The 143793-nt window shown below is 40.5% G+C and overlaps 6 protein-coding genes across 14 annotated transcripts in view; 4 read left to right on the top strand and 2 right to left on the bottom strand.

Moving 5' to 3' along the window:
- The window catches only part of Il36a (interleukin 36 alpha), a 19908-nt gene extending 3522 nt beyond the window's left edge, over positions 1-16386 (top strand). For 2 of the 3 annotated variants that reach the window (XM_074050177.1, XM_074050175.1), the window contains one exon: positions 1-1937. This exon is cut by the window's left edge. The gene's annotated coding sequence lies outside the window, so the exon portion shown is untranslated. Of the gene's footprint in view, positions 1938-16069 lie in introns of those variants that run through there. The other variant, XM_074050176.1, reaches the window with a different exon arrangement.
- On the bottom strand, positions 16042-21737 carry LOC109674594 (interleukin-36 beta-like). 2 transcript variants are annotated; one of them, XM_074050174.1, is made up of 5 exons: positions 21649-21737; positions 20750-20837; positions 20150-20257; positions 17461-17600; positions 16042-16657 (listed from the first exon to the last, which is right to left on the bottom strand). In XM_074050174.1, exons 2-5 carry the CDS (start codon positions 20763-20765, stop codon positions 16376-16378), a joined length of 546 nt encoding a protein of 181 aa, XP_073906275.1. In that variant the 5' UTR covers positions 20766-20837; positions 21649-21737; the 3' UTR covers positions 16042-16375. The 2 variants fall into 2 exon arrangements, with proteins under 2 accessions (XP_073906275.1, XP_073906274.1); XM_074050173.1 differs by lacking the exon at positions 21649-21737 and adding an exon at positions 20973-21503.
- A 26765-nt stretch (positions 21738-48502) lies between these two features.
- On the bottom strand, positions 48503-56273 carry LOC109674595 (interleukin-36 beta-like). Its single transcript, XM_020151528.2, has 5 exons — positions 56136-56273; positions 55147-55228; positions 54543-54650; positions 51594-51733; positions 48503-49289 (listed from the first exon to the last, which is right to left on the bottom strand). The coding sequence occupies exons 2-5, from the start codon at positions 55166-55168 to the stop codon at positions 49080-49082; spliced, it is 480 nt and encodes a 159-aa protein (XP_020007117.2). The 5' UTR covers positions 55169-55228; positions 56136-56273; the 3' UTR covers positions 48503-49079.
- Positions 56274-66649: 10376 nt separating this feature from the next.
- Il36rn (interleukin 36 receptor antagonist) lies at positions 66650-75312 on the top strand. The gene is made up of 5 exons (XM_020151531.2): positions 66650-66739; positions 66889-66944; positions 68597-68682; positions 70244-70371; positions 70588-75312. The coding sequence occupies exons 2-5, from the start codon at positions 66916-66918 to the stop codon at positions 70810-70812; spliced, it is 468 nt and encodes a 155-aa protein (XP_020007120.1). The 5' UTR covers positions 66650-66739; positions 66889-66915; the 3' UTR covers positions 70813-75312.
- A 762-nt stretch (positions 75313-76074) lies between these two features.
- On the top strand, positions 76075-85983 carry Il1f10 (interleukin 1 family member 10). 4 transcript variants are annotated; one of them, XM_074050169.1, is made up of 7 exons: positions 76098-76171; positions 80377-80450; positions 80781-80912; positions 81020-81077; positions 84509-84594; positions 84907-85034; positions 85331-85983. In XM_074050169.1, the coding sequence occupies exons 4-7, from the start codon at positions 81046-81048 to the stop codon at positions 85541-85543; spliced, it is 459 nt and encodes a 152-aa protein (XP_073906270.1). In that variant the 5' UTR covers positions 76098-76171; positions 80377-80450; positions 80781-80912; positions 81020-81045; the 3' UTR covers positions 85544-85983. The 4 variants fall into 4 exon arrangements, with proteins under 4 accessions (XP_020007119.1, XP_073906270.1, XP_073906273.1 ...); XM_074050172.1 differs by lacking the exon at positions 80377-80450 and having other exon boundaries at positions 76129-76171; XM_074050171.1 differs by lacking the exon at positions 80781-80912 and having other exon boundaries at positions 76131-76171.
- Positions 85984-120434: 34451 nt separating this feature from the next.
- On the top strand, positions 120435-134542 carry Il1rn (interleukin 1 receptor antagonist). 3 transcript variants are annotated; one of them, XM_074050168.1, is made up of 5 exons: positions 120435-120577; positions 128832-128883; positions 130626-130714; positions 131845-131957; positions 133123-134542. In XM_074050168.1, the coding sequence occupies exons 1-5, from the start codon at positions 120568-120570 to the stop codon at positions 133336-133338; spliced, it is 480 nt and encodes a 159-aa protein (XP_073906269.1). In that variant the 5' UTR covers positions 120435-120567; the 3' UTR covers positions 133339-134542. The 3 variants fall into 3 exon arrangements, with proteins under 3 accessions (XP_073906269.1, XP_020013604.1, XP_020013603.1); XM_020158015.2 differs by lacking the exon at positions 120435-120577 and adding an exon at positions 128369-128691; XM_020158014.2 differs by lacking the exon at positions 120435-120577 and having other exon boundaries at positions 128700-128883.
- Positions 134543-143793: the final 9251 nt, after the last annotated feature.

Here is a 143793-nt window from a genome sequence, read left to right as displayed (position 1 = left end):
TCATCCTAAGTGTTTTCACTTAGGATGTTAACTCAAGAGCAGCTAACTTTGTGGAATACATTTTTTTCAACTCATTTGCTGTTATGAATGAAATATCTTTAGTGGGAGATCATGGTCGTGATATTAGTACCTTTTGTTTGCAAGGAATTTTACAGTTTGTAAAATGAATTTATAAAGTCTATCACTCCTATGTGGAACCAATAAGATTGTTGGGGAAACACTAGTGTGGGTGGGACAAACAGGGCTTCATGAATAGGAAGTATACTCTACATTTCAGTAGATCCAGATGCACAGACGGTTGAAAAACTCCCTTTGCATTACTCTAGCCAGTGTTTATGTGAGCATCCTGTGGGTTTTTCCTGTGAATGTAAAACACAAACTGATGTGGCTCTATCTCATAAAGAACATATTTATTTCAAAGTTTTCTTTTCTCCATCTTTTAAAAACTAAATTTTATTCTTATAGAATATCAGTTGAAGCTGGGCACTGGTGGCTCATGCCTATAATCTCAGCTACTTGGGATGCTGAGATCAGGAGAATTGGGTTTTGAGGCCAGCCCAGACTAAAGAAAAAATCTGTGAGACCCAATTTCAACCAATGGCTCATAGTGTGCACTTGTCCCAGCTACATGGGAGGCTGAGATCAGGAGGATTTTAGTTCCAGGCCAGCCCAGGTGAAAAGGTTTGCAAAACCCTATCTCAGCAGAAAAAAGCTGTCATTCCAGCTAAGGTGGGAAGCATACGATAGGAGAATCATGGTCCAGGCTGGCCTAGGCAGAAAGCAAGACTTTATCTCCAAAATAATCAGAACAAAAAGGGCAGAGGAGTGTGGCTCAAGCTGTAGAACACCTGGCTAGCAAGTACAAAACCCTGAGTTCAAATCCCAGTGCCACCAAAAAAAAAAAAAGTCTAAATTTTTTTCTTTGTGAATTTTTTCTTGATTTCTGCTTTCTGAAAAGTGTTTCAACTTATGACATTTTCTCTTAGTACCTGTTTGGATACAGGCTATAATTTTTATTTTTATTATGCAAGAACACTTGATATAAGATTTATCTGCTTAATAAAATTTTAAGTATACAATACAGTACTATTAGCAATAGGCACACCATTGTACAACAGATCTATAGAACTTGTTCATTTTGCTTAACCAGAAGTTTATACCTTTTTGAGAGAAGCTCCTTGTGTGTCCTTCTCTATCACTCTTCTCTGTTTACTGGTTTAGATACCTTTCTTATCATGCAGTATTTGTCCTTCTGTTTCTGGCCTGTTAGATTTAGCACAGTGTCCTCCATGCAATCTATGTTGTCCCAAATGGCAATATTTTCTTCTCTTTTAAGGCTTAGTGAAATTCCATTGTGTGTATATACTGCATTTTCTTTATTCATGCATGGATGGGGATTTAGGTTGCCTCCCTGAAGTGACCATTGTGCCTAACGCTGCGATGAACATGAGAGTGCAAAATGGATTAAAGATTTTAATATAAGACCCCAAACTATAAAACTCTGAGGAGAAAACATAAGAGAAAAACTTCATTGACACCAAAAGCACAAGGAGCAAAAACATAAGTTGACAAGTGAGACTATAATCAATCTGAAAACTTTCTGCATAGCTAAGAAAACAATCAACAGAGTGAAAAGGAAAACTACAGAATGGGAGAAAATATTTGCACTCCTGGTAAGAGGTTAATATCCAAAATACATGACGATGTCATACAGCTCAATGGCAAATCCCCCAAACTCAGTTTAAAAATGGGCAAAAAGATGGGCATAGTAGCACATGCCTATAATTACAGCTACTTGGGAGGCAGAGGTAAGATTATGGTTTGAGGCCAGCCTAGGCAAAGTTATCAAGAGTCTATCTGTAAAAGAAACTAAAAGTAAAAGGACGAGGGGTGTGGTTTCAGTGGTGGAGCACTGAGGCAATCCCTAGTACAACTCCCTCCCCCCACCCCCATAGTGAGCAAAGGACTTGAATACACATTCTCAAAAGAAGATAGACAAATGAGCAACAGATATTTGAAAAGATGCTCAAATATTATGAAAATCAGGGGAAAACTGCAATGACTTATTACCTCACACCTGTTATAAAAAATGAGAACATGTGTTAGTGAGGATGTGGAGAAATTGGAATTCTTGTACACTTTTAATTGGAATGTGAAAGGTGCAGTCCCTATGGAAGACAGTATAGAAGTTCCTCAAAAAGTTACATATTTGTAGAAAAATACAAGAGTGAAACTCACTAAAAACTGTTCAAAGGAGTAGGGAGAGCAGGAAGGAGGGATTAGAGAGAGTAATAGAGGGGGTACATTTGATAGTACATTATATGCATGTGTGGAAATATAACAATGAAACCCCTTTATACAATTAACTTACACTAATAAATAAAGCTAACAACAACAATTTTAAGAAGTTTAAGAAAGAATTACCATATGACCCAGAAATTCCAATTGTGCTGCTACATCCAAAAGAATTGAAATCAGAACCCTGAAGAAATATCAGTGCACATCCTGTAATTTTGATACACAGCATTTTCACTGTCATTCACTTCCACTTTAGTCTGTTTTCACTTATTTTCTTTTTAAAATGTGGATCTTGTATATCTTGTTTCTAAATTTCCAAGTGATCACATTATTGAGGATTAGTTTTTAATAGTCTGTTATTGCCCATGGTCAGATAGAACGGCCTGTATGATACCAGTTTTTGGTAATTTATTGACATTTCCTTTGTGACTTTGTGCATTATAAATTTTCCACCTAAGAAATGAGTTCTATGTTTTTTAGGAAAGAAATTAGAGATATATAAATATCTAGTTTTATTTATATTTATGGTTGATATAATATTATGTTATATATAATTATATATTTGTATATTATATAATATTATTATTTTGTATATAGATAATATATTTATAAATTGAATTTTGTTCATTGTTTACTTTTTATATTTTAAATTCTTACTTTGTTTGTTAAATCTATCAATTACTGAAAGAGAAGTATTAAATTATCCTACCATAGTAGGCCTGGCCCTGGCCTTGGATAATGATCTTTGCCTATGCTGGAATCAAGGGGACAGGTGCTTCTTATTGATTAGTGAGTTGGTGGGACCATGGTTCCTGCTCTTCACAGCAGGGGTAGGGCTGGGGACTTACTGAAGACATTGTGCTTGGTGAGAAAGTAAAAATTGTAAGCCATTCATAAGGCTGGAATAACAGGACACAGACAAATCCAGCTGCAATGTAAGAGGAAGCAATAATTCTTCCCCCAGGATATGCTGCCCTGTAAAATGTCATAACGTCCCCCTTCTTGGAATGACTATTACCTTCTTACTCAGGGAGAATTTTATTCTTTCAAGCTATGGACAGTCAGAAATTGGAGTGTCTGAAATGTAGCTGCAAGAATGAATTGTCAATTCTCAGATTTGCCTAGAGGATATGAATCATTTTGTCACAGAGAAGCAGCCTTAATTTCCAGCCTGGGTATGGAGCATCAGATCAAGGGTTTCTGGACACAGCATTCTATTTTTTTTTTTTTATTATTCATATGTGCATACAAGGCTTGGTTTATTTCTCCCCCCTGACCCCACCCCCTCCCTTACCACCCACTCCACCCCCTCCCGCTCCCCCCCCTCAATACCCAGCAGAAACTATTTTGCCCTTATCTCTAATTTTGTTGTAGAGAGAGTATAAGCAATAATAGGAAGGAACAAGGGGTTTTGCTGTTTGAGATAAGGATAGCTATACAGGGCATTGACTCACATTGATTTCCTGTGCGTGGGTGTTACCTTCTAGGTTAATTGTTTTTAATCTAACCTTTTCTCTAGTTCCTGGTCTCCTTTTCCTATTGGCCTCAGTTGCTTTAAGGTATCTGCTTTAGTTTCTCTGCATTAAGGGCAACAAATGCTAGCTAGTTTTTTAGGTGTCTTACCTATCCTCACCCCTCCCTTGTGTGCTCTCGCTTTTATCATGTGCTCATAGTCCAATCCCCTTGTTGTGTTTGCCCTTGATCTAATGTCCACATATGAGGGAGAACATACGATTTTTGGTCTTTTGAGCCAGGCTAACCTCACTCAGAATGATGTTCTCCAATTCCATCCATTTACCAGCGAATGATAACATTTCATTCTTCTTCATGGCTGCATAAAATTCCATTGTGTATAGGTACCACATTTTCTTAATCCATTCGTCAGTGCTGGGGCATCTTGGCTGTTTCCATAACTTGGCTATTGTGAATAGTGGACACAGCATTCTAGGTATGAGGTCTGTCTGGAGTGGGAACCATCCATTGACATCAATGATTAAAAATTGTGTTTTGCTATGGTAGTTGTTAGAGTTTGAGGGGAGGGGTAAATTCATAGTGTTCTTCTTTCCTACTTGAGTTATGCTCTAATTGAGAATTGAGACAAAGGTTAACTTTGCTTATTTATAAAATTATTTTTTTCATTTTTATTACAATATATTTGTTGTATGGGGGGATTTATTATGACAATTCTGAATAGACTTACGTTGTACATTGGTTAGAGATCACTTCCTCCATCTACCCCTGCCTGACCTCCCTTCCTGCCTCACTTAAAGCAGTTGCAAGAGGTTTCATTGTTCTATTTTGTATATGTATATAAAGCCCATCAACAATATTCCATCAACTTCATCTCCTCCATTCACCCTCCCCCTTCCTACAGCCACATGGTGCCGTTCTTCTATATGGCTTAATAAAACTCCATATACATGTGTGTGTGTGTCTCAGATTTTCTTGATCCATTCGTTAGTTATATGGGTTGTGTCCATAGCTTGGCTATTGTGAATAGTACTGTGATTAACATTGGTATGAAAGTATCTCTATTATAGCCTGACTTACATTCCTTCCTACGTATGCCCAGGAATGGTATCACTGGATCATATGGCAGTTCTATTTTTAGCTTTTTAAGAAATCTCCATACTGCTTTTCATAATGGTTGTACTAATTTGCATTCCCACCAACAGTGTATAAGGGCTCCTGTTTCACTGCATCCTCACCAGCATTCAATGCTGTTTTTGTTCTTGAAGATGGCTGTTCTAGAGTGAGATGAACTCTTAATGTAGTGATGATATGGTATTGGATGAATAGCTGGAAATTATTTTCTCCCATTCCGTGGGCAGACTCTTAAGAGTAGTGACTGTTTCTATTAGTGGGCAGAAGCTTTTTAGTTTGATGCAGTCCCATTTGTTTATTCTTTCTCTTAGATGCTGAGCCATTGGTCTTCTATTTAGGAAGTTGTTGCCTATGCCTGCAGGTCCAGTGTATTTTCTACTATTTCCTGTAGTTGTTTCAAAGTTTCAGCCTTATATAAAGTCATTAATCCACTTTGAGTTGATATTTGTATAGGATTAGAGACATGGATCTAGTTTCAGTCTTTTATACGTGGATATCCAGTTTTCTCAGCACCATTTGTTGAAGAGGTTATTTTTTCTTCATTATATGTTTTGAGTGTTTTGTCAAAATCCAAGTGGGAGTAGTTATGTGGATTCATATCTGGGTCTTCTATTCTGTTCCACTGGTCTTCATGTCTGTTTTTGTGCCAGTAGCATGCTGTTTTTATTGATATGGCTCTGTAATATAGTTTGAAGTCACAATACCTCCTGCATTGAACTTTTTGCTCAGAATTGCTTTGGCTACTTGAGGTCTTTTATATTTCCATATGAATTTTAGGGTTGAAGTTTCTATCTCTGTGGAGAAATGTCCTTGGAATTTTAATAGAGATTGTATTGAACATGTTGATTGCTTTTGGTAATATAGCCATAATAACAATATTGATTCTGCCCATCCATGGGCAGATATTTACATCTTCTATCTTCTTTGATTTCTTTCTTCAGTGATATGTAGTTTTCATTGAAAAGATCTTTGATTTCCTTTGATAAATTTATTCCAAGGTATTGTATTTTTTGGATGCTATTTTAAATGGGTTTGTTTCCCTGATTTCTTTCTAGTCTGTTCATTGTTGGTATATAGAAAGTCTACTGATTTTTGTGTCAATTTTGTATTCTGCTACTTTGCCAAAAGAGGTTATGATTTCTGAGATTTTTTTGGGTAGATGATAGGATCATATCATCTGCAAATAGGTATAGTTTGACTTTTTCCATCCCTATTTGAATCCCTTTTATTTCTTGTTCTTGTCTTATTGTTCTGGCTATGAATTCCAAAAGTATATTCAATAAGACTGGTGAAAGTGGACATCCTTGTCTCATTCCTGACTTTAGTAGGAATGGTTTCAGTTGTTTTCCATTTAGTATAAGGTTGGCCACTAACATTTATTGTTAGTACTGAGAGGTGTGTGTTTCCAGTTATTTTTATTCCCCTGATATTTACTTTTTCTCTATTCCTTGTTTACTAGTCTAGTTGGTCAAAAGTATTACATTTTCTTAGCTGACTCGAATTTCTTCTTCTTCATGTAAGAATCCTTTAAGTATTTTCTGCAATGCTGGTTTGGTGGTATGTATTTCTTCTGTTTTTGTTTGTTGTGGAAGGTTTCCATTTATCCTTCAATTAGGATGGATAGTTTTGCTGGATAGACTAGTCTAGGTTGACATTTGTTTCCTTTCATGTCCTGAAATATACCTTTCCATGACTTTCTTTTACTTAGAGTTCACATTGAGAAATCTGTTGCTATTCTAATGGGTTTGCCTTTATATGTTACCTGCCTTTTTCTTTTGTAGTTTTTAGTATTTCTTTGTTCTGTGTATTTAGTGTTTTGATTATGATATGTCTGGGGGTGTTTCTTTTCTGGTCCTGATGGTTTGGTGTTGTGAAAACTTCCTGAACCTAGATATTGCTCCCTTTTTCAAGGTTGCAGAAATTTTCAGCAATTATAATTATTGAATAAGTTATTTATGCTTTTAGTTTGTATCTTGTCTCCTTCTTTATACCTATTATTTATAGATTTGATATTTTGATGATATCCTAGGTGTTTTGCTTATTCCATTCATTTTTTTCTTAGCATTTTTTCATGGTCTTTGACTGTTTGATCTAATTCCTCTACTTTGTCTTCTGTTCCTGATTCTCATTTTCAACTTACTCCACTCTGTTAGCTTTTTATTTGGAATATTGATCTGCTCATTTCAAATTGGTAATTTTTTTAAGATTTCTATATCTTTATTGATCTCCTCTTTCATATCCTGCATGATCTTCTTAATTTTATTCATTTGTTTGTTTGAATTCTCTTTGAGCTCTTTTAGTTGTTTATTCATATCTTCTTTGAGGTCAGACACTAGCTTATGTGTCTCCTCTTTGAGCTCATTTAACATTCTTCTTCTTATTATTATTATTAGTTTTTTGAATTCAATACTTGATATTTCCTCCTCTTTGCTGTTGTTTTGATCCTTATTCATGGAGTTGTCTTTTGAGGGAAAGCTGTTGCCTTATTGCTTCATGATTCTACATTGAGATTTAAGCATCTGGGGTTGTTTTTGGTTAAAGTTTCCAGTCCCCTAGCCCTTTTAGCTGAGGTTTTATGAAAGATTATACAGGACTGGGTGGTGGAAGAGCTCTGGTGTGTTTTCTTGTCTCTAGATGAGAAGGTAGTGCCTCAACAGTAATTCCTTCAGTTTCTTATTCTTAAGATGCTGAATTCTATCCCCTGTTCCACACAGGGTAAGGAGGCTTAGCCTCCTTAATAACTGTCATAGTTATTAAACTGCAGCCTCAGTAATCCCTAATGAAGATCAGTTACTGCTACTGTTCCAGTATCTTTCATTGTCTATTGGAGCAAGATAAATCTTTGTGGTCCTGGAATGCTAAAGGTAGTAAGGGTTGTGATGGAAGGGAGAGTGAGGAAAGCTCTAGTGGATAATATGAGGTGAAACATTTAGGTAGCAGAAAGAGGTGGTGTCTGAGTTAATAGAAGGGGTTGATTAAGAGGCAGACTGGGATAGGTAGAAAAGATCAAATAGATAATAAGATAGGGAAGAGGGAGAGAACAATTAAACAGACAGAAAAACAAATAAAACACAGAACAGTAAAAAATTAAAAAATAATAAAAATCTGGGACTTTATCTATTGAAAGTATTGGTAGTGAAGGAGGATCATGGGTGAGTAAATAGAGAGAAGGGAAATTGAGAGCTAGTATGTTGTTCTAGTGGTTAACGGTGGAAAGTATAAATTGGGAAGGGTGTTAGAAAAGTGTAGGAGACAAAATGGCTTAGCTTGCAAACTTAAAGTTGGGTTATAGGGCTCTCATATGATGACTACAGTGAGGGGGAAGGGAAGAAGTTAAGCCTAAAGAGAAAATTGGGGAGCAAGGATGCAAACTGCTGTTTGAATGTACAGAAAGGAATTTGCAAATAAATGAGTAAAAAAAATCTACATCACATACTTAGCAGCAACAAACACAAATTTTATGTAAAAACTGCAGACTTTCTATTGCTCTTCTGAGTAGGATCACCCCCTTCCCCCAGATCTGAGTCTTTCAGTCCACTAGATGGCAGGCTAAATTAAATACCTGCCACTAGGATGGTGCCTGGTGCTGGGGAGGGGGGATGTTGTTTGAAGATCTAAGTAGGATCTCTGGAGTTTGTATTGTCAACTTGCCAGCCTCATCCCATCCACACTTGCAATTTTCCTCTCTCAAGGTCCCCAGAATTTACAGTCTGTAATTATATACAAATGCAGATTTCTGCCCAGGTGTCCTCACTGGTAGAGGTCTCCTGTGGGGTTGGAGGTACTGCTCACTGTAGGCAGCACCATCCCTGCCACTGTGCTGCATGCTTGGCAACTTCTTAGGCTACAGTATGCTAAGTTCCCTGGGACCTCTGTGGGCAGCTGCCAGGTCCCAGTTCCCTAAGGGGTACCTGATCCTCTCTGGCCTTCACTGCTGCCACCAGTGGATGTGTGGGCTGTGGTGGGGAGGGTTTCACATGGGCTCAAGGGAAGATTGAGTAGGCTCCAGAGAGGGTCGTTGTTCAAGGGCCTGTAGCATGGTGCAGCTCTACTTCTGTCTGCTGTATCCCAGCAGTTTCCCTCAGCAGTTTGCACTCAATATAGTTGAGTGGGTTATAGTCCCCTCAGTGGTAACAGGAGGCAGTTGCCCATGTCGCAGTTGGCAGTCAGAGGTTCCACGTCTGTGAATCTTGGTGGGTCAAGGACAATGCAGGCACTTTCAGAACTGGTTATGCAGTTCTGTATGTTGGTTTTTTGCAAGTTGGGGGGAGAGTGGATAAAAGATAAAAGGAAAAAAAAAAAAAAACCACAAAGAAAACCCAGAAAACCAAACCCTCTCCCCAGCTGTCCAGCAAGGCAGCCGGCAGCCATGGTACTGGGGCTTTTAGGCCTGTTTTGTGATATAAAAAATAATTTAATGGTTAATCACTGTGCATTTGGTTGGCCTAGGTGTTTGGCGGTATTTACTTGGTGGAGTAGCCAGGTTCCTCTATCCTTGCTGCTATAAACCTCAAGTTTTCTTTCAGACTTGTGAGAACTCAAAGCTCCAGGATCTATCAGCTATCCACTCTCTTACATCCTTGTGATAAAATTATTGCTGATAAAGCTGATAGTGGACAGTGTGGGTTATTTTTACAAACAAATGAAGCACAGAACATTGCCACAAGAATGGCAGTCTCACCCAGAGTGTCACAGGCCTTCTCACGTGAAGATGGCCCATGTAAGGGTGGAAATCATGAAGGAGCAGAGAAATTGGATGCTTTCTTCAATTCAGTTGGTTTTCAATGGTAACATTGAACACACAATCCCAGTTTCTCAGAAGTACTGTGAGCATGTGATTTATCATATAATGTGGTACTTTTGAGAGTGGAAGTGGTGGTATTAGTAATTACACCAGAATAATAGGAGTGTACCAGAATGCATGGTCTTGCCTCCACTGAGATGGAGTGAGTGGTAGAGGAAGAAAGTCAGAAGTGTAATGGAAGGAAACATCAGGAGTAAAGAAAGAATTACCCTCCCCACCTTGGTGATTTATTTCACAGAGGAAGGGGAGATTAGATGGCACTATGACAGTTGCCTCACAAAGCTAAAGGACTTGTGTGAAAATGGGACCTCCATTGTTCTCTGTGATGTCAGCTTTCCATTACAATAGTAAATACCTAAAGATAATCTGAAGCACATGCCTGAGATAATCAACTTTCCTATAAAGAGAAAAGGTTTATTTTGGCTCATAGTTTAATATCATTCTATGATCAATTGACCCCATTATTTTGGGACCTGTAATGACAGAACATAGCATGGCAAAAGTGCATGGTAGAGGTGGAACAAAACTGATCCATCATGCTGGCTGGGAAATGAACAAATAAACAAGCAAGGAAGGGGCCATCCTCTTCAAGGGCATGCCCCCTTTATGACTTGGATTTGAAGTGTTCCCACAAAGGCATTTGTGACTTTCCCAAGAAGCAGTGTTCAGATGTGGAGCTTTTGGAAGGTGACTAGATTATAAGGGCTCAGACTTCATCATGGAAAGATTCATAATTTCATGGCATTATTGGGAGGAGGCAAAAGTTTTTAGGAGGTGGGGGCCTGGTTGAGGTGTGCTCTGGAAGGTACAAGCTCTTCCTGTCTTTCATTGCTTTCCAGCTTCTATGTGTTCAGCAGGTTTGCTTCATCACATCATTCCAACAGGATGTTCTGTGTCACCACAGGCCTAGAAACAACGGATCTAGCCCATCATGGACTGAAATGTTTGAAACTGTGAGCCAACATAAACTTTCTTTCCTTTTATATTTTTATCTCAAGTGTTTTGCACAGTGATGGAAATTGACTAACACAGCCCCAGTGGCCTGTGGACCTCACAGTAGGTGCCACCTCTTAATGTTTCCAACACCTCCCACAGTGCCCAGCTATGAATTAACCATTTATCACATGGCATTTTGGGAGACACATAAGAACCAAATTATAGCAGTAGACTTGTTAAAGAGGGTGGGATGTCTGGGCAGAATGTCCATTCTTCATTTGCTCATTCACTTATTAATTCATTAATAACTATTTCATTAAATAAATATTTATTAATCACAGACTCTGTGGTTAAGGACTGGGAATATGTTGATAAACTAGACACAAACACTTCTTTCTGCAAACAAGGATTTTACATAAGATAATGAAGAAAGGAATAAAAGATAAAGGCAAATAAATACAGTGATTTCCAATTGTGTGAAGGAAACACTCAGACACTGGAAACAAAAAAAAGAAGCAGACAAAGGAAGATATTTCAGGCATGGTGGCCAGAAGGTGACATATAAGGAGGTTCTTAAAGAAGGCACAAAGCATGAATAAACCAACACAGGTACAGAGATGTGCATGAACGTAGCATATGAAAAGTGTTGATGCTGTGGAGAACTTGGTCTGTTCAAGGAATTGAAAGATTAGCACAACTAATGATATTCACAGAGAGAGTTACCTGGAAGAATGGTTGGAGGCAGGTGCCAGATAATCCAGGCAAACCTGGGAACAATGGTAAAGTGTTTGCTTTTCTTCCAAGTATAAAAGGAACATTGGGAGAGTCTAAACACTGGAATGGAACACTTGTGATTTCTGTTTGTGGTGATAAGCCTGGCTGCCATATGGAGAATTGATTTAATGGATTCAGCTGTGGACTGAGGTGCTGACCCATAGTCTAGGTGAGCTATGGTGATTGCCTGGCATGCACTGGTAGGTTTCAGGGAAGTTGAAGAAGGATGAATGGTTTGTGATGTGTTTTGAATTAATTTTGGGAAGTAAGCTTTTTGATGGAGTGAGTGTAGGGCTTCAGGGAAGGGAGGATCAAGGTTGACTCCTTGTTTTCTGTCTTAAGAAACTGAGAAGGAGAAGATGGGATGTGGAAGTAGGTAGGTTGGGGAAGGATTAAAGATCTGGTTATGGCATACTCAATTTGTAAGCTGTGAGATTGTGCAAATTGGCAGAAAGTCCGTATTTGGGGTTTGGAGTTAAGTTCTGGGCCACAGATCAATTTGTTGACTTAAACCTAGAAATTAAATTAATGAGAACAAATACTATCATGGAGGGAAATAGTATAGAGAAAAGGACTCAAGGATGATTCCTGAACAACTTCAATCTTTAGAAGTTACATGAGGAGGAGCTAGTAAAAAGAAGTAAGAAGAGAAATTCAGTGAGGTTGGGGAAATCCAGAAGTAACTTGTTGCAGAATCCCAAACTTTTAGTTCAAAGGTTGAGGAGTGCAGGCCATGTCTAATGCTGATGGAGATGAGGATGAAGTGTCCACTGGATTAAGCAACAGAGATGCTGCTGCTGGTGCTCAAAGAAAGGTTTGGGTGGAAAAGTCAGAGGTCAGACTGAAGTGTGCTGAATAGTGAGTGGCTTATTAGTAGTCAGGGATGAGCAATTCGAATAGCAATGACTAACACTGAGCAATAATACACTGAGCTAGACCAGAAAAACTATATAATTTAAAAGCAATGTTGGGCAGAGAGGAATGATCATATCATCAGGAGGATAAATGGGAAAAGCCACATGTATGGGCAGATAGTATCTCTTGAAAATTAAGAATATACTCACCCCATGGTCACTCAACTCACCTTTGTATTATAAAGAGAATGTATTATGAAGAAATATATGAAGATGTACATTGCAACATTGAACACAGAACAGAAAATGAAAGTAACCTGTTTATCTATGATTTAATGGCTAAACAATGGGCAGTAAATAAAACCAATTTGGTGGATATTCTACAGCAGCTGTAAAGAATGAGATAGATCCAAACATACCACTATAGATATCTAGTCAAACATGTTGAGTTAAAAAGTGCATTAATGAAAATATGTATTGTATCATACCAATGAGTGAAATGCATGTGAACATGTAGCACACACACTTACAAATGCACAAAGGCCCATACAAAACACTGTATAATTCTATATTTAATGCAAAAGAAATGGATCTGAGCTGGGCACTGGCAGATCATACCTGTAATCCTAGCCCCTTAGAAGACAGAGATCAGGAGGCAAATAGTTTGTGAGACCCTATCTTGAAAATACTCAACTAAAAAAAAAGACTGGCAGAGTGGTTCAAGTGGTAGAACACCTGCCTAACAAGTACGAGGCTCTGAGTTCAAACCTCAGTACTGCCAAAAAAGTATAAATGTAACCCACTATAAGTGGCAGTGTTAAATCCTAACATAGATGGACCTGAATAATGTCAACATGTTACAATGGATACCATTGGGATGAAGGAAAGGAAAGCCAGGATTTGGGGCAAATGAACTTGGATTTATCTGATATGTTCTCATTTTTTAACAAGATGAATTCATCTATTTACTAGTAATAGTTGATAATTAACATTTTTTAAAGTGGAAAGAATGAATGGCATGTGTAGGAAGTAGCTTTAGCAAGGGCTGAGTTTCTCAATGGCTGGGGTCCTTGCCATCTACGTTGTTCTTGAACATTTTCTAGTAAGATAACCAGCATACGGTCAGCTGAACAAATGACGGGTGATACAGAAGATTCACAGGATAGCCATTTGGTGATAACAGTTAAAAACCCTAGACCACTACTACCTCTTACTGTTAAGACTGGGAAATAATAAATGATTGCATTTCCCATGTTTGTGCTCCCCAACTTTTTGTTACTATACAATTGTTTATTTGCAGATAATAATTGTACATCTTTATGGGGCATTATGTGATGTTTGGGTAGATTTATAGATTGTATAATGTCTAATTATTTGTAGACATTTCCCAACCATATAGCCTAAGGTCAACTGTTGAATATAATTTTCATAGTCAAGAATCTTCTGTTGTGACTCAAACTAATGAGGTGTTAGTTGACCGGTTTATTTTCAGGATATTCATCTTTGCTCCTTTCTTATTGATATGACAAATATTTTCTTGTCTCCCCCCCACCTTCACCTTATCTAGATCACAAGGAAAATCCAAACAAACTTCTTGACCTAAGAGAGAGAGAGAGAAAGATTTTCAGTTTTAAGTTGTAGAACCTTTCAAATGTTCTGTTCCAAGCAATAAAGGAAATTGGACTTGAGCAAAGGAATAGGTAGATAGGGATGTTGATACAAATTCAAAAGGAAGTGTTGGTGGGAAGGAGTAGAAATCCTTGAAACAGACTTGCATTCAATGGATGAGATTCAAGGGAAAAGCTGTCTTTCAGGATCAGAAGGTTAAACCCTCTCTACCAACCTGAGGACAACCCACCATTTAACCACCCTGGCTTTGAATATGACCACCATGATCCTAGCTTAAGAAAGTAACAGCATTATTATTCAATATTATTATTCAATATTGGAGTATCTCATGTACTGTTGGGAAAAGTCCCTTGGAACCCATTTTTCAGGGACTAAACCAGGAGAAAAAAATCCACTAGTGTGCTATTTCTTCATCTGTCTATATTCTACTTCAGTGTATGTATGTCTATATGTGTTTGACTAATTCTCCCCAGGCTACAGATAGACGAGGAATGTGCCTACCTCCTTGCAAGGCTTAGGAAATCACATTGTTTTAGAAGCATTTTTTATACTGACTGAACAGAAATCTATCTTCCTGTCCCTCCTATTTTTGTTCCTAGCAAAGACATCATACACCTTAATCCATAGAATAAATTAAAATATCCAAAAACAATGCTTGGGTCATTCTGTGGTATCTCTTCCTTTTCTTCTTCATTTACCCCTAGAATGTCCTCACCTCCTCTGTTAGAGTACACAGAGGTGGATGGGCTGGCTATCTATCACCTATTAGTATCCAATGCCCTCAGAAATGATAGGAAATGAATGTTCAAAGTACGGCATAGAATTACATTGTATTTTTCAATGCCACCAACTATTCTTTTTATATATTCCATTGTTTATAGAACTCTTATTATTTGTAGCCCTGCCTAGTATGTTCTCCTTCTCATGGTCAGCAGAAAGAGCTCAAGGTCATCCTGTCATCCTTGGGGTCATCTTGTGCCAAGTTCTGACTACGGCAGCGGAATTGCAGAAGTGAATTCCCTGGTTTTCTTCTCTGTGACCCTACACAATTGTGCATAAGCATAAATGCAAGTGAGACAGGGCTTGGACAAGGTACAAAATCAGGCTGTGTCCAGAACTTTCTAAGAGGCAGAAAGTGGTCACTGGCTGGGACTCTCTGGGATACTCTGGGCTGTGCTTCAATCTGTAGACACCCCTTTCTGAGTGGGCATTTTAGCATCATCACAGTCCCCTGGGATTACACAGATATACAAAGAAGGGAGGAAGAATCAAAGCAGGGAAGTTCCTAGCAGCTCCCTCCCACTTCTGGGTTTTTGCATGTGTGAATGTCAAGCAGGTCCCTGCAGTTGTCCTTCCCCAGGTGTCCTAGGATCCCTGGAGTAAGGACAGAGATCCTCAAAGCTGTCAAGATGACATGCTGCCATTATACCTTCTCAAAGCTTATTGCACAGAAGTGGCAGGACTAAAAGGTAGGTTAGAAGCATGTAAGGTGGGGTTCAAGAGGTATCTCCAACAAAATCACAGGCAGTGAAGCAACAGGAGATGATGCCAAGATGATTTTAAACATATGTTTCCTGACTGAGAAATGATGAACTCAGCAACAAGTAGCATCATAAAACTTGATACTTCTGCTTATTGTATATAAGAAGTGGGGGGGCAAGGTATTCTGTGGGAAGAGAGCTTAATATGTTCATGTTCATGGTATTATAGAATATCATGGTCTATATGTTCTTGGTTAGTGAACTTATATATCATCTTACAGGCCTTATCTAGTGTAACCTACATACAATAACAACTGACTTAAAACTATCCCCATAGAGAAACTGTAGCTGGACATACTACTAAAATTACAGAAAACAATAATAATAATAAGACAAGAATATAACTTTATAAAGTAAAGTGAGGGCAGTAAAATTCTGAGAAGTTGCCTCAAAGAAAGTCAACTGATATGAATGATTCTTTGAAATATGGATTTATTTACATTCACCATGGTTAACAATCATAACCAAATTATAAACTGCATATCAAATTATGATAATATGCATGCATCATGATTAAGACATGTAAAATTTTTATTTTATTATCCTTTAGATTTATACTTTTGGGTATATGTTATAATGATTATAATAAATACACATAAAGTTAATGAATAATATTCTTTTATTGATAGGGATATGTGAATAAGAACACTTGGAATTTACCCACATCTCTGGGCCATCGGTTGGTGTAAGCAACAAGAAGCATGTGACTTAACTGGACTAGGCAGCTGAGTGGGTGAAGAGACAAGATCAGGAAGGGATAAAAAGTGATCTTAGGTTTCATACTGGGATTGTGTTCAAATGAAGGACATGGTGTCTGGAGGAGAGGTGGTTTGGGATAATCAGAATGAGGTGAGCTATGGAAAGGCTGAACTGCTGATGACCTCGTCAGGACATGGTGGTCTCTTACGATGACTTATTGATGACTTACTGTGTTTTCAAATAAAAGATTCTGTGAAAGCTTGATTCTTTATCCTGGAATTTGCTGCTGATATCACAGGCTGGTTGTAATTTTTAGGATATAAATAGAAGTTAGTGTTGTTAGTTTCACCTCTCTCCTGGGTGAGAATGATGGGCTGTCTTGCCACAGAGGAGGTGCCTATAAACCAGCCAGGATAGGCAACAGACTGAAAGACAGAGGTGGAGCCTTCTATATCATGGAAAAAGAGAAAAGGCTTCTGTGCTTTTTTCTCCTTGTACAGGTCCATGATGTTGATCTCCTGGGAGTAGGAAAGAATCTTGTTAGTAAGGGAGGAGGGGTTGGGGGAGCTAAACTAACTCAAATCTAGGAGAGTGAGTACTACCCTAAAAGTGAAGAACAGGCTAGAGATGCAGGCTAGGAAAAGATATCAGACTGTCAAAACAGGAACCTACTAGTTTCCAATAGCCTAGCTCCACCCCAGGGTTCCACCACACAGGGTGCTACTGATTGTTTAAGGCATCATTGTCTTTTTGCCCTGGAATAGAAAGAGGTTTAATTTCTTTTTCTGGAGCTCACAGTATATATTCATCTGCAGGTTCAGGAAAGTGTCACTGAATTCCCAGTTTCCAAGTTGGGTTTATATATTACATTATTAGCAGAAGGATTAGCTTAATATCCACAAATCTTCATTTTAGCACCTAGATATAAATATTTACTGTGTAAAATCCAGATTAATAGTCTCTCTCCAATTGTAAAAAAAATAGTAGCTTTTGCCTAAGTGGGGGCATTTCCTCATCTTAAAGGACTTCTAGGCTGCAGTTCTTCAGGAGTACGAATGGAGAAGCCACCATTCATTCACTTTTCAGAAACATTCTCATGGGTTTATCCTCTGGTTTTCAGAGGATCCATATTCTGACATTAAAATAAGTGTTTTGACCATTCCAATGGCATCATGTACTGGTTTCAGGACCAGCCAGGTCAGGTTTTCTTCCTTATACTAAACAATCCAGGATTACAAAAATGTCATTTTTATTCTATAATACATTAAGTGAGATAGAAAGCCCATTTAATATACTTCTCACTAGCTACATAACCACTCACCTTAAGCTGCAAAGTAGGCTGGCCCTGAATTTCTGTGCAGAAGAGAGAGAGACCTTTGCCCTTGATTCCCAGGAAAACCAGATTGCCTTTTGCTTCATCTTGGAATTCTGTGTCTCTACATGCTATTAAGTCAAGGGTGACTAGAAACATAAGGAATGATGGAGAAGATGTCAGGATCCAAGTACAGGAAAATCCAGTCCTCTGGTCTCACACTTGTTATTCCTTCAAGCCAGGGCATAGTGAGCATCTAGCACACACAAAGCCCCCCAACAAACCAGCTTCCACCGTTAACCACATGGCAACAAATCCTTGATTGCTTTTCTGAAACCCACTTTCTTTTTCTTCCTTCATATCAAAACCCTGATTGTCACCAGAGCCCATGATTTCAATCTACCGCCCCCCCGCAAATTCCTATCACCATTTGCAGCTAAATGTGACCATATGCTTAAGGTGTGGCCATGAGATATAAGTGGAAGTGTAGTGTGGGAGTTTTAAGAATGTTGCTTAAATGGAGTTGACTCAGCTGGAAAGAAAGGATTCCTTCATTACACTCTGTGTCTTCTTGTTGCCCACCTTAAACACTTTAGTGATGGCTCAGGAACCCCCGAAGTTGGTGAAACAAAAGTTAGAATCCTTAGCCTCTGTAGCATCATGAAACCATGATGAAACCCTGATGTAGCCTGGCCATTCATTTTTCCATGAGAAAGAAATGCACTTCCATTTTTTAAAGTCCCAATTGTGTGAATTTTCTGTTCCTCTCAGATGAATTTAATTCTCTACAAATTAGCAAAAGAATCCCAGGAATTTAGGCATTCTACATCTGCCTTTCAGGGGGACAGGGAATGAATCCATTCAACAACTGTTTATTAAATTCCCAATCAGGACAAGGCACTATGCAGGCTTTGGAGATTTAGATACAGCAAGAGAGACTTTGTTGTTGTTCCCATGAAATTTATAATCTAGTAAGAAAATTAGATGAGAAGATATAAACAGAAAAATAAATAAAACTCATGCTAAATTGCAATACTTGCTTTAGGGGAAGGGACCATTTTAGAATAGCAGAGATAATAAAGACTTCTTTGCTGAGGTGAAATTCAAATACTTAAAGCTAAGAGAACTCTATTATATGAAGAGATAGATAGGGTAGTAGAGGAAGTTGGCGTAAGTGGAATGTTATAAGGAAAGGAAACTTTATGTTAAGTCCCCTATATGGAAAAGAGTTTATAAGTTCAAGGCCCTGCAAGCAGACCAGTTCCCTTGAACCCTCCCCACACTTCCTTCACACACCCACCTAGGAACACAAACACATGGGCATGATCTTACTGAGTTTCACATATTAAGAAAGTTCTCTGTGGAGAATGGATTACTAAATACACAAATGAAGTGGGAAGGAGGGCAGTGATGAAGTGATGGTAGTCCAGGACAGAGATGACATTATCTTTGAAATAAGACACATGGTGCTCATATACCCATCAGTCTTTGCCTATGGATTGGATGAGGTATGAGGAAAAGCAGGAATCAAGGAGGCCTCCTGTATTTCTGGTTTGAGAGAACAGAGCAGGTGGTAGTGCTGCCTAATGGAGACCATCAGAAGTTTTGAGAAGATGAAGCCATAGTTCCACTTGGGGCACATAAAACTGGAGATGTCAGAGAGGACAAGAGTATATCACTCAGAGAGATCTGTGTCATGACCATAAATTCCAGAGTGGTAAGTAGAGATGCCTGAACATCAAACCGGTTGATGGGCCAGCTCACCATCCTTTCATAGGGCTTGAATGGCTTGTAGACTGGGCCTTGAGGAGCCCCATCACTTGGAGACACAGGGAGAAAGTAGTGTTGTAAAGGGAAGGTCAAAAGAGAAGCCAGTGAATCACACAAGAAGAAGTGTTGTTACAGAAGAAGATAAAAAGTGTTAAAGAGGAAAGTTGTCAATTTTACTAAATGGGACTAAGGGGATTGAGATCAGAGAAGTGTTCTTTAGACTTAGGTATTTGAAAATGGGTTCAGAAAGAAGAGCTCAAGAGGAGCAAGGAGCATTGTAGAAGTCAGATTGTTTTGCTGCAAATGTGAATAGGAAGCAAGGTGGAGAGCAGTTGTGAGACCAGCTCTCCCATGAAATTTGGCTATGATTGGCACAGAAAAATGGAATGGCAATAGGAATTGAAGGTGAGAATCAAGAGAAGGTTTTTAGTATTAAGACTGGAAATATTATATTAGAGTATGTTTGTCAGTGATGAAAAGGATCCAGTATACAAAAATGGAACACATATCTTAGACATAAATTAAATCAAACGTGGAAGTCCTGTAGAATGGGAAAGATGCCAAAACAGACTTTTGATGGAAGAAATGTTCTCCCATTATTAGCAGTGAAAATGCAATGTTAGAAAAGTGTATAAGTTTAATGGTAGAAAGATGAGGGGGTTTTAATTTAAGGACATAAGTAGTGATAGTTGGAATTTAAAGGAGAAAAATTCCAAGGAGAAGCTTAGTCATTGCTTCAAAGGACAATCCTTGCTAATCTGAAGATATTTTCTTTTGGTAAGAGGAGCTGTCAATCCTTCACACCTTTTTTTCTAGGTATGGGTTTTTGTTTGTCGAAGGAAAGCATCTTGAGAAGAACAGGGGCCCTGGCTCATACAGGCTCATCTCATTCACTACAACAGCAACAAGGGCTTTAAATATCACTCACCAGGGTTGACATTGCTGCTAGAAGGAACTGCTATCAATGAATTTCCATTCAGAACCCACACCATTTGTTGAGAATCATGAATACTATAGGATCTGGGCATTTCTTGCACTAGCAGATGACAGAAAAGCATAAAACAGGTGAGGTTTTAATTAATTTTAGGACTTCAGTTGGAGTCTGATAATGATAACTTATGAATTCTTGGGTTAGGGTTACTGTATATAAGAGGTATTTAAGGAGAAAGCAAGGAGAAACAAGGCAGGGGCTACTTTATGGATCAAGGCATCAGAAAGGATCTAAACATATTCATGGTCCCAAGAGGCTTTTGAGATTTGACTTTTTTCTAAGGTTATCTTTTTCTGATTGATAAAGTCTCTGGGTAGCAACAAAACCTATAATATATAAATTGGTCATCAGCATATTATTTTTTTCTTTAACCTCTTAGTCAAAATAAACAAGAAATTCTAAATACACATAATAGGAAATGGGCTACATTTGCTGAGATTTTCAAATACAAATTTCTGAAATGTTACCAGAGCAAATGCATTTTGTCTTTGGTGAGGTTGATCATAGTTCCAAGTTGGTTTGTGATTTACCACTTACATTCTGGGATTGACATGTTGGCTTCAAAGCTTTCTGTAGGGAAGACAAGGTGATCAGATGATGGAGAAGAGGCTATCAGCTGCTGATCCTGAGAGGGAATGAGAGGAAAAATATGTTATCCATTTCTTACCCCTGTCCCTGGAATTTTGTTGTAAAAATTCTTTAGAGAGCTTCTCTGAGTCCTTGTCCCAGATGCATATTTTAAAGTAACATGGCCGCAAACCCTTAGTGGCAGCTTCCATTCCTGTGGTAGCTGTGATGTTCCTGGGTCTCCAGGTGGTGATGGCCTTGGGCTGCTGTTCATCATCACATCTGGGATGTTAGGAAGTTCCCAAGCATCACCCCAGCTATCATCTGATGCAGTGAGTCACTGGTTTAGAGCAAGGAAAGGAGCCGATGTGTATCTCTGTTCTAGCCCTTCCCACTTCTGGTGGGTGAGTTATACTTTTGCCACCTTTAGGCTGAGCACTCTTGAGTAACTGGCAGCAAACTTGCTTCTCTGATTACCAGTCTTCCTCCACTCTTCATCCAAAGAGGTGACTTTATGGATCCTACACATGACAATTTACGGCCATGCCAGGTATTTTGACTCTCAAAGGACATATGCTTCTGGGCTTCTCGGTAAGTGCATCAGAGCAGTTCCCTAAGAAATTAATAGACTCTTTACAATAAGGACTACTTATTCACAACCCTCCCTGCTTCAAGATCCTCAGGGACTGAGTCAATAGTTTTCCTTAATCAAGAAATAAGCAAACCACCAACCAGCAGCACTCTTATAAGAAGCTCCAGCTCTTCCAATACCCTGTACTTTGGACCAAGACCTTCAGAAACACCTCAGACTAGAAAGAGAGCAATGAAAGAAGGTTCCCCACACATGGCTTCTTATCAGTGAGAATAACCTTTATCCAGAGATGTCTTGTTGATGGGATCAAAATGGTGGCTCTAGCTGCATCTGAGAGTCCTGGGAAGCTGATCTAGGACTGACAGGCTTTTTAATGAGCAAGCAAGGAGCCCTATCCCCTGACCCTTGGGTGTGCCCACTTTGGCAAGAAAGCTGAGCTGGAACACAAGTCCCATGAAATCTTTGGAGGGATGGCAAAGAAGCAATACAGGTGTGACTGGTCTGGGCTCCTTGAGAAAAAACAGCACCAGGTAATACAGAGGCCAGATACTCACTTAAGGCAGACAACATCTTTCTAGACTGCCTTGGAGGCAGAGGTGTGGCTATCTTGACTCAGTGAAGTTGTATTCCTGTTCACGCCTGATCTCTGGCAAATCACAGTACTCATTTAAAGAGTTTTGCATACCCAATATGCCACACTTATTTTACAAATATTGAGAGCATATTTTGTTTCTGATCAAGATATAAGAACTTTACCTAAGTAATCTTTTAATCCCCATAATAACTGTTAATGGGCCATTAACTTTTATTTTTCACATCAGAAAACAGAAGCCCTGAGAGATGACAAAATGTACCTCAAGTCACACAGCTTGTCATACGGTATAGCCAAGTTAGAAGACAAGTCTTCCTATTCTTAGCCATTATATGCTGTGCTCCCTCTGGTTCTTGGTCTCCTGTGTCCTGCACTAGCTAAAACACAAAGGAAAACCTCCAGTGTGGCCAGGGGATTGAATTCATGTGATAGGAGAGACTTTGGAGGTTTGAGGCTTCCTAACTCTGAATCAAGAATCAGATGAAGCCTGAACATTGGCAATGAAAGGTATTCATTGTTCCTGAAACAAAGTGTTGGTCAGCGTAAACATTAAAAATATCTTACAATCCTACTCATTCTGTGACATAATTTGCTTTCATTTATCTTCCAACTACTGGTCACGATTCAACTCTCTGAAATCCACAATTAAGTCTCTTCCTTGGAATGTAACACTAGCCCCTCACTCATCTCTCTGCTTCTGTTCTTTCATCCCCACTAGAGTTAAATGTCTACCCAGTAGTGACCAGAATGAAGGACAAATATGGTCTTATCACTTCCCTGCTTAGCGCCCTCTTATGACTTTACTTTATATCCTGAATAATAACCAGAGTTCTTATAGGTCACCCATGCCCACATAATCCTGTCCGTTTTCTTTCCTCTCTGTCTCTGACCTGTAATTCTCCTTGCTCTAGCTGAATTAGATGTTTGTTAATTTTCCCAAATTGTTCAGATTTTGGCCATTGGTTTTTCATTTAGTTCTTGTGCTCCTCTGAAAACATATCTTATCATTACAGGTTTTTAAAAAACATTCCTTTCTGTCACTATAAGTTGGTGTAGACTATTCTTGTGTATGTCTTTCTCCAGTTCAACATTCAGCCATTTTTCCAAAGGTGCTAGGTTTTGTGTTACTATGACTATTCTTGACCTTCATTCTGTCATACAGTTATAGTACTTGAAAATAATTTGATCATTGTGGGCTTGATTTTAAGATCTGATAGTTGGACCCAGAGAAACATTTAGTCTAGGTGCAGTTATTTTTTATTACTTAAGCAAGGTCTTTCTGAATATTTTGCCCAATGCTTGTGAATTACACAAAGTTTCCAGGTGAGTGGGTAGGAACAGATGTTGTTCTCTCTAATCCTTTGGAATGCTTTTTATCTACAACTTTAGGGAAGATAATCACAATAATAGCACAAAGAGTGGAAAGGAGCAATTGGAAAATATTATTATGTAAGGTCCTTACATTACACTTACAGTGGTATAAAATTATTTGAAGGTCGTTTCATTAATTAAGAACATAGAAGCCCTAGGATAGTCAGTAAAAACATTTAAAGATATAAATAATAAGTCAATAGAATAGATAAAATGGAATCATAAACTTACTGACTCAATTGAGGTTGGGAGAGGACACACAGAAAAACAGAAAACAGTAAGATGTTGGATATTAATCTAACCACATCAATAGTTAAGTTAAAAGTAAATGTTATAAATGTACCAGTTAAAAGACTGAGATTTTCAGATCAAATAAAAAATGTAAGACCTAAGCAGGGCTCAGTGGCTCATACCTGTACCCCCCAGATGTTTAGGAGGTAAAAAATGGGAGAATCACAGTTTGAGGCTAGCCCAAGAAGAAAGTACTCCAGACCCTATTTCAACCAATAAAAAGATGCAGTGACCTACATCTGTCATTCCAGCTTCTTGGAAAGCATAAATAGAAGTATCCCAGTTCAGGCCAGCCTGAGCATAAATAGGAGACCATATTTAAAAAACAACTAAAGTAAAAAGGGCTGGGGGCGTGGCTCAAGTGGTGAAGTATAGTGGCTGTCTAGCAAGCAGAAAGCCCTGAGTTCTAACCCTGGGACCACAAAAAAAGACTATCAGTTGAAATTTTATTCTTTGTAATATAATGGTTCCTAAAATAATCTGAGTAGCCCTGCTGTGGTTTTTCACTTTTACTTGTCCCCACGTTTTGAAAAAAGATATTTTTTTTTTCATTTTTCTTTTATTATTCATATGTGCATACAAGGCTTGGTTCATTTCTCCCCCCTGCCCCCACCCCCTCCCTTACCACCCACTCCACCCCCTCCCGCTCCCCCCCTCAATACCCAGCAGAAACTATTTTGCCCTTATCTCTAATTTTGTTGTAGAGAGAGTATAAGCAATAATAGGAAGGAACAAGGGGTTTTGCTGGTTGAGATAAGGATAGCTATACAGGGCATTGACTCACATTGATTTCCTGTGTGTGGGTGTTACCTTCTAGGTTAATTCTTTTTGATCTAACCTTTTCTCTAGTTCCTGGTCCCCTTTTCCTATTGGCCTCAGTTGCTTTAAGGTATCTGCTTTAGTTTCTCTGCATTAAGGGCAACAAATGCTAGCTAGTTTTTTAGGTGTCTTACCTATCCTCACCCCTCCCTTGTGTGCTCTCGCTTTTATCATGTGCTCATTGTCCAATCCCCTTGTTGTGTTTGCCCTTGATCTAATGTCCACATATGAGGGAGAACATACGATTTTTGGTTTTTTGAGCCAGGCTAACCTCACTCAGAATGATGTTCTCCAATTCCATCCATTTACCAGCGAATGATAACATTTCGTTCTTCTTCATGGCTGCATAAAATTCCATTGTGTATAGATACCACATTTTCTTAATCCATTCGTCAGTGCTGGGACATCTTGGCTGTTTCCATAACTTGGCTATTGTGAATAGTGCCGCAATAAACATGGATGTGCAGGTGCCTCTGGAGTAACAGTCTTTTGGGTATATCCCCAAGAGTGGTATTGCTGGATCAAATGGTAGATCGATGTCCATCTTTTTAAGTAGCCTCCAAATTTTTTTCCAGAGTGGTTGTACTAGTCTACATTCCCACCAACAGTGTAAAAGGGTTCCTTTTTCCCCGCATCCTCGCCAACACCTGTTGTTGGTGGTGTTGCTGATGATGGCTATTCTAACAGGGGTGAGGTGGAATCTTAGTGTGGTTTTAACTTGCATTTCCTTTATTGCTAGAGATGGTGAGCATTTTTTCATGTGTTTTCTGGCCATTTGAATTTCTTCTTTTGAGAAAGTTCTGTTTAGTTCACATGCCCATTTCTTTATTGGTTCATTAGTTTTGGGAGAATTTAGTTTTTTAAGTTCCCTGTATATTCTGGTTATCAGTCCTTTGTCTGATGTATAATTGGCAAATATTTTCTCCCACTCTGTGGGTGTTCTCTTCAGTTTAGAGACCATTTCTTTTGATGAACAGAAGCTTTTTAGTTTTATGAGGTCCCATTTATCTATGCTATCTCTTAGTTGCTGTGCTGCTGGGGTTTCATTGAGAAAGTTTTTACCTATACCTACTAACTCCAGAGTATTTCCTACTCTTTCTTGTATCAACTTAAGAGTTTGGGGTCTGATATTAAGATCCTTGATCCATTTTGAGTTAATCTTGGTATAGGGTGATATACATGGATCTAGTTTCAGTTTTTTGCAGACTGCTAACCAGTTTTCCCAGCAGTTTTTGTTGAAGAGGCTGCTATTTCTCCATCGTATATTTTTAGCTCCTTTGTCAAAGATAAGTTGCTCATAGTTGTGTGGCTTCATATCTGGATCCTCTATTCTGTTCCACTGGTCTTCATGTCTGTTTTTGTGCCAGTACCATGCTGTTTTTATTGTTATTGCTTTGTAATATAGTTTGAAGTCAGGTATTGTGATACCTCCTGCATTGTTCTTTTGACTGAGTATTGCCTTGGCTATTCGTGGCCTCTTGTGTTTCCATATAAATTTCACAGTAGATTTTTCAATCTCTTTAATGAATGTCATTGGAATTTTGATGGGAATTGCATTAAACATGTAGATTACTTTGGGGAGTATCGACATTTTTACTATGTTGATTCTACCAATCCATGAGCATGGGAGATCTCTCCACTTTCTATAGTCTTCCTCAATCTCTTTCTTCAGAAGTGTATAGTTTTCCTTGTAGAGGTCTTTCACATCTTTTGTTAGGTTTACACCTAGGTATTTGATTTTTTTTGAGGCTATTGTAAATGGAATTGTTTTCATACATTCTTTTTCCGTTTGCTCATTGTTAGTGTATAGAAATGCTAATGATTTTTCTATGTTGATTTTATATCCTGCTACTTTGCTATAGCTATTGATGATGTCTAGAAGCTTCTGAGTAGAGTTTTTTGGGTCTTTAAGGTATAGGATCATGTCGTCTGCAAATAGGGATATTTTGACAGTTTCTTTACCTATTTGTATTCCTTTTATTCCTTCTTCTTGCCTAATTGCTCTGGCTAGGAATTCCAGTACTATGTTGAATAGGAGTGGAGATAGTGGGCATCCTTGTCTGGTTCCTGATTTTAGAGGGAACGGTTTTAATTTTTCTCCGTTAAGTATAATGCTGGCTGTAGGTTTGTCATATATAGCTTTTATAATGTTGAGGAACTTTCCTTCTATTCCTAGTTTTCTTAGAGCTTTTATCATGAAATGATGTTGGATCTTATCAAAGGCTTTTTCTGCGTCTATTGAGATGATCAAGTGGTTTTTGTCTTTGCTTCTGTTAATGTGGTTTATTACGTTTATTGATTTTCGTATGTTGAACCACCCCTGCATCCCTGGGATGAAGCCTACCTGGTCGTGGTGGATAATCTTTTTGATGTGTTGCTGAATTCGGTTTGCCATTATTTTGTTGAGGATTTTTGCATCAATGTTCATTAAGGAGATTGGCCTATAGTTCTCCTTTTTGGAGGTGTCTTTGCCTGGTTTTGGGATAAGTGTAATAGTGGCTTCATAGAATGTGTTTGGCAGTTTTCCTTCCCTTTCTATTTCATGGAACAGTTTAAGGAGGGTTGGTATCAGTTCTTCTTTAAAGGTCTGATAGAATTCAGCAGAGAATCCATCAGGTCCTGGACTTTTCTTTTTGGGGAGACTCTTGATTGCTGCTTCAATTTCATTTTGTGTTATAGGTCTATTCAGGTGATTAATTTCCTCTTGGTTCAGTTTTGGATGATCATATGTATCTAGAAATCTGTCCATTTCCTTTAGATTTTCAAATTTATTTGAATATAGGTTCTCAAAGTAGTCTCTGATGATTTCCTGGACTTCCATGGTGTTTGTTGTTATCTCCCCTTTTGCATTCCTGATTCTACTAATTTGGGTTTTTTCTCTCCTCATTTTAGTCAGGTTTGCCAGGGGTCTATCGATCTTGTTTATTTTTTCAAAGAACCAACTTTTTGTTTCATTAATTCTTTGTATGGTTTTTTTGGTTTCTATTTCGTTGATTTCAGCTCTTATTTTTATTATTTCTCTCCTTCTATTTGTTTTGGGATTTGCTTGTTCTTGTTTTTCTAGGAGTTTGAGATGTATCATTAGGTCATTGATTTGGGATCTTTCAATCTTTTTAATATATGCACTCATGGCTATAAACTTTCCTCTCAAGACTGCCTTAGCTGTGTCCCATAGGTTCCGGTAGGTTGTGTTTTCATTTTCATTGACTTCTAGGAACTTTTTAATTTCCTCTTTTATTGCATCGATGATCCATTCTTCATTAAGTAATGAGTTATTTAGTTTCCAGCTGTTTGCATGTTTTTTGTCTTTACTTTTGTTGTTGAGTTCTACTTTTACTGCATTGTGGTCAGATAGTATGCACGGTATTATTTCTATTTTCTTATATTTGCTGAGGCTTGCTTTGTGCCCTAGGATATGATCTATTTTGGAGAAGGTTCCATGGGCTGCTGAGAAGAATGTATATTGTGTAGAGGTTGGATGAAATGTTCTATAGACATCTACTAGGTCCACTTGATCTATTGCATATTTTAGATCTTGGATTTCTTTATTGAGTTTTTGTTTGGATGACCTATCTATTGATGATAATGGAGTGTTAAAGTCTCCCACAACCACTGTGTTGGCGTTTATATATGCTTTTAGGTCTTTTAGGGTATGTTTGATGAAATTGGGTGCGTTGACATTGGGTGCGTACAGATTGATGATTATTATTTCCTTTTGGTCTATTTCCCCTTTTATTAGTATGGAATGTCCTTCTTTGTCTCGTTTGATCAATGTAGGTTTGAAGTCTACTTTGTCAGAGATAAGTATTGCTACTCCTGCTTGTTTTCGGGGGCCATTAGCTTGGTAAATCTTCTTCCAGCCTTTCATCCTAAGCATATGCTTATTTCTGTCGGTGAGATGAGTCTCCTGTAAGCAACAAATTGTTGGATCTTCTTTTTTAATCCATTTTGTCAAACGGTGTCTTTTGATGGGTGAATTAAGTCCATTGACATTAAGTGTTAGTACTGATAGGTATGTGGTGATTCCTGCCATTTAGTTATCTTAGTTGTTTGAAGGTTTGATTGTGTGTACCTAACTTGATGTTACTCTCTACTGTCTTGCTTTTTCTTATCCTGTGGTTTGGTGCTGCCTGCCTTTTCATGGTTAAGTTGGGTGTCACTTTCTGTGTGCAGGATCCCTTGCAGAATCTTTTGTAATGGTGGCTTTGTGGTCACATATTGTTTTAGTTTCTGCTTATCATGGAAGACTTTTATTGCTCCATCTATTTTGAATGATAGCTTTGCTGGGTAGAGTATCCTGGGGTTGAAGTTATTTTCATTCAGTGCCCGGAAGATCTCACCCCACGCTCTTCTTGCTTTTAATGTTTCTGTTGAGAAGTCTGCTGTGATTTTGATGGGTTTACCTTTGTATGTTACTTGTTTTTTCTCTCTTGCAGCCTTCAATATTCTTTCCTTAGTTTCTGAACTTGTTGTTTTAATGATGATATGTCGTGGAGTAGTTCTATTTTGATCTGGTCTGTTTGGTGTCCTGGAGGCCTCTTGCATTTGTATGGGAATATCTTTCCCTAGATTTGGGAAATTTTCCATTATTATTTTGTTGAATATATTACGCATTCCCTTCGCTTGCACCTCTTCTCCTTCTTCGATGCCCATGATTCTCAAGTTTGGTCTTTTGATGGAGTCGGTGAGTTCTTGCATTTTCTTTTCACAGGTCTTGAGTTGTTTAATTAATAGTTCTTCGGTTTTTCCTTTAATTACCATTTCATCTTCAAGTTCTGAGATTCTGTCTTCTGTTTGTTCTATTCTGCTGGATTGGCTTTCCGTTTTGTTTTGCAGTTCTGTTTCGTTCTTTTTTCTGAGGTTTTCCATATCCTGGCTGTTTTCTTCTTTATTGTTGTCTATTTTTGTCCTGAGTTCATTTATCCATTTATTCATTGTGTTCTCTCTTTCACTTTGGTGTTTATACAGTGCTTCTATGGTTTCCTTTATTTCTTCTTTTGCTTTTTCAAATTCTCTATTTTTATTGTCTTGGAATTTCTTGAGTGTCTCCTGTACATTTTGGTTGACCCTATCCAGTATCATCTCTATAAAATTCTCATTGAGTACTTGTAGTATGTCTTCTTTTAAATTATTCTTGTAGGCTTCATTGGGTCCTTTGGCATAGTTTATCTTCATTTTGTTGGAGTCTGGCTCTGAGTTTCTGTTCTCTTCATTCCCCTCTGGTTCCTGTACTAATTTTTTGCTGTGGGGAAACTGGTTTCCTTGTTTTTTCTGTCTTCCTGTCATTGTCCTTGGTGTTGTTACTGTCCCTGTACTGTGTGTAATTAAGTATTTTCTAGCTTGTAATAATAACAATGGTAATATTGAGAACGGAAGAGTGAGCTGAGATGGAAAGCAAGAAGTTAAAGAAAAGGGGAAAACAAATATACAGACAAGAGGGAGAAAGCAGAACAAGGTATCAGACAAGAGAGTTTCAAAGGTATAAACAGGGAGTGTTAGTGTACTAATCGACAGTAAGCTGAACAGACAATAGAGAGACAGAGAGAGGATTGAAAATCAAAGATAAAAAAAATAAAAAATAAGTATATGAAAGTAATATCTATTTATAAAAATGAATTAAAATAAAATGTAAAATAGGAAATTAAAAAAAAAAAAACCAAAAAACTTCCAAGTTTATATGCAATGCAATTTCAGTCTTAATAATTTGGATGTCCGTCTTAATCTCCAGTCCTGGAGTTGGTGCCTCAGATGTTGTTCTGTAGTTGTCTCATCAAAGGGGATGCATAAAGTAGAACAAAACTACACTCACACACACACAGAAGAAAAAATAAAAAAAAAGCCCCACCAAGTGTCCCCAGTTCAAATGCAATAGTTTCAGTAAGTTTTTCGGCTTGCAGGTGTAATTCGGTTGTTCTCTCATCAAAGGTAGGGAGAAAAAGAAAAAAAAGCGTCTGGAGGCAGTTCTGAGAGTGGTATCTGCAACTGTGGCTTGCCTGCCTGCTGCTCTCAGCCTGTAGCTGGCGGCGTTATTTATGCAGATCTCTGGGGTGAGCTTAGCACTCACCTGGACCCAGAGGGTTTGTTTGCTCAGAGTTCTCCTGTGCGGGGGAGGGGGGCCTCTGCTACAGGCTTTTCCCTTTCCAAGCACTGGGAAAGGCGACACTGTCCCGCCTTGTCAGGCCTGCGTGTTTATTTACAGTTCACGTGGGAAGTGGGTCTTCCCTCCTCTCACAAGCGTCCCTGCTCCTGGTTGCTGGCGCGCCCCGCTCCCGCCAGAGCCTCTCCGGCCCGCCCGGCTTGTTTATTTACAGTCCCGGGAAGGATTCCCTTCCCCCAATCTTCAGCGCTCAGGGCGCCCCACCCTCTTTCCTGCGTGTCTTAACTGTTCTTATTGCTTAGTACTCAGTTTCTCTTTTTTTCCGGGTGGAGGTCAGTCTGTCCAGGGGGCTATGCTGCTCTGGCCCAGGCTTGTCTGTGGGGGAACCGCGGTACCGCGAAGCTCACCTGGTCCGCGTCTTCCCAAGCCGTATGGGCGCCGGCCACTGGCGGCCCCGGGGGCCTCCTCGGTTCTCCGTTTAACGTGAAGTGGAGATTCTCTGCACTGGCTCTAGCCGCCATCTTGGAATCAAAAAAAGATAATGGAACATTCTTTTTTGACACTCACTGACAGTTTCTAGGGTTCCACAGTCATTGCCCCATCTTTCTCACCCTACCCTGACACTTCAGCATTTGAGTAACCTCGTTGCTGATGAAGATGACATTTTTCTCCATGACAACTCCCTGAATTTGCATTTCTCATGATCCCTACAAAAAGGCAGGACTGTTTCTCCTTTGGTTTTCTCTGTGTTGGTGATTTCCCTACAGCTATGGGGTGACCAGGACACTTGAGGGAGTGAAAGGGCTTTAGTAGTAATTGCACTGAGTTGACAGGCATAAACTGAGATGCTCTTGCACCAACTGGGGTACAATGGTCTCCAAACACAGAGCTGTGGAGGAACGCTATCACTTTTGACATTGCCTGGACTTTTTCTAGAAGAAGCAGTTCAACCTCTTTAGGAATTTGTATTATTTTTCTTGATTTTTGTTTTCTGAAACATGCTTGAAATTTATGATATTTTCTTTTAGTGCCTGTTGGGATACATGCTGTAATTTTTTATTATAGTAAGAACAGTTGATATAAGATTTATTTGCTTAACAAAATTTTAATATACAATATAGTTCTGTTAGCAGATCTCTAGAACTTACTCATTTTGTTTAACTGAAACTTTATACCTGTTGGAGAGAAGCTCTTTGTTTCTTCTTCCCTCATCACTCTATTCTGTTTCTATCAACTTGACTAGTTTAGATAATGCATCATCAAGTAAAATCACATGGTATTTGTACTTCTGTGACTGGCCTGTTTGGCAGCAAAATGTGCTCTGGGCTCATTCATGTTTCCCCAAATGGCAATATTTTCTTCTCTGTTAAGGCTTAATAGAATTTCATTGTATGTTTATATCACATTTTTTTATATCTCTTCAGACTCACTGGTGGTGTTCACAATATGGCCATTGTGTTTAATGCTGCAATGAATGTGGGAGTGCACAATGGATTAAGAATTTTAATGTAAAACCTGAAACAATAAAGTTCCTGTAAAAAACATAGGGAAAAAATTTCATGACATCGGCAAGACAAGATTCTTTGAACTTGACACCGAATACATAGGAACAAAGCAAAAGTTGACAAGTGAGATTACAAACTGAAAAATTTCTGTACAGCAAAGTAAACAATAAACCCAGAAATTATACTTCTGGGTCTACATTCAAAAGAACTGATATGAGGATTCTGAAGAGATATCAATGCACAGCCTAAACTTTTGTTCCATGGTGTCTTCACTGTCATTCATTTCCACTTTAGTCTGTTTTCAGTTATTTTCTTTTTACAATGTTTACTTGTTCTATTTCATATATGTATATAAAGTACATAGATCATATTCACTCTTCTTTATCCCTCCCATTTATCCTTCGCCTCCCAGAAATACCTACTCCCTCATAGGACCTATTTTACAGTTCTGTCCTTCATTTTTAATTTCAAAGTCAGTGTTTAAAGGCATTTCTCGATGTATTTCAGCTGTGAATATACTGTACATTGGTTAGTTTAAACTCCTTTATTACTCTCCCCTTCCCTCCTATCCCCTATTATTCAACACCTTTCAGTATGGATCTTTATGTCATCTTCCTGCACAGCTGCAATGTATTTTCATATTGTTCATTCTCTATCATTCTCTTTTCCTCTTCCTTCTCCCCCAAGTTCCATAGAATAGTTCCACAATTACAGACATGTTCTTTATATAAATGTGTATATGATCAAGTTTGGGTTTGTGTGTAGGATAGTCTTTTGGATCTACCTTCCACATGCAGCCTTGCCTTTCTGAACCTGGGTTACTTCACTTAACATGATGTCTTCTAATTCCATCCTTTTTCCTGCAAACAACATAATTTTATTCTTCTCTATGGATGAGTATACTCCATTGTGTATATATACCACATTTTCTTAGTCCATTCATCAGTTGTAGAGCATCTTGGCTGTTTCCATAGCTTGACTATTGTGAATAGCACTGCAATAAAGAGAAGTGTGCAAGTGTCTCTACCGTACCCTGACTTACATTTCTTCAGGGATATGCCAAGGAGTGGTACTGCTGAATCATATGGTAGTTCTGATTTTAGTTTTAAGGACTCTAAATACTGTTTTCCATTGGATTACTAATTTACATTCCCACCAATAGTGTGCATGGATTCCTGATTGCTAACATTTGTTGTGTTTGTGTTCTCAAAGATAGCCATTCTAACTGGGGTGAGATGAATCTTAATGTAGTTTTGATCTGCATTTCTTTTATGGCCAGGGAAGCTAAACATTTTTTGATGTATTTATTAGTTTTTGTACCTCTTCCTTTGAAAATTGTCTATTTAATTCATGTGCCCATATATTCATTGAGTTGTTGATTTTTTAGGAGTTCAGTTTTTTGAGCTCCCTATAAATTCTGATATTAGTTCCGTAATTAGATGGCAAAAATTCTCTTCCATTATGTAGGCTATTCCTTGAGTGTAGTGATTTTTTCCTTTGCTGTGCAGATGCTTTATAGTTTAATGCTATCCTATTTGCCCATCCTTTCTCTTAATTGCTGAGCCATTGGAATTCTATTTAGGAAGTCGTTGCCTATGCTTATATGTACCATACAAGCATAGCTATTGCCCTACTCTTTTCAGCAATAGTTTCAAAGTTGCAGACCTTATATTAAGGTCTTTGATCTACTTTATAACAATTGATATTGGTATAGGGTGAGAGACAGGGATTTAGTTTCAATCTTTTACATGTTGATATCCAATTTTCCCAGCAAGATTTGTTGAAGAGTCTGTATTTTCTCCACCACATATTTTGCAATCCTTTGCCAAAAATCAGTTGGCTGTAGCTGGGTGAATTTATGTTTGGGTCTTCTATTCTGTTCCACTAGTCTTCATGTCTGATTTTGTTCAATACCATGCTGTTTTTATTGCTTTGGCCCTGTAGTGTAGTTTGAAGTCAGGTATTATGATACCTCCAGCATTGCTCTTTTTGCTTAGGATTGCTTTGGCTATTTGAGGTCTTTTGTGCTTCCATATTAACTTTAGGACTGATTTTTCTATCTCTTTAAAGAATGTCATTGGAATTTTTATGGGTATTGCATTAAACATGTAGATTGCTTTTGGTAGTATGCCATTTTCACAATATTGATTCTGTCAATTTATGAGCATGGGAGATCGTTCCACCTTCTGATGTTGTCTTCAATTTCTCTCTCTCTCTCTCTCTCTCTGTATATATTCTTTATTATATGGAGGTCCATTCCTTCTATTCCTAGTTTCTTCAGTGCTTTTTGTCATGAAAAGATATTGAATTTTGTCAGAGGCTTTTCTGCATCTAGTGGGATGGTCATGTGATTTTTATCCTTGAGTATTAAATTTATCAATTTGCATATGTTGAACCATCCTTGCATTCCTGGAATGAAACTAGTTTGATCATGGTGTATGATCATTTTGATGTGTTTTTGAATTTGGTTTGCCAGCATTTTATTGAGAATTTTTATATCTATATTCATTAAAGATACTGGCATATAATTTTTTTTTCATCCTTGTTGGGTTTTGGAATGAGTGTAATACTGGCTTCATAGAAGGAGTGTGGTAGTGTTCCTTCCCTTTCTATTTCCTGGAAAAGTTTGAGAAGTATTGGTATGGTTCTTTAAAGGTCTGGTAGAATTCAGACATGAATCCATCAGCTCCTGGGCTCTTCTTTCTTGGGAGACTCTTTATTACTGCTCAATATCATTGATTGTTATAGATCTATTTAGGTGGTTGATATCTGCTTGGTTTAATTTTGGTTGGTTAAATGAAACTAGAAATTTATTCATTTCTTCTAGATTTTCCAGTTTACTTGAATACAAGTTTTCAAAGTATTTCCTAATGATCTTCTGGATTTCATTGGCATTTGTGGTGATGTCTTCTCTTTCATTTTTAATTTTATTCATTTGGGTCTTTTCCCTCTTCCATTTAGTCACATTGACTAAGGGTTAATCAATTTTATGAATACTTTCAAAGAACCTACTTTCTGTTTCTTTAGATAGTGTTTTTAATCTCAATTCCATTGATCTTGGTCCTGATCTTTATTATTTCTCTCTGTCTGCTAGTTTGGGGTTTGGTTTTTCTTAAGGTACACCTTTAGGTTATTTGTTTAAGATCTATCTTATTTAAATATAGGCACTCTTAGCTATAAATTTTGTTGTGTCCCACAGGTTCTGATAGACTGTGTTTTTGTTTTCATTAGGTTCTAGGAACTTTTTGACTTCTCTCCTTTTTTTATTTAATGACGTACCAGTCATTCAACAATGTGCTCTTCAGTCTCCAGGTGTTTGAATATTTTCTGTTGTTCCTTTTGTTGTTGAGTTCTTGTTTTATTCCATTGTGACCAAATATGACATAGTGGTTTTTTCAGTTTTCTTAAATCTACTAAGACTTGGTTTGTGTCATGGAATATGATCTTATTTGGAGGAAGTTCCATGAGCTGCTGAGAAGAATGTATATTGCACATTAGTTGGATGAAATGCCCTGTTGATTTCTATTAACTCTAATTATTCTATTGTGTCTATTAATTCTGGTGTTTCTTTATTGTTTTTTGTTTTGAGCTATCTATTGGTGAGAGTGGGGTATTGAAGTCTCCCACTTTCTCTCTGTTGGGGCCTATCTATGCTTTTGAGTGGTTGTAGTGTTTTCTAATGTGCACCAATGTTTGTCACATATATGTTAAGAATTGTTATTTCTTCTTGATGAATTATTCCTTTTACTAATATGAAGTAACCTTCATTGTCATTTCTGACTAATTTTAGTGTGAAGTCCACTTTGTCAGATATGAGTATAGCTACTCCTGCCTCTTTTGGGGGTTCATTTTCTTGGAAGATCTTTTTTTACCCTTATGTTAAGCCAATGTTTGTTTTTGTAAGTGAGACATGTTTCTTGTAAACAACAAATGGCTGTGTCTTGCTTTTTAAACCAACTTGTTATTCTATGCTGTTTGATTGGTCATTAACATTTAGTATTAATAGTGAGAGTTATGTAGTATTTCCAGTCATTTTATTTATTTATTTTTCTGATTTTTACTTTCCCCCTATTCCTTGCATGCTAGTCTACTTGGTCATTGGGGTTTATTTTTTCTTGCATTTTCCTGGGTGAGTTTAGCTTCTGATGTGTGCAGGATTCCTTAAGTATTTTCTGCAGTGATGGTTTGGTGGTCCTGAATTCTTTTAGTTTTTGTTTGTTGTAAAAGGTTTTCATTTCTCCTTCAATTAGAAAGAATAGCTTTGTTGGATAGGCTAGTATAGGTTGACAGTCATTTTCTTTTATGGATTGAAATGTGTCTTTCCATGACCTCCTTGCATTTAGAGTTTGCATTGAGAAATCTGCTGTTATTCTAATAGGTTTTCCTTTACATGTGACCTATGACTTATTTTTCACAGCTTTCAATATTCTTTCTTTGCTCTGTATATTGATTGTTTTGATCACAACATGTCTGTGGATGTTTCTTTTCTGTTCCTGCCACTTTGGTGTTCTGAAAGCCTTGGGTACCTGAATGTTCCTCCTTTTCTCAGGATTGGGGAAGTTTTTTGCAATTATCTTATTGAATAAGTTGTCTATGTCTTTAGTTTGTATTTCTTCTCCTTATTCTATACCCTGATTCATAGATTTGGTCTTTGAAGGTGTCCCAGAGTTCTTGGATTTTCCATTTATATTTTCTTGGCATTTTTTTCATGGTCTTCTTTGCTAGATTGATCTAATTTCTCTACTTTGTCTTTTTCATGGTACTCTGTTTTCAACTTGCTTCACTTTGTTAGCTAAACTTTCAGTTGAGGTTTTTATTTGGGGTATTGAGCTATTCATTCAAATTGATTATTTTTCAGGATTTATATATTTTTTATTGACTTATTTTTTCACAACCTACATTGTTTTCCTTATTTCATTCATTTGTTTATTTAAATTCTCTTTGAGCTCAGTCACTGCTTTTTTATATTCTCTTTGAGTTCAATCACTAGCTATGTGTCTCCTCTTTGAGCTCATTGATCATTGAATTTAGTGATTCATATTTCCTTCTCTTTGCTATCATTTAAGCTGTTAGTGGTAGAGGGAGAGTTGTTGCCTTATTGCTTTATGTTTCTACATTGAGATTTATGCATCTGAGGTCATTTTTGGTTGGAGGCTCCAATCCCTGGTACCCTTTTACTTGGGAATACCTGAAAGATTACATGGGACGGGGCTGTGGGTAAGCTCTGGTGTGCTTTCTTGTCTCTAGATGGTTAGGGGGTGGCTCCATGGTCAAACCTTCACCTTCTTGTTCTCAAGATGCTGGGTACCACCCTCTATTCCACACAGGAGAAGAAGGCTTAGCTGCTAGAGCTATCACAGATGCTAAGCTGTAGCCCTGAAATTAAAGCAATCCCTAAAGAAGATCAATTACTTCTATTGTTCCAGTATCTTTAGTTGTCTATTGGAGCAAAGATGAATTTTTGTGATCCTGAATGACTAAAGGTAATGAGGATAGTGATGAAAGGGAGACAGGGGTGACAACTCTAGTAAATAATACAAGATGTAAAGTTTTATGTGGCATGAAGGGATGGTGGCTAAGCTAATAGAAAAAGCAGACTGGGATAGGTAGAGGAGATCTAGTAGAATTTAAAGGTGGGGAGAGAGGGAAGAAAATGGAGAAAATTGAACAAATATAAACATAACAAAATTGTAAGAAATAATCTGAGAATCTATTTACCCAATGAAAGTATTGACACCAAAGGAAGATTGTGGGTGGGTAAGCAGAGAAAGGGAAAAGTATGAGTTATAAAGCATTTCTGGTGTTGACAGGAGGAAAACAAGAGTGGGGGAAGTGTGATAGGAAGTGGGAGGAGAAGTTTGTGTACTGAAAGACAGGTTATGGGATTCTCATATGATGACTACAGAGAAGGGGAAGGAGGAAGGCAGAACTAAAGAGAAAATAAGGGAGACACAATGCAAAATTGCTCAGCTGAATATACAGAAAAAGAAAATGCAAACATATAAAAAGTCTCTACATTCCAAACTTAACAGTGACAAAAACTACTTAACATAAAAATTCAGAATTTTCTGGCATTCTTAGGGGCTGATTTTTTCTCCTCAGTATCTTAGTCTTTCAGTCCACTAGATAGCAGTCTATTTTGGATAACTGGCTCTGGAATGGTGCCAGTTAACAGCTTTGTGTTCCTTCTCCAGGAGCGTGGGGTTGGGGGAGTATTTGGAGATCTAAATGAGATCTCTGGTGAAGTCTTCTGAAATTTGTACAGTCAACCTCCCAGTCTCACACCATTCCTTCTTGTAGCTTTCCCCTCTCTCAAGCTCCCCAGCATTTACAGTTTGTAGTCATGTACCAAAAGCAGCCTTTTGTCAGATGTCTACAGCAGGATTGGAAGCCCAGAATGGCAGTTCCTGGTTTCTCTATCACTTTAGAGATCTTGGCATTAGGCCTAGTGCTATAATCTCTGCTATTGTCTCTGTCACCAAGGCTGGCATTGCCCTCACTACTGCTGTGTGCTTCACACAACTTCTTTGTTCTAAGACATACCACAGGGCACCATGTCCTGTGGAACCTCTGTGAGCCACCACTTTTACTCACTTTGTCCCAGTGGCCTTTCTGTAGCAGATTTCCTGTTTAGGTACCAACATTCTCTGTCATCACTGCCATGTGCTCCAATTTCTTTGTTCTAAGGCATGCCACCCAATGTCATGTTCTGTGGGATCTCTATGGGCTGCCACTTCTCACCAGGTCCCAGCAGCTTTTCTGCCACAGTTTGTGTACTGTTCCATATCAACCTTCTCTGCAGTTATTGGGGTGAAGAATTCAGCTTCCCCTTCCCCCTGGAGAGTTGGTGCTGGAGTCACAGTTCCATGGCTGGAGGTAGCGTATACCATTTCTTCTCCGACTCTGTTGCTTTCTCTCTTTCCCTATATTTTTCAGCTGGCTTGTTCCTCCTGGTTCACAGTGCTCTTTCTCCCTCTTGCTCCTCTGTGAATGGACTCTTCTTTGTTATCTAGGGTCTATTTCATGGGATCAAATGGCAAAAACTTCTACTCCTTTGCCACCTTGCCTCCTTTCCTGTATATTGCACTGGTCCACAGCCCCTTCTGCTGCCGGGGATTCCTCTTTATGCACTATAAATGTGTCTGTTTTATGTGAAAACCTAAAAAATTGAGTACAGTGCTTTTTAACTAAGAAGTTATATAATTTATAAAAATACAGTTTTACTTACATGTAATATGTTATATAATATAAATATATATAGCATAACATTATGTTATATAGTTATATATTTGTATATTATGTTATAATATTAATAGATATATAATATATAGTATTAAATATTATGTTGTATATACATTATATATGTGTAAATTTAATTTTGCTAATTATTACTTTTTCTGTTTTAAATTCTTATTTTGTTTGTTCAATTTATCAATTGCTGAGAGATTGGGTGTCACTGGTGCCCCAGCTAGTTTTGTCTTTTTGGCTCATATGATCTTCCCACCTCTGCCTCCTGATTAGCTTTGACTTCAAATATGCACTAGGCCCAACTTATGACTGTGCTTTTAACCAAAGTATTTTATTACTTTTATACTGTTTGCTTAAATTACCCTGATTCTAAATTTTTTGCTACCTAATGACTCATGCCACATCGTTTTGTTGGCCCATACCTTTTATCCTAATAAAATATTGATCTTTGAGTCATTATTGATGTTTTTCTCAAATCCATAATTGGCCATGTATAGCATTATTTCACATTTAAGAGCCACATGTGCTTTTCACTTTTTATCTCTGAAATCAGGATGCACCTTGCTACAGTAGATGGCATCTTGCAATATGGTCATCCAGGTGCAGTCATGCTATTGCCTGTGCATGTGCAAATACATGTTGGATAAGTTTTCCATTTTTGATGTTTCCTTAATAAATCATCAAAAAATTTGTCAAAGGAAAATGATCCTGTTTGTTGTTGACAAGCTTAACACTGATACATCTTGTAAGGTCAACAAAAAGAGCATCATCAAAAATCACGGAGTAGAAGTCATCAACTTGGCATAATGTCCACAAACAGGTGGAGGGTCCACTAAGAAACGTTGCATCTCTGATGCTCTTGCTACAAGAAGTAGTAGGGGTGAACAATATTCATCCACAACTGTGGGCCAGTAAGTGAGAAGGCAATCTGTATAGTGGTATATGCCTATGATCCCACCACTTGAGAGGTAGAGGCAAGAGAATCATGAATTTGAGGCCAGCCTGAGTTACATAGCAAGACTGTCTCTAAAAAATGCCAAACCAAACCAGAACAAAACTATAACAAAAAAAAAATAATTAAGCAGAATCAGACTCAAGATACAAAAAAATTTTATACATATCTTAAACAAATCTTGTTAATATTGACCTTTTAATTAATGAAAATGATTACTTGATGATAAAATAGATGTATGCTGGTCATTCCTGGGGAGGTGGCTTTTGAAGGCCTCATAGGCTGAAGGGAGAGCAGAGTGGTCAGTGCTAAGGCATCCCACAACAAAAGTGCAGTTGGAGAGGGGAAAGATGTTGGGGTTAAAAGCCAGGATAAGCCAGGGTCTGGTGGATGATTTAGTATCCAAGAGAAAAAGCAGGTGAGTACAGAAACATAATAGACTCTAAGAGAGAGAGACAGAGAGGAGGGAGGGAGAGGAAGAAAGAGAGAGAGAGAGTGAGAGAGAGAGAGAGTGTGAGAGAGAGAGAGAGAGAGAGAGAGAGAGAGAGACAGAGACAGAGACAGAGACAGAGAGAGACTGGTCCATGAGGTTTTTCTGTGAATGGATAATGAGCTGAGCATATTAACTCTAATATCCGTTTTTATCTACCCTGAAAGTTATACTCATTTTCAATAAGGGAAACCTGAAGCTCAAGTCAGTGGAGAGATGTAACTGAATCCATGCATATTGATGGTGACAGCATCAAATTTTAGACTCACAGCTGCTGAATGAAAACCTCACACCCCCACTCCATACTCAATGGTATTAATAACAACTGAATCACTTTCTTTTCTAGGCACTGGGATTTGAGAAAAGGGCTCTGGAGGTGGGAGACAGAAATTCAACCTTAAAGAAAATGCTTCCTTTTCTAGACTCCTGAGAAAGGGATTTGGTTCCATATTCAGAGACCAGGAAGCTCACATGAATGGCCTGGCCTGGGCTTCAAGGAGCTGGGAATGGTTGAGAATAGTGGCTTTTACCAAAACTTATTTGTTCAGCCCTAGAAAATGTGTTGCTTGACTACATGGTACATCCAATGTTCAGAGGAGACAACTTCCAGGCACTTGACTTGGAAAAATCCCCACCAAATGTTTCTGTCATTTCATTTTGTTTTTTACTGCTCTGGGGATTCCCCTTCCCTTCTTTCCTTGAGTAGCTCTAAGACATGTGACCAGCTGTCATTTCTCCTTCCAAATTCTCACCAGGAAGTAGCTTTCTAGAGAGTGTAGCTTTCACTCTCTGCCTTTGGCCAAAGGCCAGAAATCTTCTCTCAGCTGGTGAGAGTGTAACTACCATGTTCACAAGTACATTTAGCACCCTATCCACACTGGCATTAGGCCTCTGATATTTGCTTATGCTGGGGGCTTCTTGCCCTGATCCCAAGCTCACTGCTGGGCCTTTGTGCTGAACCTGGCCTTGGAAATGTCTTTGTCCATGCTAGAATCAGGGGACAGGTGCTACTTATTGAGTGGTGAGCTAGTGGGACTATGGTCCCTGCTCCTCACAGCAGAGCCAAGACTGAGAAAGGACTGAAGACACTGTGTTTGGTGAGAAAATAAAAATTGTAGGCCATTCATAAGGTCATTCATAAGGCTGGAATTAAAAAGGTACAAACAAAGTCAACTACAACATAACAGAAACAGTTTTCTATCCCGAGATATGCTGCCCTGTAAAATGTCATAACATCCTCCTTCTTGGAAGGTCTACTACTTTCTTCTTCATTGAGAAATTTTATTATTTTTAGCTATGAAACAGTCAGAAATTTGAGTGTTTGAATTAAAGCTGCAAGAATGAAACATCAGTTCCCAAATTGTCCTGGAGGATGTGAATCATTTTGTCACCAATACTGCTGTACTCTTGGTGATTGGTTATTATTTCAGGCTGAACTCCAATATTAGGCCTGTTGAGTGGGAAGTATCCATTGATACCAATGACTGTTCCACCATAATGTGTTTGGCTCACCTCATAACTGGGAAGTGAAAAAGAAAATGTGGAAAGGGCTATCTTCTTTAACAGCATATCCCCTGTTATGGTTTGAATTAGAAATGTTCCCTAAAGGCTTATGTATTGAAGGCTTGGTACCAAATGCAACAGTATTCAGAGGTGGGGCTTCTGGGAAGTATGGAATTGTGAGGGTTCTGACCTCATCAATGGATTTATCCATTAATGGATTCAAAATCTGATAGCATTATTGGGAGGTGGTGGAGACTTTAAGAGGTGGGGGCCTCGTTGGAGGAAGTGGTCACTAGGGGTTTGCCCTGAAGGCTAATTAAGCTGTCTCTCTCTGCTTTCCAGTCACCATATGGGCAGCAGCTTTGCACCACCAACCATTCCACCAGGATGTTCTGTTACTATAGGCTCAGAAACTATGGGTCCAGCCAGTCACAGGCTGAAGTGTCTGAAACTGTGAGCCAAATAAATCTTTTCTTCTTTAAAGATGTTTATCGCTCACATTTTGTTACAGTGATAGAAAGTTGGCTATCATACCCTAAATAACTTATAGACCTCCCAGTAGATCCCATCTCTTAAATTTTCCACCTCCCAACAGGGACTAACTGTTCACATGGACCTTTGGGGGACACATAAGAACCAAATTATAGCAGTAGACTTGTTAAAGATGGTGGGATGCCTGGGCAGAAGTCCATTCTTTATTTGTTCATTCACTGATTAATTCATTAATAACTGACTACTTCATTAAACAAATATTTGTTAAGCACAGACTCTGTGGTAAGGACTAGGGATATGATGATAAACTAGAAAAATACTACTTCCTGCAGTAAAGGACTTTATAGAAGATAATGGGGAAAGCAAGAAAAGACAAAGGCAAATAAATGATTTCCAACTGTGTGAAGGAAACACTCAAAGACTGGAGATAGAAAAACACAAGAGGCAGAGAAAGGAGATTACTTCAGGCATGGTGGCCGGGAGGTGACATCTAAGGAGATGACTTGAAGAAAACAGCAAAATATGAATAAACCAACACAGAGATGTACATGAACATAACATATGAAAAAGTGTTGATGCTGTAGAGAAGTTGGCCTGTTTAAGAAACTGAAAGATTAGCATAACTAATGATATTCATGGAGAGAGTTACCTGGAAGAGGGGTTGGAGGCAGGTGCCAGAAGATCCAGACAAGCCTGTGAACTATGGTAGAGAATTTGCTTTCCCTCCAAGTACAACTGGAATATTGGGAGAATGTAAACATTGGAATGGAACACTTGTGTTTTCTGTTTATAGTGATAAACCTGGCTGCTGTATGGAGAATGGATTTAATGGATTCAGCTGTAGACCGAAGGTACCAGTCAGGAGCTGGCTCAGGTGAGTGTGGTGGTTGCCTGGCATTCAGTGGTGACTGGCAAGGAAGTTAAAGTTTGCAATGCAGTTTTTTGGCAACTAGGGGTTGAGCCCAGGGCCATGTACATGCTAGGCAAATACTCAACCACTGAGCTATATCTCCAGCTCCTGTGATGTATTTTGGATTAATCTTTGGAAATGAGCTTTTGGTTGGAGTGAATATAGGGCTTCAGGGAAAGGAGGAATCAAGGATGACTCCTAGTTTTGCTTATGCCATATTCAGTTTGTAAACTGTGAGACAATGCAAATTGGCAGACACTCCAAATCCTGGGTTTATTAGAGTCTGGGCCAGAGATCAATTTGTTGACTTATACCTGGAATTTAAATTCAAAAGAACAAGTATTATCATACAGGGAAATAGTATAGAGAAGAGGACTCAAGGATTATTCCTGAACATCTTCAACCTTTAGAAGTCACATAAGGAGGAACCAGTAATCAGGAGTAAGAAGAGAAATCCAGTTGGTGGGGGAAATTAGAAAGTAACTTGTTGCAGAATCCCAAGCCTTGAGTGAAAAGGTGTGAATAGTGCAGGCTATGTCTAATGCTGATGGAGATGGGATGAAGTATCAACTGGATTAGGCAACAGTCAGAGATGCTGCTGATGTTGCTCACAAGAAAGGTTTGGGTGGAGAAGTCACAGGTCAGAAGTTAGTCTGACCTCTGAGTGACCAGTGAGTGGTTTATTAGTCATCAAGGATGAACAAATTAGATTAACAATGACTAACACTGGACCAAGGTGGCAAAACTCCTTTTATAATTTCAAGCAAGTCTTGAGAAAGGAGGAATGATCACACCATTGGAAGAATAACTGGGAAAAAACATATCCAATGGCAGATAGTATCTCTTGAAAATAAAAAATGCACTTACTCCATGCTCACACAATACACTTTTCTATAATAAAGCAATCCTTACATGTGTGACAAAGGCATGTCTGAGATAGTCACTGCCCCTTTGTGTGTATAAACAAAAACAGAATACAAAAATAACCTAACCCATCATCTATGAAGAAATGGCTAAGCAACAGATGGTAAAAGCATTTTGAGGGATGCCCTACGACAGTTGTAAAGAATGAGACAGAGCCATTATTTTCAGCATAGGTATATACTCAAACATACTGTTGAGTGAAAAATGCATTTATGAAAATGTGTATTGTATCACACTAAATAGGGAAGTGTATGTGAGCAAGTGGCACACACACTTACAAATGCACAAAGGCACACACAAGCCTGGTGCCAGTGGCTCACGCCTGTAATTCTAGCTACTCAGGAGGCAGAGATCAAGGAGGATCATGGTTTGAAGCCAGTCTGGGCAAATGGTTTGCAAGAACCTATCTCTAAAAAACCCATAACAAAAAAGGGCTGGTGGAGTGGCTGAAGGTGTAGGTCCTGAGTTCAAACCCCAGTACCACAAAAAAAAAACCACACACACAAAACAACATTGCATATTTCCATATTTAATGCATAAGAAGTGGACTACAATGATACCAATGCATAACAATGGTTACTATTAGGATAGAGGAAAATAGACCCAGAATCTGGGAGAAAGCAATTTGTAAGTTTTCATTTCTTTTATAAGGTGAATGCATGTATTTATTAATAAGAGTGGACCAGTAACATTTTTAAGTGGAAAGAATGAATGGAATTCAAGGAAAGTAGCTTTAACAGAGGCTGTGATCTTCTCAAAGGTTGGGATCCTGGCCATGAACTCTGTGCTTGAACATTTTCTGGCAAGATAAGCAGCACATGTTTATCTGAACAAATGAGGGATGAGACTGTGGATACCTATGGTAGCCACTTTGTGACCATTAAGAACTCTGGACCACCACTACCTCTTTCTGTTAGGACTAAGAAGAAATAACTGATTGCATTTTCCAGGTCTTTTTGTTATCTTATGACTTTTTCAATTTCCCATTTTTTGCTGCCATGTAATTTTATTGACAGATAATATTTAATAATTATTATTAATAATTAATTTATAACAGATAATAATTGTACATATTTATAGGGCACAATGCAATGTCTGAGTACATTTATACATTGTATAATGTCCAGTTATTTCTAGTCACTTACCAACAACATGGCCTAGGGTTCATTATCGAGTATTGTTTTCATTATCAAGATTTTTCTGTTGTAATGGGGTAGTTAATTTATCAGTTTATTTTCAGCATATATGTGTTCACCTCTTTTCCTTTGATAATGCAAGTGTTTTCTTCCCCCATTTAGATCAGAAGCAAAACTCAAACTTCTTGACCTGAGTGAAAGACACAGATTTTCAGTTTTATGTTGTAGAATCTCTAAAATGTTCTCTTCCACAGAATAAAGGAAACTGGACCTGAGCAAAGCAAAATGCAGATACAGGTGCTGATGCAAATTCAAAAGGGCAGTTGGGCAGGAAACAGACTTGCATTCAGTTTGCCCATAGAATAGATTCAGGGGAAGAGCTGTCTTTGAGGATCAAAAGGGGGAAACCCCTCTCTATCAACTTGAAGACCAATTAGCAGCTTTGGGCTTGATATGACCACCATGACCTTAGCTTAAGAAAGCAAAAGCATAAATGCCTTTTTCAATATTAGAATATCTCATGGACTGCAGGAAAAAGTTATAGGAATCCAGGCTTTAGGAACTAGACCAGGAGAAATAATTCTGTTATTGTGCTCTTTCTTCAATTCTCTGTATTCTATTTCAGTGTGTGTGTATCTATAAGTGTTTGACTAATTCTCTCCAGGCTACAGATAGATAAGGAATTTGCCTGGTTCCTTGCTAGGTTTAGGAAGCCACATTACTTTGGAAGTTCTTTTTGATATTAACTGAGCAGAAATTTGTCTTCTTGCAACACTACTTGGATCCTTCTGTGGTGTCTTTTCCTCCTCTTCTTCATTCACCACCACAATGTCCTTACCTCCTCTGATAGAGTATACAGAGGTACAGTGTGGATGGATTGTGTGTCTATCTTCTACTTTTTCCCAGGGATGATGGGAATGCTTAAAGCACAGCCCAGGATTACATTGTATTTTTCAATACTATAAGTTGTTCGTTCTATATATTCCACTTTTTACAGTACTTATACTCTTTGTAGCCTACTATAGACTCAAGTTCATTGTCAGTACAAGTCTCTCATGTTCATCCTTGGAGTCATCTTGTGCTTAATCTTGACTTTGTCAGAGAAAAATTGCAATAGTGAATCCCCTGGACTCCTTCTCTGTATCCTTATGTAGGTGTGCATAAGTATAAATGCAAGTGAGGGAGGGTTGATCAAGGTACAAATCTCAGGCTGTATCCAGAGCCCTCTGAGAATCAGGCAGTGGACACTGGCTGGAGGCTCTCTGGTGTTTGCATACACCTCCTTCTCGGTGGACATCCCAACATCATCACAATCCCCTGGCGTCATATGGAAGAGGAGGAAGTGAAACAGGGAAGTTCCCAAGCAGCCTTTCCATGGTCTCATTCTCCATAGTGTTTGAGGAGTTTTGCAGTTCCTTAGATGCTTCTTGAAGTTGAGGGCTGTCCTTGCCGATTTAATACAAGATCTTGCCCACACTTAAGTATCAATGGGAAGATGCTAATACATGTAATGAGAATTAAATTATTTCAACAGTATGGTAGAGAAGCTGATAGGCAGCAAGAACACCACAAAGATTGACAAAAAATGTCCAATGAGAATGGAACAATGCTGTGATTTCAAAGAAGAGAAGGTATTGTCTTTGGATTGGAAGCTGAGGAGAGGTCTTTAAATACTTCAGACAGAATTAGGATGGTAGGAAGACATAGGCAGGTGAGATATGCAGTGATGGAAGTGTTGGAGATGAACACCAAGGCCTGAGCAGAGGCTTACAGAGAAGAAATCCAGCCCAGGGTAGCTAGTAAGGAAGAGAAGTTTGCTTAACTAGAATCTGTCTCACCAGAGCCTGAGACAAGAGTTTGTATACAGAATGATGAAAAGTGACTCCAGGGAACAAGAGAGGGAGTTGGGGAATTCAAGCAGAGAAATGAGGGAAGCAAGTGCAGCAGGTTCTTGAGTTCAGCCCTGCCACGTGACTCTGGCTTACTCCTGAGTATACAGAGGTGCAGTGTGGATGGGCTGCACACTCCTCTGGGGAACACAGAATGCATCTCAGAATTGTCCAGGAGGCATAGTAGGGAGTAGCTATATCTCACTGCTCCCATCCTCCACTGGTCAAGGGTTCCCCAAGGGCAGCTCCCTCTCATTTCTCTGTTTGTGTATGTGTGTGTCAAGCAGGTTTCTGTAACTGTCCATCCTCAATTATCCCAGGGAGAGAGATACTCAAAGCAGTCGTGATGACATACTGTCAAATTATACCTTCTCAAAGTTTGTTGCACAGAAGCGGCAGGCCTAAAATGGATCTAGAAGGATGAAAGGAGGGGTTCAAGGGGTATCTCTAAAAGAATCATGGGCAGGAGATGATGCCAAGATGATAGGTTTTTTTAAAGCATAGTTTGCCTGGATGAGAAATTTGAACTCAGCAACAGATATGTGTCATAAGGCTTGGTACCTCTGCTTGTGAAGTACAAAAAGGGCAAGGTCTTCTGAGGACAGAGAGTTTGATATGCTCACCTTCCTGTGCAGGGTGTTGTTAATATATTGCAGCCTATATGTCCTTTGTTGTGAACTTCAGACTATTTTATAGGCCTCAACTAGAGTACACAAAATGAACAACTGACTTAAAACTATCTCCATAAAAAACTGTAGCTGAACACACTACTAAAATCCCAGAAAACATGAATAAGAAAAAGAAAACATCACAGCAGATGCTTCTATTTCCAGCCACTTTATAAAGTAAAATGAGGGCGGTACAATTAGTTCTGAGAGGTTGCCTAAAAGAAAGTCGAGTGACTATGAATGATTCTTTGAACATGGATTTATTTACATTCATCATGGTTAACAATTAATTATAATAAAATTATATTGCATATCAAAATATTAACTAGTGATATTATGAATCTATCATGATTATCAAGACATGCAAAATGTTTATTTTGTATTTGCTTCATTCTTCAGATTTATCCTCCTGGGTATATATTATATTTATAATAAACATGCCTAGTGTTAATAAATAATATTGTTTTTATTGATAGGGTTTTGTGAATAAGAACACTTAGATTTTACCCACATTTCTGGACCATGGGTTGGTATAATCAATAGGAAGAAGCATGCGGCTTAAGTGAACTTGGCAGCTAAGTAAGTGATGAGACAAGATCAGGAAGGCATAAAAGCGATTCTTAAGTTTCATAGTGGGATTGTGTTCAAATGAGGGACAGTGTCTGGAGGAGATGTGGTTTGGGATAGTCAGAGTGAGGTATGGATAGGTCGAACTGCAGATGACCTCATCAGGACATGGTGGTCTCTTTAAATGACATTGTGCTTTCAAGTAAAAGCTTGGTCTTTTATCCTAAAGTTGAATGCCACAGCCCAGATTGGATTTAATTCTCAGAGAGTATATAGAAGTTAGTGTTGTTAGTTCCACCTCTCTCCTGGGTGAGAATGATGGGCTGTCTTGCCACAGTGGAGTTGCCTATGAACCAGCCAGGATAGGCGACAGACTGAAAAACAGCAGTGGAGCCCTCTATAGCGTGGAAAAAGAGAAAGGGCTTCTGTGCTTTGTTCTTGTACAGGTCCTGGATGTTGATCTCCTGGGGGTAGGAAAGAATCTTGTTAGTAAGGAAGATGGGGTGGAAGAGCTAATCTAACATGACCCTGGGTGTATATCAGGAGAGTGACTGCTGCCCCCAAAGGATGGGACAGAGGCTAGGGACACAGGTAAGCAAAAGAAGACACCAGGCTGTAAAAAACAGGTACCCACTAGTTTCCAATCGCCAGGCTTCCCTCCAGGACCCCAGCACACAAACTGCTACTGATTATTTCAGATATCACCATATTCCCTGAAACAGAGGTAGGTTTGAATTTCTTTTTCTGGAGTTTGTTTTTTTTTTTGGAAGGATTTTAAAAATTATGATCATATCATTGTGGTACTCAGGGTACATTGTGACATTTACAAAAATTCTTATAATATGTCATAGTTAAATTCAACCCCTCCATCATTCTCCTTTACCCTCCCTTGCCCCATTTCTGGAAGAGTTTCAACATGCTTCATTGTTCCATTTTCATACATGAGTACGTAATATTTCTACCATATTCACCCTCCTATACTCTTTCCTTATACCCTTGATACTCTCACTAGTATCAATCCCCTAGACAGGACCTGTTTAATCTTCCTACTCTCTGTTTTTGAAAAAAAGTATTTTTGTTTGTTTAAGATAGCTATACAGGGAGTTTCATTGTGATCTGTCCATGTGTACATGTATTGTTGTCCAAATTGTTTCATCCCCTCTATTTTTGTCTTTTCTACCTTAGTCCTCTTATGGCAATTTTAACAGGTTTAAAAATTCTATATTCTTTCTTATATAGAAAGTACATCAACTATATTTACCTTCTTAACTTCCTTCTTTTACCCTCCCATTAATGATCTTCCTTTAACATAACCTGTTTTTCATAATATTGTTTGGATTGGTGGCTATCATCAAGCGGGGCACTGATGGCTCATGCCTATAATCCTGTCTATTCAGGAGGCAGAGATCAGGAGGATCATGGTTCGCCCTATCTTGAAAATACCCATCACAAATTGGGCTGGCAGAGTGGCTTAAGGTGAAGGCCCTGAGTTCAAGTCCCTGTACTGCAAAAAAAAAAAAGAAAGAAAGAGAGAGAGAGAGAAAAAAAGAACGCAAACAACAACAACAAATGTTGGTGAGGATGTGGGGAAAAAGAACTCTGGAGTTCCTAGTGTACATTCATCTGCAGGGTTAGGTCAACATCACTGGAGTCCCAGTCTCCAAGTGGGTTTACACATTACAATTTCCATCATTAGCAGGAGGTTTAACTTAATATCCACAAATCTTCCTTTTAGCACATAGGTATATGTATGTGCTCTGCAAAATCCAGGCTGACAGTCTCTTTCCATTTGTGCAAAGCAGTAGCCTTTGCTTAAGTGTAGTCATACCATTATTTCAGAGGATTTGAGGAGGCAAGTTAATCAGGACTAATAAGTGAGGTCGAGTTCAGAAAGGCAAAGGTCACATATTTTCTCTCATGTGGAAGATAGATCCAAAAGATAAGTGTGTACACAAATACAAACATGTTTTTAATAGTGGGACATTTGAAGAGAATAGGGGTAGGAGGGAGATGAAAAGAGAATGATACAATGTGAAAAATATTGTAATACATTGCATCTGTGTAAGAAGACATAAGGAAACACTGAAAGGTGATGAATAATAGAGGGTGGGAAAAAGGTAAGGAAGAGTAAGAGAAGAGGTTAATCTGATTAAAGTACAAGATACTCACTGGTGAAACAACAACAAATACAATTTAAATAATTGACAGAAATGTAAAACAGTTCCTATTATGGGGAAAGTACTAGTGAGAGGGGGAGGATGAATGGAGAAGGTAAAGGAGTGTGACTATGGTTGATATACATTGTATAGGTTTATGAAGATAGAACATTGAAACCCGTTGAAATCATTTTAAGTAGTGTGCATGGGGGGTGCTAAGGGAGAATGATGGTGGAATGAACCTAACCAAGGTGCATTGTAAGCATATATAGAAATGTTACATTGAAACCCCCTGTACAACTACTATATTTAAAAAAAATTAATGAATAGATAGATAGATAGATAGAAAAACTGGAGAAGCCACCGTTCCTTCACTTTTCAGAGACATTCTCATGGGTTTATTCTCTGGTCTTTAGAGGATTCATACTCTGACATTAAGTGTTCTACCAATTCAAATGACATCATGTACTGATTTCAGAACCAGCCAGGTCAGGTTTCCTTCCTTACACTGAATAATCCAGGATTTCAAGAATATCATCTTTATTTTATAACATGTTAAGTGAGATAAAAAGTCTATTTAATATACTCCTCACTAGTCATACAGCCACTCACCTTAAGCTGCAAAGTAGGCTGGCCCTGAGTTTCTTCGCAGAAGAGAGAGAGACTTTTGCCCTTGATTCCCAGGAAAACCAGATTGCCTTGTGCTTCATCTTGGAATTCTGTGTCTCTACATGCTATTAAGTCAAGCATGACTGGAAACACAAAGATAGTGGAAAAGATGTCAGGCTCCAAGCACAGGGATGTCCAGTCCTTTGGTCTCATACTTAGTTATTCCTTCAAGCCAGGGCATAGTGAACATCCAGCCTTCCCTTCCCTCCACAAACCAGCTTCCCCCATCAGCCACAAAGCAACAAACCCTTGGTTGCTTTTCTGAAACCCACCTCCTTTTTCTTCCTTCATATCAGAACACTGATTATTACCAGGGCACATTGTTTCAACCTGCCCCCTCCCAAAATTCTCATCATCCTTGCAGCTAAATGTGACCATATGCTTAAGGTGTGGTCCATGAGATGTAAGTGTAAGAACTGTGTGGTATTTCTAAGAATGTTCATTAAATGGAGTTGACTCAGTTGGGAAGGAAGGATTCCTTCTTTATACTCTCTGTCATCGTTGCTCAGTGATGGCTGGGCTGAGCTACCCTGGAAGTTGGTGTAACAGAAAGTAAGAATCTCTGGTAGAATCGTTGAACCATCATGGAACCAACCCTGGGTCTGCCTGCTCATGTTTGTTTTACATGAGAATGAAATACACTTCCATCTTATTTAAGTCCCAATTATGTGAGTTTTCTGTCTCTCTCAGCCAAAATTAATTCTTTAGTAATTAGCAAAAGAATCCCAGGACTTTAGGCATTCTGCATCTATCCTTTTGGCAGGGGACAGGGAACAAATACATTTAACAACTATTTATTAAATGCCCTCTCAGGACAAGGCACTATGTGGGCTTTGGAGATTTAGCTTAGGACAAGAGAGACTTTGTCATTGTTCTCATGAAACTTAAAATTGAATAAGAAAATTCAATGAGAAGATATAAACAGAAAAATCAACAAAAGTCATGCTAAATTGTAATATCTGCTCTGGGGAAAGGGGACAATTTAGAATAGAATAATTAAGAAGAACTCTCTGCAGAGGTGGAATTCAAATTAAGACCTTAAAGGTAAGAGATCACTGTTATATGAGGAACTGGAAATGGGGTTTTGGAAGGGAGGTATTGAATAGAAAGTTATAGGGAAAGGAACGTTTATGTGAAATCCCTTATGTGGATTTTGTAAGTTCAAGGTTCTGAAAGCAGACTCATTCCCCTGAGGCAAACACATGGCCTAATCTTACTCAGTTTCACATATTAAGAAAGCTCCTCCTGATGCTTTGTGGAGAATTGGTAGGAGATGCACAGATGAAGTAGGAAGTGCTGGTGGTCCAGGAGAGAGATGACATTATCTTAGAAATAAGGCACATGTCTATACCTATGGATTGGATGAGGTATGAGGAAAAGTAGGAATCAAGGAGGCCTCCTGTATTTCTGGCCTGAGAACACAGAGCAGATAATAGTGCCACTAGTGCAGACCATCAGCAGTTTTGAGAAGATGGAGCCACAGTTCCATTTGGGGCACATAAAATTGGAGATGTCAGAGAGGACAAGAGTATTTCATTCAGAGAGATCTGTGCCAGGATCACACATGCCAGAATGATAAGCAGAGAGGCCATACATCAAACGGGTTGGTCAGCTTGCTCAACATCCCTTTGTAGGACTTGCACGGCTACAGACTGGGCCTTGAGGAACCCTCAGAAAGAAAGTAGTATTATAAAGGGAAGTTCAAAAGATGAGCCAGTGAACCACACAAAAATGAGTGTTCTCACAGAAGGAGAAGACAGAAAGTGTTAAAGAAGGAAAGTCATCTAGTTTACTAAATGGGACTGAGAGAATTGAGATCAGAGAAATATCCTTAAGGTTTAGATATTTGAAGATGGCCTTGGAAAGAGGAGCTCAAAGGAACAAAGGACATTGTAGAAGTCAGATTGTTTTGATGTAAATGTGAATAGGAAGTAAAGTGGGGAGAAGTTGTGAGGGCAGCTCTCCCATGAAATTTGGCTATGATTGACAAAGAAAAATTGAGTGATAATAGGAATTGAATGTGGGAGTCAAGAGAAGGTTTCTAGTATTAAGACTGGAGATATTATATTACAGTATGTCTGTTAGTGATGGAAAGGATCCAGTATACAAAGATGGAACACACATCTAAGACATGAATTAAATCAACCATGGAAGTCCTCTAGAATGGGAAACATGCTAAAATAAGACTTTTGATGGGAAGATGGAATATTCTCCCAGTATTAAAAGGGAAAATGTGAAGTTAGAAAAGTGTTTTAAGTTTGATGATGAAAAGATGAGGGAGTTTTAATCTAAGGACATAGGCAGTGATAATTGGAATTTAAAGGAGCCCATCTTGTCTTTTCCTGCCCTTACTCTGGTCATTGGTCTGGTACCTGATAGTTGGCAAGGATCAGGGAGCCAGGATTATCCTTTACCCCAGTGGAACTGGTATCCCTTCAAGAAGATAATGAAATGCACTGAAAGCTATTAAATAATAGAGAGTTAAGGAAAATGTGGAAAGACATAGTAATAGAGGGGTCAATTCAATTAAAATACAATATATTTGTGCATGAAATACCACAGCAAAACCCCTTTGAATAATGAATATACACTTAAAAATGAAAGACAGGTTTTAGAACAGGTTCTGTTTGGGGGTGAATGGAGGATGAAGGAGGGTGAATATGGTCAAGGTACTTTATACACTTACATAAAGAGAGAAAAATGAAACCTGTTGAGATTATTTTAAGAAGGTGGAGTGGGGTATGAGGGAGAATGATGGAGGAGGTGAATCTAACCAAGGTACATTGTAAGCATATATGGAAATGTCATAATGAACCTCTGCCATAAAACCAATATATGCTAATGAAAATATTTTGAAAAAGTCAAGAAACAGGGGCTTCAAATGTCACTTACCGGGCTTGACTTTGCTGCTAGAAGGAACTGCTATTAAAGAATTTCCAGCCAGGACCCACACCATCTGCTGAGAATCATGAATACTATAGGAGCTGGGTACTTCCTGAACTGTCAGGTGACAGAAAAGCATAAAACAGGTGCAGTTTTAATTAACGTTAGGACTCAGTTGCATTCTGATAATAATGACTTCTGAATTTTTGGATTAGGCTTGCTGTATATAAGACATATATAAGGAGAAAGAAAATAGGAAATAAGGCAGTAGCTGGTTTATGTATAAAAGCATCAGAAAGAATCTAAGCACATTCATGGTCTCAAGAGATTTTTGAGATTTGTCTTTATCCTAAGGTTACCTTTTCCTGATTAAAAAAGTCTTTGGATAGCAACAAAAACCAAAACTATTTAAATTAGTCATCAGTATATTCTTTATTCTCTTAGTCAAAATAAACAAGAAATTCTAAATACAGATAAGAAATGGGCCAAATGGCTTCGGATTTTTAAATGCAGATTTCTGAATGTTTTACCAGAGCAAATGCATTTTGCACTCATTGTCTTTGGTGAGGTTGGAAGGAGATAGTTCCAAGATGGTTTGTGATTCACCACTTACGTTGTGGGATTTGCATGTTCATTTTAGAGCTTTCTGTGAGGAGTACAAAGAAATCAGAAGATGGAGAGGAGGCTATCAGCAGCTGGTCAGGAGGGAGAAAGAGAAGAAACACATGTTATCAATTTATCTCCCATGCTCCTGGAATTCTGTAAAATTTCTTTAGAAGGTTTCGTTAAGTTCCTATCCCAGATGCATATTTTAAAGTAAGACTGGCCAACAAATCCTGAATGACTCTCTCATCCCTATGGTGGCTTGGTGGAGATCCCTATGGAGTTTCCAGGTTGTGACGGCCTTGGGATGCCATCTGGATGTCAGGAGGTTCCTGAGCATCACCCAAGGTATCATCTGGTGCAGAGAGCTCCTGGGTTTAGTGTAAGGAAGGAAGCACACATCTATCACTATTCTAGCCTTCCTCCCAGCTGGTGGGTGAGCCACCTCTTTTGCCACCTTTAATTTGAGCACTCTTTGGTAACTGGAAGCAAACTTGTCTCTCTGATCTCCTATCCCCCTACACTCTTCATCCAAAGAGACATCTCTAAGGATCCTACATGTGGCCATCAATGGCCATCCACTGCCACACCAGGTGTTTTTTCTCTCAAGGGACATATGCTTCTGGTTAAGCCCACCAGAGCAGTTCCCTAAGAAGTTCACACACTCTTCACAATAATAACCGGTTACTCATAGCCATTCCCTGCTTCAGAGTCCTCAGTACCTGACTCAATAGTTTTCCCTAATCAGGGAATAAGCAATCCACCAATCAGTACTCTTAGAAGAAGCTCCTGGACTGGTGGAGTGGCTCAAGTGGTACAGTGCCTGCCTAGCAAGCCTGAGGTCCTGAGCTCAAATCCCAGTACTGCAATGAAGAAGAAGAAGGAGAAGAAGAAGCAGCTCCAGCTCTTTAGACCAAGATCCTCAAAAGTTCCTCAAGTCTAGACAGGGAGCAGTGAAAAAAAGTTCCCTGCACATGGCTTCTTAGCAACAGAATTTACCTTTGTCCAGAGACGTCTTGTTGTGATGGCTCTAACTGCATCTGAGAGCTCTGGGAAGCTGATCTAGAACTCCAAGCCTTTTTAATGGGTAAGCAAGGAGCCCTACCCCTGACCCTTGGGTGTGCCCACTTTGGCAAGAAAGTTGGGCTGGCATAGAGGTCCCAAGAGGCTTTGGAGAAATTACAGAGAAGCAATACAGGTGTTACTGGTCTGGGCTCCTTGAGAAACAAGATCAGAGCAAACACCAGGAAACAACAGTTTGGGAATTCTGAAGTCAGATCATGAGTTATGGAGAATGTCTTTCTAGACTGCTTTGGAGGAAGAGGTGTGGCTCTCTTGACTCACTGAACAGTATGAAACTGTACCTCTGTTCACACCTGATCTCTGGCAATTCACAGTACTTTCAGGAATTTTGCGTACCTATTATGCCACACTTATGTTGTGCAACTATTGAGAGCATGTTTTGTTTCCAATCAAGCTATAAGAGCTTTATTTAAGTAATATTTTAATCCCCACAATCACTCTTTAGGGGCCATTAATTTTTACTTCTCTCATAAGAAAACAGAGACCATGAGAGAAAAGAAAACTTACTTTAAGTCATACAGCTAGTCATACAGTCTACCAACTTAGCAACCAAGTCTCTCTGTTCTTAGCCACTATGCTGTGCTTCCTCTGGGTCTTTTTCTCGTGTGTCCTGTACTACCTGAAACACAAAGGAAAACCTCCAATTTGGCCAAGGGAGGATAACGACGTGGTAGGCAAGATCTTCATGGTTTGAAGTTTCCTAACTCTGAATCAAGAATGTCAAAGTGTACCCCAATAATTACAACAATAATATGATTTTTAAAAAATCAGATGTGACCTGAATTACGAATCATATGTAGGTAGCCAGATGCTGATAGCTCACACCTGAAATCCTAACTACTTGGGAGGCTAAGATCAGAGGATCTTGTTCAGAGCCAGTTTCAGGCAAATAATTCACGAGACCCCCATCTCCAAAAACTAACCAGAGCAAAATGGACTGGAGGTGTGGCTCAAGTGGTAATGTGCCTGCTTTGCAACCTTGAAGTCCTGAGTTCAAACCCCAGTCCTACCAAAAAACAAAAAAATCAGATGCAACCTGAACATTGGCAATGACAGTAAATCATTACTCCTTAAACAATATTGTTGGTCAGCCTAATCATTAAATATCTTACTCATTCTGTGCCAAAATTTGCTTTCACATAACTGCCAACTATTGGTCTTGGTTTACTCTCTGAAATTCACCTTAAGTCTCTTCCTTGGGATATTGCAATAGCCTCTAACTCCTTGCTTGTCTTTTTACCTCCTTAGAATTAAATGTCTACCCAGCAGTGACCAGAATATATCATGTCTCTGCTGAAAGCCCTTTGGTGGCTTCACGTTATACCCAGAGTAATAATTACAACTCTCACCATGGCTCTCCCTAGTCCACATGATCTAGTCCCTGGTTTTTTTTTTTTTTTCTTCCATGCTTCTGACCTTGCTCTGTGAATCCTTTTGCTCTAGGCACAGTGGACTCCTGATAATTCTCCCAAATCGTTATTATTTTGGTTATTGGATATTTTCCTTTAGTTTCTGTGTTCCTATGAAAACATACCTTATCAGAATAGGATTTTAAAAAACATTTCTTATTTTCTGCCACCACAGGCTACTCTTGTGTATGTCTCACATTCTGCAAGTCTCAAATTTAGCCATTTTCCCAAAGGTGTACAGAGGATATTTTTGTGTTACTATGATTATTCTTGAGCTTCATTCTGGGGAAAAATTATGGTACTTTGAAATAATTTGACCTTTGTGGTCTTGATCTTAAGATTTGATAGGTGCACCTGGAGAAATATTTATTCTGGGTCGTATTATTTTCCATTACTTAAGCAAGGTTTTTCTGAATATTGTATCCAGTGCATTGTGAATTATGAAGGTTTTCCAGGCCAGAGAGGGGGAACAGATACTGCTCTTTCTAATCCTTTGGAATTTTAAAATTCCAAACCTTAGGGATTATTACAATGGCACAAAGGAGAGGAAGGAAGAATTGGAAAATACTGTTATTCAAGGACCTTATATATGCAGTAAAATTATTTGAAGTTATTCTCATTAATTAAGATATAAAAGTCCTAGTGTAGCCAATAAAAATATTTAAGGGTATAAACAATAAGTCAATAGACTAGATTAAATGGAATCATAAAAAGTGTTAACTGAGGACAAGGCAGGAAGAGCATAAAGAACAGAACAAATAGAAAACAGCAAGATGGTAGATACTAATCCACTTATATCAACACATAAGTTAAATTCTACAATTGTACCAGTTTAAAGACTGAGATTATCAGATAAGATAGAAAACAAAATGCTTAATTATAGAGTAAGAAATCCTTTAAGCTAGGTATAGAGCTTCACACTTGTAGTGTGAGGCTGAGGTAGGAGGATCATGAGTTCAGAACCAGCCTGGTCTACCTAACAAGTTACAGCCAACCTGAGCTTCATAGTGAGACTCTGTCTCCAAAGATTCAAACAAATAAATAATAAAATAAATGTAAATAAAAAAGAAACTCTCCTAAAATATAATGACATAGATAGCTTAAATGTAAAACTATGGAAAGAGATATATTGTGCAAATGCTAAACCAGGAAAGCTGGAAAGCTATATTACTCTCAGTCAAAGCAAATTTAACAACAAGAAAAATTGTAGGGAGGGAAGAGGAACATTCCATAATGACAAAGGGGTCAACTCTCCAAAAATTCATAGCAATATTAAATGCAAGTGCACTTAATAACAGAGCTTCAAAATACATGATGAAACTAAAAGGAGAAATAGACATCATCTCCAATTTTTGTTGGTGAATTCAACACTCATTTCTCCATAACTGATAGAAAAGAAGACAGAAAATCAGAAATGCAGGAGCATAGAGAAGACCTGAACAATGCTATCAACTAACTAGAACATTTTACATTTATATAATGCTCCACCTAATGACAGCAAGAAATATCCCAGTAAGAATTACCTTATGATCTGGAAATTCCACTTTTGGGTATATAGTAGAAATAATTGAAAGCAGAGACATTCCTATAGAGAACATTCCTATGTTCACAGCTGCAATTATTTATAATAGCAAAAATTGGAAGCCTCTCAAATGTGTTTATCGACTGATGGAAGAATAAAGAAAACTATATATATATATATATATATAATCTATTCATATATATATGAATATTATTCAGCCTTAAAAGGAATTAAATTGTGATACATGTTGCAACATAGATGAACCTTGAGAATATTGGTTAAGTAAAATAAAACTGTCACAAAAGGACAAATACTGTGAGATTCCACTTGTTTGAGGTACCCAAGGTAATCAAATTCATAGAGATGGAAAGCTGAGTGGTGGTTGCCAGGGACTGGAAGGAGGGGAGCATGGAGTTACTGTTTAGTAAGTAGAATTTCAGTTTTGCAAGGTGAGAAGAGTTCTAGAAATGGATTATAGTGATGGTTGCAAAATTATACCAATTACACTTAGTAGCACTGAATTATACACTTAAAATGATTAAAACAGTAACTCTGTATTTTGTCACAATTAAAAAATATTTTTAAGTATATCAAAAAAAGAAAATTTATGCAAACACCTATATAACAAAAAAAAAAGAAGAAGAAAGAGATTGAAAAAGAGAGATGTTTTGAAGAGCTCTTGAAAGGGGTTATTCCATACTTCATTGAGTGCTACCCCTCATTGGCAGAGCCAGGGAAAGCTGGGGCCTCCTCAGGGGTGGCCCCTAGGTGGCTTCTGAAACCAGTCTATGTGATATGGTTGCTAATTGCCTGGGTGAGTTGTTCCAGATCCTATGTGGAAAGAGATGGAAAATGAGGCAGAAACACTACATGGATTGATCCTGTGGATGTTTGGAAACTGTGCATCAAGTGTGACCTGCCCTGTCAAGATTGTCCAAGAATGCCCCCCTCCATGAGATCAAAGCCTAGCACATTGAACACACTGTCTGGTTAAGCAGAAGCTGGTCCAGGCCAGGATGAGTAGAGCCAGACCCACACCCTTTCTGACTCATTCACTTTTCTCTTCCAATTTGGCTTATTTTTTAAATTTCATGCTCAGCAACTCTAACAATGGTCAAACTATGTAATCTGTGGGATGCTAGTCCTCAGATCTGGAGGCCTCTGAGGTACAGATAGGGAAGCTCCTGGACTTGCTCTGGAGGGTCTCACCTGGATTCCAGGTAAGGAGGTAGCTCTGGCCCTACCCCTGGTGACTCAGATGGGAGAAACTGTCTATGGTTGTGACATACACTGGAGTCCTACCCACTTTGTGGGTTGCCCATACACATTCTCCCTAATACCAGCCTGTAGAACTGGCCATTTTCTACCTCCATCACCACCCTCCACCCTCCCCACCCTACTCTGGTCTGGAAGGTGCTATGAGACCAAGAAAGAGCAACAGGTCAGTACCTGTGACTGGGCCTCCAGTTGCAGTACTCACAAGCCTCCCTCTTTCATGGATGTCCCTGTGTTTCTCAAATGTGTTATGAGCCAAAGCAACACCTTCCTATTGTTCTCCATGATGATCCTGTGATACCACTCAGTGGAGGAGGGAGTTAGGTGCAATTGTAGGTCCAATTCTGCTCACAGCTCCTTGGTAGTTGTTCTGTGTATCACTCTCATCTCTCTTGTGTCAGGCAAGACCCTCATGAGTGTTGTGAGCCATCTCAGTATGTGTCATGCTATGCTACTCTGTGGCAAAGCTTTTTCTCTGAACCAACTCTGTTGGTTTCTGTTGTTCTTTTTGAAGCATCCATTCTTCTCAATTTGCCCTTTGGTCCTTCATGCAAACAGACTCCTCCCTGATCACTAGTCCTACTTTCTATTCTTACATTGCTTATATCTATAACCATCACACAAGATTTTCTTCACATTGGGGGATAGAGTCAGTTGACATGGAATTGAACTGCCTGAGTATAAATACCAGGTTCACCTCTTTTAGTTTTGTGAACTTGGGTGAGTTACTTAACCTTTCTAAGCCTCATTTCATCTTTTTAGTTACATAGGAATAAAAACAGCACTTATCTTGTAGGACTAGTGTGATGATGAGATGGGACAAGAGCTATGTATTTTGCCTGACACAGTGCCTGATACAGTAACTGTGGACCAAAAGTTAACTCTTTTTGCCATAAATTTGGAAACCCCCAGAAAGTCCTATAGTCATTCAGCCAGGATGTGTTGAGATCAGCTGGGCCTTTTTCCTCTGTAGGTAGAGAAAGCTACACGAGTACATACAAGGAAGCATTTGGTTTCCAAACAGTCTTGGATTTAGGCCAAGGTAAGCTTAGCCTCTATGGTGTATTCAATCTTTAGATACCTGGCAGGAGTGCAGGATTGGTGGGAAAAACTGACAGGGATGGAAATAGGTAACTGGGTCTGTTTCTATTATGGGTTGACCTGGCTCTTCACAGGTTCATCCAGTCCTCACAACACCCCAGTGATGAAGTTTTTGTTCTCTTTACAGAGAAACAAAAATGAGGTAGGATGATATATCAAATCAGAGAGATGAAGAAAACTTCCCAAGGCCATGAAGACGATGGTGGTGACACTAATGATTATGGTGCTGATGATGGTGATGATGGTGGTGGTGGCAATGTTGACATAGCTGACATTGAAGAACCTACTATGTACCAGACACTGATCTGAATGCTTCACATGTATTAACTCACTTAATCTTTATAATAATAGAAGTACTTTTGTTTAATCTTTATTTTACAAATTAAAACTCCCAAATACAGAAAGGTTAAATAACTTTACCAAAGATACATGGTAGTAAGTGACAGATTTAGGACATGAACCTAGATAGTCTTAACAGAGTTCAGCAAGTATTTTCTTTATATGGCCATGTAGGGTTTGCAGACCATATAGTCTCATCACAAATATTCATCTCTGCTTCATAGTGCAAAAGCAGCTATAGATGATATGTAAACAAATGAGCAAGGCTGCTTTCTAATAAAACTTCATTTATAAAACAAGTTATGGGCTGATCTTGACCCATAGACCAAAATTTGCCAACTCCTGGTCTTAACTGCTACATCAAGAACATGAGGACCCACAAGCATCAAAGCTCTCTGGGAAATAAAATAATAATCATGAACAAAATGTTAGATAATCATTTGGTCTTTTTTAAAGTGAAATAATGCAATGAATTTGGGTACAACATTTATTTATTGAAAACATGCTATTTGCCAGGACTACCCTAAGTGCTTAGGTTATACCAATCAATAAAACAGACAAGGGAAACCTCTCCTCTTTTGAGATTATCTTCCAGCAGCAATGGGAATGGAATACAATAAATAATAAAGGTGGATGGATTATACAGTATGATAAGCGGTCACCATGGAAAGAAATGAAGTATGGTAAAGGAAATGTGAACTGGAAAGGGAGGCATAGAATGATGAGCTTAAGCCTTGGTGAGAGGGTGGCATTGAGGCAAAGATCTAAAGGAGGTAAGGGAGTGAGCAATGCTGATGTGCTGGTGAAGAGCATTCTGGGAAGGAAGAACAGCCAGTGCAAAGGCCTGGATTGTTCAAGGAAGAGCAAGAGATCCATGTGCGTCCTACTCTTCTTAACAAGGAAGACAGGGACCAAGAGTTAATGGGATCCCTATTGTGTAGGCCTTGGAGACATGATGAAGACTTGCCTTTTGCCCTCAGAGTTCTACAGGCTAGAGAAGTGACAGGATCTGACTGGGGCAGTAAAAAGACCACTCTAACTGCCATGTTGTATCTTGGGGTCAATAGCCTTGGGCTCGGGTTCCATGGATTCAGTTCTGACTCTGATACTAATAGGGATCCAGTATTAGGCAGTATGATGAATCTTTTATGCTTGATTTCCATATCCATAAAATAGATAATAATCCACAGAGGTAACTACAGGAGCATGAAATGAAAAATTCAGACAAACCACTAATCTTAATTCCATGAACATAGGTGGAGTCATGGGAATCTCAAGTTTGAGGCCAGCCCAGGCAAAAGTAGCACAAAACTGTCTCAAAAACAAAATACAAACAAAAGGACTGGGGGTGTAGCTCAAGTGGGAGAATACTTGCTTAGCATGAGCAAAACCCTGGGTTCAATCCCCACTGCCACCAAAAAATAATAAATCTAAGGATATAATAGTAAATGAACATTGGTTATTTTAATTCTTATTAGGTTGATCTCCATAACAAGAATTTACTGTCTTCCCATAACAAAGTGTTCGTACTTATATGCATATTCATAACTTGAATGGCCTTATACTATTAAGTCCTTATCTTAATCTCCTCCTGGGATACTGCTTTCCTCATAAAAGTGGTGATAAGTCTCTGCCACACTGCAGGCTGTGACATATTCTGGGGCATATGAAGACCACAAAGTATTGAGATGCTTTCTGAGGAGGGAATCCCTACTGAAGAGCACAGCAAATGAAAAAATACTAGTAATAGAAATGGCCAGTAGTGATGACAAGTATATTAGTTACCTATTATATTTAACAGATGATTCCCAAACCTAGCAGTTTAAAACAAGAAACATTTACTATTCCATACAGGTCCTGTGAATCAGGAATCAGAATTCTGGTCTCACAGGGGTTCCCATGAGGTTGCAGGAAATATGTCAGCCAGGGTTGCAGTTATCTGAAGGCTCCACTGGAGCTGGAGGACCTGCGTCTGAGGTTGCTCTCTCACAAGATGCTGGTGAAAAGCTTTCATTGTTTCTCACTGTGAGGGCCTTTCTTTAGGGTCACTTGAGTGTCTTTGATACATGGCAGCTGGCTTTCCCCAGGTGAATGATCTAGGAAAAAGTAAGGAGTTGACTGCAATACCTTGTATGACCTAACGTCAGAAGTGACACACTCTTGTTTCCACCATGTAACATGTAAGTAGGAGTCAAAGATTTACTATTATTAAAAGTAAAGGAATCAGTAGGATAATAAAGCTGGTTATTAAAAGATGATTAATGCCAGGCATGGTGGCAAACAACTGTAATTCCAGCACATGGGGAGGCTGAAGCAGGAGTATTATGAGTTTGAGGCCAATATAGGCTATATAGTGAGACCCTATTTCAAACAAAACAAAACAAACTAACAAAAAAGATGATTCAATGAAGGGAGGGTTTTACTATTATTGGTAAAGAAATGCTAGAATAAATTACATTTTAAAAAGCTGCTTAATGAATTGAAAGGTAAAACTCCCTTTGGGGTTACCTTTGCCTGCCAGACAAGAGTAACTTGCAATTTATCAGTCTTCTCTTAGTTCACATCTAACTTCAGTACATTTTATGTTGGTGTAACAGAAAAGCTAGGTAATTTATAAAGAAAGAGTTTATTCTCTCACAGATCTGAAGGCTGGGGAGTTCAAGATCAGCAGCTGGATCTGGTGAGGTCCTCCTTGCTGGTGTGGCTCTGAAGAGTACCAAGATATTGCAGGGCATTGCATAGTAAAAGAGGTACATATATGACCAGATCCACTCTTCAGATAATCTGTTAACCCATTAATCTACTAATCCTTAAGTGGATTAATCTATTCTTCTGATCTCACAACTTAATCACTTCTTAAAGGTCCCAATTGGTCCCACTTCTTAATATCTTACAATGGGGATTACATTTCAACATGAGTTTTGGTGGGGACATCCAAACCACATGAACACACTGGGACTTAATCAATAACAATTAGTAAGTCAAACCAAGGGATTATTGGTGGGACTGATGGACGATGTGCCAGTATGATGACTAAAGCCACTGACATCGTTTTCTCTTATTTTCAAGTGTAGAGGATTTTTCTTAACAATGGTTTGTTTTGTATTTCGCACTTTCTTCTTAACTCATTCATCCTGTGTGGATCCACAATTTAGCACATTTCACAATAGACGAAGCTAACATAGCCATCTTCTTACACCCTTAGGAAGCTTGTCTCATCTTGGGGGTGGGGAACATCCATGTTTGGATATCATTCTTTGCTAGGCAGAAGGTGGAAAGAGTTTTGCTAGCCCACAGCATGGTCTACTGGACACGTGGGTGCAACTCACTGAGGCAGGAAGTCAGGGAAGGTGGTCCAGGTAGATGGCATCTGACTTTTTTTGGAACTGAGATTTGAATTCAGTGCCTTGCACTTGCTAGGCAGGTGCTCTTCCACTTGAGCTATACCTATAGCCCTTTTTGCTTTGGTTATTTTGAGACAGGGTGTAATATTTATGCTGGGGTCAGCCTGGTCTGTGATTCTCCTATTTAGCTTTCCATGTAGCTGGGATGACAGGCGGGTACGACCATGCCCAGCTTTTTATTGGTTGATACCACACCTGGCTGGCAGTCTCACTTTTTAGGTGAAATGATACCCACTTCTATAGATGAGAACCAGTTTGCTTATACTCACTTTGCCTATAGGCCAACTTATTCTGGAATTTTATTTTGTTTTGTTTTTGTAGTTATTTTAGTGTTGCTTTTATTTGGTCATCTAATAATCTTGCATAAGGCAGCTTCTTGAATTGAATTTATTTTTCTGAAAGATGTTTATTATAATAATGTCATTATATCACTAATGGGTTATTTTATATCTCTTGAACAGTTGGATTTTTTTTTTATTCTTGAACCTTTTAAGGACTTTTTGGGCCATATGTCTGAATACCATTTAAAAAAAATTTATGCTTAACAATATATAAATTTAACAATATATTAATTGTTTGTTATACATTGACCCTTACCTTTAACTCAGATCCATCACAGAAAGTTTGTAAAAGCATTAAAAGTTTTGCAATTAGGTGTTATTTTCCCAATTAGGTATTTAAGATCAATCATAGATTTATAGAGGTCTATCATGACAATAGCAAAAATAAGCAAATAAACAACCAACAGTAACAGATTTGTTTAAATGAATGATGTTACAGCTGTACAGTAAGATACTAGATAGCTACTCAAATGTGTGATGCCATTAGACATGTTTGGTATGGGAAAATATTCTGCCACTTTGTTATATCAAGAAGTAGGTTGAAAAAGAGTATGGTTTCTATGATGTGGTATGAAAATCTGTCTATAGTTAAGTGTGTGGTGGAAAAAGTGTTGTCATTTGGTAATGCATTCAGAGACAGTATTAATGTTTTTGTTTTCTGCTGTTCTGGATTTTCCAGTTTTTCCACAATAAACCGGTTGCCTAAACATCTCCTAAGCAGGAGATCCCCACCTCTACCATCCCCATAGGCCTGGCACAGGCAAGAAGGAAGGAGGGACTGAAAGAAGGAAGGAAGGGAGGGAAGAGCGAAGGGTAGTTCTAGAATTGAGTTTCCTTGAGCTGCTATCTGCAGCAGCTGAATGCTCTTGGAAAGCTGGGAAGCCCCAAGGAAGTTCTTCAGAATTGCTGGAAAATGATTGTCTCCAGAAGTCTTCCCTGAGATAATGAGTAGCAGTAGGTGTTTCTGGAGACTTTGGGTGGCATGAAATCACTCTGGGAAACCCTGCTCCTCCCTAGGTTAAGTTTCAGGGCTCCTCCCTGGTTCATTAGTGTGCTTAAAAGGCCAAAGCATCCTTGAAGGAGCAGGCAAACACCACAGGATCCTGCCAGGATAAAAGATCATTCTGAGGTATCTTTGGGTGTTGGCATGAATGGGACCTCTCCTGATACCCAGATCCAGAATCCTCTGCTTGGGGGCTGGGAGGCTCAGGGTCCTGTTTCCTAGGCCCTTGACAGCCCAGTCTTTGCCTAAAATTTTTCTATGTGTTTTCAAAACAGGAGAGTCTACTCATTGTGGAACTCAAGATGGTTCTGAGTGGGGCACTATGCTTTCGGTGAGTATCTGGGTCTCTGATGTGGTGGTGCCCACTGAAGAAAGTGAGTTCCTGGTGGACTGTTGTCCAGCCTTGTGAAGAAGGATGGGAGGAACTGCACTTGCCCCAGCTGGGGTTGTCGCAGGTGGAGCAGACAGCTGGGAGGTTGAGACCAGTGCCCCATTGCCCTGAGAGCTCTTCTAGCCTTCTTCAGATTGGAGCAAGACTGGGCAGGATACCTCACAGGTTCCCCAGTACTAACTGGAGACAACTAACCAGCCAGCCTGGAGCTGCAGCCTTGTCTAGCCAGAGTGAGAATGGGAGTCAGGAGACCCCCCTACAGAGTTCTGCTTTAGCTTCCCAAGGCGGCTAATTGATGTCACTCAGCCACTGTGCCACTTCCTCCTAACTGTCCTTTTGGGGGAAAGTAAAACAAAAGCACTAGTCTGCCCAGCTGTCCATCCATTAGTATGTACCGAGTCAGGCGCTCTGATCTGCCCCAAACTTTACAGTGGCGGATGAAAATATTCCTTTCTCTCATTGAACTCAGTCTAGTACAGATAGACTTCTATACCTGGGTTTCTGCATCCACAGATTTAACTGGAATCTGGTTTGAAAATATTTTAATTGGATCAAAAATATCTAAAAAATTTCATCTGTACTGAACATGTACAGACTTTTTCTTGTTATTATTACTTTAAAATACAGCATAACAACTATTTACATAGTATTTGCATGATGTTACATATTTTAAGCAATATAGAGATGGTTTAAAGTATACAGGAGGTGGTGTACAGATTATATTATCAGGGACTTGAGTGCCTGCAGGTTTTGCTATCTGCTGGAATCCTGGAACCAATTTCTTGTGGATAACAAGGGAGACTATGCAGCATTCTCCAAATTGTGTTCTATGGGACTCAGTCCCACAACCTGCTTTGTACAGTGGAGTCCTCTAATGGAGTGAAGAGAAATGCAGCTTTCTGTGTCCTCTTGTAAGAGGTCCACAGCACAGCTCAGCATACCTGTGACTTATAAGCAATGTAAATCGTGTTTGGTCAAACATCAAACCCATTTTTACACTGCTGATAGTTCCCCCATGTGATGCCTGGAGAAACCTACTTTAGGATACATGTTTTACCCCACAAAATGCTAGATAATCAACTGAGATTATTCATGAGAAATACCTTTGAAAAGTAAAATAAAAATTTTAATTTAAAGAAATGACTCACTTACGTTGGAATATGTGGCCAGGTAGGAGTAAAAGTACCTTGAAATCTTCAATAATAATTGGAGAATCAAATTTTAATTAGGAAGAGGTCTGGGTACTATCTAACTTACCATCTAGTCTAGTAATAAGGAGACCCAGGTTCAGAGATCTTAAGTGACTTGTCTTTTGTGACTCTGTAGCAATGATGGCAGAGCCCCAGGCTCCAACTCAGAGTCCTGTTTCTCTTGTAACAGAACACAGAGAAGAGATCAGTTGGGGTAGAAAAGATTGTCCATTGGTAGGGCAAGAGTTGGCATAGCAAAGAGGGAAGGTTGGGCTGTTACATTTGGCACAGTGAGAAGAGAGGGAGACAAGATGCCTGAGATTGGGGGAGTCTCTGAAGCCAGGACAAGCTGTAGGACCCACCCCTCCTCTAACAGAGTCTTATTCCTTCCTGGTGTTTCAGAATGAAAGATTCAGCCTTGAAAGTGCTTTATCTTCATGATAACCAGCTTCTAGCCGGAGGGATACATGCAGGGAAGGTCATTAAAGGTTGGTGACACAATGAAACTCCATGTATCTTATGCAAATAAAAATGTCTGTTTTTAAAAAATGGAGAACAGGAAGGTAAACAGGTCCTGTCTGGGGATTGGCACCAGTGGAGAAGGGATATAAAGAAAGGGTGTAGGAGGTTTAATATGGTAGAAATATTATGTACTCATGTATGAAAATGGCAAAATGAGACCTGTTGAAACTATGCCAGGAGTGGGGGAAGGAGGGATAAAGGAGAACAATAGAGGGGATAAGTTCAACTTTGATATATTGTAAGAACTTTGGTAAATGTCACAATGTATCCCCAGTACAACAACAATAAAAAAAAATGTTGGTGACAGAACATGATTCCATGGTTCCCAGGTCTCTTTACCCTCTATGGGGAAGGGCCAGAAGATCTTTCAAGCAGCTATGTAAATCAGCCCAGGTCTGTAGCCCAGGCATGCCACATCAGATGGCATGTTTATGGCATCAGAGGGTGCCATAAACAAGGCTCCCAGCAAAGCAGACCTAGGCCCTGGGGCCACCTAAAGCCTTTGTGTAGAGCTGGAATATTTCCCAGGACAAGTGGCTTGCCATTCAAAGGTAGACTATGTTTGATATGTACTTTCCTGGAAGCCAGACCGAGGCAATGACTGAAGCAGGCTATCTGCCCTTATGCCCATATGGGTGAGTTCAGCCTCTCCACTTTGGGACTCCTTGCTCTCCTTGGGTCCTTGGGCATCCAGACAGCAGATGGCACCATTGAGCCTCATGCTTGCTCACTATGTCCACATAGTTTGACAGGTCTTTCTACAACAGTGCATATCTGCACACCTAGGCATTCTTATGGAGCACCAGAGCCAGGCATATCCCTCTGCTGTGTTGTGTGAGCATCTATGTATATGGGCTGGTATGAAAGTGAATATTAAATGTGTATATATGTATGCATAGGCATGTGAACATGGTATGGTCATGTGTATATATCTGTATAAATGTGTGCATGTATGCATACACTTGTGTACAAATTCCATGTATGTGTATGTGCATTCATGTGTATATATATATGTGTGTTCATACATTAGTTATGGTTATGTGTGCATATATGTGCATGTATCTGTGTGCATATGCATTCACATATGCAATATGTGTGTGCATGTCTGTGTGTGTGTGATGATAGAGGGATATACAGAGGAATGAGATCCTCTTCTGCTCACAAGAATCTCACAGGAGTGCAAAGATGTCCAAACAACTCTAAAGGGAGGCTCATCAAGACAAGTTACAGAAAAGAAGTCTAGGAATCAAGGGATTCAATTAGGCAGTTAGAGAGGTAGTCTCTTGAGGTTTACAGAAAACTTGAAGATTTGGTTCTGAATGAGGGCTAGGGTGAGAGGTGGTACAATGTGTTTTTGTGTCTTGATGTCCACTCTGGGTCAGGAGACCACCCTTCCCCATGTGATAGCTGCTGAGAGACTTCTTTTCTGTCCAGCCAGTTGGCAGGATACCATTATCCAGAATCCAGGGTTGGAGGAGAGTGGACAGAAGGGTAGCCAAGTCTCAGTACCTTATCTCTTTTCTGTAGGTGAGAAGATCAGCGTTGTTCCCAATCGATCACTGGATGCCAAGCTATCCCCAGTTATCTTGGGTGTCCAGGGAGGAAGCCAGTGCTTGTCCTGTGGGACAGAGAAGGAACCCATTTTGAAACTAGAGGTGAGTCTATTGTGGCATCCTCACTATCTGTGACTAAGACAACAGATACTGAGCAAATTGTGGTTGGGGGTTCGGTGCCTGGGCACCTTGGTGATGCCATTTCAGGCACTGTGGATCACAGCTTTGCCTCCTCCCTGAGGGCTCTTCCCTTGCCCAACCCAGCCCTCCCACTGCCCCTACTTCTGTCTCTCACCCACCCTGCCGCTTTACTGGCAGCCAGTGAACATCATGGAACTCTACCTTGGTGCCAAGGAATCCAAGAACTTCACCTTCTACCGGCGGGACATGGGATTCACCTCCAGCTTCGAGTCAGCTGCCTATCCTGGCTGGTTTCTTTGCACTGTGCCTGAAGCTGACCAGCCTGTGAGGCTCACCCAGATCCAGGAGGACACCCCCTGGGATGCACCGATTACAGACTTCTACTTCCAGCAGTGTGACTAGGGAAGTGTGCCCCACCTGCAGAACTGAGCAGAGTCAACTTGGGCAGAAAGTGGAGGAGGAGCACCACAATGGGCAATGATTCCCCTCTGCTCTCAGGACACTTCTGACTTATGGGGCACATGGCTACTCTCTCTTCTGGCCTCCAGTTTGAGTAAATTCTGAGATTTGGAACTCAGTACAGAGATTCCTTCTGCTGGGTGCTATTGGAGTGGAATCTTGTAAAGACCACAATTTACAAACTGGGAGCAATATAAAAAGTTTTCTAAGGAGTGGAAGAGTGATAGAAATCCCTTATGCTTCATGGTACCTGACATAGTGGCCCGGATTCCCACTGGAGATGCTGTCATTGCCATTGTGTGTGAAAGAAGTGTCATAGCAGTAGACATCAAGATCCTTGGCTGGTTTGGCTGTGCTTTCTTTTATTTAATTGGCTATTATCATCTATTGCTTCTTTCATCTCTGCCCTCAGCCTCTGGCCCTGGCATGAGGAGGCAGGGATATTAGAAGAAACAGTTTCAGCTGAGAAGACAGAGATGGACAGGAATGCCATTCTGTTTTGAAATTTCAGGCATAATAAAAATCCCTGATGCTGGTCTCTAATGATATGGAAAGATGCTTATGACACATTAAATAAGAAGAGCATGTGATAAAGTAACATATTTTGCAATTTAATTTTAATTTTTAAAACTATCTATATATCTTTGATTTTAAAAAGTCTGGAGGAGTTTACACCAATTATAGCAATGATTAGGTAGTGACAGTACAAGTGATTTTTTTATTTATCTGTATTTCTTCATTGTTCTATAATTAATATGGATAACTTATGTAATAGTAAAATAAATTAATCTTGGAGTAAGCAGAATAGACACTGTTTCTGACTGTCATCAGCCTGTACTTCTGTAGAGTGAAATCCAAAGTGAACTGAGCTTGGCTGCTTTGGGCAACAGAAGCAGGAATCAGAAAACAAATGCCAGCAAAGACACCAAGAAGGAGGATGTGATGAGTTTGTGTGACTGGAATCTCCTGGGAAAGAGATTGATAGAAAAAAATCCAAAACAACAACAAGAGAAAAACCCACAAAAATAATGATGATGATGATGATGATGATGATGATGATGATAATTAATAATGATGCATCCTGGGCTTTGATCTGGCAGGGCCACAGCCCCTGGGATTCCAAGGTGTAAGATCCAGCTTCTGAGAGACCTGCTGTATTGACTGAGTAGTGTCCTTTCCAAATTCATGTCCTAGAACCTCACACTGTGACTTTACTTTGCAGATGCAATGAGTTAAGGCAGGGCCATGCTGGGTTAGGATGAACTAAATCCCATATGACTAGTGTCCTTTGAAAAAGAGGACACAGAGGAGGCACATGTAAGAAAGCTATGTGAAGGCAGGGGCAGAGATTGGAGATATGCGTACACTGCCACAAGCCAAGGAATGCCAAGGGCTGTGTCAATCACAGAGATGAGGATGGAGTTTTCCATAGGGCCTTCAGAGGGAAGATAGCCCCACTGACACTTTGATGTCAAACTTCCACCCTCCTGAGTGATGAGAATACATTTTTGTCATTTAAAGTCACTAAATGTATGGTAATTGGCTACAGCAGCCCTAGGAAATTAATGCAGCTGCTAATGATCCCACCTCCTGGTCTTCAGTCTTCTGTATGAAATCCCTCCCACTCAGTGCCAGACATCTTCGGACCAGTGGAATATGGCAGAATTTGATGCCACTTCCAAGAGTAGGTAATAAAAGACGATGAGGTCCCTATCATCCTGAGGGATTCAGGATCCCTCTCCCTCTCCCTCTCCTTCTCTCTCTCCCTCTCCTTCTCCCTCTCCCTCTCCTTCTCCCTCTCCCTCTCCCCACCCTCCCACACACTGGGGGAAGCCAGCCCCATAGAAAGACTCATGTGGTGAAAACTATAGTCACCTGCCAACAGCAGGTCCTCCAGCCCTGTCAGGACTTCAGCGACTGCAGCCTCATGAGAGACTGAAACAGAACCATCCAGCCAAGGTGCTCCAAATTCCTGCCCCTCCAAAAGCATGTGAGCTCATCAATATATGTTGTTGCCAGGTTACTTGTTATGCAGTGGTAAGTAATACTCAAGGAAAGTGAAATGTATACATTTATTTTATGATTGCAGTTTTCTCTGATAGTTTCATTTTCAAAATGAATACTAGCCTTTTATTGACCCAAATACTTTATTTAAAAGCAGATCATGCTATATTTGTTGAATTTTCTCTGCTTCCACAAGGTTTAGATCATCGTTGTCTATTTGTGCTCCTCTAACTCCTACATGTCAGAGTCTATTTCCAATCCCCTATCTAACTCCTGGAACTGAGAGCAGACGCCAGAGGAGGGTACATATCTGAGCCTCAGGTATTCTTCCTGCAACTCACTTGTTAGACTAGCCTAGCAGGTTTGGAATTTGCAGAGACCAGCAAGGTGGTCAGTACAGAAGGGATGGCCTTCATAGGCTCTAGGAGCTCCAACTTAAATGCAGCTGAGGTCCCCAGGCAACAAGTACCACAGCTCGTATCACAGGCATCTCAGGGCTGCTGAGAACATGGGCCCCAGATTCCAGGCTGTGCTTCTGTGCACCACCCGCAACCCCATGCACACTCTTTCTCTGTCTACAGGCCCAGACTCAGTCTTATGATGTGTACCCTCTGCTTTGTGACTCTTCACCTGTTCTCTGTGCTTATGGAAATCACTCATTTTCAATACTTTGCTAAGATGTTGCCTCTTCCAAGAAGCCTTTGCTGAATTGAGATCCCTGGACTTCAGCTCTGGCAATGCTTTCTGCACACCTCCCTGTACCTTGTAGGGAGCTGGCTTGAAGTCTTCTCTGGCCTTGGGATGACCTCAAGGTTGGGGCTACAGCAGTGTATTACTGACTAGCATAATACTTGGCAAATAATTGGAACCTTGTGAATATAGAATGTGGAAACTCTTTGTCCACACTCTGCAACATTCTGTCTCCTCCATTCATCTAAACCCTATTGGAGCAGTTCCAATTCCACCTCATTCTTGAGAATTTCTCCAGCCCAAAGTGATTTCTTCATCATTTGTGGGCAACAGAACTCAAAAGGGCTTTAGCCCAGGTAAACTGACATAAGTCAGCAGGAAAGGGAGGAATATAAATATTACTTTATTACTTCTGGGAATGTTTGTGCTTAAAGACTGGCATCATGGTTATTCAAGAGAAGACACCCTAGTGATTTCTGCAATTTTGATATAAACCATAGGCCTGGTGCAATGTCCATACCATGTGAGGTTTGTGCCAATTACAAATATTGAAAGGCAGAGAAATCCAAGACCAGGTCATAGGGGAAGAGACAAAGGGACTAAGGATCTGTATCTTGAAGAAATAAAACATAGGGAGCCCCTTAAAACAATAAAAGATCTGCCAAGTTGAACATATTTATTCTCAACCAGGCACTAGTAGTTCACACCTGCAATCCTAGCTACTCAGGAGGCAGAGATTGGGAGAATGGTGATTCCAGGCCAACCTGGACCAAAAAAAAATTGTGAGACCCCTATCTCAACAGAAAAAAAACTGGGTGTGTTGGTGCATGCTTGTCATTCCAGCTACTGCAGGAAGCAGAAATAGGACTGTGGTTCAGGCTGCATAGGCAAAATGTAAGACTCAATTGAAAAAAAAAAAAAAACAGAGTACAAAGGGCTCGGAGGCATCGCGCTCAAGCTGTAGAGTACCTGCTTATCAAGTGTGAAGCCCTGAGTTCAAACCCTAGTACTGCCAATATATATATATATATATACTTGTTCTTTGCAATTCCAGGAAACACAACTAGAACTAATGGGTACAAATTATGTGGAAGCTATTTTTTCCTGAATGACTCAAAAATCCTAACCACAAAGACCATATACACCATTAGTGCTTCTTTAAGAGGCTGTGAGGTCCCTGACCTTGGAGTTGTTGAGGAAGAGCCTGATCAACCTGTTTCCCAGGAATGCCATAGCACAAATTTCTCTATTTGGAGGGACACTCTGATATTATGTCTAAAGTAATTTTATGATAAGAGGTTTTTTTTCCATTCAAGGAGTTTTTCTACTATTATCTCCAGCATGCCCTCAGCTTAGAGAGTATGGTCTTTTAGGTTATCTTTCAACTGCTTATGACTTAGTTCCAGCTGGGGAGCTAAGCTATTTAATAGCATAAACCTTATACTGTATGTCTTTGTCACACAATAATGTAAATTCTTGGTATATACACTCATTAATTGTCCAATATAACACCTCACACTTTGACCCTTCACACAGAGTGGTGAGATATTGAGAAAAGAGGTGAAGAATGATCAGGAAGCAAAAATCTTATCTTGTTCCTGTCCCTTTTCTCATTTCTCATCCTGTGGGCATCTGGTCCCACTTCTTCAGTGGGATCAGGCTGGTCCCACTTCTTCATCAAACTTTCTGGAACCTTACAAACCTTTGTGGGCCTGGAATGAAGAATTACAATAAAGCTATTTGTCTCCAGAGACCATTATGTCCAATTCTTTGCCCCTTGGGTTGGTGGATGGATGGGTGGACAGATGGATGGATGGACAGACAGGATGAGAGATGAGTAGATGCGTAGATGAATAAGCACATGATCATATGTATGGATAATTGGATGGGTGAATGGATGTATCTATTAATGGACAAATGGATGGACAGACCAACTGAGTTAAGTAAAATCAATTAGAGAACTAAGTGTCCATTAGTCCTGCCTTGCTTATACTGATGTTTTTCTTAGTAGAGCAGGGCATTTGGCACCTGCCCAGTCCCAAGGTAAATCTAAGGTCAATATCTTTTACAGCTGCATTTCCTTAGATGTTCTGTTTCATCAAGCTAGTACCAACCAATTAAACCTGTTCAATCAAACCTATTGAAAATCATCTTTCCAAACAGGATCACACTCAGAATGTTACAAGCCTGGTTCTGTCCTTGGCTTTTTCAGACTTACACTCTCTCACATTCACCTCCTCTCTCAGCCTCAAAGCATCAAAGATGTCTGACCATAGTATTGTTTATCTGACTGCCAAACCACTAATAACATAGTCAATGACAGTAGCTACAGAATGGGGCTCAGTGCCTGACCTCTGCCAAGGCTTTATGGGTGACTCTCTCTCCCTTCAACAAACACCCATTAATCTCTCCACCTTCTTATTATCCACACTGTGTTGAAAACATTATGAAATCTCTAGACTCTTCTTCCTCCCTGACCTGGAGCCAATTAAAGTGATTGCTGCAGGCCTGACCTACACTGACCAGACAATATAAAACAGTGCAGATGCCCTGGAGAAATCAGTTGGAGTTTCCAGGTATCAGAGTTCCAGGCACCCAGGATTTGCAGGTCAGTGGTAGAAAAGCAGTCTTCTCTCCTTTTCCTCCTTATCCCTATCCTCCATAGCCTCCTCCTCCTCCTCCTTCTTTTTTCTGTCAATGTCTCTTTTCTGTGGTGTTGGGGATCAAACCAAGGGCCTTGAGCATGCTAGGCAAGTGCTCTACCACTGAGCTATATCCCCAGCACAGCCAATGTCTCTGAAATGCCATCTTTTTTAACTTCTCCTGGCAAGCTCTTTAGGCAATAAGAAAATCCTTTCATAGAACATGGTGGGGTGATCACTAGGAACACATGGTGGAATTTGAGGAGAAGTATGAGTTAAGTCAAATCAAAGATTTTTAAGTATTTAGAACTACAGACTTTAGAAAGTCATCTCAGAAGAAACCAGCAGTATTCAGACAGTGTTTGGTGATGCCTAGGAGTTCCTTAGTGATGCTCCGGGCCTGCTCATAGCCAAGAGGAACACCAACAGGGTTCTAAGGGCTCCATCACTCCCTGTGAAGCAAAAGCAGGTACTCTTTATCCATTGTACATTCACTGGGCTTCTGTGTAACTTAAAACACACTGTGTTTTAAGTGTTTAAGTTTTAAGTTTCTCACTGTGAAACTTAAAACAGTTTTGAAAAACTAATAGATTGGGCAGAACTCTCATTCCAATGGGGATAAATTGGAGGACCAGGGATGAAAGGAAGCAAGGTGAATTGGTAGCAGATCTAGGTATAGAATCCAGACTTGTATTTGAAGCTTTCTGTGTATGTTTCTGTGTTCATAAGTTCCTATGTGTGACAGTTAGTGTGGTTAGAGCTTCAAGTGAGCTGTATGCCATGTTTCATGATTTCAAGGTTTATCAACTTTTATAAGGGAAACAATTATCTTAGTGTACAACAATAAGCAATACAGAAAAATTTAATAGATGTTCACAGTAGGGTTAGAGTAGTAAAGGATTTATTAAACTCTGAGTAATGGAATCATAAATTGTTTGACCTCAAAAGAACCTTAACAACCATGTAATCTAATTCCATGAATTTACAGATGATGAACCTGAGGGTTGGCAGATGAGTGATATGAATTTGTATGTTTGAGTTCTTGCTCTGGGATTATGAGTAACTGGACAGAACTAGATACTAAACCCATATATGTTGATGCCATGTCCAATGATCTTAATACTGAGAGATCTGCATGGACAGTTACAAGGAGGGATGACTGTTAAGGGAAATTAAAGACAATGCTGAGTATGCCCATTGAGAAGACGATAAAGAAGTCATGTTGCTTAGAGAAGTGATTTAATGTCCACAGAGAAGTAAGATACTGTCATACAAGAAAATCAGGGCCATGTGGTGTTGAAATGAATAACCACTGTAGATTCTAGAGCTGGGCAAGAAAGTGGTGAAAGAAGTACTTAGAAAATGAGTTCCAGGTACCTCACATAGATTGGGTTGGATCAAAGATTAGACAAGTCAGGAATACCAACACAGTTGCAATGGTGACTAAAAGCACGAAGTTTATATTTTAAAGGAATAATCTTCAGGGTTTGTTGATGAGGCAGACACAAAGTGAGGAGAAATGGGCAGTATTTTCAATACTTCTCAGGTTTTGAAATTTGCTGGTGAGAGGAATGTTATAGAGGTGAGAGAAATGGAATTGAGAGGGATAAGTGGACCAGGAGAAGGAAAACATAGTTAACTTGACCTCAGATGTATTTGGTTGAGTGTGATAGCAGAACATGCAAAGGGGGATGTCTAGTAGACTGCTGGAAATAAAGAAGGATGTTCAGTCTGAATCTTGGAGGCATAAGACCAAGATGGTCATTGCAGTTGTAGAAACTAATAAATTGCAATTTCATCAGGTATGAAATTAAAGTGCTTAGGACATTTTCTTGTGATTCTCAGTCTTAGGGACAGCCATAAAAGAAGACAAAATTTATAATGGGTCTGATACAGGGAGAAGAAGCAATGTGAGAGCAGCCAATCAATGTCAAGGGTTCTGAGAAGGCAGTGACCAAATAGCTGGTCCCTGGAGTCTTTGGACTCAGCTCCATGGGAGTTCGTACTGATCTTGGAGAGAGCAGCAACCCCCACATAGAAAATGTGTAGGAGAACAAGGATAGGAGAGGACATGTGTGATGTGCAGAAGAACATGGAGTGAGCCCAGGGCTTTGTCTATAGTATTTGATTAAGGACAGGAGAATTGGAGAGATCTGAGACAGCAAGAGACCATGTCTGGGGAGAAGTGGGAGGAAGAAAAGAGGGATATGGGCTGAGGTTCCGTGGAAAGTCATTGGGGGCCAACAGGGAAGAGAAAGCACTGGGTGGAGTGTGTGGCACATTGAGAAGGACCTTGGTAGAATCTTAGCATTGGGATCCCTGGATCTGCTGGAGTAGAAGCCAGAGTCTCATTCTTACTCATTCTATCACAATCTAGCCAGAACTCAGGCAGAGGGGGACTGATGTGAGAGTCTGTAGGAGACACTGGGATGTTGGGCTTTGCCAGGATTGGAAGGTTCTAGAACTCAGAGGATCCAGATAGATTAGACCACCACTGAATTTCCTTCAGCTCTTTGAACTGACACTGACCATGAATAAGAAACATCAGCCTGTATGTTCATCTTCATATCCGGTTCTCCACTGGGTCTGCCCTTCCTGGTTCTCAGCACAGCTACCTGGCTGCATATACTTCTGCTTCCACAACCAAAAGAGCCATAGTAGTCTGGTGAAGAAGGAGCAAGCCATCAATTGGATTTGCATGGAGTCTATGTTGCTGTTGGATTATCTGGGCTGGGGGATCAGCTACTCCTTTATAATTCAAAGTGTGGTCCAGGAGCCAGCAATGTTAACATCACCTGGATGCATGTTTGAAATGCAGAGTCTCGGGCTCCACCCCAGACCCAGGAAGTAGAATCTGTATTTTAACAAGAGATACCAGAGATTTATATGTGCTAAAGATGAGAAGAACTGAGCTAGCATACTGCTTTCCAAGCTTGGCTCATCAGCGGAATCACCTTAATCCCTACTGAAGAATAACTTTTAGCCTAGGAAGTAATATTTGTCGAGTGCCCCAGATGATTTGGATAGACAGGCACACTTAGGATCTGGTGACTTTAACTGAACACTTTGTTTTTTTAAAAACTAAAGTTATAAAGGAAACTCATGTTCATTATAGGAAAAGTGTCGAGATATTAAAAAAAAAACATAGTACTGTCAGATATACCAACCCTGGCAGTCTTTGTTTCTATGTGTGTGTGTGTGAGAGCCTCTATATGTCTGTGGATTTAAATGAGATTGCAATTTATATATTAATCATAACTTTCATTTTTTACTTAATATATTTGGAAATTTTTTGTCATAAAATGTTCTTCCAAAATATTATCTTTAATATACACATACTTGTTATTTACTGGACTTGTCATATTTTTTAACTAATTGTCTATTGTTAGACTTTAGGTTATTTCCAACTTCTCAATATCGTAAAAAAAAAAAACAAAAAACAAAAAGTTAATACGGTGAACCTCTTTATAACTAAACATCTGAACGATCCATTATGGCCCCTGGAATAAGGGCAATACATATAATCCTGGAGTATGTGGAATGCTTTAAGGCTGATTTATAACACTGAATCCATCAGAATTTGCACCCTTAACTATATTCTGTTACCCTTTACTCTCAACAACTCTTGAACTCACATTAAGGCCCAAGGATTGAAAATGACTTGTTCAAGGTGACAGTGCAGATAGATCCAGTACTAAAAGCCTCATTGGCTGCTACAGCCCTATTTCTTCTAACACCGGAGCTATGGGGTTCAGTGATGCTGAGATGGTCTGAATTCCTGGCCTCAGTATCAGCCTGTTCCTCCTTGCCTGCCTCCCATCGGTATCATTCTACCTCTCTCTGAGCTCTACTCCTTTCTTCCCACCTTCCTTTATTCTTTCCTGTCTCATTTTCTGCTTTCTTAGTATTTTTCTTTTCTTTCCCCTTCTTAGTTGATGAGAATCAGATCTACTCAGTAAACATCAGCCCTAGTAATCCTTGCATTTACTCTTTGGGATTGTTTTCTGACTCTGGCTCTGGGTTTCTTTCCATGCTAGAATCTGGATCAGGCCTTTTGAGGGGTGGTCATTTCAGGGAAGAGCTTTCAGGTAGGATCATCCACCAGGGAGGAACAGAATTTTGTGAAGCTGTGTAGCCTGAGGCTTATATGAAGTCACTTTATTCACTCTAGATTGTTCACCTTCAAAATCACAAGTCTCTGAATCTCAAGCCTGTTTTCAACCTGGATCAGAGCAGGGGATTGGGGTAGGCTCTCTTTAAAGTCTTGGTAAGGCAATTCCAGTGTCTGGGAATGATGCTTCCTAACTCTCCAGTGGGACCCTGCCTTCTCCTGCTGCAACTGGACATTCCTCCTAACCATGCTGCTTTTCCCTCTGCTCTGGGCTCTGGGTATCCAAACCCTTTTTAGGGAGGGGGTGGTGAGAGTGCAGCAACCTTCCAACTGCACTGGGAAGTAGGACTGGATCTGCTCCAGGCTCACCCTCAAACTTGGGGCTAGAGCACATCCTACCTGACTCTCAGCAAGGGAAGTGTCCTGGCTAAGCTACTGGGGGAACCTGTTCTCTGATTTGCCAGAGCTAGCACCAGCACATGTACCAGGCTCACTCCCCTGCCAGTTCCGCTTGTTCCCAAATGAGGGAAAGGCAGAGCTGCCTGGAGCTGATAGGCTGGGGGAGACCTTGGTGGATCCTGGCAGCCCTGTTATAGGTAAGTGGCTTTTGCAGCCTATAATTGGATGATTCTGACCCCTAATGTGTCTTGCCCCTGTTTCATCTACCATCTTTCTTTAACAGCACTTCTCTTCTCCCCCTTAGTGAGGACCAGACATCTGATTGCAGGAATGTGTTCCCTCCCCATGGCAAGATACTACATGTAAGTCATCCTGGTGTGTCCCTATCTTTCCCAGCCAGGGGCCCTGGGGATTACATGGGAAGAGGGAAGGAAGTTTGAGTCAGAGAGATGAGACTCCTTCTTACCATAGAAATCTCAAGTGCCCCATAATTACACTTCATTCTCCACAATGACAACAGCTGTCTTTCCTGAGTTCTGAGTGTCTGCATGATGCCAGCCATTCCACTGCCTCACCTCTATCTGAAAAAATCTGTAAGGGGAGTTTTTGTAACTCTGTTTAACAGAGCTGGAAGCTGAGTTCAAAGAACTTACATAACTTCTTCCATGTCACCCAGTTACCCAAAGGCAGAGCTCAGGATCAGACTCCATGTCTTCTGGCTGCTGCATGGACCTCTCTCTGAAGGCTCAGAGATCATCCAGAATCACAGTGACAGCATTTTATTTATTTATTTTTTTGTTGTGCTGGGTGGGGTTACATTGTGGCATTTACAAAAGATTTTACAATGTATCAAATAAATCATACTTGAATTCACCCCTCCACCATTCTTCTTTATCCCTCCTCCCCCCATGCCTGGAATAGTTTCAACCAGCATCATTTTTACTATTTGTATACATATGTACACTATATTCACCTCCTACATCCTTTCCTCACCTCCTCTCCTCTCCCACGGGTCCCTACCCCTCCTGTTCTGCCCTCCTGTTCTCCAATTTTGTAAAAGAAAAAAAATGTGACATTTTTGCTTGTTTAAGATAGCTATATAGGAAGTTTCTTTGTGGCACTCCTATATATATGTATGTATATACACACATATATATAAATACATATATATATATGTATTATATATATTAGCCCGAATTGGTTCATTTCTATTTTTCTTCTTTCTAACTTCTTTTCTCATGGTGGTTTCAACAGGTTCAAAAATTCTATAGTCATTCTTGTATAGAGGGTACATCAACCATATTCATCTTCTTAACTTCCTTCTTTTACCCTCCCCCTCTTGTATGTGACCTTCCCTTGGTGTGACCTGTTTTTGATAATGCAACAACAGCATTTTAATGGAGGCCTCTGTGACCATTACTTCCAGTCTGGACTTCCGACTCTTACTTGCATTTGGCCTCACTAGAGATTTACATCCTTTGTTACAGTTACTGGTTTTCTGCTGCTGGCAGAAAACAACCTGGTTGTCAAGGTTTGAAAGACAATGCCAACTGGCAAGCCCAGGGTCTTTTCAGACCGCTGTTTTTATTGTACAAGTGAGCCTGCTTTAAGCGTGCTGCCATTAGCTAAAGTATTATAAGTAGCTATTGCAGAGGAAGAAAAATCCACAAGTGGTGGTGTTGGTCCAGAGGTTCTGCCTACAAGGGTATTAGAGAGCTCCCCAGGCTCTCAGAGCAGTTGATGGGTATTTTTGAAACCAGCCAGGCAACTGGGGTAATAACCTACATGACTTTGATGTTCCACATGCTCACCAGGGTTTCTTCCCAGCTCCTCATAGTGCATACTTACCCTCCCAGGCTGGTCATTAGAACCATAACCATCCCTAAATGACTGTAATCAGGCCCTGTTGCAGTGCTCTGCAGACTTCCTGTATTTAGTCCACCCAAAGCACACCTCACCCTGGCCAGAGGCAGGGGTTGGTAGTCATGTTGGAAAGTTAATGTAACATTGATTTTTTTTTTCTGACTTATAGATTTGTGGATTTTCTCTGACAAAAAGTCTTAAAAATATCTAAAAAGTGAATCACACTTTATTATACATTCAATCCCTTTACATTTTTTTTTTAGTGCTGGAACTTGACTCAGGGCTTAGATCTTGAGCCACTCCACCAGCCCTTTTTTTGTGTTTTTTATGAGATAGGGTTTCATAAACTATTTGCTTGGGCTGGCTTTGAACCACAATCCTCCTAATCTCTGCCTCCTGAGTAGCTATGATTGCAGGCATGAGCCACTGGTGCCAGGTCCTTTACTTATCTTTTTTAGTTATCAGCACAAGTTAATTTTCCAAAGGGGTTTCATTGTGATATTTACAGACATGCTTATAATATACTATTATCAAATTCACCCTGTCTAACCCCTCTTAACCTCCCTCTCTCCTCCCCACTACTAACACTTTTACTGGGTTTCATTTTGCTATTTTCATACATAGTTTACTTTGACCATATGTCACCTTCATTACCCTCTTCTTCCCCCCTTATCCCTCCCACTGATCCCCAGGTGTCCTCCTTTTATACTCTTGCCCGTCATCATAATCATCATCATCAGTTTTGGTCTAGATTCTGCATATAAGTGAAAACATGAGACATTCTATCTTTCTGAGCTTGGCTTATCTTACTCAACACGATCATCTTCAGTTCCATCCATTTTCTTGCAAACGACCTAATTCCATTCTTCTTTATGGTTGAATAGTACTCCATTGTGTATATGTACTGTATTTTCTTTATCTATTCATGGGTTGTTGGGCACCTAGGCTGACTCCATAGTTTAGCTGTTGTGAATATTGCTGTGATAAACATGGGCATGCAGGTATTTTTATTGTATGCTGACTTATATTCCTTTGGATATATGCCCAAGAGTGGTATAGCAGGATCATATGCCAGTTCTATCTGTAGTTTTTTTTTTTTTGAGGAGCTTCCATACTGATTGCCATAGTAGTTGCACTAATTTATATTCCCATCAACAATTTATAAGATTCCTTTTTCCCCATATCCTCACCAGCATTTGTTATTGTTTATTTTCTTGATGATTGAGATTCTGAGTGTAGTAAGATGGAATTTCAGTGTCATTTTGATTTGCATTTCATTTATGGATAAGAGTATTAAATATTTCTTCATTATTTATTAGCCAGTGTACCTCTTCTTTTGAGAACTATGCTTAATTTGCCCCTTTATTAATTAGATTATTTGTTGTTTTAGTGTTTAATTTTTTGAGCTCTTTGTATATTCTGGATATTAATCATTTGTCTGATGAAAAGCTTGTGAAGATCTCTAATTCTGTGGATTCTGTCCCTCTCTGGTCATTTCTTCTTTTTTATTACAGAAGCTTTTTGACTTGCTATGATCACATTTGTCAATTCTTGCTCTTCAATTCCTTTATTGAGTTCAGTAATCATCTACAAAAAAATAATACCGACCCATAAAATAAGGCCCATTATATCTAGAGACACCCGGGCCTCATAGGAAGCTTATCAGTCCTGAAAACTTTCCTTAGCTCTTCATCAGTTATACACTCAATCCCTAATTCCTCTGAGCCTCTGAAAATCATAAGCCTTGGAAGCCTGCTCTTTCTTCTGAGACAGACCTGCTCTTGGTGGAGTGGTGTTTTTCTCCTCACCTGTGGAAGGGAGAATTCCCCAAAGGCTCAGCGTGGTGATTCAAAGCATAGGGGGCTAGGTACTTGGTGGCTCCAATGGTGCTAAAAAGCAGGGGGCCATAAGCACTGCCGTCCTGTTCCAGAATCAAAGATGTGGATCAGAAGGCTCTGTACATAAGAGATGGCCAGCTGCTGGTGGGAGATCCTGATACAGACAACTGTCGTGCAGGTGAGCTTCTGGGTGCTCCCCTGCTGGGATTTACCCCACACTGTTTATCACAGACCCTTGCTTCTCTTCTACTCTCTCATCCCCACCAAAGTGTCAGCAGCTGCCCCTGTGACAGTGAGAAGAGGCAGGAGGCTTTGGCCTGTCCTAGTGGGAGGGTCTGATCCCTGTGGAGTCACACATGCTCTGCAGCCTCATGTAGGGGCCAGGCCAGGTATGCTTGGTACCGATTCCTTCTTGCTGGATCTTCACTTACTGAGAGCCTGCAGTCTGGGGTCCCCTCATCTCCTGCTTGTCTTCCCTCTTCCTTCCCAGAGAAGATCTGCATACTTCCTAACAGAGGTCTAGACCGCACCAAGGTCCCCATCTTCCTGGGGATCCAGGGAGGGAGTCGCTGTCTGGCATGTGTGGAGACAGGAGAGGGGCCTTCTCTGCAACTGGAGGTGAGAGACCCTTCCTCATTCTGGGGAACACTGAAGACCTAGTCTGTCTCCCAGAATACTCTGGCATCTTTGTGCCCATCTGTGGGTTCCTATCCAGGGCCACATGTCCCTCTCCTTCAGTTTTCCCTTTGCATCCAGCAATGAAGCCCTTGCCTTTTAGAATCTGCAGAAGATTTATTCACATCCCTGAATAAAGCCTTGTCTTGTGAGTTCCTCCTTAGCAAAGCCCGGGAGGCCTGTGGGGCTGACATCCAATCAGCATGCTTATCATACAGCTGGCTCCCTTACCCCCACAGGATGTGAACATCGAGGACCTGTATAAGGGAGGTGAACAGGCCACACGCTTCACCTTCTTCCAGAGCAGCTTGGGCTCTGCCTTCAGGCTGGAGGCCGCTGCCTGCCCTGGCTGGTTCCTCTGTGTCCCGGCCGAGCCCCAACAGCCAATACGGCTCACCAAAGAAAGTGAACCCTCAGCCCGTACGGAGTTCTACTTTGAACAGAGTCGGTAGGGAGGTAGGAGACTGAGTTCCAACCTGGTGTCCCAAACCAAGGTCATTCTGCTCAGATTCTGTGGTAGGCAGAATAATGGCCTGTCAATGATGTCTACATCTTAATCCCCAGAATCTGTGAATTCATTAGGTTACATAGCACAAGGGACTTTGTAGATGTGATTAAGTTAACTATCCTAGTAATCCACGTGGGCCTAATGTAATCACAAGGGTCCTCATGAGAAGGAGGCAAAAGTCAGAAGAGACCAGAAGTGTTGCTGCTAAGTTTGGAAAGGGAGAATGGGAGCATCAGCTGACAAATGCAGGCAGTTTCTAGAATCTGGAAAAGGCAAGGTAGTAAATTCTCCTCCAGAGTTTCCAGAAGGAGTATAGCTCTCCTGACACTCACTTCAGACTTCTGACCTCCAGAACTGTAAAATAATAAACTTGTATGGTTTTAAGTCATTGAGTTGTGATAATTTGTTACAGCAACCATGGAGAGCAACACAGGGCCCCAAGCACAGTGCACCTATGCCAGGGGCTTGAAGTAGTCTGCTGAGTTCTCCTTGGAAGGCTACCCACAGCTTCTCCTGGACATGTTGTGGTCAAGGTCCAGTGGAGCCCCTGAATTGAGATGACTCATCACAACTGGAAATAACTGGCTGGAACTTGGCTAAGAGTTTACAACTGGAACTGACACTTGTCCTCAGAGCCCCAATCCAATCCCTTCCCATTTTATGGAGAATCTGTGGCTTGGCTCAAACAAGAGCAGAACCCATATTTTCAGGGCTTAGAAGAAGGGGTGGGCTGCTGACACTCTTCCTTTTGGGCTCAACTACTCAGCCTTCTCTTGACATATTCTGAATTCTAACTGTTGGTCAGAACCTTTGAGAACATTGTGTGCTCCCTCTCAGAACAACCTGCAAGTTAAGTGCTCTCATCTCCATTGACAAATGAGGAAACTAAGAGAAGTGAAATAACCTGCCAAAGGTCAGGCTGGCTATACAAGTTGGAGCTCAAGTTCAAGTCCGACCTATTTGGCCCCTGTTCCATTCCACTCCAGGATCTGAGAATAGAAAGGTGAACAAAGCAAATTTCCTTGGTGCTGATCATTGAGTGGGAGAAAAACTGAACCAGCAAAGAAATCAGAGGAGGTGTTTTTGACTTTTCTGAGCTGAGGCTGAGGGACAGGAAGGCACTAGAACTTGGAAGGATCTAGACAGAAATCCACTTCCAGGATAATACAGCAAATGCTTCAGCCCTGAGACAGAAAGGAGTTGTTGTGTTCAAATAATAGCAGAAGGCCTGGGGATTAGAGCCTGGAAACCAAGGAGGGTAGGAGGTGAGCAGGACTAACAGGTTTGGGTTAGTGGGGCCTTAATGGCAAAGTATGGGCTTTGATATATTGAATGCAATGGGAACCAGGGGAAGCCTTTAAGCAGAAGAGACATGGTGGGCTTCACATCTCTAATGCATAGGGATTCTTACCCTGAGTTGCCTCTCCACGATCTGTTTGTGCACCAAACACTTTACCATCTGGCTAACTCATTGTTACTACGTGCTTATGTGTTGTAATTGTGCTTTTTGTGTGGTACTGGGGTTTGAACTCAGGGCAGGTACTCTACCACTTTATTTATACCCCCAGACCCTTTTTGCTTCAGTTATTTTTCAGATAGGATTCCATGCTTTTTGCCTGGGGTTGACCTCAGACCACAATCTACCTACCTTTGCCTCTCAAGTAGCTGGGATTACAGACTTGTGTCACCATCACCCAAGCCCTGACTGTGCTTTTTTGAAGGCACATTCTGTCTAATTTTGTATTACTAGTAGCCTGAACTGCAACTGGTACACAAAAAGTGCCACGCAAATAAAAAATCTTGAAAAATTAGTGGCTAGTCACATGATTCTGGTTGAACAATATAAGGAGAGCTATGGTAGGAAGGTGGACTGATGCCATTGTGGCAGAGAGGTAGAGCTACCAGGGAGAGATGTGTGAAAGAAAGGGCACCTAATCTAGGTCTGGGAAGAAATGGAGTTTTCCAGACAGAGAACATGGGGTTGGTCACTCTAGGCAGAAGCAATTTAGGAAGGTGTGCTAGAGGAGGACTCCCTGGCACTTCTTGGGTGTGGTGAGTCATCCATGTGGCTGGAACCCAAGGCTTGTGGCTGAGGAGTTGCTGGAAATTCAGATTGAAAGATGGGTGGAGACTGATTGTGCATGCCTTGCAAAGGAGGTTAGACCTTGTCTGGGAGGCCCGGAGGAATCATCCAGTATTTCAAGCAGGACAGGGATTTTTAAGTGTGGTCCCTTTTGATCATTGTTGAACCAACCCCAATGTCACCAGATCATCAGCTTATCCCAGCTTCCTCCTCCACCCCCTCTTGCCCCACCTGCCTTCCCACCGTACCAGGGGCTAGCTTCTGTGTTGGGTTTCACAGTCAGGCTGACCCCTGATTCAACATCCCATGGTGGCTCATCTTTACTTGTGGGTTAGAAAATAAACTTAGACACACCGAAACTTTAGAGTTTATTTGAGTGGTTCATGAACCAGGCAGTGCCAAACTGCAAGTGGCCTAGGGCTCCACCAAGGAGGTATATGTTGGATGTTCAGGAAACGAGAGGAAAATAATTTGATTGGTTAAAGCGGGAAGTCCTCAGTTAAAAGTTAGTTTGTCATTGCCAATAGTCTCTAAATAAAGGTTAGTTGGCAGTTTCTGGTTGGTTAATATAAGTTTCATTTTCTTAGGCTATGGTCATTCACTCTGAGATACTTGTCAGTTTGCTGAAGTAAGAACTCACAACTCTTGAGTCATCTTGGCCTAAAAACCTTCCAATTATTTTAATAATGGTCACTCATTTTGGTTGGCCTTCCTCTTGTGACCTGTGCTCATAGACCACTCAGACACATTCAGGCCTCTTCCTACTAGTGGGCCCTGCCTCAAACTGGATCATGTTCTCTCTATAAGTAAAGAAAAAAAAACATTTTGAAGATCGAATATATGCTTATTCTGCATTAGTGCTTGGTAAGGAAGAGGACACAAAGACTTTGAACACATGTTCTCTGCCCTTCATAGATAAACGTTGTAGCTGGGATGTTATAAATAAATAGATTGACTGAATTCTACAAATGACTAGAAGACATTACAAACTGCATTTGGGGCCCTTGATTCAAATTCTATAGGACTGGGGCTAAGAGTGTAGCTCAGTGTTAGTGCTCTGGCTTAGCATGCCTAGTATTGCAACGAAAAGAAAACAATTCCTGCAAGACTCTGGTAGAAATAGTGATAGGGTGTTCTGGCACTGGGGATTTGAAAGAAAGAAATGGAAGCAGCTTCAGAGATGCCAAGAATATTCTCAAAGAATATTCTTCTTAAATTCCTTCTCCTCCCTGGAGACCACACCAATGTCTTTACTCCACAACCAGACCATGAGAGCTATAATTATGTAACTATGTGGGAGAGGCATGCTTTCTGTCTTATCCACTGTTTACATCTCAGAGTGGTAGATGTGGGGACAGGGTGAACAGGCCATTGGAACACATTGGAACACAGTGTGGCAAATTATCCACCAGGCAGTACCAGGGAGCTCATTGTGTGGGGAGGGTGGATGCATGCTCTACCAACCATTAGAACAGAATTAGAATGTATTCAATGCTCCAAATGTTTTCTACTTATGTAGAGAACATAATCTAATTTGGGGCAGGGCAGTCCCTGAGTGTAGGACACAAGAGGAGGACCATGTGCATGGCGTGCATTTGTATGTGCATGAAGTGTGTCTGTGTGTGTGCATATGGTCATGTGAGTGACTGGTGTTCATGTATGCTGTGTATGTGTCTGCAAGAGGCCCCCCACGAAGGCTGAAGTTGATTTAGAGCAGGTTTCCTGTTCATGACAAAATGCTCTGGAACAACATTACACAAGAGGGCAATAAGCTTGGTGTCTCCTAGAACCTGTGTGTCCTAAGACATTCCAACCATGATTCAAAGTATAGTCAGAGTTCCCTTTGGCCCCAGTTTTTTTTTTTATCTCAAAACCTCAGTCTTTAGTTCTTACGAATTATTGCTCAAAATGTCATGCACAAAATTCTTCAGGATATACAACACCTGTTCCAGGGAAGACTACCCAGATTTAAGGAGGAGAAGGTATAGTGAAGAAAACTGTAATGGACAGCAGGTTTTCCTGCACATCATTCTCTAAAACACACTACCATTACATACATGAACTTGGCAGAAATGAGTGTAATGAGAATAAACAGAGTTAACATCTTGGACAGAAGTACTGACATTCAGGTTATCTGACTGCATTTCAGGGTGGGTTTCACATTTGCATAACTAAAGGGGTTTGCTACAATTCTATCAAAACAAAGAGTCTGTCTGTCCCCAGAAAAAATTCTAATCTTTGCCATAAAAAGCACAGATTCTCAGCAATACAGGTTCGGATCTAGGGAGCCCATTTCTGAGACAGGATCCTGCAGTTTGGCCTTTGAGCTGCAGGTGGTGACAGAGATCAATTTCTGCTTTGCTCTTTGAGGCCTGGAGCTCTGAGAGCAACACCAGTAATTTGAATACCCATCATTCCCAGTCTCTGTGAGCCCCCTTGCCTAACTTCCAATGAATTTGCCCTTCTGAAACAGTGAGTGCATATCTTCTGGTTAACAGATTTCTTATCAACCCTGTGACAAGAGTAACACAGTTTCTGCTCTCCAGGAGCCTGAAGCCTGGTGTGAAGGAGGCAGATATTAAAACATACTATCTCTTAGGAGTTTTGCACATGTGTGATGGAGCACAACACACAGGCCTGCTCCCTTCTCTCTGTGACAGAGATGCTGCAGTAAGTCATTTTCTCACATACCCATCCCCTCCAATTCCCTAGGGAAACACTTGACCAGGCTCTGGTCATAGAATTTAAGTGACAAAAGGAGGCTGGGATCCTGGAGTTCCAACAGAGGCTTTTCTACTTTAAAACATCTAGCATAGACATTTTCCATAGTCATACTGATAGACAGCAGCTAACAAAGAAAAATCATTGTAATTAAACTTCCCAACTTCACTAGTCTCTATTAAGATAAAATAACCAGAGGCCAGGGATATCACAGGATGCTTTGAAGTCAGTCACTCACCTAAAACTGAACACTTTCTTTATTCAAGAGTAACCCATACCTTAAACATTAGCTAGGCTTGTGCTGGGAGTTTACACAAGTAGTCTTTTTAATTTAACTGACAAAGTCCCAGACCCAAGAGCTGCACCCTAGACATTTGATACAGCAAAAACTGGGAATTTCAAACAGAAATTCTCTATCAGAGCATGAATTGGTAGTTTACATAGGTAATCTCTTTAACAAAACAAAGCCCCAAGCACAGGAACCCATTCCAGGGGTCAAATGAACCTAAAGCTAAGAGTTTCTCAATAAATATTACAACTCCAAAACCTGATATATCTAATGCAGGTGTATTCCTTTTCTAATAAACTTTACTATTACTTTTGCTATATCTTTGCATCTTGCTTGAATTCTTTTCCTGCCAGATGGAAGAACCAAAGTATTTTTCTGGTAATAATACAATCAAAGGTATAAAAATAGTATTGGTCATGTCAGCTTGTCTACATAGAGGACTGCAGACTCATGTGTCTCCTAGCTAAGTATTTTCTGGACTGGTTCCAGGGAACACTTTAATGAATGCTTGTGGGTTTATGAGGAAAATGTATTATCTCTGATCTATCCCTGTTTACTCATTCTGCTTCAGTCACAGTAGCCTCTTCCTTGTTCTCCAAAGATAAGCACTCCAGGCACCATGTCACCCCATGGCCTTTGCATCTGTCTTCTGATGAAAGGCTTGTTTTCCAAGTTATCTCCATTGCTTACTTCCTTAGTAAGGCACATTTGAGTTACTCCATTTAAGATTGCAATATGCACCCCCCCCCAATCTCAGTATTCCTAAATCACTTACAGTGTTATTGTGTTCTAACATACTCTATGATTTATTTTTTACTATTATACTTTTTTCTTTACCCTCCACTAGGACAAAGATTTTGGTCTACTTTGTTTATATACCACTAGCACATACAAGTGCTTATGACATGTCTTAAGCTCTCACAGGCATTTGCTGAATGAATAAAGGAATAAATGCATAAGCAAGTTGGGAGAATACTTGGTTTGTCAAGTATTCAGAGGCATTGGTCCCAGGAAGCCAGGTAGGATTCCCAAAATGATCCAACTTGCTGGTCAGGCTCTGTAGAGAATAGTGTTCACAATGTTCAAGTGCAGTGCTGATTGGTCTTCTGAATGAAGATGAGAAAACCAGGCTTTCCCATCCAAGCCTCTTGGATGTTCTTCATCTTGCTCAGTAGTTTCCATAAGAACTGGGAACCCAAGAGAGAGGGTCAACCCTGGGAAAGATTTGCAGAGGGAAGTAAAGCCCAGCTGGAGTCCCAGTCTGGGAGGCAGACTGGAAAAAGCAAGGACAAAGGTTAAAGGTTAAGGTTATAGGGGCACAGACCCAAGAATTTGGAGGAGGAACACCAAATGGATCCTGAAGTGGAAAAATACCTTTTGCCTCAGAGTGGCTATCCTCTGAGTGTTATCCTCTGGTGTTTCTGTTAATGACATTGTGAAAAGAGGTCTTGTGCTGTTCTTCCAATGTTTCCTTCCTTTGTTTTTACACTTCCCTTCCATGTGTACAATTGGCCCTCCTATCTGTGGTTTCCATATCCACAGATTCAACCAACTGTGGGTTGAAATATTCAGAAAAAAATTGTATCTTTACTGAACATTTATAGACTTTTTCTTGTCATTATTCCTTAAACAATATAGTATAACAACTATTTACATAGCATTTGCATGATATTAAAAGTATCCAGAGATGATTCAAAGTGTATGGGTACATGTTATATGAAATACTATGCTATTTTATATAAGGGACTTGAGCATCCATAGGATTTTGGTATCCACAGGGGTCCTGGAACCAATTCTTCATGGATACTGAGGAATGACTGTACTTAATTGAATCCAACTTTTGTTATGTATTAGTCACTATGTGTAGGGTTTGACTTACCAGCTTTTTTAAGTTCAAGCACTGCACCTCATTCTTTTGTGTTCATCCAATTCCTGAATTCAGTGTTGAGTAACAGTGAGAGCTTAATTAATGGCTTTGAATAACTCTGAGATACAGATGATGTGCCCTGAAAGGAAGACCAAAAATATTTTCACAGATATTCTAAACAGTTGCCTGATCTTAATCCATGACCATCCCCACATCTTTTAACTCCTGGGATGCCACTCACTTTGTTGATGGCACATACTTCATGTTTACTATGTTAAATAATAATTTGCCCTCAGAGCACCAGAAGTTTTCAAATTTTCTTGACCACATATATTAAGATCAGCTTGAAAACTGGTTAAAAATAAAAATTCCCAGCATCCTACCCTTAACTAGCTGTTGCAAAATGGTGGGGGTGAGCTCTGGAAGCTGAATTTCTAGGAAGCCCTCAGATGATTCTTGGAAACCGTCTGAGAATTCTCAACAGTTAGTCAAACGTCACTTCTGCTTCAACCATTTCTGCCATTGATACTGAATAGAAAGATTTTTCTCTTTACTACAAGCAGCTTTAAGATGTGCTTGTCACATGACTCAAAAATGAAGTCACTTGTTTTAGGTCACAAGTCAGCTCTACAGAAGTCAAAATCCCAATTGGGGGACATGACACTCAGTATGTGTGTGTTTCCATGACAAAAAAGGGAATAACTAAAACAGGAAGCTGAAAATCAAAACATAACTCTCCTATATAGAACTATGTGCTACAGTTGTGACCCAATGTGACATTCTCTGCTCAGGCTTGTTAGTCATAGAAGATCATGGAAAATCATCCTCAGTAGGGGAAAATCATCCTCAGTAGGAGAAACTGCTCATCGGTCACTACTTCCCCACACACTTCTGCAAGAGAGGCAAAGTAGATTGACCCAGTATAAAACTCAGGGAAGTATGGTTCTGAGAATTTACATCCCAATACAGTAATAACAAAATCATCTCAACACCATAGGTAGGAAAACCAAGGGAATGGACTGCACTCAGGGTGGGAAGTGCTTTGCCTAGGGTAGGCTAGTATGGGGGTGGGACTACAGTTTTTGGATGAGTGTTCACCCAATGCTGCATCCTTCTCTGTTCTGAAGGTAGAGTCCTTCTCCTTACTATATTGTCCTTATAGATGGCACTATCTAGGCCTTGGCAATCAGTTTACCAAGAGCATGGGAGTTCTTGCACTGAAGAGAGCCCAACAAGAAAATATGAATGTGGCAGATCTCATCGCCACATACTCTGTTGGCTGAAAGTAGATGTTCATCCTTTATTAACATTTTTATCATATGGTACCAGACTGTGATCTCCTAAGGCGTAGGAATTTTGGCATTTTTTTATATCTATACACTCATGAATCAACTTGTTGAGCATTTCATATGGGTGTACAAGCTTTACACCATTTAAATCTAGGGGGTACCATCTTCATTCTAATATCACAGACTTGAACATTTATTTATTTATCTTTGGCAGTACTGGTGTGTGAACTCAGGGCCTCATACTTGCTAGGCAGGCATTCTACCACTTTGATCCCAGCTTGAACATTTATTAGAATGTTATGACAGTTGGCTATAAAGTATCTAGTACTAAAAAGGCTAGAATTTCTAATGAGGTTTTAGCTAATAGAAATAAAATTAGAAAAGGAAGCCTTTTGCTAATTTACTCCAAGGAGCCCATGTGGTTAGAGCAAAGAGTACCACCAGATAGTGGAATTCATTAAGTCACAGCTCGTGGGGCAAATGTCTTTGCTCTACCAATTGTAGACTGGGTGGGGGTGCTCAAAGGGTGGGACCTGGAACAGTCTCAGGGTTCCCTTGTTCACAGATCTGGAAGTTGGGACTCTCTGCTGGGACATCAGTGGGACAGTCAGCCAAAATTCCTTTGCATGGCCTGTCCATGTCACTCGGTCTTCCTTACAATGTAACAACTGGCTTCCAGAAGTGTGTATCTAGAAAGAGAGACCAGATGGGAGCTGTATAACTTTTGAGAGACCTTGCTTCAGAAGTCATTCAGCATAATATTCATTCCATTCACTAGTGTCACCCAGATTCAAAGAGAGGGAAATCAGACCCACCTCTTAATGAGAAAAGTCTCAAAGAATTTGTGAGTGTATTTTAAAGCCACAACAGCAACATACTGACAATTAAGACAGCAAATTAAAATTACAGGTTTTTTTTTCAGGATAATTTCTATAGGATATAACACAAGTAGCATTCAGTGTATAACAAGACACTTTTGTTCAAATACTTACAAGGGCATCTTTATTCTAATCAAGAACAGAAGAATTGGGTGATAATAATTACTATTCATTCCACTCTTCATAATGCACAGAAAGAAAAATACTAGCTTGTGACTGTTCTCAATTTAATGCCTCTCAAATGGATTCTTTTAGAAATTTTATGTCGCAGACCCACATCTTTCCTACTGAAGCTGAGAGGGAGAGGGATGCTACTGAGTTGTTGAGACTTTTTTGCTTTTTTGCTTGTTAATTATGAAGACTACCACTAGAAACAATATTATTTGTATGAAGTAAAAAATCAGGCTTTTGGTCTTAAGATTTTCTACTAGAAATGAAATAAGGACTAAACAGGATCTTATTTAGTCTGGGTTCACTTGTTTGTTTTTTGAGGCCAGGTTTTGCTCCTGAGTGCTAGTATTGGAGGCATGCATACTACACCAAGAAATATAATTTAGTAATAGTAATGGTGGGATAAAGAGCATAGAAAATTTTCTTCTACCTGGGTAAATTTGGGCAAGTAACATGTAAACTGCATCATAAGCTGAGTAAATCATGCATGCCAACCCTTTAGGATGGGCCAGGCACCCAGAGGTGCTTACTAAATGTTATGAGAGCCTTGAAGAGGTTAAATGGGACACAAAGCCAAGCAGTAGAGGACTGACTTTTGATAAGAGTGGTCTCCTGCTTCTATTGATGCAAGAGAAAAGGGAAAGGACAAAAAAGATTCAGTAAGTTTTAGTGTGGGCCTAATGGAAACTGAGAATCTACTACTTAGCCTCTGTTAACTTGCTTTAATGGAGGTAAGAGGAGGTGGGGTAGGAGATTGCAGAAAGTGGGAACAATTTGAAATATCTTCTATGGAGATGGAGTAACCAACTAATTATAAAAACATGAAAGGGTTGCCAAACAACCACAAAGGCCAATCTGTTTTAGATATCATCAATGTGCTTGGTGCAAATCTGCCATGTTCTCCTGAGGTACTCAGTGACTTTGGTGTAAAATCCAAGAGGATGGACCTTGGATAGACTCACAGCTCTATTCATGAATGCAATGGGAAGACAGAGGAAGCAAGCCATGAGGAATGTTGACAGAAGAATGGTCCAAGTTAGCAACTGAAAGGAAGTGAAGACTTCCAAGGAGGGGGTGGAAGAATAAAGTTGAGTAGGTCAAAAACTGGAAGTCCTGTTGTTAAAATACATGAACAGTAGGAATAATAAAGAATGAGGTAAAGAGCAAGGAATACAGAGAGAACAGGCCATAAAGAATATTTAGACTATTTGTTGCAGGCAGAGAATAGGATTCTTACATCTGAATATTTTAGCGGTGAAAGGTTATGAGTATATGTGGACATCCGATCAAGGGCAAACACAACAAGGGGACTGGACTTTGATCACATGATAAAGTGAGAGCACACAAGGGAGGTAGAAGGATAGCTAAGACACCCAAAAAACTAGATAGCATTTGTTGCCCTCAACGCAGAGAAACTAAAGCAGATACTTTAAAGCAACTGAGGCCAATAGGAGAAGGGGACCAGGAACTAGATAAAAGGTTAGTTCAAGAAGAATTAACTTAGAAGGTAACACACATGCACAGGAAAGAAATGTGAGTCAACTCTCCGTATAGCTATCCTTATCTCAACTAGCAAAAACCCTTGGTCCTTCCTATTACTGCTTATACTCTCTCTACAACAAAATTAGAGATAAGGGCAAAATAGTTTCTGCCTGGTAGTGAGAGGTTAGGAGGGTAAGGAAGGGGACGGGGGAAAGGGGAAAATGACCCAAACATTGTATGCACATATGAATAAAATAAAATAAAAAAAAAAGAAAAGGTTATGAGTAATGAAAGGTCACTTAAAAGTACACAAGGTCATACCCTGAGGGTGGATGAAAAAGGGAGAGTAAAGATGGAAGTCACTGAAGGTGAGAAAGTCAAGGGGATGGGAGGTCACAATTCAAATGATATCAAGGACCTTTGGGGTTCAGGAAGAATTGGTTCTAGGTGCCAAATATTTAATAAACTTAGGGGAATGACCAAGACATCAGTAGCTGAAAACTACAAAGAGAGGCAAAGGATGGTGTTAACTTCAAAGCATTGAGGTTTTTGTTTCTTTGGGTTGGTTTTGTGTTTTATAAAGCTTGAAGAAGTCAGAATCTGGAAATATCTGAGAGGGGTTGCATGCTCACCCCCAAATGTTTGGATCTGAGCTACCTGAATGGTAGGGGCATGAGCAATTTCTTCTTAAGAAAGCTGTAAGGAAAGCACAGTCCTGGAAAGGAAGGTTTCAGCCAAGGTAAGAACTGGGGGGAATATTTAGAACAGAAAATGGACACATACACTCATTTATTTAAAAGATAACTATGGAGCACTAGCTATGTACGTGATTCATTTTGGACATTGAGATGCATCTGTGAATGAAACATAGTATGGAATTTACATTCTAATGGTAGGATCTGATAACAAATACCTGAGCAAATACATAGTCAATATTTTTCAGATAGTGATATAGGAAAACATAAGGCTATTAGATGGAGGCTGACGGCTGTGTGGGGGGAAATGGGGAGTTGTTTGTCACAAATTGTGTCCTCCAAAGGGAATGGAGGGTGCCCTGGGAGTTGTGTCAACAGTGAGCCTAGATAGATCTTTTTGGACTAATGCTTGCTAGAATAAATAGCTTTGCTGAATAACAGATGGCGGAAAGCACATTAGGGTTTGCAAATCATTGCTGTGGGGCTAGTGATTTTGCAGAGTCATTGCCAAGGTTCTCACTGCAATTTGTTCCCACTGTGGCCCCCTGGGGGAAGCTGTGGTCAATGCAAGCTCTGTCCTACCTTCTGGACCTGATGGCTGATGGCACAGAATGACAATACCTGCCCACAGTACCCATGTGCCATGGAACCACTGGAAAGCAGAGTAGTCACTTGCTGTGCAGGGCAAGGGCAGTCAGAATTAGCCTCCATCTTTCTCAGGCAGTTTGCATGCAGCTGAGGAAGCAGTGGTGTTGGGGTTGAGCAAAGGGAAGTGGCTAGAGCATCAGACATGACATGCTTTGAGGCTTGGAGGAGACTTTTTTTAAGAGCAAAGAAAAGGAAGTTTTATTTCACCAGGATATTAAACATAAGAAATTTACTTTCCTAATAAATCTCTACACAAGGGTAGAAAAAGATCAGGAACAATACCAAGGAGGTAAAGTTATAACTGACTGGCAATGAGAACTGGGTATATTTGGGAGGACGTCTTCATGTTGGGTAGCCCCAGAGCAGTGACCCTGATCACCTGTGATCCTTGCTGGTGCCCTGAGCTAGACGATTGGAAATGTCACATTCAGTTCGTGCCCCCTTATCTGATTTTCCTTGGTTATTAATCCTACAGTCCTATTTTTTCCTGATTATATTTTAACTTGTGCCTCTTCTTGTTATTGTGAAGAAGATAATTTTCCCCCTTTATATTAAAACCCTTCTCTTCTAAAATGGCCAAATAATTCATTATAGATTCATTTATTTTCACTTTTTGAACATTTATCATATTCAAGATAACATTGTAAAAATAGAAACTTGAAGATAATTATTAACCCAGAAGGGAGAACAGATCATTTTTTTTGAAATGACATTACAAAATGATGTCAATGTTGGTTTGCTTTTCACAGCCTCTCTTTGGTTTAGCCACCACTTGTGGATTGTTGTGTTTAGCAAAGTCTTCTAGGTCTGTATGTACAGCTGCCAAATGGAAACCTCATTTGATGTCCCATCCGCTTCTCAAACACAACACAATTCAAAGTGAGTTAACCATCCCCCATCTACCTTCAGATATAACCTGTTTCTCCTTCTTGTATTTCTTTCTCAATAAGTGATGCTATTGGCTCTCTTCCCATCCTAGTTATCTGAGCCTCATTGTAAGAATATCCTTGATATCTACTCTCCCTCCACATTCAACACTCACCAAGTCCTATTGAATCTACCACCCAAATGTTTTTATGGCCTTCTTTCCAATGGTGCAGATGGTCTGCATCATTGTTTAGACCTGCCTCCTAATCTGTGGGTTATGAAGCAACCTCCCAACCAGTCACCCTACCACAAAGTCTTGTCTTATTCCAAGCCTTACTCTACTGCTATACCTGGATAGTTCCAGGCCTTTTCTTCAATGGCTCCCAATATGCTTTTAGCATAAACATATCTCCCAAATCATCTCTCAGTTGGCCTCACTGTTTCCTACACACATGATATGTTTAAGAACAGCCATCACAACATACTGGTGGGTCCCCCAGGACCCCATGATCTCTCACAAGTTCTTCTGTGCACATGCTGCAATTTCTGCTTAGAAAAATCATTCCTCCTCCATGTGCTGGCTGTTGTATTCATACTTCAGAGCTCAGGTAAGGAACCAATTCCTCTGGAAAACATGTGTAGCTCCGCAGCCAGATTAAGTGCTTACCATTTTACATGCAGTTGTGAGACACTGGATCACTCCCAGCATAACTCTTGCCAAATTGTGTTACTCATGAGCTTCTTCTACTAATCTATAAGCAACTTAAGGGCAAGGATTGTGTACTATGTGGCTTTGCACGTCCAGTAATTGTCTTACAATAGGTACTCAGTAAATGTATGATAAATGGATAAATGAAACAGAAGGAGAAAGGGGGGCAAGTGAGAAAGGGAGGAAGAAATAAAGAGGAGGATAATGTAGTTTATGGGAAGGAAGAGGAGAAAAACTAAAGCATACCAGAAATGGTCAGTAAAGTGTTCAAGAGGTGATATTTGAGCCAAGTGTGGAAAAAGGAGAAGTTATCTGGGTAGAATTAGGACAAGGGAATTTTTAGCCAAAGCCAAGAACATATGCTAAATTACAGAGGTAAGAAAAATGGTGAAATGTTGACTGATTTGTCAGGATTCAGTGACAGGTAACAGAAAGTACTCTAGTTGGTTTTATCAGGAAATATTTTCCTATAAAGAATTAAGTACTTACAGTATCTTCTGAAAAACCATAGGATTGGATGATAGACCAGCTATTTGGGAAAAATTCCCAGAAATGGCTGGCTGGGAAGCTGATATCTCTATCATTTCAGTGTCAGAAAAATGCTGTTATACTGCTGGCTCCAACTTCACACCAGTGGAGCCTGGTGCTTGGATAACATAGCTGTTGGCTCTAGAAACACACAGATGTACTTGTAATTCAGAGATCAGCAAGATTCCTTTTGAAACATGCTGTGCTTACTAAAATTTTCAGTAAGAAAATGGATGACTCTCCCAAATGATGCATTCCAAATTCAAGTTTCTCATGAATGTGTTTGCTAGGCAGAATTGAAATCACATCTGGAGCTATAGCTGCAAGAGAGTCTGAGAAATGTGGTTGATATGATTTGGATATGTTCTGTTTCCCAAAGGTCCATGTACTGGAAGCTTGGTCTCCAATGAGGAGGTACTGAGGTAGTAGAATGTTTAAGAGTGGGGGACTAGCGGAAGACAAACATGTCAGGGGGACTTTACCTTCATGAATGGATTAGTTCTGGCTGGCTGGAGCAGGTCAGGTCTGAGACTGTGACAATGGGTTGTAATAAGTAAGCCTGGTACCACCCTAGACTCCCTGTTTTGTACAAACTGCTTTGTACACTTTCATGTGTTCTTACCATCTATCATGAGGCCCTCACCGGAGTGGAACAGAAGCCAGCATCATGTCCTCAAATACCCAGAACTGTGAGATAAATAAATCTCTTTTCTTTATAAAATACCCAGTCTCAGGTAGTTTTTTTTTACAACAGCTCAAAACAAACTAAGATAATGATTTTTTTTCCAAGCACTGTAAGGACAAGCTGAAAGGATGCTAAAAGAAATTCTGAGGAGTCAAGCTACCATCTGAAATACCTCTTCCCACACCTATGAAGTTGTAAGAAGCAGAAATGACCTGTGTATAACAGTAGAGGTAAATCAAAGATCTAGAGAGGGTTATGTCTTCTCCTGTTCCCCAGCCATCCTGTCAGGCTGTGCAGGATTTGCTGGGAATGTGTATGTCCACAGTAGAAAAATTAACCCAACACGCGTGTGTTTTTCTCTAGTGAAGAACCTTTTCTGGGTTTCCACTTTGCAGCTTAGAACCCAGCTTAGCATCAGCATGTGTGAGTATAGTGCTTATGTGGTATTGACTAACAAAGATAAATCTGGTGTTCTCTGTATGTGGGAGTATAGATGACAGAGCACTGGACTGAGAGGAGAAGGTCTGGTCCCACTATGAGCCATCAATAGTTGTATGATCCAGGGCAAACTACCTCAATGTTCTGTATTTATTCAGTGCTTTGTAAATCAAAACTTATTCACTCAGAAAATGAGGGATCCCTATCACAACTGCTGCCCCATTGCCATAGAAAACTTAAAGCTTTCTATGTCCTTATGTCACTCCCTCATATTCAAAGTCTTCAGTAAGATCATGCATTTCTCCTGTTTTTTTCTCATTGCCCACCACTCATCATGATCCAGAGGAGAAAGTGAATAAATATTGATTCTTTCAGGTTTTGATGTGGAATGCGTAGCTTTGCCTCTTACCAAGAGATGACCAGTGAAGGATTTTTTTCCCAGATGGGAAGTATGTTTATCCAATGGGTAGAACACAAAAAGGCCACTACTCTATGAACACTTGTATCATTATATTTTTAAATAGGAATTTCCCATTTTTGCCTTCTCCTGAATGCTGATATTCAAGAAATCATGACTTTTAGGTGCTAACTGTATTTGTTTCTATTGTATCTTAAAAACATGTTTATACTGTGAAAATATATTCAGAGATCTGAAATTATCTCATGTACCACCAGTCATAGCCATCTTGAACTTTGGAAACTCTGATATATAAACAGTGTGTTAACAATGTTAGTGTGGCAAGTCAACCACTATTAGTAAATCAGTGAGTATCTGAGTTCTGTGGAACAAGCAATGGCAGTGGACTCACACTCATTTACGTGTGGATTTGTTGAAAAAATGTATTGAAATTTATTGAAAAAATGCCATGTAATTCCTGGAATTGATGGGAAGGCTGGAGAATTAACTAGCTCAGAAAGTGGACAGAAGTCAAGAAAGGAGGTGGGGAAAATCTAGAGAAAGATAGAGAGAACCATTCACAGAGGAAAGAATATTGTGTCATATCATTCCCTTCTTCCTTCAAAGCTAGAAAACAAGATTATTTTGAGGTGAAATGTATTCATACTCGCCCCAACATGTACTAGCTGAGTCCTGTGCTAGTCAGAAGAGGTGCATCAAATGACAAGACAAAGTCAAGAATACACCAGGTTATGTATTGGTCATTGAGGGAGACACAGAAAAAGCCATGGTTCATGAAGTTTGCCTAATGGTTACCTTTGAAGGTACCATGTTGACTGCATTACCCACGGGAGCCTCATCTGAGAGGCTCTTTCATCACCCTATTTTACAGATAAAGAAACTGAGGCTCTGAGAATTAAGTAACTTGTCCCACTTAGTAAGTGGTGCAGATGAGTCAAATTCAAGACTTTCTTACTGACAGGCATGTTTACAATCACTCCTTGTTCACACTCCTTCTTAGCAAGCTCAAACAAGCTCAAACAAGCCAAGGTTTACATGCCACAAAGAAGATCCAAACAAACTACTGGGAGGAGAGATTGAAAATAGTTGGTGGATAGGAAGGTTTTGTAGGGGAGGAAAAGAGGTCTTTTTCTCAACTCTCATAAGTTCTTTGTTGGGATGAATCTCTATGATAAAAAAGACAGATTAACAAGAGGAACACAATCAGAAGCTTATTAATGTATATTTTCTATATACCTGGGAGATATCCAGGGAATGAGTAGTTCTTAAAGAAGTGACCTTGAATCACAATTTGTATGGTATCTTCAACAAAGAACAGTAATTTTTAGAGAAGAAACAAGACAAAAGAAAAAAAAAACTTTGATTCTCTAAGGACAGCAACTTGAAGGAAAGGAGAGCAAATAAATGGCTGATAAAAACTACTAAGCAAAGTTTGTTAATGTGGTTTCCTCTGACACTGTTATCTTTTGGCCCATATAGTGCCTAATGCTGTATCCAGCGGTTAACTTTTGTTCTCCCTGGTAGAGGAGGGTGGGGTGCTTTTTGTCTTTGTAAATCTATGTCTAGTTATTAGGCAAATAGGCAGAGAGCTTTCCTGCAGCTGCTTCCTCTTCCTTCTCCTCCTCTTCTTCCTCCTCCTTCTCCTCCTCCTCCTTCTTATTTTTAAGACAATATCTTGCTATGTTGCCCATACTATGAGATAAACTTCTGGGCTCAAGGGACCCTCCTGTCTCTGCCTCCCAAGCAGCTGGGCCTACAGGTGTGTACAGCCAAGCTCTATATCTGTTTCTTATTGACTCTCTTCAGCTCAACAGTCCTTATGCAAAAGAGGCACATTTTGGAGTGGTCTATTTTGGCTTCCCACAGCTTCCTGAAAGAGGCAGGGATGGATATATAGGTTTTGAGGGTTCTCCAGGATTTCAGGAGGTAAATATGTAGGAGAAGGAGAGTGGCCATAGGATGGAATAAGATAAGCCAAAGGAACCATGAGGATGGGGAAAATGTTTTGAGACAGTGAATGGTCTATGTTACCAGCATTTGGGAGTGCTTGGAGGGATGAAAGAGTAGTAGGGAGCCTGTAGTGATCTGGATTGGCCTAAGGAGCAAAGGGGTTTCCTTCTACCTTTGGAGGGAGGCACTCACATTTAAACACTGGGAGAAGGCCTAATATAATCACAGCTATGATGTTCACAGACATTTTAAAACCTCATGCCAGTGATCTTTTTTAAAAATGTGGGAAGCCAACATTTTTGATGAGGACATTAATTGAAGTTACAAGTTGCATCTACTCTCACCATTATTTCATAAAACAAAAGCCCTTTTTACATCTCTTCTCCTCTCAATGGACATGGTCTCAGAAGAAAAGCTTACCTTTCTCAAGAAAGAAGAGTCAATGATAGCACCCCAAGAAACTGATATGTTAAGCATAGTTCTTTTCTTTTCTCATATGTGGTTCATTATTGAAACTGGCACTGGTTGGGCATGACTCAAAAAACAAAAGCAAACCAAAAAGCAACAACAAAAAATTCTGGCACTGTTCTAAGGATGAACATTTAGGAACCACTGCTCTGAAAGATCTGGCAATACTATAGAAGACAGATTGGAGTTAAGGGACAATGACAGGAGGAGAAAGAATTTCAGTCTTTAAGGAACTTGTCTGACTCTACTCACAGTGCTATAACAAATGTCAAAGGGCTGGGTGACATAAACAAGAGAAGTTTATTTTGTCATAGTTCCGGAGTCTGAAAATCTGAGGTCAAGGTCTAACAGGATTTGGTTTCTGGGAAGGACCCACTGTCTGGCTGGAAGATAACTGCCTTCTCACTATGGCCTTTCCTTGATGCATTTGTTGGGGTGAAAAGCAATGTGAGATCTCTGATGCTTTTTACAAGGACACTAATACTATCAAATTGCCTCATTTAAACTTGATTACCTCCTTAGAGTCTCCATCTCCAAATTCAGTCACATTGGGGATTATGGCTTCAACATATGAATTTTGGAGGGACACAATTCAGTTCATACCAGAGCTACTGCAACATTTGTGCAAACAGTTCTACTGGGGGGAGGCAAAAGCCTGTGGGTATGGGAAAGAGAAGTCATATGAAGAAAGATCTGGGATAGTGATTCCAGTTCCCATGCTGTGTTCTGCCATCCCATGACCATGGCAGACAAGACTAATGGCAGACAAGACTAATTGATCAGACTACTCTGTCTTCAAATCTAAGACACAGACTTACAGTCCCCTCACATCTTACTCCAAACACCCTATACCAGTGGATCAGAATGGACATATGACCTGAAACCTCTCTGATATCACTACATCTTAAGATGGCAGGTGGGATGGGAATGGAAATGGAGGGGTCATTGATGGTCCCAATGTCTCAGACCTGGGATACTGATGTGTGCAACCTAATGCCTGTAACCTCTTGACATTTTTCTGTACGTGGAGAAAGGGATTTTGTGGATGACAATAAGCTAAGAGTCTCAAGATATGAAGATTATCCTGGACTATCCAGGTAGGACCCAAGGGTCCTCATAACAGGGAGGCAGGAGGGTGAGCCTGAGAAAGAGAACAGATAATAAAAGAAGTTGAACTGATGAACTAAGGGATATGAGTGTCTGTTAGAAGCCAGTGTAGAAATGGGAAGGAGGGCGATACCTTTCCTGCCCATCAGAAAATGGTCATGGCTCATACTCCTATACCAAAAGACAGGTTAATAAGAGAAAAGCACAGCTAATGTATTTTCTCATAGTTTACATAATGCAGGAGGCTTAAAATTAAAGACTCAAAGACTTGGGGTGAACTGTCTGCTTTTTTTTTTTTTGCTTAAATTAGAGAATGCATGGGCAGTCATGTAGAAAGGTAAATGGATGAGCAAGGATTTGATCTAATGCTACTAGATTGAGTGAGGGAACCTAGCAAGGTCTGTATCTTCAGATTCTTCTTGGCTTCTCTGTACAGTTTCTTTCTTTCTTGGATGGGGGTCTTATAAACTACTATCAGGCAAAGTGGATCAGAGTATTTTTTATGGCCAACTTCAAGTCAGAAAGGTGTGGTGAGATTAATATTTCTAGGCTGCATGGCTTATTTTGGGAAAAGGGGGTTTCTAGTTTCTAGTTTCTGTAATCAATCTTGGGGAAGATAAATTCTAGTTTCTTTGGCTTAGCTTCTGGGGAAGAAAGAGGGTTAGGAGACAAGGGGACAGGAAAATGTCAGAGAGAAACTACTCCTGAGGACTTCTCTTTCATTTTCTGAGTCCCAACGCTGGAAAAAAAAGCAAGGCAATGAATTCTCCTTTAGAGACCAGAGCATAACCTTGCTGGCACTTTGATTTTAGTCCATTGTCACCTGTGTTAGGCTTCTAACCTGCAGAATCTCAAAAAGATAAATTTTTATTTAAAGGCATTAAATTTGTGGTAATTTGTTATAGCAGCAATAAGAAATGAACACAAAAAGGATTATGCCCTCAACAGAAATAGAGAACCAGAACAAAGACTGAGCTTGCTTAAGAAAGGTCAGGGAGAGGAGTGGGAACTGGGGATTCAGTTTTACATTCTGGATGTCATATGCATATTATTGTGGAAGTGTCCAAGGCTGGAACATCAGGAATAGAAAGCAAGCAGCATAGTTCTTTGGAAGGAAAAGAAAGGGATAATTAGTATTGGCATAGCATGTACAAGGTTTTTGGTTCTTTCACTAAGTTATTTTATTTAATTCTCATGATATTCAGGAGGTGAATTGTTTGTTTTGCCAGATTTTTCCAGGTAAGTGTATAGGGGTTAGGATATGTGACCATAAAATTATTCATGTGATAATAGATAGCATCTGATCCAGTCTGGTTCTAGAATGAGTGACTTTCACCATTATATGGTGCTCTGGTTTGTTCTACCACAGCATTGAGAAAGGAAGTCAAAAGTGATTCCCACAGATGTCCCAAATAGTCTCAGTTGCACAGAAGGAAAGATCCCCAACAGGCATTGGTAGGGGTAAGGAGTCACTTTGAGGGATTAAAGACAAATAAAAATCAGAGTAATAGTAGTGGGAAAGAAGGTGAACCATTGGTAAATTGAAATATATACTTCTCAGAAGGAAAGTTTCTTCACATCATGAAGTCACCAGTTCTAAGATCAGCAGTGTTTCAGATAATGTTTGTAGTGACTCACTGTCTGTTGTCCCAAGAGAAGGATTGGTGGGAGGCTGGTCAGTTAAGGAATCGACAACTCCACCCCCACAGTGTCTATTCCTGAACCTCCTCACTCTGGGGTCAATACTTATACACAGGAATTTCCCCAATGTCTGAGAGCTCAAGGGGATATGAAAAGTGATGACTGATTTCCAACCTTAAGAGTTGAAGTCTTGTTGGCTCAAGGTGTTGGGGCCTTCTGGAATTCTACTTTTTTCTGGTCCATCTGGTGTGAGGCTAATCTGGGAGCCAAAAGACTTTGATCTTATTCCACTGCAGTGGTCACAAGCCTGGGTGCCTACCTAACATTTGTTGCACACTCAGCATGTGTCAATAGCCTTATGAAAGACCTTCTCTTTGACTACTGTTGTACTGGTGAAGAAGTGGAAGCCCAGAAAGGCTCAGTAATTTGCCCAAAGTCACATAGCTGGTAGGTGGAGCAGCTGACATTTTAAAACCAAGTTTACCTAACTCTCTGAACCTGAACCTTTACAGGTAGCTCTGACATTACCAAGGGTAGATACAAAAAGAAGGCTTCTTGGAGGAGGTAGCCTTAGAACTGGAATACAGGAGGATGAGTTTCTGGCCAGAAGACATTCTTAGTAGAGGAAGAATATATGCAAAGTTGTGAAGATGGTGGATGCATTTGGGAAGAGTGAGTAGGCGAGTGACCACGACAATGAGTCAAGAGCTTATGACGTCAGGGCTACTGTTGGTACAGATGATGACTTGAAGATCCTGTGAAAAGAAAATTCTAACACTTCCAGCTGAGTCCTAGAGACATGCTTATTTTATGTGATCCCTCACAAGAAATGCAAACATTTGTGTTGGTTTATAACCCTGTTCAGTAATTACACTACTCATTAAATATGTCAGGGTAGTTTTTCTGGTGAGAACTATTTGTTCAGAAATGTAAACTCCATACATGAAGTCAAGGCTTCACAGTTTGTCACTTACACAGTATGGTCATCCATCATGAGGCACAACCTCTACTTAGAACTTTTTAAAAATAGGGATAAATTTGCAACCTAGTTCCATATGTTCTGAGAACTATGCACCTTAGAAATCTTCTTCTCCTTTTTGATTCTCAGTTGGGTGTTGTAATTTCTTTCCATGTCTACTACTCAGTCTTCAAAATTAAACATTACAAATAGATGCATAATTTCTCACAAATGTAGCATTATTAATTGTTCTTATTTTGGCTATTGTGTTTTCCTCTAATGTTTTGTTATTTTCATTGATGATGAAATACTTATGTGATTTTTTTAGGCTCTGAATTATTTCCTAACAAAATATTCTTTGAAATGTAATCAGTAGATCAATTTTCCTTCCCTTCTGAAGTTTTTATAATGCATTATTATCATTAACTAATCTTTTAAAATTAAATTTAAATGGCCAATTGACAAAGATAAGTAATATTTTATGCCTTTTGATACATGTCACATAATCACCTTCTGAAGGAGTTAGAATAATAAAAGCTTGTTACTAGCATCAAATTTCACTGCAGTCTCACTAATTGTGGGAAAAGTGCTTTTCCTGCTAATTTGCTAACTCAATAGATGTGAGTGCTTAATTTTATCTATTATTCCCCTGTTAATGATGGAATTTAAATTTTTTCTGTATTTTCATTTTCCATTTGAATTTTACTTTTTGCAATGTTTTTTGTTTATTACCTACCAAAAATTTAACTTTTTGGAATTTTTTATTAACATACATTAATAGTACAAGGAAGTTTCATTGTGATAATCCATAGATATGTGCGGTATACTTTGAATAGGTTCATGCCCTCTATTATGAAACAGCATTTTGTGGGTTTCATTATGCTGTCTTCATATACATATGTAACCAACTTTAATCCTTTTCACTCCCAAGTACCCTTGCCTTTCCCCCACCTTCTCTCACTTATTTTCCCCAGATAGTCCCCTTTTACATTTATATCCCATTATTATTATCATTTTCATTATTGCTATTATTTTTGTCATTTCCTTTTTAATTTGTGACTTCAAAGGCACGTGTGAGAAAATAAGCAAAGAGTCTTTCTTCAAAACTACATAAATGAGGAAACAGACTAGGAACAAGAGTAGCAAAGGGACAATGGAGAAAGTTATAAAATAATAACAGACCTTATTTTCATTGTTGAAGTTCCTACAGAGTAGTGACTTTTAAACTTTTTTGAGATTGTGCATACTTTTGAGATATGGGTTCTTATGTCCAAAATGAACCTGACCTATTGCATAAAAATTTAAGTGAGTTAATGGGCCCCTGAGGTATTTTCCATAAAACTCTCTCAGGTTAAGAATCTTTGTTAAATAATGGCTTTCACCAAGTTGCTTGTTCATTATTGATTTATTTACTAGTTTTAATAAAGAGATACATTGTTATGTTAGAAGTTTAATGTCATTAATAATTAAATGTAATTTTATTTTCCTTCCTTCCTTCCTTCCTTCCTTTCTGTGCATTTTGAGATTATTGCTCGCTTGATTTCAAAGTTCAGGTGGGAATTTTATCTCACTATTCAGCCCTCCAAATTCAGGCATGAAATACTCTCTCTGGGACTTCATATTTATCAGATTCAGAATTTAAAACAACTATGTTTGAAATATTTAAATTACAAAATAAAAATATGATCAAGAGATAAGAATTACAAATGATCCAGTAACTTTGAGAAAGAATTAAATAGTTTTATAAATAATATAGATGAGATTAAATAGCAGAAAAAATAGTTAAAGGAAAACTATTACACAAGAGTGATAGAAACTACAGAATTCAGAATAAAATGAGGCTAGTCCATGTACGAAAGACATGTTTAGACACTGTGAGGATGTAAAACATCAGTTAAAGAGATTACTTGGAAGTAGACTGACAGCTGACTTCTTGAGAACAACAGAAGTCAGGAGATTGTTGAATGATATCATCAACATGCTGAGAAAAATAAACAGTTATTAACAGAACAGCAACAGTGTTGTCTGCCTATTCAAATGATCTTTCAGGATGAAGTACACAGTAAACACATTTCCAAATGACAACGAATGATTTTACCTGCTAAACGAATAGCTCAAGAATGTATCAAGATGAAGGAAAATGATCCCAAAAGAAAGGTATAGTTTCCTATTAGCTATCACAACAAATTACCACAGACTTATTGGGTTAAAACAATACAAAATTATCTTCTGGTTCTATAGGTCAGAAGTCTGACACAAGTCTCACTGAGTTAAAATCAAGGCATAGCAGGGCTGTTGGAGAGTCCATTCCCTTGTCCTCTACATTCTTAATGACACCTGCATTTCTTGGCTTGTGGCTCCTCCTTCCATCATCAAAGCCAACAGTGGTAATTTTGGTTTAAACCTTTTCATATCTCATTTCTCTGACCTCTTCTGCCTCCCTTTTCCCTTTTTGTGGACATTTTTAAATTAAATTAGGCCTACCTACTTATCCTAGGATAATCTCCTTATTTTAATATCATCTGATTAGAAAACTTAATTCCATTTGTAATCTTAATCCCCCCTTTTCCATATGACATTACCTAGTCATAGGACTTAAGGAATAGTGTGTGTTCATTGTGTCTGTGTGTGTATGAATTTTTTCTACTTACCACAGGAGATCTTCAATGTAAGTAAAAGCAGCAAACTAAGATATTAGTAAACATGTGGGAAAATCTAAACAAACTTTGTCTGAGAAAAAATGTCTAAATATGAGGTTAGAAAAGGACAGAACTAAAATGCCATTCAACAATAATATCTACACAGTAGAGATGGTTGAAGTTAAAAACTCCACAGATCATGTATTTTTGGAGAAGAGGAGCTTCTCCAAAAAATTTTCAGAGTTTAGACTCTGAAAAGCAAAACATTCTTGGGAAATTTTCAATAGTAACCACTCAGAGAATAGAAACAGAATGTATAACTTATAAACCAATATGGGAGGAGAGGCTAGAATAAAAAAATATTAACAGCCACAAATGTCCCCTCCCAAATTAAGGCAAGAGAGGAGAGAAAATTTTTAAAAAGGGTAAAATAGAAATTAAAATTTAAGGTAATAAAACAAATGTAATTATATTAAAGATTACAAAAAATGAATAGGAACTAAATTTCCTAGAAGAAAAGCAGATTATCAAGTTGAATTAAAAAATCTGATTTAATGCTTTTTTCAAGATAATTGCCTATAAGGTTGTTTTTGTGTTTCAGTGCTGGGGATTGAACCCAAGACCTGGCACATAGTAGGCAATCACTCTACCATTGAGCTATACCCATAGCTCTTCTACTTTTGTTTTTGTGGTTTTGCTTTTTCATGCCTATACTAGTAAATGTAAGGAAATTACAAGCTAAGGGATGAAAGAAGACACCCAAGCACTATGTTACTATCAGAGCAGATTTCATTGAAAAAGCACTAACAGGAAGAGGGAAGGCCACAATACAGAAAGTATTTGATTTGCCACAAACATAATATTTCTAAATTTGTATGACTGAAAAAATATGTTTATATGACTTCATATAAATATATATGTATGACCGTATGTTATATTATATTATCATTAGGTATGTATATATATAAAACCTCACCCTGTACAAAATTTTGGAATAGCCATGGCTATTAGCTGACAGGTACTTTCAGGTGTTTTCAGTGCTCTATTAAAATCTTTGTGTTACTAAGATGCTATCCTGCCCATTTTACAGGTGGTGAAAGGCATCCATCAAGAAGAGGTTATACAGTCATGTGTCTCTTAACAGTGGGATAAATTATGAGAGATATGTCATTAGGAAATTTTTTGGTGAATATCATAGAATGAATTTATAAAAACTAAGAAATCTACTGAGTCAATGGTGACATAACTTTATGGGATCGTTGGAGTATATACAGCCCATTGTTGACCAGAATGTCATTATACAGTGATGACTATGTCTGGGATATATGATTTGGCTTCTTCTGTACTCTGCATCCTCCTCAATGAGGGATGGCATGTCTTTGTTAGAGGGACCACAACCATCTTCAAAATGTGTTTAGATAGATCTGGATGGAGGCTTCTCTGGTTGCAGATTAATAAAGAGACCCTGATATGTCTGATCTGATGTGAATCACTGCATGTATACACACATACACATGTATGTACACTCTGCACACACATACACCATCCTGCCTGTTCTTGCAGTGATGCCAACACTCAGATCCTGGGTCTACTCTGAAATCCTTTGAGGAAACCACTGTCATTCTGGGGCTTATAGGAGTGCTTCGTTTCTGTGCCTCTTCATTATCAGACAGAGGTTTCTATCTGTGCTGGAGGCTTGCAATCCTTCCTTCCCAAGCCTTCTACTTTCTCTCATGTTCAACCACATGAGGCCGTCTAGCATATTAACCACAGAGGGGTCCTCCCCAAATTAAAAAGGCAGGTCTTGCCAAAGAGAAAAAGGCATTTACTTTCTCACCTAGTTTGAACTTCTAGGTTTAAACAAGTTCAAATGCTGGCCATCCCATATGGCACCCAGCACCTGCTCCATTATGACTCCTGAGACATTGGAAGAAGAGCCTCACCTTGTGAGGAATCAGTTAGTTCTGCTCAAGAAAGCCAAGACCCTACCTCTTCCTGTCTCTGTGTCCTTAATAAGGTACCACTACTCTCTCCTCTTTGAACCTCTATTTGTCACTTGTAAAAAAAACCTATGTTTATTAAAGGAATGAAAACAACATATACAAAACACCTGGCGTTGTGACTGACTTAAGTGAATGTCTTAACAAATGATGCCTACTTCCTGTTCCACTCTTGGAGTCCACACCCTCTTGGCCATCTCTGCTTGTGCTCATGCCATCAGAGTCATACGGGGATATGTGCCGGACATAGATCTTCAATGCTACTTCTGGACTGAGTTCTGGATTTACCAAATGAAGATGTTTGTATTTGGCCCTCTGTCTGTTGGAGTAAACAAATGGCTTAGGATTCTGATCATTTACTGAGGTTCTAGGGAGGTCTTAATACCTCCATCTCTTAGACCATGTCTTTCACGTATGATATGAATTCTGTCCTACATTTGTATAGGGATTAACAGTTCAGAGAACACACCCCCATATATAGGCTTGTTTCTAATTGTCTTGCAACAAGAAGTAAAGATAGGTCAAACATTCTGATTCATGTTTTAGAGCTGTGAAAACTGAATCTCAAATCAGTGTAGACTTGTCTAGAAGATAGTGCATGGTTAAATGAGAAGTTAAGGTTTTCTGATTACCTATCTTGTGTTTTATCCTTGCAGGAGACATTATAGAGTTTAAGTGGACTTACAGACAAACATCTGTGCTTTAGTTTTGTCCTCTATAAAAGATAATAATACATTCTGAAGATTGTTGAAAATTCAATGAGAGTTCACATGATGGCATGACAGCTGATCTTCTTGCTGTCATAGATGCTGTGGTGCAAAGTCTAGTTTTGCACCCATCTCTTCCCCTAGGGAAGACTGCATGCAACATTGATAAGGGCCTGACTCCTTTGTGAGGGCCACCCCAACTCCAAAACTCCTGGAGAATGAGCTGAAAACTGTGTTGTGACTATGTTATGGCTCAGTTGCTCTACTTTTCTGTCTTTCTTTCTCCATACCCACACAGGTTTGAATCCTGCTGTGACCCCCCGCCCCAATGAAAGCCATGCATGCTAATCTCCTCTGCATGTTAAGCTTTGTAAATATGAGAAACATTCTATCAGTCATGCAAGGAATGGTTCACACAAAGCCCCCTTCTCAGAGTAGCAGAGAAGCTAGTCTGGGTTAGGTGTGCATTCTGTGTTTTTGTAATAAAACAAACAGATGGGCCTTTCTGAGGTCTAAGTCCATGCTCTTGGCCTCCAGCTCTGGGACCCAGCCAGCTAAGGCAGGCTCTAGGTCTGAGGCAACCCCAGACTCTGGGTTGTTCTGTTCCTGGGAACAGCTTCCTTTCCCCATTGATGCAATCCTTTATAGCAGACCACAGGTTGATCACACATTCCTATTACTGACACAGAGAGGCTTACAAGTTTGTTCTCTCCAGGAATTCTGACACACCACAAGATCTAAATGTTTCTACCTTCCTTGTGAAAGCCCCTGGCCTCAGAGAGGGAACTGGTTCAGGTGATCAACACTTGGGGCAGATCCAGCCACTGTTACATGAAATAATCAATAGAGGTAGTCTTTGGTTGTAGTTGTTTGAGGAGCAAAGACCCTATAGTTATCATCTGCATAATAATTCCTTCCCCCCAAAACAAGTATAAATGCAAAGAGGAAATGCAAATTGAACAGTTGCTAGCCTTTTCTTCACTTCTAACCAGCTTGACACCCCAAACTCCTCTGTTGGAAGTTCTGCAACTTCCATTCTGTCCCCATCCCAGAGCCCTTGATAAGGCAAAGGGATGAGGATCTGGAGGCCCAAAGTCCTGTCTTTTTTCTGTTCCTCATTGCTGTTCCCCCTTGAATGTTGCACTTCAGTTCTGATTAATTACTTATAATTGCCTGAATCCTCCAGTCATGCTTTCTCTTACTTAGGGGCCCCTTTTACTCTTCCCCCGTCTTTCTCTTGTGAACCTACTTCTAAGTCTGTGCTCCCCAAAATCCCATGCTTCCTTCATCCTCTCATATGTTGTTCTGAGATGTAGTTTTCTGAAGGCTTGGTTGTAAAGACTCTGGGACTCGTGAGGACAAGGATACATTATTCACCTTGTTCACCTCTGTATCCTCAGGATCTAACACTGCACCTGGTACATAGTGAGTAGAGAGTAAGTAATGCATATTAGGAACAAATATATATCTTTTGTTATCTTTGTTGGTTGTTGTTTCAGGTGACAAAACCCTATCCTGACGTAGCTGACAGCTCTACTACCTCATGTCTTGTAGCTTTGCCAGTGGGAAAGGAAGAGGAACTGCTTTGTTCCTTCAGTTTCAGCTTGATCAACACCAGGAGGATCAATTGGTCTGACTTAGGTCATGTGCCTAATGTACTGTGGCTAAGGACAGGGTAAGATGGTTTGAGGTTGCAGCACTATTTGTGATATCCAAGATATGGAAACAACATAAATGTCCATGGAGTGATGCATGGAGAAATTGTGGTACACATTTAATGGAATACTATTTAGCCTTGATCAAGAAGGAAATCCTACCATTTATGAACTAGAATCTGGAGGGCATTATGTTAAGTGAAATAAGCTAAACACGGAGAGACAAATACTATATAGATCTCACACGTGGAATCTAACTAGTCAGATGCAAAGAAAAAGAGAGTAGAATGGTGGTTGCCAAAGCCTGGTGGAAGGAAAAAAATGGGAAGGTGATGGTTAATGGGCACAAGGTTTTAGTTATACAAGATACATGAGTTCTGAGATCTTCCAAATAAGTATAGAGTCTAGCAATGGAAATATTATGTACTTGACATTATTGTGGAGTAGGCCTTATGCTAAAAGCTCTTACCAAAATAATAATAATAAATAATAAGAAGGCAGGAGGAAACTTTAGAAAGGGATGAGTGTATTTATGGCCTCCATGGTGGTGGTTGTTTCACAGGTGTATACTTATCCCCAAACAAAATGAGACATTCATATTAAATATGTACAGGTTTTGGTGTGACAATTATAATCGGCCTAATAAACTGCCTGTTTTAAAAATTGTGGTTGGGTGAGTCAATGCCCTGTATAGCTATCCTTATCTCAACCAGCAAAACCCCTTGTTCCTTCCTATTATTGCTTATACTCTCTCTACAACAAAATTAGAGATAAGGGCAAAATAGTTTCTGCTGGGTATTGAGGGGGGGAGCGGGAGGGAGTGGAGTGGGTGGTAAGGGAGGGGGTGGGGGCAGGGGGGAGAAATAAACCAAGCCTTGTATGCACATATGAATAATAAAAAAAAAAATAAAAATTGTGGTTGGAGTAAGAAAAAGAGGAAGAGCTCACCAACATGTGGCAGGGCATTGGGAAGACAAAACTTCCAGCATGTAGTGCTGAACCAACAGATTCACGTCAACAAGCTTCGTGAACCTGAATTACTTTGCCAATGTAGCAAATGGTTCATTTTTGTCTGCCTGTGCCTAACCTGGATTCTCTCCCTTCTATGTTTACATTTTTATTGACTCCTCTGTTCCCTTAGGCATTGCTTGCCAGCATTTGTAGGATTACTGAAGTAAGTAAGGTTTTGGTGGTTGGAGACTGATAGGTTTGAACTTGCTTTGGCTGAAATGGGGAGTTTGTAAGACATGACATAAGGACAGGAAGTACAGCTGGACTTCATGAGGAATGTTAACTGGAAACAGGAAAGTTAGGAAAAATTATGGTGGCCAGAATTGTCTTTCCATCCAAGGTCACAGCATTCTCTTTTCTGTGTACCTGCTTTGTTCTCCTCTCTCTGCAGAATGGTTTCTGTACTTCACCTTGCAGGTCATGGATTTAGAAATCCATAGTTTGAGAGTAGTTAGGTGCTATCTGGTGTCTCTGAGTTCTAGATCCTTATTGCTGGCAGTGGGCTAGTTTAAAGCAGCTGCTTAGCACAGGTCCACACATACCTGAATGGCTCTGTGAGTTGTGACAGTTTAGGGAGTAAATCTTAGAAAAGTAGATCATGGGCAAAACAGAGTCTGCACATCTTGACCTCTATGTTAGTCAGACTTTTTATTACTGTGACAAATACCCAAGAGAACAACTTTAAAGTAGGAAAGATTTATTTTGGCTCACAGTTTCAGTCTATGGTCAGCTTGCTCCATTGCTGTGGACCTGTGGTTAGGCAGAACAGTCTGGTGGCAAGAGCATTCGGTAGAACAAAGCTGCTCATCTTATGTCAGCCAGAAAGCAGAGACAGAGAGGAAGGGGCCATAGACAAGATGTATTTTGCAGGGCACATCTCCTGTGACCTACTTTCTCCAACTGGGTCCACCTCCCAGTAATTCCATCATATTATGAATCCGTAAGGAATTAATCCATTGGCTAGGTCAGAGCCCTCATAGTTCAATCACCTGTCAATGACTGGATCCACCATCTGGAGACCAAAACATTCCAAACAATAACAACTTCAATTGATGTAAATTTTTTTTGGTAGCACTGGGGCTTGAACTCAGGGCCTACTCCTTGAGCCACTCCACCAGCCCTTTTTTGAGATGGATTCTTTTGAGATAGGGTCTCATGAACTATTTGCCTGGACTGGCTTCAAACTGTGATCCTCCTGATCTCTGCCTCCTGAGTAGCTAGGATTATAGGTGTGAACCACCAGTGCCTGGCAATTGATGTAAATTTGTGTTTCATTGTGTGCCCAGGAGGCTCATCCATTTACAGATTCATGAACATTTATGTTGTGTGTGTGTGTGTGTGTGTGAGAGAGAGAGAGAGAGAGAGAGAGAGAGAGAGAGAGAGAGAGAGAGAGAGAAAGAGAGAGAGAAATCTCTTATCTCTTGCATATTAGTGTGTATTTTTGTATGGGCCAGGTCACACACTATACACTATGAGCTGGGCTGGGATACAATGGTGAACAAGGCAAACATGATCCATACTTTGACTGCCACACAAGGCAGATATTACACATAGGATCACCTATATAAGGCATTTGAGCTGAAGTTTTAAGGTAAGAACAGTGGACTGGACAGTGGAGCTGGAGAAAGAAGGTTCTTCTGTGCAGAGATCAAGCATAGGTCAAGGTCCTGAGACAGGAAGGAGAAGTGATTTTGAGAAACTAAAAAAGGCCTGTGTGGCAAGCTAAGCCTGGAGCTAAGCCATGTTGATTCTCTGTAAAATCTTTTAGGATTTATCTCTGACCATAGGAAATAACTCGAGGAGTCAGTCATCACAATTATGAAAGGCACCCCATCTCTTTTCAAATCTCAGATTCACGCTCTGGCTCCATGTGCCAAAGTATTAGGAAACAGAATGCCCTTGGTTGTAATGAAAGGATTCACCCATGCTCTTAGTCTTCCCAAAGTACACAGGGGCTGTGCTATTGAGCCCAGTCCATGGTCTAGACTTCTGTTCCCACAGTAGACTTCTCTTTGGCAGTCTTTTGGTCTTTCTGCCAAAGGACTTACCTGGGACTGTCTCAAGGCACAAGAGGGGTTCTATTGACATAAACCTCAATATCTCATCCTCTTTCCTGATTCCTCCCCTTGTGCTACCTCCTGCCTCCATCCTTTCTTCTATCTATTCTTCCTTCCAATCTCCGTATAACATTGTGGTGCAAGGCAGGTCAGTGTGAGTTAGCAATTAGTCACTATCATTGGGGTTGGGGCTCCTCTGTGTTCTTTTGAAGTTCCCTCCCCAAGGCCAAGAGTCCCCAGCCTCTGGAATTCCCAAGTTTTCAAGTACTAGTTCTCTTCACTATTGCCAGTCTTCTCTAGCTTTGGGGCACTTGTCTATGGGCTTCTCAGTCCTCTGAGCAACCTAGGCTAGGGCACTGGTCCCCTCAGAACTGTACAGCCTCGGAGGAATTATGATGAAAAACCTGGAAAGGAAAGTTCTGCGGTGGCTAGAGATGTCTATAAATGGTTCTTCCACTGAAGACATGCCAAGTGTCAGGACCACCAGGGAGCTCCAGCCTCATGTTCTGATGAACTTGTAATCCTTTGGTTCTGACTGGCAGCCTGGTTTACTCTCTTATGACTGATACCAACCTAGGCCAGACTTCAGCTCCCCGGAGAAGAAATTAAACCCATATCCTCTGATAATTATAGTTAATACAGTCATCCTTCCATATCTGTGAAGGATTAGTTCCAGGACTTTTGGTGGATATAAAACTAAACCGATGCTCAAGTCTCTTATATAATATGGCAAAATTATATTAATGCAACTTACACACATCCTCCTATATACCCTAGGTTATCTCTGGATTACCTATAATACCTAATTCAATGTAAATGTTATGTAAATAGTTGTTATTCTGTATTATTTAGGGAATAATTACAAAATGTCTGTACATGTTTAGTACAGAGCCAATTTGTTAAAAATGTTTTTGATCCACAGTTGGTTGAATCCACAGATTCTGAACTTGTATCCACAGATACAGAGGAACACTCATACTTAATGCTTACTGCATCCCAAGTTTCTTATACTTGTCAACCCATTCTCACAACTACCCCATGAGATGCAGCAGTCTGGCCTTCATTTTACAGATGTTGTCAAGGTCACACAAATGTTGGTGAGGCTGAGGTTTGAATCCCTGGGCACCAGGACCTGCCTCACAACATGGCCTGTTGCACCACAGTAATAAGACAGGCTGTACCACAGCAGCTTCACAGGCTGCTCCCCCAACCCGTGCCCAAATTTCCAGGTTTGCAAAGTTGTCATTTATAAAGTTTCCAGGTTTGCAAATTTAGTTCCGGATTCTTTAGCAAACACATTTCTCTACAAAAGCTGATTCAGAACTTCCCATCCAAGTCTTAGAGACCTGGACCTTCTAGCTTGGTGAGCCCAGGCTGAAGAGAACAGGAAGTGAGGGCCTTGTGGGAAGTCCCTGTGGTCAGGAGCACCCAGGCAGAGAACATTTCCCATCTCGGTCTACCTGCACCTCCCAGCCCCACTTCAGGGCTTATGGGCTGGAAGAAGAGACCTTAAAAATGAATCCAGACCTTAGATATAGAGTTAGTAGGAAATGAAGGAACCTTACCAGATTCCTGTTGAGAATTTTTAAATTATGAGCTTTTCTGCAAGTGAGGGTGGGCTGTCCTGCCCCATCAGAAGGGACAGACTTGCCAGTGGCAGGACTGAAGGCAACATTGGGATGACCTGCCCCTTCATATCTCCTTTACCTCTTATTAAGGTTCTACCTAGAGCAAGGCCCTTTTTAAATGCACACAATTTTTGAATCATTTCATAGTCTGTATGCCATGCATCTTTCTAGCTAGCCCAAGTTGAAGGACAGTCTACTATTAAAGAGTTGGAGGGCAGAATGACATGCACAGGTTTACCTGCTACCCAGGGAGCCCTCACCACTGCTCCCTGAATGTCGACCTAATGGTTGTAAGCACACATGAGTTGTCTGAACCCTGATGGCAGAGTATGGAGACATGAAGCCAGAGAGGTTGGTTCTGAATGTCAGAGGAGGTGAAGGGTTCAGGACATGGGGAGCTTCTTGAGAAAATGGAGAGAGAGTTTCTGGCTTTCTGGGCAGTGTTGTGGTAATTGTTGGGATGTGGAATTTGAGCAGAAGTGGAAGAGGGGATGGACATCCCATTGCTCTCTAAGCCATGCTATGACCACATTGCTTCCACATTGTCCTTAAACCATGACGATCTCCAGCCTAGAGCCTTCCCTCTGCCGTTTCCTCCACCTAGAATATTCTTTGCCTTCCTTAGCTCAAATGTCACCTTCTCAAAGAGGCCTTTCCTGGCCACTTTATCTAAAATACCCACCCACCCCATAAGTGATTTCTCTGTAGCACTTACCCCATAAGAAGTTAGCTTATTTGACTCATTTCTTGTCTGCCCTCCTCCATTAGCATATCAGGGACCTTAGGGCTGAGGATGGAGCTCAAAAGTAGAGTGCTTGCCTTGCACCACGTGGTGGTGGGTTTGATTCCCAGAAACATACACTCACACACCAAAAAAAAAAAAAAAAGTAAAGAAAAAACATCAATAACCTTGTCTGACTTGTTCCAAATGCCTGATAGAGTGTTCAGCACACAGGATTAAGCTTATACATATTTTTTTGATGAACGCATACATGCTTGCATGAACTGGTAGCAGTCGGGTTTGGGGTGGGCACCTAGGTCCAACTTCATAAATCAGCTCATTCCCCATATGTGATTTCCAGTTTTATGTAGCTAGGAAGTAGTTTGCCCTTTGCTAGCCTGAGTCAGCCTTCCTAAAGCTGGGCCTGGTTTGGCATCAGCTGTCAGCAGACACACATCCTCTGGCTAACCAGCCCTGTGTGGGTGTGTGGGAAGGGAGGAGCTCCCCCTCTTACCCTTCTCAGGTAGTCAGGAAGGAGGACAAGCTCCTTCCTGGGCAGGGCTGTAGCACAGCTGCTTGTTCCTTTATATGGAGCAGCTCAGACTAGAGCAGAAAGCTGGAAGATTTCAGAAGACCTCATATCCTATCAGGCCCTCCCATGGCTTCAGGTATGAGCTTTCCAATCCTATTTGTCCATATGAAAAATGGGGGAAGAAACCTCTACCACTAGTGTTTAAACAATGCTTTCAAATTCTGACAAGCAAGCTTCTGGGAAATGTCAAGTGCGTGGAACTCAAGGCCTGGCTGGGAGACCTGGGCCAGACTACAGCATCCCTGGGAGAACAGGCAGATGCTCTGAGGCAGAGGGGTGTACTGCTGTAAGAACAGTCATGGAGTACTGGGAGCATGTTGGTCATTCACCAACAGAGATACAGGGAAAATGGAGAAATATCTCTGTAAAATGAGGAAAAGAACAGTATGAGCTAAATGAGAAATATGAACAGAATGTAGAACTCATCCACAAGGTACAGGGGTGATAAGATGGAGACTGCACAAAGTTAAATGGTTGGCACTAGGCAGTTCCAGCAGATGGATGTCACATAGGAATGCAGGCCCAGGTAGCTGAAACTTCTCTCATTTTTTAAGAAAGGCCAGATATTCTGGTTTCATTATGTGTGGTATTCTGATTAAATAAAACAATAAAGCAAATTAAATATTCAATCTATGAGCTACTTGTTTGTAACCTCTGTTTACAGTGGGGGTGGCAAAGAAAAAAAAATCTTTGAATTATTGGTCTGAAGACACAGTGTGAGTTTGAGTTTGGCCCTCTTACAGAGCAGACCATTTCTCTTTCTTGGTGTCAGGAGGAAGCTGGCAAACTCGTTTCATGGACACATTAATAGACAACACTTTTGCACTGTGTGCTTACTACAAGCTAGGAGCTTTGCTGAGCTCTGTGCACAGTTACCTTATTAAATCCTCACAGTACCCACGTGAGGAAGAATTGTTGTTAATGTTCACATTCTCAGAAGAGGAAACAGAGAAAGATTAAGTAATATACCCAAGGCCAGACAGCCAGAATCTGGGCTGACTGCAGACAAGTCTGTACCCACACCTCTACACTGTACTCCGGGGGAATAGAGGCTGTGTGAGATCATGAAGGGGAATTGCTCTGTAAACCACAAGCAGTTGCTCCAAGGACAGACAGCAGATTCTGCCCTTTCCCCCAGTGGGTGTCACCATCTTTAGCAGGAAGTATTAAAATAACATTTTATAGTCTTATGTATTTTTCAAATGAATGAAGTAGGATGCTGGAACCTCTCTCAGAACCAGAAAGTAACATTGTGAGTAGGTTGCTACACTTAAAACATGGTTCACTCCAAAATGCTGGCACACTTAGGTGCTAAATATATGCATGTGAGCATGAATTGAATTGAACTCAATGCAGACTCTATGCTCCCTGGGAGAAGGATCTACATTCTCTATCTAAGACCAGAAATATGGATGGTACCAACTGCTTCCAAGCAGAGAACAGGGCTCCTAGAAGAGAGAAGTTAGAGGGATGTGTGGTTTGATGGGAGACCTGGAAGAGTGAGGACGGGAACAAGGATGAAGATGGGATCTCCTGCATACACTTGGCATTACCTTGACAAATCACTGGCCTCCCAGACCTCTGCCTGCTGTCTACATAAAGGGGTCCCACCACTTACCTAACAGCTAATGTGTATGTAGGAGAAGGTCGTGGCGATGATGATTAAAAAGGTAAATCCATTTTGGACCCAAATTTGAAAAATAGTTTTAAGATATTAGATATTGACAATATCTTAACTATGTAGCCAGAAGTAATTAAAGATGAATGATTTAACTGAAAATTAACTTGACCAAAATGAGAGTCATTGATTGATGTAATTAATCACTATTATGTCTGCTATGGTCTCTTTTTCCTGAGTGGAAAATTCATTAAGACTTTTGGATACTCATGTCTGTCTGTCTATCTATCTATCTATCTATCTATCTATCTATCTATCCATCTATCTATCTAAATCGATCATATCTCCATCAATAAAAACAGGCTAAATTGGCCAGGTGCAATGGTTTAATAGTCAGTTGTGTGCAATTTGTGGCACCAGCCACCGGAGGTGCCACTGCCTTTTAAGGATTCATCATTTAGAAGGATCTATTACTCTAGTTTTTCAGGGACTGAGAAGTTGGCTGAGATGTAGAACTTTCAGTAATAAAGCCAAGAAAGTCCTGGGAAAAACAGAGTAATTGGCCATTCTGATCCATAACTAGGTAAAGAACTTTCCCTGTAAACTATATAAGGTTTTAGAATTACTCTTTACTATAAAAATAAGTAAATAAAAACCTCCCAAAATTTTCAAACAATTGTGAACTAAATAGTTGCTCTATGAGGTGGGAGTTCAAAACAAAAGGAACACCATAAGAACAAATAGAGCTCTTGCTTCCATTAACCATGCAATGAATCAGGGAAGGAAAAGTCAGCTGCCTTTCCAGTAAGACTAGTATGGGAAGGAATGAAAAGCCTAGACTTAAATCCACTTCAGCCAAAGTCTGGGGCAAGTGATTTAATGCTCGTGAACACTGAATTATTTTTCTACAAAGTAACTAGAATTATATTCCCATCAGGAAAGTGGGTGCTGTTATGTCTACCTTGTACAGATGGTATGAGCACTGGAAGAGATCTGTATGAAATACTGTATAGGTTTAGCTCAGTGGGACATGTGTAACACAGAGACTGCAGCCCAGCAGGCAGCAACACATCTGTCCCTTCCTCCAGATTTCCTGCCCCTTTCCTTCTCCTTCTCCCTCTTCTTTGCTTTATAAAGTTAATCTCCAAAGCCAAGAAGGCAAGAGCAAACATGTAGCTTTGAAAACTCAAGAGAACTCAAGATGACTCTCAGTGTAGATCCATATCAAACCCACAGACTGGGAGCAAAAACCATCTTGGAGGACATCTAACCTCAGCAAGGATTCACAGGAAGTTTCCTAATTGGATCTTGGAGGAGAGTGAGCTTTTTGCCCAGCAGTGATCAATAACAGTTGGTTTATGCCAATCTCATTAATGCTTTTCACCAGCCAGGAGAGTGGATATGGGTACTGTGACGTCAGTAAGTCAGAAGGGTGCAGCTTAGGTAGTGATGCCCTGGACAACAGCTGTCTTACCTGACCTGCTGCCCTAGGGAGCTTCCAATAAACTGCTGAATGTGGTTGAAATTTACTAGGATACCGGGCAGGACTGAATAGTTGAAAAAGATTGACATCGACTTACACTGTGTGGGGGAGTTATGTTTGTTTTTCTTTTTCCTCTTTGTTCTCATATATTTACCCATGACTTGGGAAGGAAATACCAGGTTGTTTATACCATTATCTTAGTAAAAATTTACAAAGTTTGGACAATACTTCCAGTGGTGTATACAGTGATGCTCAGGCATTCAAACTTGGTTGAGGACTATGAGATGAAGCCATTACAACTCAGGGTGCACACCTGTCCACTCAAAGCCTAATCTTATAAAATGTTTTAATCTTATAGTGCTTGGGTGACTCAGACACAGCTCCAGGAGGCACAGTGGATAATGTTTGCACTCAGGTTCATTAAGTTTTTCCCTTTTAGCCTGGATTTATGGGTAAGGATTGAAAGGGGGACCAGACCTGTAGGGTGAACCATTTGGGATTAAAAAGAAGGCAGTTGGAGTTGGGAACATAGGGATGAGTTTCTCTAAAAAGGATGGAGAGCACCCAATCCTGACTTTGCAAGATGCTGGAGCTAACTCCACATACAGTGGCATCATGTTGGTGGCTTGAAATCATCCATGGGAAGTGGTAAAAGCTACAAATTCAAACATCTTTTGGAGATCCAATTGTTAAACACTTACTGACAGACCACTGCCCTGCCTTCAGGCTCAGTTGCCCTAATTTAAGTGTGATTCATCTATCCACTGTCTCCACGATGTTCTTAATGAAAAAAAAAGTCTGACATAATTCCCTGATACAATTTTCTTTAAAATAAATTCCCAGCTCACTGGGGTGGCATTAAAGGCTGTTCTCCTCAGACTCCAACACAAATTTTCAATCACTCTGACTCCACGCTCAAAAACCACACAAATTTGAGCTTTCTTGAACAATGTAGACTTTTAAATAAATAGATGACACCAGGTTCTACCTCAGACCTAGGGTTTTTAGGACCAACCCTGTGAATAACTGGAAAAGTTAGGTAACATGGATTAGGGCCTTTTACCCCTGGGAACCTCAGCAGGTTTCAGAAGGCTGCAACTGGGCTGGGCTAGGCTATCATGGTAGAGTAGGTATTTAGTATGTGTGAGGCCCTGAGTTTAATTCTCAGCACCACCCCACCTCAAAAGACTACAGCATGGCTTTTGAGGACTCCTGGGTCTTGGTGGGGGACAGTAAAATTTGTACTTTTGCTCTACTTTAAAGGTGGAACCCTAATAAATTCTACCCAGTTTGGGTAAGGAGTGGATTGAAATGCAGCAGCCCTCTCAGGTCCACACCTACCTCTGAGTCATTTCAAATCCTGTTTGGGTAAAGGTCACCTGGGCAACGTAACTTATCTTGAAATAGAGATATAACATCTACACTTTTTGTTATACAGTGTCCAGCAGTCAATAAAAAGTAATTAGGTATGTTGGATTAGCCAGCTTTGTATTGGTCCAGTGAAATACCTGAGATAATTAATTTATAGAGTGAAAATTTAGATGTTCCACAGTTTTGGAGGCTCTAGTCCAAGACTGGGTGAACCCATTGCTTTGGGCCTCTGGTGGGGATGCAAGATGGTAATAGTGGGGAATCCTCTCCTCATAAGTTAGGAAGCAAAGAGCAACAAATGGGAGAGAAAGGGGCTGGAGTCCCAAAATAAGCTTCAAGGGCACACCTCCAATGACCTAAGGACCTCCCAATAAGGCCCACCTCTAATGGTTCTACTACCTCCTGATAACACCACTGTGGGGACAATGCCTCTAACACATGTACCTTAGGGGGACACTTATCCAAACCATAACATATGTGCAAGAGAACCTGTGTATTAAAGGAAAGCAGAATATAGAAGGACATCCAGGGGATATTCAAATAATGTAGTTATGAGGGCAGTTTTTAAAAGATCCATGTAAAATACGCCCAAAGATTTAGAAGACAAATTTGAAAATTTTGACAGAGAAGTATACACAAAAGGAACCAAGCGGAAATCCTAGAACTGAAAGATAGAATGAACCGAAATTCAGAAATAACTAATGTTTACTGGACACTTCCAGTGTTGTGTTTAACACTTAATAGGCATCAGTATAAGACATTTGTGAAACTGGCTTCCCCTCTTCTGTGGCAAAGGAGTCTCAAGACTACATAGTACATATGTAGTACTACCTTTGTTAGATCCTGTACTTCCCTATAGCTGTAAGACATGGTTTTTCTATCTCTCTGCCTCAACAGATCCCCTTTCAAAGATGTTTTAGTCATTTCTGTTGTCACAGTGTCTAGTAGCACAGGGCTCAGTATGTAGAAGGCACTAGATACAATTGTGGTTACCATAAGCTCAGAAGGAAGTCACTAGGTACTGTTTCAGAAGGAAGAGTCTGCTGCATGCTGTGGTCATTAAATTTCATTCAGGAAGCAGATCTGGGGGCTGAGTACCCAGAAATGAGAATAAATTTAGTCAGAGAGATGTCCTGTGGGCAGAATTCCTAGGAACACCAACTGTTTTATTGGCATAAGACAGGACTAAGGGTGGAATTGCAGCCAGAAGCATGAGGAGAGGAAGAAAACTTCCTCTTCCCCTTCTCACCACCCCCTGCCCCACTTTGGAGTCAGAGCAGGCTTGGGATCAGAGTAGAAAAGTTCAGTAGGTCCATAAATAAGGAAAGAAGAGTAGGTCAGTATACACAGCAGGAAGACTGGGAGTACAGGGTTGAAAGCATTGGGAGAGTGTGAGTCATCTTTTCCACTTTACCTAGGGTAAAGAAGTGTATGTGACCACTACTGTTTGAGTATTTCTCAAGTACCAGGATCAGGGCTAAGTACATGTCTTATTTAATCTCAAGACAACCCATGACACGACTTCTGTTATTAGCCCCATCTAAAGGATAATGCAACTGAGACCGAGACAGTCTCCACACATTGTCTGAGGTGACCCAGCTTGGAAATGACATGGGAGGATTCAGACCCAAGTCAGCCCAGGGACTCGTTCCTTGCATACCCAGAAAGGACATGCTGGGGGTCATGTTTGTGTGGGGGACCACAGGGAAAGGACACAAATCCAGGAAAGTCTGGAAACACAAATCTTCTGTTATCCAGGAGAAGTTTTTCTTTCTCTTTGAATTCAGGTTGGGGGATCAGAGAAACATTTACTCAGGAGTTGCAATGTGGGTGGGACTTTTATTTGGAACACTATCTGAGGGTGAGGACCTCATTCCACTTGCAAAGCCACATCTCTTCTTCAATCTTTAAGGACATTTTTTTTTGAGAGAATGCTAATTTCAAATTTTTGGAGGGCTTTCGAAGTAGCATAAGAAAGACAAACGGGAGAGAATCTGTTACAGTTGAGTACTTGCTATCCCTGCTTTCAGGAGTGTGATGACATCATTACGCACCTGATGACTAATAAAAGTTCTAGAAACTTTTCAACAAATTCTGGAAGTGGCAAATTATTAGGCAGATTCATACACATCACCTCCTTCAGCTAGCATTCGTGAAAGTAGTCAAAAGTGAGCAAAGAAATGAGCAAACAGAACACCCTCTTGACCCTCAAAGGTAGATATTATTTATCTACCATGAGGCAAACAGGCCAAATGACTCACTCAGGATCACACAGCTTATGAGGACAGTGCAGTACATGTGACTTTGACCCTCAAAGCAATTGCCTGTGGTGGTATTTGCAGAAGTGTCCCTTTTGCTCTAAAATAAGAACTCTTTAAAGACTTGGGAATTCATTTGTAGCTTCCTCCATTGAAGGATTTTGCCCTCATTTGGGCAAAGACTCTGATTTGTTGGTTGAAAATAAATGCATCAAGATCAACTGTTGTGGTGAGATGATTTATGGCTTCAGTCAGAAAACCTAGATTTCTGGGCATACGTTTTCCGTTCACAAGTTCTGTGACCTTGGGCATGTTCCTTACCCTTACTAGGTCTTTAAGGTGGGATAGCGTGTTATCTAAACTCCCTCCAGTTCTAAATATGCTACAATCTATACTTCTTTAATAGCATTTTCCATCAGGTAGATCATGTAAAAACCCTCCTCAGCCTTTTTATGTCCATGAAAGAGAAGAATCCTTACTTTTTCCTAGTAGTCTAGAATATTATATGTAAGGAAGGAAGTTAATATTTGCTAGTGCCCACTATGAACCAGGAACTACCTTCCTTCCTTCCTTCCTTCCTCTTCCTTCCTTCCTTTCCTTCCTTCTTGTCTTTATTTCTTCCTCCCTCCCACCTGTAAGGAAGACATGATTATCCTCATTCAGAAAATGGGGAGACAGAGGACCATGTAAATGAAGTGATTTGTTCAAGATCACATAAATGGCAAGTGGCAGAGGAAGAATTTGGATCTGCATCTGTTCAAGCACTGAGTTTATTCCAGTTTCCCAAGACGTCAAAGATGTGGATAGTGGGAAGAGTTGCTTTTAAAGCACCTGTTGAAAGGACTCCCTTTTCTCTAGAGCAGGGGTGAGCAAACTTGGGGCTAAATCTGACCTACCCCAGCTTTTGTAAATAAAGTTGTATTAGAGCTCAGACTTTCCCATTGTCTGTGGCTGCTTTTGTACTACAACAATTTATTGAGTAATTGTGCCTATGCCCTGTTGGTACACAAAGCCCAAAATATTTACTATCTGATCCTGGACAGAATGTTTGGCATTACCTTGTCCAGAGTCCAGCAGGCTGTAACCCTTCCAAAGAACACAAGGTGCCTTGTGACTGTCCCTCATGCTGGGAGCCTTATCTATCACTTGGCTTTATGATGAAACAGGGACATTTCTGCTCGATCTGTTTTTGAAAAAGTCAACAGTCTCCAAGTACCTGTCAGGCAAATGAGGGAGTTTGGTTCTCATTGTGTTCTTCTTCCCAGGAACTCTGTGAAGGGGAAATGGAAATCTCAATTTTGGGGAAATTGCACAGGGGAAAAAGGGGAGGGGATCAGTTACAACATTCCATTGCGACACTCAGTGGGGTTGAAAGTGACAACAGTGAGGGTTTCTGTTTTTGGAAACGTGAAGGCATTTCCGCTTCTTAGAGTAGGACAGGGTGAAGCTGCCTGGCTTGGGTAAGTAGCTACTTTATAAGCAGCAACTCTGAGCCTGAAATGGCAGTCTCCACTGCCTTACTGTGGCCACAGGATGGATACCTGCAGGGGTCCCTACACCCACCTAATCTCTCTTCTCCTTCTCCTCCTGTTCCCTTCAGAGGTAACCTGCCGTCCCTCTGGGAGAAGACCTGGCAAGATGCAAGCATTCAGGTAAGGTTGTCCTGAGAATGTGGGGCTGGATGGGCCAGAAAGGGAGACATAGCATAGTTGTCCAGGGCTACTGGCCTGCAGGATCTGAGAACTGAGTGTGGACTGAAAAAGAATATATGTCCATTTAATATTCCAGATGTGGAAAGCAAGGCTGCAGGCTGGGCTCTATTTCTCAGGAACTCAGGCAGTTCAGTGAGTGATAGATATATGCCCAGGAGTGATGCTGGATTTTGGTCTAACAGAGAGAGGAACTGTGGGCAGGGCACAGCCCCAAAGCCCAAAAACTCAGATCAACTGCCCCCATCTGTGTTGACTTGTTGGAGGATCTCACTCTTCTGGGGCCTCAGTTTCCCTGTCTGAGACATGGGGCTCATGATAACCTGCATGCTTTACAGGATGCTTGTGAATATTCAATGCACAGATGATAATGTAACAGTGTTCTGTGAACTGTAAAGTGCCTGAAAATGACTGTGAATTTTGAAATTGGGTTGGAGATTTGGGAGATGTAATCATTTGCTGTAGTAAAAATGACAGGCTGTGATGCTGATAAAAACAAGTGGGGCCATCTGTTTGAGTCCTCTGTCCTGTGATCTTTCCTGGGAGTGGTCATTTTGGGTGACTTACTCCTCAACCCTCATCTGTTTCTGATTTGAGACTACAGGCAGGTGAGTGTGTGAGTGTGCAAATGCATTCATAGGCAAGTGCTCCCTCTCAGACTTTGGAGTTGTCTGTCTTGTGAGGTTTCATTGCCTCCTCTTGCCAGTCATAGGTGATGTCCCTAGAGTCTTCTTGCATAGATGTTGAATATCTTCAAACTGAGACTCATCTAGGAATGAAGGTTAATTCAAAAAGGTCAAATGCTCACACATTCAAAGCATGTCAGTTTGCCTGACCACCCCTCCCCAAGATCATGGGCTGCTCAAAGCTACCTGATAAGGCAGGCATTGTTAGCTACACTTCACAGGAGAGGAAATGAGGCACAGATTCAAAGCCATGCTTGCCAGGGCTCTGATCACCATACCTCACAGCTACCTGCCCCACCATCACTCAGAAGGGCCCATCATAAAGAAAAGAGGATTGGGAGCTACCAAATTGGTCACTGTATGAGCTAGAAGAAGCCAACTTGTCTCCAGGAACAGCTGCCCTTCCAGGCCCAGAGCAGTTCCCTGGTGGGTAGAGGAAAGAATCTAGGGACAGACTCTCTCAGTCCAAGGCTCAGATATTCTGCCCCTTGAACTTCTAACACTGTGTTGTGGTAGCCACTAGTTTCTGGTGACTATTTAAATTTACATTTAAATGAATGAAGTGAAGAAAAGTAAAAATTTGAATCCTCAGTCACAACTATAATTCAGGAGCTCAATAGTCACATGAAGCTGGAGGTTACCATATTGGGTAGGGCAGATATAGAACACTTGTGCATCCCATGAAGTTCTCTTGAGTGGTGATGCTCTAGAGCATGCTTTGTTAAAGTAGACTGTCCTTGTGCTGGGAGTCTTGGATAAGTAGTGAGGCAAAGAGATGGACAGAAAGGAGTTCTTCCACTCACCAGCTATAGGAGTTAGGCCTGGCCCTTAACTAGTATCAGCTTCAGTCTTCTCATCCATGCTATGGGTGTGTTAAGTACCACACCCCTAGCAGAGTTGGATGCAGATTATGTGAGCTCTGGGGGGCATGGAAGATGCTGAGCACAGGGCACAACACACAGCAGCTTTTCACTACAACTGGGTCCTTTTGTTTTTCAGAATCTGGGATATTAACCAGAAGACCTTCTACCTGAGGAATAACCAACTGGTTGCTGGATATTTACAAGGGCCAAATACTAAACTAGAAGGTGAGTGGTGCCAGGAAAGACACTGTTGTGTGGGTTTGGGGTCATTTTGCCTTTGGAGTCTGCAGCATCATGATCTGCCACTATGACTTTAGGCAGGACCTTCTAATCTCTGTTTTGTTTAAAGCTGGAGACATGGCCACTAGAGGACACACATGCAGGCAGACTTAAGAGAGTAGGAAGAGGTAATCTGGGTCAAGAGCCACCAGCTTCAGAGGAGGACACATATGTGGGTAGACTTAAGAGAGTAGGGAGAGGTAGTCTGGGTCAAGAGCTACCAACCTCAGATGCAGTGTGCAGAGCCACACCTGGGAGGGGCAGGGACTAAAAGGCAAGATTAACCCTTCCCCTCCTTCTGTGTCTATTAGGCCTCTATGTTCCTGGGTCATTCAAACCCTAGCCCTACCCCAGATTAACATACCATAGGCGAACCTGAGTGATGACCGTTATTCATGGATACTATACTCATGGTCTAGTTTATAGTCCAAACAAGCTGGATGAACTTGAATGATCTTCACCCATTTCACTCCTCAGTTGTCCCTTTAGTGAGATGAGGGCATTTGGATGATGGAATATGAGTTTGTTTTAGTATTGACATTCACTTCCCTGTTTGGTATTGAAAAATGGCATTATCTCTATCTCCCCACCCTTCCCAGAGTCCTTGCCTTTTCTCTCCTGCCTTACTTTGAAAGAGTATGAGACCTTCCTTTCCTGTTTTTCTGGTAATTTTCCCAAAGAACATGCTGGGAGGCTGTGATTTTTACTGTTATGTGAGGGCATGGAAAAAGTCAATTCTGTGTCCCCAGGCTTTCTGGAGCCCCACTCATGACCTTGTATGTTACTTTCCTTGCCCATTGGCAGAATGCCTATTGACATGGAACAGTATCCTGGGGAAAGTGATGGGAGGACAGAAATCACATGAAACAGAATCTAGGAGACGTGGCACTTTAGGAGTAACTTGGTTACTCTGTTTGCTTTGGTTGATCTTCTGTTTGGATGAAGACCAGGAAGATGGGGCTGTGCTCTCTTGTCTTGGGATTTTAGTTGGGAAAGGAGAGAGAAGAATACCCAGAGTCTCTTCCCCATCTCTGCTTCCTTTTTCTCTTATGACCATCCCCTCTGCTTTTTCTTAGAAAAGATAGATGTGATGCCCATTGACCCTCATGCTATGTTCTTGGGGATCCATGGAGGGAAGCTGTGCCTGTCCTGTGTCAAGTCTGCTAATGACATCAGGCTCCAGTTGGAGGTAAGGATCTTGTTTGGGTAGCAAAAAATTCTAAAATCCAGTACCTTAAAACAACCATGGTTTGTTCTCATGATTCTCCAGGTGGATTAGGATAAGCAGGATCGTTTCCACACAGAGGAACATGGTGGGGTCACTCCTATAGCTGATTTCCACAGAGTGCTTGAGTGATGCTGCATGTCCAAGTTGGCCTGTCATTCTCTAGCCTTCTTTCTTGTGGTGTCTCAGCATTCAGTAGTTACCTTGAGCTTCCTTATGCATGGTAGCTGACTTCCACGTAGGCCTATTCCATAAAGACAAGTCTCAATATGAAAGTGCTTATTAAATTTTGACTTACATGATCTTATTGGCAAAAACCTATTTGTGGCTAAATCTGGGCTCAGTGTGGGAGGGGACTGCTCAAGGGTGTGAACACTAGAAGGAGTCATAATTCACGAGAGACCAACATCATGAAAGTCTTTCACAGGACAGTTAGGTTCCATACATGAGCCATGTTCTTGTTCAGGGTCTCCCAACCTACTCAGCTCTACCATCTTCTAACAAGCCCAACCCTCAGGCCCCTTTTCTTCTAATCCTTGCCTACTTGACTAGTTGGCATCTCACCTAGATCCTTGTCACTCTCTAATACCATACAATAGTAGTGGGCTGTACAGTCCTGGGATAATGTGGCTTTGTCTCAGGGGCTTGTTGAACAAAATTTTAACCTAACTGTGGAGTTATAACCATGGTACTGTCACTTCCTTTCACCAGTAGATAAGTGTACCTTTTTGAAGGGTGACTGCCTATTCTGTGTGAAGTAGGGATGACCAGGATACCATGCCTAATGAGCCTCAAGATTCTCTGCTCCTTCTCTAACACCCCTTCTCCTTGAAGGGTCAGCCTTCAATGACCTTGGCCTCTGATGATGGAGAGCCGTACATTTACTGGCCCATGGTTGGTCAGAGGGGCCAGATTTCCAAAGTCAAGGTGTGAATTGGACAACTCTTTGTATCAGTGTATTCCTAAGAAACCTGGGAGGCATGGTCTCTGGTCAGGTCTCTAGGCCAGCAGGTCTTGAACACTTACTCTATGCCAGCCAAAGGGCCACAAGCATGGTGGGAGGTAGAGAGATAGACAGCACAGGCTTCCCAGGTCCTCAACTCTCACCTGTCCACTTCTTCACTTCCAGGCAGTTAACATCACTGACCTGAGCAAGAACAAAGAGCAGGACAAGCGCTTCACCTTCATCCGCTCAGACAATGGCCCTACTACCAGCTTTGAGTCAGCTGCCTGCCCAGGCTGGTTCCTCTGCACAGCATTGGAGGCTGACCAGCCTGTCAGCCTCACCAACACACCAGAAAAGGACATTATGGTCACCAAGTTCTATTTCCAGGAAGACCAGTAGTACTGCCCAGACCTACCTTTCTCCACTTCCAGGCCATCAATGACTCCAGGAACTGCCTCTCCACCTTGGGCATATATGGGTTCTAAGGAGCAACCTTTGCAGAGCAGACCTGGGGAAGGAGGCACAAAAGCCCTGGTGACAGGACTCTTCCCACCGTCTCTCAGCTGATCCAGTCTCTACTCTGCTTCCAGAATGATCTTCCAAAGTACAAACTGAATCATGGCAGCCCCTTGCTCAAAGCCCTTCCCTGTTGCCTGTTTCCCCTGGGTGAAATCCAGACTACCTATAGTGCCCAGGTGCCTTTTGTTCTTCTTTCTCTACCTCCCCTCTTCCACCACCTGCCATATCCATGACCCATATCCATCAGATCACTTGCTGACCCTCACCAAATGGCTCCCATCCCCTGTTTTACCCACCAATGCTGGTCCATGGGAAGTTTTTTTCTTGTAGTTGATTTTGTTTTGGTTTTGGTGCTAGGGATGGAACCCAGGGCCTCACATGCTAATTGTGTTCTTTACCCCTGACCTACACTCCCAGCCCATGAGGAAAAATTTAAATGTCTGGAAAATATAAATTAAGGAGTTCAGGATTATTTTTATTAAGCCAACTTTATTCAGTGTGAAGTAGAGTCCTTCATTTGGAGGTTATGTCCTTTCTGAGAGGGACTGGAGATTAGAATGCTTCTGTATTTATGAAATGATGATGAACCTGGCGAAACAGGTGGTAATTTTTCCTTTTGTCCCTTCTTTTTATGGTGCCAAAACTGTAAAAATTAGTGGACTTTGTTGGCCCTGCAGTTTTTGTCTTTTTTGAAACATTCCCATAATCTGGAACGCCTGCCTATCCCTGAGCACCATCTCCACTCCAGAACTTCCACAGCTACCTTTAGTTCTTACTCCTCATCACAAGTTTCCAGACTGACTCTGCACTATGCAAAATGTGGCTCCCCAGGTCCTTTCTGCTCTGGAGGGATGGATCCACAAATTGCTCTTTGACCATGTTAGCACCTCTCTGACACTGAGACTTGTGTGAAAGGTAGCTGTCTGTCTCCCCTACTAGATTGTGAGCTCCAGGGAGCAGGGAGCATGAATTGTATATCCCAGGTCCCTGAAGGACTGAGCACTCAGCCTAGTCTTTAGTAGATATTCAATGAATTTATGTTGTATGTGTCAGCTTTGTTTTATAATAAAACTGAAAATGCCTACTTTGCTGGCTATGACCATGGCCTTGCCAGGTATAGGGCATACAGAACTGGGGAAATGGGGAAGCCAAATGGTTTTTCTCACCCAGGGATGTGGCCTGGCTGCCTCTCCTCTGAGAATCAATCCTCTTCCCCTTTGGTCTTCACTCTACCTGGATAACATGAGAGCAAATGTACCTATCTGGAAGGTGTGGAACAGCATTCTCCACAAAAAAACACCTAAACAGAAACCACCCAAATGTCCATCACCAAAGAATGAGCACATAAATCATGGATCTGCACACAATGTAACTCTCCAGGGCAAAGACAATGAATGAACCACAGTCAGCTGCACCCAACACAATGAATGCATCTTAATAAACACGATGTAGGGCACAAGAATCACAAAAGTTCAGACACTGCATGTGAACTAGGTCAAGCAGCTGGTTATAGGGTAGTAACAGGCAAGGCAGGAAAACATAATCAGGTGAGTCCTGGGATTCTATAGTCACATCCTAGTTTCCTGTTTGCTATGTGTGCTCGTGGAAGATTGTCACTAATGCAGAGGGCTGCAGTTAGTCTTTGCAATAACCCTAGGTGGTGAGTAATAATATTATTCATTACTGTTATTGGTCCTGGAAGAGCCAGAGCACAAAAGACTCTGCCTTAAATCCTTGTTGCTCTAAATATGGTTCACAAATGAGAAGTGTCCATATTACTTGGAAGTTAAAATGCAGACTCCCCGGCCTCACCCCAGACTTTCTGACTTAGGATCTTCATTTTAACCAGACCTCCAGGTGAGCCACGCACATTAAAATTTTAGAGACATTGCTTTAATATCAGCTCTCATGCAGAGCAAGAGCATATTTATTAACGATTCTTGTAATTAGAAACACAACCCACGTCCTTTCTCCCCACCTCACTAGCTCACCGACCATACCAAAAACTCCCCTCGTTTTTACTTTGACTTCAGGTGTTCCACAAAACATTCTGAAGGGAACGCTTAGGCCATCACTGTCCTGCTAGAATGTCAGCCCAACACAGGTTTTCTTCTTCTGTGTATCCTAAGCACCCAGATCAATGGTTTGCATATCCTAGGTGATTGAAGGCTCCTTGGTAAATCAGTGAATTAGTCACTTATACATCAATAGAGATTAGTGGATTAAATTGGCCTGCAAATTTAAGACTAGAGATTCAAACCAGGAAAAGTTTGAAAGAGGCCAAGAAGAAGGGAAATGCTGGAGGTATAGTGACTTCAAAGGATTTGGGGGCTGAGCAGGGAAAAGATACGACCACCAGATGGCAGTAGCACTCACAAAGCTCAGTCGGTGACACTCTGAAGGTTTGGGGGCATTTCATTATGCCAGGGCTATTTCCAGAGGCTACAGCATGGTGGAGGTGGGATCCTGTACAGAGAGGGAGAAGGGCAAAAGCATTTCCAGGAGAGAAGGGCACTAGAGATGGGGTTTACATGTCACTTAGCAGCACAGCAGGGAATCACCAATTCAGAGAACTTCAAAGTGCAATAGCTTATGGCCTGGGCCTTACTCTTAGCTTGCAGATAGTGGGTGCTATTTCACGCAGTGTGCATACTGAGACAGTTTCATGGGGAATGTACAACAGGCAGGCTCTGAATGGCCAAATATCTACTTACTGGGGCTATATTTAAAACGACAGGATGTGCAAACATTTGAGTTTGGTGTTGGGTGGGACTTTGAGCTAACAGGTCTGACTTGGCCTGCAGTGAAGAAATCAGCTACCTAGGTGCCAGTACACAGAGGCCAACTTTGTCTCATTTATATGACACATGGAATGGAACATGGCTTAGGAAAGCAAGGTCTGAGTAGCATGTTCAAGAAAGGCTTTTGTACAATTAGGAGTTAGTGCAATGGTGTTTGGGAAACAAGAGAGCCTCACTCAGATAGGAGAGAAAAGCATAGAGAGGGAACCTGGGCAAACTCTTAAGAGGAGTATGGCCTTTTCTGTCACTTCTAGACCCAACTGACTAACTATAACACCATAGAATCACAGACTAACTAGTTCTAAAATTCAAAGCTGAATTAGAGACTTCCTAACTTTCCCAGACTTGTCAGTTTCCCTCCTAGCCATGGCCAAGCAATCTCTGCTTCCCAGGCCTCAATTTTCTCACCCATGAAAGGAAGGGATTGGACTAGATCCATGCTCCCATCAGGTTCACATGTGGAACTTCTTTATCAAAACAATGCCAATGCCTGGCCTCCAACTCCCCACAGAGATTCTGATTCACTTGGACTGGGGGTGGCCTGAGCTGGGGCAAGGACATCAATATGCCAGAGCTGAGACTCTCTGGGGCTCTGAGATAAGTCCTCCCAGCTGTTCCTACTGACAGCATCTGTAAATGCAAAGGAGAGAGATGGCTTTTCACTTCAGGAACAGGCTCCCTACCAAGTCAGCAGTACTGTCTAATGTTAATTAGGGTTGAAGGTAGATGGAAGTTGGGGATGTAGATCAGTGGTAGAGCTCTTGCCTAGCATGAGTGAAGTCCTGAGTTCAATTCCCAGCACTGGGAAAAAAAACTGCTGATTCAAGTGTGGTGATTCACACCTGTAGTACCAACACCTTGAAAGGTAGAGGAAGGAATATCATGAGTTTCAAGGACAGCTTGAGCTAGGCAATAAGACTTGGTCTTAAAAAAAAAAAAGCTAGAACGTGTTTTACTTTCACAGTCACAAGGCTGGTTAAAACCCTTTGAGCTTCACTTATTTTTTTGTTGCATAAACTGTGTTATAATGGGATCGTTTAAATTGGGGTATAATTTTCACAGATCTTGAAAAGACCAAAAAATTGTGTTTTCTCTTCAAATCCTTAAGCCACAGCAGCACATCTCAGCATGTTTTATAGTAATTCCAGATATATGGGTTTGGGGAGATAGTGAAATATATTCAGGAGTTCTTAATCTCAAATTTTTTCCACTTAAAGTTTAAATAGAGGGACCATGAGCCTCCCAAAGAATGTGCCTCTGGATCTCCAGAGGCTTCAAGTACAAGGGGAAAAGAAATGAAGGTCAATAAATTCCCACCAGGGGGCAGCCATCTACATGTGCCTTACATTCTGCTCTGGAAAGAAATTTGGGGAAATAAATACTGTATTGTCATTGATTGGGTTCATGCTTTCAGATGGGTGATGGTCTTGTTTTTGAAAGACTGGATTTTTTGCTCCAAGGAAAGTTTATTCTCCTTCACCAACCAAAACAATTTGAGGTAGTTACTTCCTAAAGTAGTGGGGCCTGATCTCTGATAAGAACCCAATAAATATCTGTTCTGTAAAGAGTGAAACTCAACAAATTCCAGTGGTCTTCTGGACCTGCTTTAAAGACCACCACCTGTGGTGCTGAGGACCTCTTGCCTGAATGATTGACTGAGGTGTAGAGCTAATCCTCCCATCTCCCAGGAACACACACTTACCATGCCAAAACTCAGTGCAAGAACCCCTAAGCTTGCCTGCCACAGAAATAAGCCCTTTTTTTCATGTTGGCAGATGGTGGACAGAGATAACAAAGGACAACTGGACAAAAAGGCCTAGACACTCATTATAATGAGAATGGATCTGTCCAGGAACAACCATGCTTACATTTTTTCCCAGGGACAGTTGGCACAGACTCAGAGTAGAGTAACTATCTTTGTGCCCATGATCTCACAGAGCCCCCACCTTGCTACTCCACTTCCACATTAAAGGGCTATCTGCCAAGAGTTGTGGGGGTCTATAGCCTCTAGCCAAGACATATCTTCCTTGGGCCATGATGAAGTCATATGAGTACCTTCTCCTTAGCAATATTTCTTATAAGTCATAGAATTTTACTTTCCTTCCACCATATGCCTATGTCTGAAGGATAAGGATGGAGGAGAGGCAGGGCTAGATACTGCTGGGCCAGACAGGTGATGGTAAGAACTACAGCCTGTTCTGAAACATGAACAAGCCCCTTCCCTGCCCCAGGCTACACTTCTGAGTGCTGTCTCTCTGTTATGCATCACCTAATTCCTACACAAATCTCTTCCAAATTAGACTCTTAGGCAATTGTTTCCATAAAGCCATTAGAGATCATCTATACCAATCCTCAGTAACCCACTGTCTTCTAACTCCATAGGCACCTGTGGCCCAGTCCCCTGATGTACACAGAACTACAGAGGTCTTTCCAGGTGTGCATGTTTTTCACTTTTCACTGAACTCCTTAAGGTAGGGACTAAGTTTTTTTTTTTTTAAACCCCAGAGCACTGGGCCATGTATCTGGAACTGATTAAAATTCATTACAAACATATTCTGAGGTACATCAATTTCACATGTAGTTTCCATTTGCTTCTTTCTTAGAATACTCCACCCTGAGACCCACCTGGCTTGTTTTCTTTTCTGCATCAAGGTCTCTGTGCACATGGTACTTTATCAGAGAGGTCCTTTCTGATTACCCTATTTAAAATAGCATTCCACTCCTGAAATCCACCTGTACGTCCTTGAGTCACCATCTCTGCATCCTCTTTTATTTTTCTTTGTATTATTGCTTTTAATATGCTATGTGTTCACTTGTCTATTTAAGTGTATTTTCATATGCATTATAAACTCCATTAATGGCAAGGACACCCCATCAGTGCCTGATTTTATAATCTTTAGCACCTGGAGACAGGAGAGAGGGCTCCCACAGGGGTTAGTCACAAGTAGAAACCAGATCAAGTAAACAGTAGGATTTTTACATAGTCAATGTGTATTTCTACTCTTCTATTTTTTCTGTGGGGTGAATGGGGAAAATAAAAATTTCTTCTCTGAATAGAATATGGGGGCCCAATGATTTGAATTGGTAGTCTCAAAGTCCGCTCACAGTGTACAAAGATGGTCTGTTTGTCTCCCCATTCTTCCCCACTGTGAGAGCCACACAAAATTTATAGAGGGAGAGTATGGTGGAATAAAGTGAGAAGAATGTAGATGGTTAGAAACGGTAATCGAAGGGTCACAGCAGAAGCAGCATGAGCCACAGTCAAGCTGAATTTGAAATGTACTGTCCTATAATCCACTACCTCATAACCTTCCCCCCACAAAGCAGGGTCCCCAGGCCTGCCATATTGCTTGGTTTTCTGCCCCCTTTTTTCTCTTTCACCACACTCTGTCAGCCCCCAATGTCCATATTTCTGTGGCTGTGTTCTGTAAAGACACTCATATTTCTTAACCTCCCACCACCCAAGCAGGTCCCCAGTGTGTCTTTGGCTTTCCAGATACAGACAGACTGAAGTGCTCTGTTAAACACAAGGCCCATGTACTCCAGGAGAGCAGAACTTTAAAACTACAGTTATCTTTACAATCCAATTTTTGGGCAGAACTCTCACACCTTTCAGATCTGAGCAAAACTGCTCATGAAAGTATGTGCCAAGTTTCCCTCCACTTTGAGAAATCCCATCACATCAGTAAGACCTGTTAGTAAAGCCGAGGAGAGACAGCCTCATTCATAGCTGGAGTCTGGACAGACCATCTTCACACAGAGAGCACAGAGTGTCTGATTTAAAGTCAGAAATCTCAGAAATGAGCTACAGCTCTACCATTTAGTAGCTAGGTGGTTTTGAAGAAGCTATTTAAGCTTCCTGGGGCTCATTTTATGCATTTGGAAAAATCAATTTCCAGAGTTGTCATGATAACTAAATAACATATAAAAGTGCTTTGTGTAAAAGCTTGATATAAAAAACAATTTTAATAATGTTCTAACTCAAGTGTCACCAGATGTCTCCAGCCTGTGGATTATCTGGTTCTGATACAGTTTGCTCTGAAGTCTGTCACTGATACTGACATGGCTCATGTCCTGCCCAGTATTTCTGGGATGACCCAACAAGGGGGCCTTACTCATTTATGTCTCTCAACAACCTCCACCTTCCATCACTCCCCTCCTTTCATTCTTATTCTTCAGTGTGTGTGCCCAGGGAAATCTTGACAGATAATCTCAGCCCTTCCAATTCTCAAGATGGAATTGGAATTTTCAGTGGGTTCTGAGGGAAAAGAACACCCATTTTCCCCAGTCCTCATACCACTAGGTGGCACCTACATGACCCCAACAACACTCAATGCTGCCTTTCTGCCTCCAGAGAAGAACAAGACCAGTGATCACTTGTCAGGAAGTTGCATATTCCCAAGAAGAAGTAACATTTTTAAGTCATCATATAGTTTGGGGATGATTTAGAAAGAAATCAGAAGTTAGTTGTGTACAACCACATAGTCCTGCATTTCCTGTGCTCATCTTCTGCAGAACAATTCTTTTACACTTCTTTTTTGGAGAATGGTTCTTTCTTTGTAGTGTTGCAGGATACTCAAGGACAGGGAAATGGGATACCAACACAGTTTAGCAGGAAGCAACATTTTATTGTGCCAGCACAGACTCAGCAGACTCCTGTCCAAAGGCTGAGCCCTGAGAACAAAGGGGCCTTACATTATATACCCTTGCAAGCAGGTTACAGAAGCAAGAAGCAAGGTTTAACCCATATGTGGTTGCATACAACCATAGTTTACATGCAACCATACCCCCAGTGCTCTGTGACCTTCTTCATGTTTAGATTCTTTAAGTTTTATCTCCCTGCTATGCCATTTCCTTCCCCCTGCTACATTATCAGAACACAGACTTGCTTGCTTCTTTTTTGGCCCTCCTCCCTCCTACATTATTCCCCCCTTTGATGTTCAGACCCACCTAGGGTCAAAGAACATCATCCTGATTTAGCGGTTTATATTTCCACAGCATCATTATATGGGTGGTTGGTTTTCCTTCTATAGTGGCCTCCATAATGGTCCTGGTAGACTGCAACATCAGGGGAACCAGGCAGGGTAATAAACACACTCCCAGGACAAGGGTCATCACTGCTATCAGGGTTTTGAATCCACCCAGGGCAGAGAACCATCTTCCAAACAGGTCACTGGAATTCCATCCTCTCCAAGTCTGGATGGAGACATGGACAGTCTTCCTCATTCTGTCTGTGATTTCTTCTATGACCTTCCCTTCATAATCAATCTGTAAGCAGCAGTTGCTTAGGTTAAATTTTCCACAAATTCCTCCCTCAGAAGCAAGCAGGTAGTTTAGAGCTAAGTGGTTTTGATAGATAGCATTGCACATTTTAGTGCTTTGTTTTGCCAGCAAATTGAGGGCTCTTGAGGTTTCATTAGTTATAATTTCAACAACAGTCTGTAGCCTGATGATGCAGTTAAGCTTATGAATAGGGGTGTGATAGCCCCAGGATCTGTCTTCTGCCCAAGTGGCAGACCATAATACTGAATGATTCACTTGGGAGGCCATTCATTATCTTTCCAATTGCCAATTTGTGAGGCACCCTGATTTTGTTTATTTAACTTCTCTTCATATATGGGAACTCCTAGCTTTTCACCTTGTCTGAGGAGGGAGCAAGAAGAAGGATGGCCTGATTGCGCCCAATACACAAGACCTGAACTAGCTGCTGGGTAATGCTGTATAAGCTTGTTTTTCACAGATCCAATATAGCGCCCTGGGTGCCCACCAACCTGTGTTTGCGGTAAGATTGTTTCAAGCTTTCTGGAGATTAGAGAAGTTGGCCAGTGGGTGGGGCTGGGGTTCTGTGTGGATTGGAGCTCCCCACCATTGGGTCTTTTGAGCAGCATCATTGTAAAACTTTTCTCCTAAACAAGTTAAATCCCCCACCGGGGTAGAGAACTGGCGTTTTGGGTGGGAGGTACAATAATTTCTGATGATGGAAGTTTTTAGGAGCCAGACACCTTTCCTATGTTTTGGGAAAGTGGTCTCATTAAAGGGTTCCCGTGGGTCCAGCTCCTTTCCTTCCCATGGCCAGTGGTCCCCCATGTTGGTTCATCCACAAACAACATGAAGTGACATTTAATGCTTGGGCTATAGACTTGGCCAGTGAGAGGAACAAGTTTTTGGTCTTGACAGATATAGAGAACTCACTTTTCATTTCCTCATAAAAGGAATGAAAGACTTGGTAAGAGGAGCTCTCATGGGTAATTGTGATGAGCCTGAAGTGTAGCAGGGTACCAGGGTCCTCACCCTTTCCATCAATTAAAATGCTGATTACCTGTCCAATCTCCCAGTTGGGTTCACTGAGATTGAAAATGGTAAAATTTACAAGGTTACAAGTGGCAAGAGTGCAGTCAGAGGCTGCCTCCCTTTCCTGGAGAAGAGTGGTAGCCCCCTTCCTTTGCCAAGTCACCCATACCACACACCTTCAATAAGGGCAGTAGAGTCCTTCATAGGACTAGCAATAACTGAAGCATGGGTTGTTTTCCAAACACATATACTTGTCATTTAGCATATAGGTCCTTTCCCAGGCTAGGCCTCCACTGTAGCCCCAAATAGCTGTGTTTTTAGCTGTTGCAGCACACATGACAAAGTATATGGACACAGGTTTGTTAGGGTCACTAACCCTGGTATGGTTAATGAGGCCCTCAATGTTGTGAAAGCTTCGGACTTCCAGCCATTGCTCCTGAGGGTGGTAGGTGGGGTTGAAGCAGATAAGCTGATTACCATGGGACCATACTGAATAGGTGGTATGGTTGTGAGTACATGACCTGATAACAGTGCCTGCACAGGAATAAGTATGGAAAAGCAAAGTCCTGGTGACAACACTTCTTGCTTAGGTAGTATGCGTACATAGGTCACAGTTTGAGATATGGGGGTTCCCAAGCAAGGTACTGGTTAAATTTAGCAAAAGGAAAACTTGGAAAAAACCCATCTCTGGAAGGGGAAGAAGATGACTCCTCAACTAGTCAGCTTCCAGAATGACTAGAGCAGGGCTATAGTCCCATAGTTCCTAGTCCCCTGCTGTCTCCTGGGGAGCAGAGTCCTGCCAGGTAAGGGTGTGGACATTCCAGAAGGTGATCTTGCAAGGTGAGGCTGGGTAAGGGATGCATTCCCATTTGAGAGAAGCTGGCTTTACTCAGCTGTGGTGGATCCAAGGAGCAATATCTGCAAATTTAACTGCTGTGGAGATACACAAAATAACAACAAAAGGGCTTCTCCAATGAGGTTTTAGTGGTTGGACATTCCATTCCTTTACCCAGATGGCATTCCCTGGTTTGTAAGGGTGTGTGGGAGTTGTCAGTCTAATGGGAAGTCTCTCCTAGACCCAGTCATTGGTCTTTGAGAAAGTCAACCTGAGGTCTCCTATTTCTGTTGCCTCAAGGTGAGGTCTCCTATTTCTTTGTGGTCCCCCCATATGCCCTTGATTAAGGGTGGGAGGTGTCCATAAAGGACTTCAAAGGATGAAAGTTTGGCCACTTTGTGAGGACAA

The sequence above is a fragment of the Castor canadensis genome, chromosome 12 (assembly GCF_047511655.1).
Source record: "Castor canadensis chromosome 12, mCasCan1.hap1v2, whole genome shotgun sequence".
In the NCBI taxonomy this organism is placed as follows: Eukaryota; Metazoa; Chordata; class Mammalia; order Rodentia; family Castoridae; genus Castor; species Castor canadensis.
This window is presented reverse-complemented; position numbering and strand designations above follow the sequence as displayed.

Coding starts and splice junctions, on each gene's coding strand:
- LOC109674594 (XM_074050173.1), bottom strand. CDS start 21,056: ATGATGAACAGCAGCCCAAGGCCATCACCACCTGGAGACCCAGGAACA. Junction 20,258..20,749: donor CAACATGTCAATCCCAGAAT/GTAAGTGGTAAA, acceptor GTCATCTGCTAG/TGCAAGAAATGCCCAGATCC. Junction 16,658..17,460: donor AGCCTACTTTGCAGCTTAAG/GTGAGTGGTTAT, acceptor TCCTACTCCCAG/GAGATCAACATCATGGACCT.
- Il1f10 (XM_020151530.2), top strand. CDS start 81,046: ATGTGTTCCCTCCCCATGGCAAGATACTACAT. Junction 81,078..84,508: donor CCCATGGCAAGATACTACAT/GTAAGTCATCCT, acceptor GTCCTGTTCCAG/AATCAAAGATGTGGATCAGA. Junction 84,595..84,906: donor TACAGACAACTGTCGTGCAG/GTGAGCTTCTGG, acceptor CTTCCTTCCCAG/AGAAGATCTGCATACTTCCT.
- Il1rn (XM_020158014.2), top strand. CDS start 128,765: ATGGATACCTGCAGGGGTCCCTACACCCACCTAATCTCTCTTCTCCTT. Junction 130,715..131,844: donor GCCAAATACTAAACTAGAAG/GTGAGTGGTGCC, acceptor GCTTTTTCTTAG/AAAAGATAGATGTGATGCCC. Junction 131,958..133,122: donor ACATCAGGCTCCAGTTGGAG/GTAAGGATCTTG, acceptor CTTCACTTCCAG/GCAGTTAACATCACTGACCT.
- LOC109674595 (XM_020151528.2), bottom strand. CDS start 55,168: ATGAACATGCAAATCCCACAAC. Junction 54,651..55,146: donor GAACATGCAAATCCCACAAC/GTAAGTGGTGAA, acceptor GTCACCTGACAG/TTCAGGAAGTACCCAGCTCC. Junction 49,290..51,593: donor AGCCTACTTTGCAGCTTAAG/GTGAGTGGCTGT, acceptor TCCTACCCCCAG/GAGATCAACATCCAGGACCT.
- Il36rn (XM_020151531.2), top strand. CDS start 66,916: ATGGTTCTGAGTGGGGCACTATGCTTTCG. Junction 66,945..68,596: donor AGTGGGGCACTATGCTTTCG/GTGAGTATCTGG, acceptor CTGGTGTTTCAG/AATGAAAGATTCAGCCTTGA. Junction 70,372..70,587: donor AACCCATTTTGAAACTAGAG/GTGAGTCTATTG, acceptor CTTTACTGGCAG/CCAGTGAACATCATGGAACT.